General features: G+C 41.6%; 3 protein-coding genes across 9 annotated transcripts; 2 read left to right on the top strand and 1 right to left on the bottom strand.

Moving 5' to 3' along the window:
- The first annotated feature begins 12466 nt into the window (after positions 1 to 12466).
- Anapc1 (anaphase promoting complex subunit 1) lies at positions 12467 to 88799 on the top strand. 2 transcript variants are annotated; one of them, XM_034494437.2, is made up of 48 exons: positions 12467 to 12726; positions 13812 to 14048; positions 15537 to 15698; positions 18862 to 18913; positions 19109 to 19209; positions 19746 to 19828; positions 21042 to 21115; positions 23249 to 23394; positions 23579 to 23799; positions 24764 to 24973; positions 27446 to 27541; positions 29641 to 29731; positions 29847 to 29912; positions 31017 to 31151; positions 33706 to 33846; positions 34867 to 34927; positions 36084 to 36271; positions 38940 to 39014; positions 39880 to 40148; positions 42091 to 42182; positions 43139 to 43287; positions 47195 to 47273; positions 47625 to 47661; positions 47747 to 47817; positions 49478 to 49656; positions 51419 to 51633; positions 55126 to 55244; positions 57511 to 57782; positions 58660 to 58894; positions 62206 to 62297; positions 64353 to 64487; positions 64603 to 64685; positions 65740 to 65818; positions 66466 to 66540; positions 69624 to 69700; positions 70146 to 70236; positions 70346 to 70399; positions 71185 to 71378; positions 72967 to 73053; positions 73613 to 73730; positions 75174 to 75251; positions 75563 to 75630; positions 76515 to 76653; positions 78856 to 78942; positions 79989 to 80084; positions 81531 to 81729; positions 83476 to 83610; positions 85901 to 88799. In XM_034494437.2, the coding sequence occupies exons 2-48, from the start codon at positions 13836 to 13838 to the stop codon at positions 86014 to 86016; spliced, it is 5835 nt and encodes a 1944-aa protein (XP_034350328.1). In that variant the 5' UTR covers positions 12467 to 12726; positions 13812 to 13835; the 3' UTR covers positions 86017 to 88799. The 2 variants fall into 2 exon arrangements, 1 of the variants encoding a protein (XP_034350328.1); XR_013108796.1 differs by lacking the exons at positions 75563 to 75630; positions 81531 to 81729; positions 83476 to 83610; positions 85901 to 88799 and having other exon boundaries at positions 12582 to 12726; positions 79989 to 80070.
- Positions 88800 to 93118: 4319 nt separating this feature from the next.
- Positions 93119 to 108126, top strand: LOC143441420 (uncharacterized). Of its 6 annotated transcripts, none has more exons than XR_013108795.1 (7): positions 93119 to 95797; positions 96080 to 96233; positions 97006 to 97153; positions 97345 to 97460; positions 103743 to 103955; positions 104455 to 104682; positions 106757 to 108126. XR_013108795.1 is itself a non-coding variant. In XM_076929727.1 (5 exons), the coding sequence occupies exons 2-5, from the start codon at positions 96200 to 96202 to the stop codon at positions 103805 to 103807; spliced, it is 363 nt and encodes a 120-aa protein (XP_076785842.1). In that variant the 5' UTR covers positions 93119 to 95797; positions 96080 to 96199; the 3' UTR covers positions 103808 to 108126. The 6 variants fall into 6 exon arrangements, 1 of the variants encoding a protein (XP_076785842.1); XR_013108794.1 differs by having other exon boundaries at positions 104934 to 108126; XR_013108793.1 differs by having other exon boundaries at positions 104455 to 106319.
- On the bottom strand, positions 103880 to 107994 carry LOC117704428 (uncharacterized). The gene is made up of 9 exons (XM_034496553.1): positions 107904 to 107994; positions 107629 to 107739; positions 107329 to 107445; positions 106777 to 106893; positions 106406 to 106612; positions 104964 to 105022; positions 104600 to 104685; positions 104040 to 104214; positions 103880 to 103939 (listed from the first exon to the last, which is right to left on the bottom strand). The coding sequence occupies exons 1-9, from the start codon at positions 107992 to 107994 to the stop codon at positions 103880 to 103882; spliced, it is 1023 nt and encodes a 340-aa protein (XP_034352444.1).
- Positions 108127 to 123873: the final 15747 nt, after the last annotated feature.

Below are 123873 nucleotides of genomic sequence, written 5' to 3'. Positions count from 1 at the left end.
CCAACTGCCTTGGAGGGGCAGCAATTCTGCAGTCCAGGCTCTAATGGCCTGAGAGGTCCTGGCAGCTCACTCAGGAGGCTGTGGCCAGCGTGGCAGCACACCCTGCTGTGCGGGGTACTCCTCCTCGCTACTGAATCGGAGTGCAAGAGCGGACCCTGGCGTCAGGATCTTGAAGCTAGTTAGGGGAGAGCTAAGCCTGATCCTATGAAAGAGTTTGAAACAGGGGTGAAAGAAACAGAGCTATACCAGGGAAGGGTGGAAGGCCCCAAACAGCAGCATCAGATTGTGAATCCTGTCTTGAATCTCAAAGAAAGGGAGGTGCTTTTTCTAGCAACCACAGAAATACTTTACATTTTTTGAGGCTTTCTTAAAGGAAATAGAATGATTTGCTTTCTTTGGAGATAAGATCACATTAGGGTCTACAGTAATTAGATGAATTTAGAGTATTTATTATCGAAACTAAGGACAGACACATAGCACTATGATACAATCAGCTCCTTGCATCTCTAGCCTGCAGGGAGACATTAAACCAGAAGGGCAGGATTAAACAGACGCTTGACTGGTGATCGATGTAAAAGAACCCAGTTTACTGTGAATGGTGCCATTCCTGCATCATCCCAGGATGTATAAAAAAGCAAACCAAGCAAGCCAGGTGAGCAAGCCAGTACGCAGAGTTCCTCTATGGTCTCTGCTTAAGTTCTTGCCTCCAGGTTCCTGCCTTGAACTCCTATTCTGACTTTCCTTTGCGATGTATTACAATTCTAAGTTAAAATAAATTCTTTTCTCCCTAAGTTGCTTTTGATCATCACATCAATAGAAACCTACCTAAGACAGACAGTGTCTTGTTATGTTACCCTGGCTGGACTGGAATTCTTGGTTATGCAAACACTCCAGCCTTCTTAGTAGCTAGAACTGCATGTGAGTGCCACTATGTCTTGCTTAAATCTCAAATCTTACTTTTTTTTTTTCTTTTAAAGACAAGGTCTAACTATTTAGCCCTAGCTGGCATGGAATTCACTGTGTAAAGCAGACTGTCCTCAAACTCAGAGATCCATTCACTCTGTCTTCCATGTGCTAGATAGAACTAAAGGTGTCTGCTACCGTGTTCAGCACAAATGTGACTTTTTTCTTTTTGGTTAATTTCTTTAGTTTTATGTGTATGGGTATTTTGACTGCATGTATGTGTGTATATGCTGTGTGCCCATGGAGGTCTGAAAAGGGTGTTGGATCTCTTGGAATGGAGTTACCAATGGTTGTGCGCCACCAGATGGGTACTGTGAATTAACATTTGTCCACTGCAAGAGCAACAAGCGCTCTTAACTGCTGAGCCAACTTTCCAGCCTCAAATCTGTCTTTGTTAATGGGGCCTCCCTTGTACAGTACTGTTTTATAGGCTACCCTCGATGTAGTAGGGACGAAACATTGGCCATTTTATTAGATTCATAGATTTGGACAGAGGAAATGGATTATCTTTTCTCTGTGGCCTCTGTCTGTGACCTTTAAGTGGCTAGCACCTGCAGTGACCCCAGTGGGAAAGGACCCGAGAGTCTGTAGCCTGGCTTTGCACATCAGCATTATTGGAACACAGCCATCATGGACAATATTATCTCTGTGGCTTTGTGCTGAAGTGGCAGAGCTGAGTAGTCATAACAGAGATGATATGGTTCACAAAGCCATATAATCCAACCTGTCACAAAGTCAGCCAAGCCCTGGACTAAAGCTTAGTTCATTTACATAGCTGTTGCCTGCACTGGCATGATCTGGAGACAAGGGCTTTGGACCAAAGGATCTAGACAAGCTAAGAGGGAGTCTGGCATGGGAGCTCAAAACTCCAAGAGTGAGCAATCCAGTGAGCAAGGTAGATGCTACTGCATGATGCAGAGTGACCTAGCCAGAGGTGAAGTGGCTCTCAGGGTGAAAGCAATGTCAGCCACACTTGACGCCACATACCATAAACTCTTCATTAGAGATTTGTCAAAGAGCTTGCAGTTATGTTTGCAAACCTCCACAAACATGCAAACTGAGCTAAAATGTAAGCTTCATGCCCGACCTATAGGATTACTTACTATACATCCAAATGAAATCGTAATTTTATGACCGCATTTCTTGTTACCAAACTACATGAAGAGAAATGTGAGACAAAATAGAATTAGACTCCATTTTCTATATCTATTTCCATGTTTGTAGAATGCCCAGTGGACAGCATTTATGCAATTTCAGCAGGGCAACAATGACCACAAAACCATGTTTCAATGACACTATGTAGCCTAGAGCTTAGATCTACTGTTGTTTTTCATTGTTTTGTTTTTGGTTTTTTTTTTTTTTTTTTTTTTTTTTTTTTTTTTTTTTTTTGTCTTTCAAGAAAGCATTTCCTTGTGTAGATCTGGCTTTCCTGGAATTGGTTTTGTAGACCAGGCTCACTCAAACACAGGGATCCACCTGCCCCTGTCTCCCAAGTGCTGGGATTAAAGGCACCACCGAACTGTAGCAGGATATTTCCTGCTACATTGTATTTGCAGTGGGGCTTGGTGATTGGGCAGTAGAAGAGGTAGGCAGTTGAGAGGAGAAGGAGGGGGAGGAGAAAAGAAAGGGGGAGAGCTAGCAACCATGGAGGAAGACAGATAGTTCGAAAGCAGTCCTGGGTAACAATTTATATCTAAAGGTTAGATATTGGATAACAATCTAATTGTGTGGGCACCTTGTGTATTGAGCATTTCCAAATATATAAATCCATTGGATAATCTTTAAGCATTAAGAGTCTCATTTCTACCGGGTACTGTGAGACTGGTGGGTATTGTCTGGGACTTAGCAGAGAATCATGAGGGTGACAGGGTTGGGCCAAGATCCATGCTTTGCGGCATGGTCTCCATGGAGATGATCGATGGAACCAGCCACCACTGTAACATCCCGTGGGGTGCTCTTGGCCTCTGGCCGCTTCTAGTGTGGGAACATGGCTAGCGGCCCAGATAGCGAACAGAGCCTGCCCCACCGCTTCTAAATATCATCCGGTTTCACCGAACAGCTAGATCTACTGTTTATTAACTAACCAAAGGAGGGTTTATCCAGGGCCTGTAGCATTGTTTATCCAGGGCCAGAGAAGATAATTTCTACTGATTCAAGTATAGCTGCCTGTAGTCAACATAAAGTGTGAGCATGATCTATATATTAAGCATGTTTAATATATCAGTGACACGGCTGAAGACTTTCAACCAAAGGCCCCAATTCTGCCAGGCCATTCATGAAAGGTTAAAGCATTCTCCAATGAATGACATCGTTCTCCTTTGAGATAGGCTCTCTTGCATCTTAAATTCCATTCAAATTTGCTTTATAGCTGAGGATGACCTTGAACTTCATGTCCTTGTGCCTCACTTCTCTGGTGCTAGGATTACAGTTGAGTGCCACTCTCCCTGGCTCTGTGTGGCGCTGAGGATCAAACCCAGGGCTTGTTGTACTTGTTGGGCAAGTCCTCTGAAGTGCATCCCCAACCCCATGACATCATTCTAAACTGGAATCCTTCTCTGTAGCCTCCTAACCACTGCTTCCTGCTCTTTTCAGCACTGTTCTTAGTCGGGACCTAAAATTTACTCCTGCTTCTGTCCCACCAGTGTACCCTCCCCCAGTAGTGCACCCACATCCCTGACCCTCCACCCCATCAGCTTGTCTCCCTCATCCACTGCCACATACACAGGTCAGGCTGCGTATCAGCATTGACTGAGATCTAGACATCAGATTGACCCCAGGATGCTCTGCAAATGACTTGGTAGTATGAAATGACCTGAATTTACTTTCAGTGCTAGAAAGCCATGTGTTCATTACATAAACGCACCCATTAATTTAATTTCAGGTATGAACGGATGCCCAGGAAGTGTTCTTGAGATAATGCAGGGAGCCTTTATCTCATGGAATCTGGTGCCAGTTGAGGCCTAGATCACGCTGGCTATCATCCATCCAGAACCCACACTACAGTTCTTCAGTAACTGCATCCGGGTGTTTCCTTGGTGAATGACACCACCCACACTCATATTCCTGCTGTCCTTGAGTGGGAGTAGAATTCTCTTTGATACCTTAAGCGCATCCACTGTCATTCTCCAAAGTTTCTGACTTTAAATTTTGGGTCAAGGGCTGGAGAGGTGACTTACAAATTAAGAGCACTGTGTGTTCTTCCAGAGGTCCTGAGTTCAATGTTCAGCAACCACATGGTGGCTCACAACCATCTATAATATGATATGATGCCCTCTTCTGGTGTGTAGGTGTACATACAGATAGATCACTCATATATAAAATAAATAAATCTTTAAAAAATTTTTTTAAAAATTTGGGGTCAAGAGATGATTCCAATGGGAATAAAAGAAGGTAATAAAGAATGTGATAAAAATATATTCTGTATATGCATAATGCATTCATAATAAACCCTTTATTGTATATAATTAATATATGCTAATGACTCACTAGAAAATTATTTAATAAGACTATAATAAACTCATTATTGTATATAATTATATAATCTAACGACTCACTAGAAAAATAATTAATTAATAAGACTATCAGCCCTGATTGCTGCATTTATCTACAAACCTCTAGGTCTCTCCTTATCCATAGAAAGTTAGCTCCTTCTTTCACATTGCCCATGACATAACTCTTGGTGATTTCCATACCACATTGGAAATAGAAATGACATGTTCTTGGAGTTTGCTGGGTAGATGGGATGATGCAAAAGGAGAGAGAGAGGGGGGGAGAAAGAGAGAGAGAGAGAGAGAGAGAGAGAGAGAGAGAGAGAGACCACTCAGAATGCCAAAAATCACAAAGGGAAGGATAACATCTTGGGATTTTATGGAAGGATTAACTAGTGCCTAGGAGAGACCATTCAATGTGCTCCATACCACGCCGAGAGTATAGTGCACACCCCTTGGAGGAGTAGCTTTATGCTCCTGTAATCCATTTGGAACTGTCTTAGTTAGAGTTATTATTGCTGTGATGAAGCACCCTGACTAAAGCCACTCGGGTAGGGAAGGGTGTGTTTGGCTCTCACATCACTGTTCACCATCGAAGGTTGTCAGGACATCAGGACAGGAACACAAACAGAACAGGAACCTGGAGGCAGGAGCTGATAAAGATGCCATGGGGTGGGGGTGTGCTGTTTTCTGGCTTGCTCTCTTGATTTGCTCAGCCTGCTTTCTTATAGAACCAAAGTCCTCCAGCTCAGAGATAGCATCACCTGCTAGGGACTGGACCTCATCAATCCCTAATAAAGAAAATGCTCCATGTGCTTGCCTACAATCTGATCTTATGGAGGGATTTTCTCAATTGAGGTCCTCGCCCTTCAGATGACAATAGCTTGTGTCAAGGTGCCATAAAACTAGCCAGCACAGGAACTGAATTGAACACAAGTAAAGTTGCAGTTGTGTAACTGTTAAGTAAGTCTTAAAGAAGGTTTAATTTTCAAAATCCCATTAGTTCCTTTAGGAAGCTATGGATTATAACTGCTTAATTTCAGGTATCAGCTGATGTGTATGAAGCACTGCTGAGACAATGCATGGCTCCTCCAGCAGGGAGCCTCTAGCTCAGGGAGTCTAGTGCCAGTCAAGGCCTGGACCACGCTGGTGAAGGCCTGGACTTCCCTGGCTATCCTCTACCCAGAACTCACACTATAGTCCTTTAGTAGCTGCATCCAGGTTTCCTTTTCCTGACTCATACCACCCACACTCACATTCCTGCCTGTCTATCACCAAAGGAGTAACAAAAGAATGTGCGCCATAATCAAAGGTTACCTGAGGTAAGAGATCCAGAGAGGTGAGGTGCCTTCTGTAAAGAATTGACCAGATGCACCCTTTCTTGAATCACTGATAGGTGAAAGACATACTTGAACCCAGGAATCCTGATATGGAGGCTCATGGGGATTTGTCTGTTTACTGCCTCCACAGGCATTTTCATCAGGCCACATCAGCCCCAACCACAGAGTCCAGGTGCAAAGCCTCTCTCTCACTGTTTCCAATTAACAATGCTGACAAGCTGGTACAACTCCCCCCTAGTACTCCTCAGACCTATGATTAAAAAGCAACAGTATAAATGTGTGTGCTTCATGCCCTTGGGTGCAGCTCAGTGCCGTACAGGGACTTTAGCAAAGCCGCTCAGGCTAATTCCAAGTCTGCTGGAAGGAATCCGCTGGCACAGTGGCTCCTGCAGTTGTTGAAAGTGAAATAGCATAAGTAAAAGGCTGTATTGAGCTCAGCAAACACAATAATGGAATGGAGGTATTTTCTTTTGTAGAGTATTGACCTCCCCATTCCCGCCTCTGCACAACAATCCATCCAATAGGCTGAAAAGCTAGTAGTAAACCTCCCAGCCCCATCCTATTAGGAATGATATGGTATCATGGAAAGCTGTGTTTTACTGTACTGAACAACACATGGATGAGAACTGTTAATATGTATAGTTTCTTGGGAAACACAGTGTTGTGGATATAAAAGAATCCTTTTAATTGTTTATTTTAGATTTAATTATTTGTTTTGGTGTGTGTGTGTGTGTGTGTGTGTGTGTGTGTGTAAAACAGAGTCTCACATAGCCCAGGCAAGCCTCAAACTCACTAGGCAATGCTGACAATTACCTTAAACTTTTAATCCTCCTGTTTCCACTCCCTAAAAGCTGGGGTTACAGGTGTGCACTACCATGCCCCATGAGAGTCCTTCTAGTGTCCTAGGAAGAGCATGAGAAATGCAAGTACCTGAGCATTACAGCTTGCTGTTGCAAAATGAGGTGGGTTGTGGTACCTGGCAGGCAGAACAGGGGAAGTCATCCTCGATGGTTGCACGAGGGGCCCCAATAACACAAGAAAGTGCAAAGGGGTTCCAAAGGTTTATTGTTCATGGTGAATGTAGATGATCTGGGTGCACCCCCAGTTAAGCCAGGGAAGAGCTGGCTTAAATAGGGAGGAGGAGAAGCATCTGGGAGGGAATTACTTAATTAGCTATGCCCTCTGGCCTTTAGGTAACTCATTAATATGGAAATCTCTTGAGGCTGAAGCCTGTAGTCACACCCTCTACCTGTAGCCCTACATGACTGCAAGGCGCAGATCAAATGGAGGTCTTAGACCACGAGTCAGGAGTCTGGAGTCCAGGGGCATGGCAAGACATGTGCCCTCCCTACCCAGGCAATGGACACCTATTGGGTCTCAAAACCAGTGCTCTACCAGAGACCAAATCATCCTATCACGGTCCTACAGTGGGTGTTGTGCACTTCCATGAAACTGAAATCAAAGTGAAAATTCCCTTGTCCAGTGCTTGTAAGTTATTTGTTACACCACTAAATGTGGAGGGGTGGGCCAGTGCAATGGCTCAGCAGTTAAGAGTATATGCTGCTCTTGCAAAGAACCAGAGTCTGGTTCCCAGCACCTACTTCACAAGCACCTGTGACTGCATCTCCAGGACACCTCATCTGGCTTCCACAGGCAACTGTTCCCACTCACACATATTCCAGCCCTGTTCACAAATTAAAAATAAAATACTTCAAAGAAAGAACGATTCAAACAAGGAACAAAGAAGGAAACAAAGAAAAAGAAAGAAGGAAAGAGAGAGAAGAGAAAGATATGTATGATGCAGTGTGTTTCCTCATTAAATACAGATGTACAGTAGAAAGCCAAGCTTTTGCAACTGTTGGTGTGTGCTGACGGCATCATATATCATACTTCATAGCATGCACTGAAAAACAGACTGGAAATACCAGGCTGTGAAACGTGTGTGTTTGTTGGTGGGGAGGTGATGTCAGATGGGTGTTTTTTAAAGTCTCAGATCAAGGGCTTTGGGAATGGTTCAGTTGGTTAAGTGCTTGCTGTACAAGCATGAAGACCCAGGTTTGAGCCTCAGCACCCACTTAAAAGGTTAGATATGATGCTCATGCTTGTAATCCCAGTACCGGGAACATGGAGGCAGGTGGATCCCTAGTGGTTAATAGCCAGCTAGCCTAGCCTAACCAGCCCTCCCCAAGTCCTAAAGAGAGCCTATCTCAAATCACAATGTGAACTGCACATAAGAAATGACACTCAAGCTGACCTCTGGTCACCTATACATCTGAACACACTCAAACATTTTTCAGATCATCATGGTTAACTGATAAAGCAAATAATAAATCAGGTTAACAAGGGAGAAGGGTCAGCATCCATCATGCTTTGGATACCTGAAATAAGGAGTCATTGAGACACTGTGTTTACCATTATAAACAAGAGGGGATCTAGACATCAGGGTTTATGGAGGCACCAAGATGGTGCTTAAGAAGAATCTTAAGTCGTCAGAAAACCATACTGGAAATACCCGTGTTTGGCAATGGGAAGTGGAGGAAACTGAGGTGACAGAAGTGGGAGATGCCATCCATCACGAGGAAGAATAGCAGAAGCTCCAAAATCTGACTTTTGTAGTTTATGGGGAACTGACCCCTGTAATTCATCACAAAGTTGTACTTGATGAGAGTAGGCAACTCCATTTAGCTTCTTGAACAAAATAGTAGTGTGGTTTTTTGCTTGTTAGTTTTAGGAGAAGAGATAATACACACATCACCAGCAGCAGTAACAGCAGCAGCAAGAGCAACACTCACACACAAATTCTGTTCTACTTGCCAAAGTCATTTCTTCTCGTTTCACTTTGTTAGAAGGAATGGAGATGGTGTGGGTAAGAGATTTCATTTGCTGAGTTATATTTTGTCGTTAGAGATATGCTTGCTAATAGCTTTTTTGACTGGCTGACTAGTTGGTGAGCTACCAGGTGGCAAACAACAAACCTTGACAACAATTTTTGATCATCTGTTGTGAGTACTTTTTAACCTCTTGAAATTTTCTATGGTAATTGTGTTGTTTACCTGAAAGCAACAGTCCAACTAATGAAAAAGAAAGTGTGTGTGTGTGTGTGTGTGTGTGTGTGTGTGTGTGTGAAGGGGGTGGGAGGAGGAGAAGGAGAGAGAGGGGGGAGAGAGAGAGGGGAAAGAGAGAGAGAGAGAGAGAGAGAGAGAGAGAGAGAGAGAGAGAGAGAGAGAGAAATTGTAGGCTTAGGTTTTTCTCTAAACCTACTTTATTTAGGGTTCCAGAATGCTTCAACCTCCCTTCTAGCCCACTGACCAAAGGTGGGGAAGAAGAAGGTTTATAGGCAAAGGGAATTGTGAACCTGTTTAATAGTTCTTTTGGGAGATTCCACTCTTCATTGTCAGGATATCAGCAATTCAATCCAATAGCAAACACAAAACATGAATCACAAGTTTCCTGCAGTGAATCGTCACGAGTCAGCAGAAGTGTCCAGAATCAGCTGGAATACCACAAGAAGTGCCACAAGAAGTTCTTTGGCACATTTCTCTTTATGAAGTGAAGACCAGAATAGACCATATGAACTTGCAAGCATCTGCTCCAGCAAAACATCACATGCCCTCTTACATGTTTGCTTCAGCAAAACATCCTCTCACAAGACAGCTTTAGGGAAAACATCACGTGACACAATTGAGTTTCCAAAGAAGCCAGACATTTCCACTTCAGTATATGTGAGAGTGTGTATGTGTATGTATGTGAAAGTGTGTGCATTGAGCGTATGTGTGTGTGTGTGTGTGTGTGTGTGTATGCATGAGCCTGCACATTTGTGGGACGGAGCTGCTACTAAGGGCTGGAGAGATGGCTCAGCAATTAAGCAAACTTTATGCTCTTTGAGAAGACCTGAGTTAGGTTCCCAGCACTGTAATAGAACTTTGGCCTCCACATGAGTGCCATGCCACTTGTGTGCCCCCCCCTCCACCCACATACACATCACACATGCAAATAAATTGAAATGAATAAATAAAATAGAAAAGACTCTCATCCCAGAAAGAAGCATTTTTATTTTTAAAAGATTTATTTAGCTAGGCGGTGGTGGCACACGCCTTTAATCCCAGCACTTGGGAGGCAGAGACAGGCAGATTTCTGAGTTCAAGGCCAGCCTGGTCTACAGAGTGAGTTCCAGGACAGCCAGGACACAGAGAAACCCTGTCTCGAAAAGCCAAAAAAAAAAAAAAAAAAAAAAAAAAAAAAAAAAAGATTTATTTATATTCATACATGCATATGTGTTTTTGATCAACTCTACCCCATCTTCCTCTTCAAGTTCTCCCCTGTCTCTCCCGAAACTTTTTCTTTCAAAGTCAGTTTTCTTCAGGGATGCATCCCCTAAGAGGCTATCCATGAGCCAGTAGATGGTCCTACATCCATGCACATACAAACAGCACTATGTGGACTCAATGGGTATTAAAAAAAAAAAAGCAGGCTAAACAAGGCATGGGAGCAAGCCATTATATCACACTCCTCTGTGGCCTCTGCTTCAGTTCCTGCCCTGAGGTTCCTGCCTTGATTTCCTGCCCTGACTTCCTGAATGAGGTAAGATAAAATGAGCTTTTTGGTCCATAAGTTGTCTTTGGTCATTTTATCACATCAATAGGGACCTAAATAAGATAGATACATTAGAGAGGGGCTATCAGAGTGGGCCTTGCCCGTCATATAGGCTGAAACCACAAAGAAGCACCCTAAGAGATTTGCTCAGGGAAACATCAATGACAGCTGAGATCAGCTTTTTTAGTAACTCCCTAATTCCCAACTTGGACAGCTGGCTATGTGTTCTGCGTTCCTCAGGGTGACCCAAGGATGAAGGGTACTGGTGTTTAGCCCTGTCTGGAGAGAGGATGAAGAAAAGAGGAAAGGGGTAGGTAAAGAAGACATAACAAATATTGCACTGGCTGCCACTTTACAACCAAATGCCACCAAGTCGCAGACAGATGGATATGTCCACTCAGTCATGCAGTATATTTCATGACAGGTTGTACAGTCAAAAATTCAATAGAACAGTCCATGGGAGAAAGAAAAAGAAAAAGAGGAAAATTTGTGTCTCCTTCCTGCCTTGCTCCTATTGGCTGTTAGGTCCCAAAGAAATTCAGGACGGAAAGGTTAACTGAGGTGCCTATTAACATATCAAATCAAACACTGGCTACCAGGTTCTCCCAGCATGGTTTGTGCCTGTTATAGAGTCCTGCCTCCTCTTAGCACTTCTCACCCACCCCACCCCAATCCTAAACCTTTCCAGCTCCACAGTTAGCCTCCCTTCCCCCACCTCTTTTTCCTATATAGCACAGCCATTTTGTCCACAGGTTGTCTTGGTTCTGGACTTCTCTCTTGGTCCTCATTCTCTTGATCCTCTTGGTTCTGCTCGCTCTTGGATCTCTTTTGGTTTGCTTGCCCTCCTCTCTTTTCTTTCTCTCCTTCTCTCCCCAAATCCTCTCATGGCCTGGGCTATTCTGCTGCCCATGTTCAGTATCCAGTCCAGACTCTTCCAGGAACCTCTGGCTGTTCTCTTCCTCATGTTACAATAAAAACCTCCTCAACCATATTTAGGAGTGGTCATCCTTGTTTTCATCCATTGACCAGTTTGCTCTCTACAGTTTTGGGTTTCTGTGTATGGCCTCTTCAGAAGCTAAATCCCACATCTCTCATCCAAGTCTGGCAGTGGCAAGAGGTATCACAGACTTGGTTGCACAGAGCATCGTGGAGAGTGGGATAACCTTCTACCCTAAGTGACTCCTGGTAGGGTTGATGGGGTTGTAGACAGACTGTGTGATGGGGCAAGAGATAGAGGGGATGGAGAATGGAAGCAATGAGACTCTGAGAGGCAACTTAAGTGTGCTCTTTGTTGGGCTTCTGCTTTGGTATGTAAAGTATGTACCTCAGCCCCTTGTCTCAGGTCAGAAACACTCTTCTGTTTGTTCTTCCAGATAGCATTGTTGGTGATAGAGAGATCTTTGTAGAATGATGTTTTGCGGGAAGGAATCAAGAGGTCAGAGCACAGCATGTGGAATACGAGTGTTAATGTAACTGTTTTTGAATATTCAGGCAAGCGAATTTCAGGTAAATAGGTATTCCACTCACCAAGTTCTAAGAGCAATCTTTCTGGTTGGAGTGCAGCCTCAAGCTCTGAAGGATAGCATTCCAAGAAAAGGGATGAGAAAGAACTAAAATATCAAAGTGTGTGTCATAATAGACAATTAGTGAAGTTATCAAATTCTAACAAACTGCATTTCGGGGCAAAGAAGTGGACTGGAACTCCTTATTCTTTAGGCAATGATAGACCTCACCATTTTTTTTTAAACTTACAGATGAGGAGCAATTACTGTACTAAAGCCCATCTTGGGTGGGAGGATGTGGTTTTCGGGTAGTGTTTTCCATGCAATCCAGAGAAAAATGAGCGGCCTTCCTTGTGCTCCCATTCCTCAGTGGGGAGACACACATCCCCTTTTGAGATGAGGAGGAAACAACCAGCTGGAAAAAAATTACCTAACAACTCAATTGAGAAGGTAGTGCAGGATCTTAGAGATTTGGTTCGTTAAAGAGGTAAGTAACATCATTAGGAGACTGCCTTGGTTGTAGGCACTCGCACAGCCACCTTTTTCAACTGCGCAAGCGCTAGGTCCTCTCCGCTGCCGCGCGTCCCCGCCTTGCTCTGCCGTGGCGCGAGGCAAGTCGGGAAATCCAAGATGGATCCTTCCATTTGAGTTCTTCGCGAGTCTTTGGTATCCCGCTGCGGCCCATTTTTACTCTGGCATCTGGGAGGGAAAAGGGATGAGAAGTTGTGGCGGCGAGGAGCCATCCTGACTGTCCTGCCGCTGCATCGGGCCTTCGTGGCCCCTGTGTCTCCGGGGAGCAGCCGGGGCTCTCAAGCGCCTGACGCGTCCCGAGTCACTCAGGTGCGGGCCGGGCCGGGTAGCGCATCGCTGCGAGTTGGTGTTTCCCTGCACCGAGTGACTCGAGGGCTGAGCGCTCCGGGGCTGGCCTTGAGTGCGTGCTGGGGAGAGAGAGACCCGAGTCTCAGACTGGGTTTTCCGGGTTGGCCCGATGCGACCTGAGCCAGATGCTCGGCCGCTACGCCGTAGCGCGGTTTACTCAAAAGCACGAAAAGTCTTTTTTTTTTTTTTTAGAGACACAACTCTGGGTCCCGCTGTTCCTAGTAACCAGTAATGACAGTTTTAGTTTTAGCATGTCAACTCAGTGCTTTTATCTGGCCTGTAACGAATAACACGTCTAACAACTTTTGGAGAACTGTAAAAGTATTAAGTATGATGCCTTTGGGCTAAAAAGGCATCGAACTGCGAAAATGGTGTAGAAAGTTATCTGTAGGTTTGTTTTAAGCTATAAGGGAATGATGACGTTACATGTTTGCACAAGGAAAAGTCGGGTAAAGTTGCAAGTTCTTTAATGTTGACTGCTTTGTTGAATAGAATTTGGAAAGGCCAGCCACATTTTGGAATTTTTTTCCTCTATTTTTTATAAGGTATCCGTGGTTCTGTTTCAAGTTCTGTTCTCAATATTGATTTTATTTCTAGGAGGTGAAAAAGAAATTTGGGCCTGTTTTTGGACGTAATCATCTCAGAGATGAAGTTTAAGTCACAGCAAGGAAAACTTTGTAGCTATAGAGGGTGTCACATAAACTAGAGGCTTTCAGGTGATTGTAAAAAAAAAAAAAAATTGATGCCAAAAAGAGTTCAGATGAGAGCTTCAAGTTGAATTTAGTCAGCAGTTGTTAATCTTAAGTGCCATTTCAAACACTAATGGTTATAGTGCTGCTATCAAATGCTGTTGTAGAGGTTTTCTCAAAGACAAAATCTGCTCATATGATGCCACAGAATGTTAGAATGTTAGCTATCTTTACGTACTGTGAGTCGAAATGTCTGAGGTGGACCAGCATGTTTCTGACAAAGCTCCATCCAGGCCTTTGTAGTAATAAGTTAGATTTGACCAGAAGGCTGACAAGAATGTGTTTGGATTCACACAGAAATAATGTTGATATTTGGAACCCATGTCGAACTTCTCTGAAGAAAGGGCAACGATGATTGCAGCCGGGGATTTGCAGGAATTCGTTCCTTTTGGTCGAGACCACTGCAAGCACCACCCTAATGCTCTGAATCTTCAGCTTCGTCAGCTGCAGCCAGCCTCTGAATTATGGTCTTCTGATGGTGCAGCTGGCTTGGTGGGATCTCTTCAGGAGGTTACAATCCATGAGAAACAGAAGGTTTTATTAAGATTCTCATCATCCTTTTGAAATATAGAATGAATACTGTACTAATGTAGAGCTACCTGTATGCATGTGAGAAATAAGCGTTAATGTTGGCACTTGGTTAAAAGCTAATGTTTGATGATTTCGGTCAGTGCTGAAATACGGTGCTGCCTACTTAGGCGTGCTGTGTAACTTGTAATGAGGATTGAGTACTTCAGCCATGGCTCGTTTTACTTCATATGTGGATAATCAGGTTTTATAGTCTTTGATAACTAAATGCTAGAGACTAGAAATGGTACCCGCAACAGGCTTCTAGAAGAGGGCTGATGTCACATAAGCGTGTTAGAGCAGTAGTACTTTTTATTTTGACGTGGAGCCTCACTAAGTAGCCCAGACTGACCCTGGACTTTTGATCCTCTGTCTCAGTCTTCAGAATATTGGAATTAGATGTGTGTGCCATAATGCCTGGCAAAGTAGTCATTCTTAATTATGGAGGTATGATGCAAAAGTATGTCAGAAAACAACACTAGAACAGAGTAGTTCCTGTGTATAGTCCTTGTCCCCTCGCCCCCCAGCCCCTGATTTGTTTTGGGTGGGGGGACTCATGCTAGGGGCCAAACCAATGTCATGGCCTTGTGTGCCTTGAGAGAGAAACACTCTACCACTGAGCTGTACCTCTCTTCTGCTTTACCTAATCTTCATATGTCTTTGAAATCAAATCTCTTGGAATGTACATAGGTAGAAATCAGAAACTTTGTAGCTTCCATTCATCATATGTGTGGGACAAGGGAAAGAAGATGAGTGTATTTGCAGCTGTGAAGCAGGGAAGTCCCCCATTGAGTCCCATGTGCACCTCTCTATTTTCTGCCTTCTACATACATTTAATACATACTGTTAGTTTTCCTTCAAGCATGGATTTTATCTTATGCCCTATATGTAAGATATACTTTTTGCATGCCTGTGTTATTGGCAGAGCAATACTAGGGACCTAGAAGTATAAAATAAAATACTTAATATAGAGAATTTTTGAGTCAATTTTTAAAAATGCCTGTGTTATTGGCAGAGCAATACTAGGGACCTAGAAGTATAAAATAAAATACTTACTATAGAGAATTTTTGAGTCAATTTTTAAAAAACCTGCCTGCTTATATGTCTGTGCACCATGTGTGTACAGTGTCCATATGGGCCAGAAGAGGGCATCAGATCTCTTGGAACTGAAGTTACAGACAGTTGTGTAGGCACTGAGAATCAAACCCTCGTCTTCTAGAAGAGCAGCCAGTGCTTTTAACCACTGAGCTATCGCTTCTACCTTTCTTAAGTTATCTCAAGAGTCCCTTGATATAATGTACCCACTTTGCTAATTCACCCACTCTGCTTACCATGTATTGCAATCCTTTTAGGAGTTAGCCTTGGGTTGAGTCTTAATTCACAGGCAGGTCTTGCTCCAGACTACTGAAAAGGAAGGAAGAAGTGCTTAGCATGTCCTGTGTGTTAATTTTTAAGGAAAGCTGGCAGTTAAGAAAAGGTGTGAGTGAGATTGGAGATGCAGCCGACTATGATGAAGAGCTCTATGTGGCTGGGAACATGGTTATCTGGAGCAAAGGGAGTAAAAGCCAGGCACTGGCAGTGTACAAAGCATTCACAGTCGACAGCACTGTCCAGCAGGTGAGTTCATACAGTGATCAACTGTTAATATAGCTGTTTGGGAAAGAAGTTTGTATTTTAAAATGATAACAAATAACAACAGTGTAACAATTGTAGCAGTTGGTTGTACATTATGTCAAGTAGTGGAGACTGGCAGGAAAGTAAGATTTTTTTCATTTTATCCATCATGACAGGGTCTCTGTAGCCCAGGCTGGCCTGGTACTTGAGATCCCCTGCTGCAGCCTCTGAGTATGACAGGCACCTATCACCATATCTGACTTACACATTCTTATGTTTTGGTTATGAGCCTAGCCTTTAATATCTGAGCCATTTTTCCAGCACATTCTTTAGATTATCTTTTGCTAGTGATACAATCTTTTATTTACTTTTTTTTCTTCTTTTTTTTTCCTTTTTTATTGGAGATAGGTCTCTATATAGCCCTGGCTGTCCTGGAACTTACTGTGTAGTATAAGCTGGCTTTGAACTCACAGAGATCCCATTTCCTTTGCCTCTTGAATGCTGATATTAAAGGTTTACCTAGCACAATCTTATTTTTATTGCTGTTATTTTTTTAGTACTGAGGATTGAGTTTAGGCCCTTTTATATGCTAGGTAAGCACTTTTACACACACAGCATTGCAAATAATACTATTTTATTACTAGATATGAGACTTAAAATTTGTTATCAACAAAAATTGTGTGAGATTAAAAATACCTTAAAACACATGATTACTATAATTCATTTCCAGATATTGAATACATAAAAATTAATGGATTCACAGTGAAAGAAAATTCAGCCTGATTTGTTACTATTATAGGAGTTACTGGGACAATTTTCTAAAAATTGATAGAAGTAGTGAAGCACTTAACTATTTCAGGAAGACAAGCAATTTATCACTGTTTGATGAAGGGAACTCTTCACTTCTTGAAGAATGCCAACCTATAAATGCAAAAGAAATGGTAGAAGCAGAAATCATTTTGTAGCTTCCAGTGTGCTAATCAGCTCAGGCGTGGTTGTAATGGTTGTTAACACAGTTGCAGAAAAGGATCATACATGACAGCAACGTATTACTTGCTAAGTGTAAAGAAACAAACAAATCTTTTCTTCAAAATTGTTCTTGGTCTCTAGCTCAACCAAATGATTGGGTTCAGCTTAACTTATATTTTATGTACCTCTAGCTAGTTGTAATACAGGGGAAAATGTGATGTCTACTCTGTTTTCTTTTGAGAAATATTTAATGTGAATATTTAGATCTAGCTTTCAGTTTATAGTAAACTTGAGACCTAGGGGTGCAAATACCCAAGTAGTATGAGATTTGTGGAGGTTAGAGGTTACTTAGTGATGGCGGTGGCCAGAAAGATGGCTAGGCTGATAAAGGTACTTTCTGCTAAGCATGACAACATGAGTTTAATCCACAGGACCCACATGCTGTAGAGAGTGATCTGACTTCTGCAGGTTGTCCTCTGGCTGCCATAAGTGTGCTGTGGTACACACAAAATAAATAATAAATGTAATCATGAAGAACAGCAGTTAGGTGTGGCTGTGCACTCTTTCAGTCCCAGTACTCAGGAGGCAGAGCCAGGTGGAGCTCTGTGCTTGTAAGGCCAGCCTGGGCATAGCCAGTTACAGGACAGCGTGGGCTCTGTAGAGAGACCTTGATTCAAAATAAATGAGTAAATAAAATTTTTTTTTAAAAAGCTAGCTGGTCAGAGGCGGTGAACACCTATACTCCTAGCACTTGGGAGGCAGAGGCAGGTAGATCTCTGAGTTCAAGGTGAGCCTGGTCTACAGAGCAAGTTCCAGGACAGCCAGGGCTACACAGAGAAACCCTGTCTTGGAAAACAAAGCAAAACAAAAGAATGGCTGAAGGCTGATAATTATGGAAGCTGTGGATGGGGATACATTGTTTCCTTTGTGTGTGTATCTGAAAATCTCTGTTATAAAGAGTTTAAAAGAAGAAATAGTGCAGTGAGCAACTAGAGGAATCTGGAGTTTGGTAATGTTTACATTGTGATCTCTTAAAAAGTGAATCAGGGATGAAGAACAAGTAAGAACTGTTCTGGATGGCAGACACTAAAATGACATCACTAAATTCTTTTATTTCTTGTAGAACTAAGGCTGTTTTAAATGGGAAAACCCCTGGCCTCACCCTCTGTAGTGCTGGGATTACAGACATGTGTTGCAAATGCCAGGCCAAATGCAATATTTTTGAACCTTGTTAAATCAACTTTGAATTCTGGTTCTAAAAATACTAGGTCAAAAAAAAAAAGACTTTTGGGAGGAGGGGTGGGGGGTTTGGAAAATTTAGAATGATTCACTGTTAGGTGATATTAAAGTATTTATTATTTATTCTCTGAAGACTGGTAGTGAGTTCTGTTTTTTTTCCCCCTTCTCTTCTCCCTTTTGGTCTGGCCCCGCTCACTCCAGGCCCCTTCTCGATCTGGGCCCCCATTTTGTGAGTTTTTAACAAAACATTTTCAGCTGGACATGGTGGTAGAGACCTTTAATCTCAGTACTTGGGAGGCAGAGGCTGGTGAATCTCTCAGTTTGAGGCAGCCTTGACTACAGATTGAGTTCTAGGTTAGGCAGGGATATATAGTGAGACCTGTCTCAAAAGCAGACAAAAGGAGAGCATCTTTAGTATTTAAATTAAAATTATTTAGTAGCATTTTAATATTTTTAGGATTGTGGCAGACTATAAACACACAACATAAAATTTATGCTTTACACCATTTCAAGTATTCAATTTAGTGGCATTAATAGGGGAAACTGTTTTCTAAACATTCTTTTAATGTGAGCATAGAATCTGAGATCTGCTGAGTCACTTAAGCTCTCCCATAATCCTTGCTTTTTGTAAGATACAGGGTTTGCACAGCCTGAGCTGGTGTTTGAGCTGTAACTGCAAGACTTGTGTCAGCTGAGTCTTTTGATTATTTTGTTTTCCTTTCTCTTAAGATTTAATTGTAAACATAAGTCTTAGAATATGTAGCATTAAGTGTTATAATCTTACTTTTTGTTACTCTTGTTTGTTTCCATGACATGTATGTTTGACTGTGTGTGTGTAAAAATACATCTATATTTTGCTGAGGAAATAAACTATGTAAATATTATTTCTGATGCTATTAGCTTGTGGATGATTATTTAGATGTAATTTTCTTAGACAAACATTTTGTTTTGATTTTAGGCATTGTGGTGTGACTTCATTATATCACCAGATAAGTCTGAAAAGATCTATAGTAAGTTTCTTTATGAAATTTTATTTCCCATGATTCTAAGCATTTATCCCACTGAGATACATTTATAAGTAACTCTTAATCACAGTAGTTTAATCTAAGTGTTTTGCATAATGTATTGATGAACTTTTGTTGTTTGGATTGATCTGCTTAGCAGGAAAATAAACAACCCATAAACCTTGTATTCTTTCCCTTCAGAGAGCCATGAACTAGAGAAGTGCATATGTATATTACAGAGCTCCTGTATGAACATGCATAGCATAGACGGGAAGGATTATATAGCCTCCTTACCATTTCAGGTAAACTCAGTGGTTTCAGTGCTTGGTGTGTGTTTTGTGTAACATATAATCATGTGTAATATTTTTATGTAGGTGTCTTAATATGTCAAGGATGTTAGTTTTTACTTAACTGAATTTCAGTAGTTTTAGTTCATCATGTAACTATTTTTTCCACAAAAACAATTTTGTAGTGAAGTAAATTATGAAATATGAGATGTTTGTGAGTTCAGTGGTGTTTACAGAGTCATTTTGGCTCTATTGTACTAGGCATATGAGTAGTATTGGCCTCTTTTGTACCACATCGTTGAGTGCTCAGGGCTGTTACACCCTGTGGTATGACACCAGCCGCAGTTTCACGCTGACCACCTGGTCTGTGGGTTTGATTTTTGTCTTAGAGTTGTTTGTTAAAAGTCATAGATTCTGAAATACTGTATTTTGTGATAATGTTACTTTGAAAGCCCTCAGTAAATTCAAAGAGAATATTCTGTTATTCTGTCTGAAAGCTTTGCTTAAACTGTAGTTTTCTTACTTCTGTTCCCCTACCTTCTTATTGATAGGTGGCAAATGTCTGGGCCACTAAATATGGTTTGCTGTTTGAACGAAGCAGCTCTTCGCATGAGGTGCCTCCAAGTCTACCTAGGTATTCATTTCATTATGTTCAGAATATTATTTCTTGGGCTTTTATAGTGTTGATTCTAAAGTAAACTTGTTAACCTAAATGTTTGAAGGTATCCATGGTCACAGCGTAAGTATTACACTGGTTTCATGCCAGTTTGGGCCCAGCTGTGAGTACTCACTCATTACTCCATTGCTCTGTGCTTTCCTAGGTAACACTGAGCAGGAGCTTAAGGGGGACAGGAGTCAGTGTCTCAGCTCTGCCGTGTCTTCATTGTATTGTTTTGGACAGATCATTATCACGTTCTTAGTTTTCATTTTCTTACTTGTTTCAGGAATGTTCTTAGTTAGCTCTTGGGATCTCTGCAGACTCTCACAGGGCCAGTGTATGTTAAGTGCGCAGTCAGCAGTGCATGTCTATTGACAGTGTACCTGCTGAAAGGAGGGATGTGCAGAACAAACAAAGGGAGTGCAGCAGCAGATGCTTGCTGTGTGAGAACTGTTTGCAGATTTTCATCTCTGCGTTGATAGAAAAGCCAGTCCTTCTCTTAACTTTCTGAAATTTTCAGACTTACTTACTTGAAGTATTTTTCTCTTCTTTTAAGAAAATGTATCCATTTATGAACAAGTGTAGGAGGCTAAATTTCTTGCCTCCTGTAGACGCACTACAACGAAGAGAGATAAGGGAACAGCTTATCTCATACCCATGGTTGTTCTCTGGATTCTGTCATGTGATGACTGCTCTTTGCAGATTTTCCTCTGGACATAGTCAGCTTTCTTCTGTGTGTGTATGCATAGAATGATTACAAGAAGAGAGTTTTAGAACTAAACAGAGGATGCCTTGACAGACTATGTGAAGAATTTAAAAGGTTACTTTTTGAGATGGTAGCTGTGATAGAATGCTTGACCCGGATTGAGGGAGGAAGGACTTACTTTGCTTCACGATTTCAGCCCTATGTTCAGGGAAGGTGAGACAGAGTTGGTGTTGGGAGGGCTATGTGGCAGAGGCTCTGTACATCTTGACAGACCAGGAAGTGGAATGAGGGATTGGAAACAGGGCTGGGCAGTAACCACAGCCTCCTAAAGCAGTGCTACAGTTGGGGACCAAGTGTTCAGACATGAGCCTCTGTGGGCATTTCATGGTCAAGTGGTAATAGTAGGTTTGCAGTTGCTTGTTGACACCCGAGGTGCACACAGTTATCTTGTTGGTGATGGATTGTGTATTTGTTTATTGCTAGAGAACCTTTGCCTACTATGTTCAGCATGCTGCACCCACTAGATGAGATAACTCCACTTGTTTGTAAATCTGGAAGTAAGTGCACTTTTATGTTCTTTTATGTAAGCTCTGTTTTGACATTGAGGGCACTGATGGAAGGAGGAAGTAAGAAAGTTTATTTTAAAAGTGACTTGTTTTACTAGAAGGTAATTTAAGCATATTCATGATAAAAGTAACTTTTATCATGAAAATAACTCATTGACAGCAAGGACAGCAGTTACCTCAGCAAAGCCAAGGCACATGTATCACTGAGGGACACTGACATTTGTTAATTTGCTTGTAGGTGTCTGTCCTTTAAAAATAAAAAAATGAATGATACTTCGATGAACTAAAGTTTTCTTTCTTTTTCTTTTTTTTTTTTTTTTGTTTGTTTGTTTGTTTTTCGAGACAGGGTTTCTCTGTGTAGCCCTGGCTGTCCTGGAACTCACTCTCTAGACCAGGCTGGCCTCGAACTCAGAAATCCACCTGCCTCTGCCTCCCAAGTGCTGGGATTAAAGACGTGCACCACCACTGCCCGGCAAGTTTTCTTTTTTTTAAGGAAACAGTCATAGGTCCTGATTGCTGGGTACATTGTATTATTCACTATCTTTGTTGAAGATTCACGGAGTTTGCACTTTGAATATTTCTAAAGTATTGCTGTATGCTTGGCTTTAAATTTAGGCTTTACAACACACAAATAGGCATCTACAAATAATAGACTGAAGACTAGAAGGACATTTAGAGTCTTTTGGTCATTTTACTTGTTCATTCCAAGCACCACTGAGGTGTTAGCTTCTGATCGTGAGTCCAGTAGCCATTGGCTAAACTAAGCCTCTGTCCTGTTTCAGTAAGTCACACTAACTCTTGAAAGGTTGTAGCAAAACAGAACGAAAAAGATTGTTGGTCATGTAGGATGTTATGAGTAATTATAAAACTGTAAGCATGGTACATAAGCACAGTACAATTCTAATTTGATAAAAATTGATTGTGGTGGTATATACTTATAGTCACAGCTGCTACTGAGGCTGAGGCAAGAAGATTGCTTGAGACTAGCACTTTGGGGGCAGCCTGGGCAACACAGGAAGATTTTTGTCTCTCTCTCAAAAGATTTTATTATAGCTTTTAGTGTGTGTGTACTCAAGTGTGGGTATGTGCACCCGAGTTCAGATGCCCGCAGAGGCCAGAAGACAGAATTGGATCCTCAGGGCTGAAGTTAGAGGTAGTTATAAGCTACTTGACATAGGTGCTAGCAACTGAATTTGGGTCCTCTGCAAGATCACCAAGCATTCTTGATGGCCCAGCTATCTCCAGCCCCATTCCTCCCTCTCCTAAAAAGAAAAGCCTCCTAACTTTGTTATTCCACTGTGTAGACTTCTTAACTCTATGTAGAGTTCCAGGCTGGCCTCAAATTCACAAGAGATCTGCCTGCCACTGTCTCCCAATTGCTGGGATTAAAGGTGTGTGTTACCATGCTTAGCTATTTTTATTTATAAAAAAATTCTCTATTTCAGAGAGTAATAATTTTTTTTTCATTTCCCAATATTTTAACTGAGAATGAAACTGTCAAGGATATGGAACCTGGTTTGTGATGGTATAAAAAAATAACTGGACTCAGCTGGAAAAACTTGGTTTGTTATAAGTAAAACACGTTTTTCACCACTTCTGGGTTTTTACAGAGGAGAGAATAGAACCAGTGAGCAAGTCAGGCATTTCCAGCAGATGACTGTAATCTCTAAAATAGTTGCTTGTTGGCTGGATGTTGTGGTGTGTGCCTTTAATCCCAGCATCTGGAAGGTAGAGACAGGCGGTTCTCTGAGTTTGAGGCCAGCCTGGTGTATATAGTGAGTTCCAGGACAGCCAGAACTACATAGTGAAATCCTTTTTCAAAACCAAACCAAACCAAAGCACCCTTTGCTTCTGGCTGATGAATTTAATAACAAATCAGGACAAATCTTCAACATTTGTGTTTTATGTGTGTCAGAGTGGACCAGCCATTATGTCTTGTTTAATGCATTTAAGGAAGTTGACAATTTAAAGTTTGTTGTCAGTTACATAACACTGAGTGGGTTTTGTGCTTTAATTGGCTTGGTTCTCTTTCCTTTTAGGAACAATGAGAACATTCTTCTTACTTAACTTTTAAGAACCTAAAGCCCCTGTTCTGCCCCTGGTCATTTCCATTTTGATTTTTAGGTCTTTTTGGCTCATCTCGGGTGCAGTATGTTGTAGATCCAGCAGTGAAAATTGTGTTTCTGAACATTGACCCCTCCATTGTAATGACGTATGATGCTGTTCAGAATGTGCATTCTGTGTGGACTCTCCGGAGGGTGAAGCCAGAGGTGAGGGTGACAGATAGTGAACCTGAACACTTGCACGCTTTTGAGATCAGTTGTATTTCTTTGGTAGAGAACAAGCCCCTTTGTTTTTAATAACTGCCATCTACATGCATTTTTAAGATAATTTCAAGGAGATTAACTCTTTGTTCTGATTGTTTACTTATTTTTCCTATTCCTTTGACTTAAGGAAGAAAATGCGGTTTTAAAGTTCCCTGAGCAGGCAGGGACCCTGCAGAACGCAGCTACTAGCAGCTCCCTGACAGCACATCTCAGAAGCCTCTCCAAAGGCGAATCCCCTGTTGCTTCTCCGTTCCAGAATTACTCTTCTATTCACAGCCAGAGTCGCTCAGCCTCTTCACCCAGTCTGCACTCCCGGTCGCCTTCCATTTCCAACATGGCAGCTCTAAGGTGGATGTCTGTCTTTGTTTTAAACAAGATAACTGGAACAACAGATACCTGCTATTTTAGCTCTCATGTTTTGAAGGATTTAAGGTTTCTATCAACAACTCTTGGATAGTTTTTAGGGGTGATAGGCAGAAACCCAACTATGGCTACTTTAAGACTTGTAAATCTATGATGCCTCAGTGTCCTGTATCACATTTAGAACCTATTCATGCTACTATAACATTAATTTGTTTCTCTCATGAGGTAGCAGCACTTGGATGAGCATTTAATTCTATAAATATTTTGTTAGTTTTTTAAACCTTAATTTATAATTTTTTGTTTTAGTTTTGATAACTAATATATATACCTGAATATCTTTTTATTGACATAGATGCACATGGATGATGCTGCATGGACAGTTTTGCTTGTTCGTGTGTGTCTGACAGTACAGCAACATACTTATACCTTTCTGAATAATTATTTTCATATATATACACACACAAAATGTATATACATTCAGAACTGAAATATATATATGTGTCTCTGTGTGTGTGTATATATATATATATATATATATATATAGAACTGAAAATGAGTTTATTCTTCAGAAAATATCATTTAAGTATTCATTTTGTGTGTGTATGTGTGTGTCTGTGTGTCTGTGTAGCCTTGGCTGTCCTGGAACTCAGTATGTAGATCAAGCTGGCCTCACACTCAGAGATATCTGCCTGTCTCTACCTCTTGAATGCTGGGATTAAGGCCTTGCTTCTTTAAGCCTGGTGTGAGTGCATTTTAACACAGGTTCTAAATAAAGTTTTAGGCTTAAACGCATTAGGGCAAAACATTTAAATAGCTGTTCAATTCTGAGAAGTCTGTGTCACTGGGATTATACCATAAGTGCTTCCTGTATGTAGGAGTGGATACTGTTAATGACATGTGTTAGAAACTCAAGCTGCTCATAGTGACATCCTCTCTGGTTATTTTGCAGTCGTGCTCACTCTCCTGCCTTAGGAGTGCACTCTTTCTCAGGGGTGCAAAGATTCAACTTTTCAAGCCACAATCAGTCACCAAAGAGACACAGTATTTCTCACTCTCCAAGTGGCAGTTTGAACGACTCATTTTTGGCACCAGAAACAGAGCCAATTATTCCTGAGCTGTGCATTGACCACTTATGGACTGAGACACTTCCAAATACAAGGTTTGGAGGATATAGCTTTATGTTTAAAGAAAAATATTACTTGTGTTTTTGGAAGATGTTTGGTGTTATGCCTGGTGGCTTAGCTCAGGGGTAGAGTGCTTGTCAAATATGTGTGAATTTTTTAAAGCATCCTTCAACATCAGGTATAGTATTAACACATAAACTATGAGGAGATACATACTTATACCACCTTAATTTTAGAAGAATAAATTATTGATACTAAAGTGATCATAAAAATGTTTTGTCATCAAATATTTCTTTAAGATAGTAATCTTTGAGGTTTGAGGTGTTTGAAGTTTTGGGGTAAAACATCTAATTCTGTAGTGTTATAGTCAGGCTTCTATTGCTGTGAAAACACATCGTGACTGCAGCAAAACTTATAAAGGAAAGCGTTCAATTGGGGCTTACTTACAGTTTCAGAGGGTTAGTCCATTATCATGTTGGCATAAAGCAGACAGGCCTGGTGCTGGAACAGTAACTTAGAGCTTTACATCTGATACATAGGAGCAGAAGGAGCAAGACACTGGGCCTGGTGGAAGCTTTTGAAACCTCACAGCCCATCCCTAGTGACACACTTCCTCCAACAAGGCTAAATACACCTCCCAATCCTTCCGTGATGGCTCATCAACTGGGGACTAAGCATATAAATTTGAGCCTGGGACAAGTTGGGTTGGGGGTGGACCAATCTCATTTAAATCATCACATGTAGATTCAGTAATTTGAGATTTTATAGCAAGTTTTTTTTTTTTTTTTTTTTTTTTTTTTTTTTTTTTTTTGGTTTTTCGAGACAGGGTTTCTCTTGAACTCAGAAATCCGCCTGCCTCTGCCTCCCAAGTGCTGGGATTAAAGGCGTGCGCCACCAACGCCCGGCTTATAGCAAGTTTTAGTAAATTTTATCTTTGTGTTAAATGTCAGCTCTACTTTTTGAGAAATAATGCTAATCTTTCTATGATCTCATTTGTTAATTTAGCCACATGCCAGTGTGTGTGCTAACTAACAAGGCATTTGAGTGATTGTCCATCACTAGCTAAAGGTCGTGACAGTGGTGCACTTACTGTTCTGCAGGTAGAGTTTGGGAAAGGTGGGCACAGTGGGTGCTGTGATCCAGAGAGTGAGTGTGAGTCACAGAGGAGGGGAAAAAAAGTAGTGCCTGATAATGAAGTGTGAGAGAGTGGCTGCTGTGTGGGCCTGCTTACATGTGCATAGAAAACAAACAGCAGCACAGTTTGTATGTGAGATGAAGCAAGACAGGTAAATTGGGATTTAAAGAGTAGTGAGCTTGAGGTCCCTGGGGGGCCTGTGTGGTTCTGTTAATTGTGGACTCTTTAGGTGATGGTGGTGTGTGTAGTGTAAGCTTTTCCTGGGCAGGGTCTTTAAACATTTACTCACTCTTGACGTTAGTCTGTCACTTCCTAACCAGCTAAAGCTGAGAGGTGGTAAAGGCTAAGGACTTGGGAGGCGGATGAGGAGACCTGCTGCAGAGAGACAGGAAGTGACATCCAGTGAGAGGAGCAACAGGGACATCACAACACACAGGCATTTCAAGAAGGAAGTAGTGTTAGTATTTCCAGGTGCTGATGCTGTTTGGCCCTAACTTTTGGCCTCAGGGGAGGTATGTTGACAACAGTCAGCTCACTTACCTTAGGCTTGAGGAGTGGCGGGGAAGCATGGTACAGCAGGCAAAAGGGAGGTGCAGAAGTGCGCACAGGCGTAGAGACTGTTTTGAGGTGCTGCCTAAGAGTGTTTGACATTCTTTCAACTATGTAATGAAAAGTAGTCTCTGAATTTCACCCAAATTTGTCACTTTGTATATATAAAGGATGAGTGGGATTTTTTTTTAACCTAGCCACATAACCCTAACCATAACTGTTGGTAAAAATGGTTGTGCAGTTAGATAAAAAAGAAAAAAGCCACTCTTATTCCTTATTTTTTTTCTCATGGTATGTGTGCACTTGCATGTATAGTTGCACTGTATGTACCTGTGGAGGTCTGGGGTTGATATCAGGAGTCTTCCTTCATTCTTCTATACCTTATTTATTGAAGCAAAGTCTCTTAATTGAATCCAGAGTTGACTGGTCTGGCTAGCCATCCTGCTCCTGGAACCCTTTGTCTTTGCTTTCCAAGTACAGTATCTATACTTGGACTGCATACTCATTTAACCTCGTGTATCATCCTCTTTAGGCTGTAGAGTAGTCAAAAACTTAGCAGGAGAGCACTTAAGGAGGCTTACTCAAAGTAGAGAAAGCGTTGTCCGTATAGAGAAAGGACATGATGGATAAAAGAAGGAATCTGAAAGTGGAGAGATTAGAAGTGATAGTTTATCACAGACACAGAACATGGAGTATTTGTGTCTTCGTTATTAGTTGATTCAGGAAGTATTTAGCTTTCTTGTAAAATGCTTGCAAACATTTTTAAGTTATTGAGGTGGAGTTTTGCACTAATACTGACAGTTTAATAATGTGTCTACTTTAGAGAGAAAAATTCTCAAGCCTCCAAGGTATTTATAACAACAGACCTTTGTGGACAGAAGTTTTTGTGCTTTTTAGTGGAGGCCCAGCTTCAGTTACGGTAAGTGTTAATATTTCCCATTATCTCTGAGGAAATTTAGAGCTGATTCCTTCTCTCCCTTCTGTTTGTCCTCTGTAGCCTTATTGAGAAGTAGGTTATATATCATAAGATTAACCTGTCATATCATGATTTTTAGTAAATTTATAGAGGTGTGTAGCTATCAACCACCAAAGTTCAGGCTTAAACATTTCTATCACCATGGAGATTTCCTCTGTCATTTGCAGCTGGTCTTGCCATGCTCCAGTCTCAGGCAGCCATTCTAGGGGGGCTTTCTGCCTTGTGTTTTGTTTTTCTATGGAAATTTAATGTAATCTATAATCATATATGTTTTTAATTAATTTATTTTTATTTTTTAAATTTTATATCCCTGTCTGGCCTAGAACTTAGATCTGTTTGAGTGCTTAAATTAAAGGCGTTTGTCACTACCACACCCTGCTCTATACATTTTTTTTTTTTTTTTTTTTTTTTGGATTAACTTTTTTACTTTTCACAGTGAGTTTTAGGATCCACCCTGTTGGGACACATCTGAGGACTTCCTCAGTGTTACTATACAGTACTCTCTGTATAGATAGGTTACATTTACCTGCTTACCAATTCATGGATAGTTTGTTTACCTCACTGTGTGGCTCTGGATGTTCTGAAATTCTGTATAAAAGAAGCTGGCTTTAAGCACACAGACTGCCTGCCTCTGCCTCCCTCTGGATTAAAGGTGTGTACCATGATGCCCACTTGTTTTCACTGTTTGACCACTGTGACTTGGGAACCTGTGGGCAAATATCTTTGTATGGGCATATGTAATTTTGCATTTCTTGGGTAGACATCTAGCAGTGGAATTGTTGGATTGACTGATAAATTCAAGTTGAACATTTCAAGAAATTGGCCGGTTAATTTCCAAATAGGCTATTACTGTTTTGCATTTCTTCCTCCAGTGTGTGAGGTTCATGTCTCTATCCTAAACAGTGTTCGATGTTGTCAGCATCTTTGATTGTATATGCCCTAATGAAGCATCAAGTGGTTTCTACTTATATTTCCCTGGTGCTTTTTAAAATGAATTATTTTGCATGTATATATGTTTTGCCTGCATGTATGTGTATGTATATGCCTGGCACCCCACAATGATTCTTGGCAGAACACATCGGATCCCCTGGAACTGGAGTTACAAGTGGTTGTGAGTTGATATGTGGATATTGAGAACCAAACTTTGTTCCCAAGAACAAGGTTTTCTGGAAGAGCAGTCAGTAATCTTAACCTCTGAGCCATCTCTTCAGCCCCTCTCTGATACTTTTGATGTTGGTTATTTTCTCATGTGCCTAATAGCTGCACACTTACCTTTATAGGAGTAATGCCTCTTTACTTGTTTTATCTACCCACTTACCTTCCACTTAGGAATTACTATAGCTTATAGCAAGTTTCAAAATTATAGAGAGGCCTTTCTATGTCATGAAGTTTTTTTAAATGTAAACATTTTGTGTGTGTGTGTGTGTGTGTGTGTGTGTGTGTGTGTTTATCTTACGGCATTGCTGTGGAGGTCTGAGGGCAACTTGGAGGAATCTGTTCTCCTTTACTGTGCAGTCCTATGGATTACACCCAGGCTGTCAGGCTTTACCTACTGAGCCTTCTAGCTCCCTGGCCTCCATGCACCTTTTTTCTCCAAGTGGTAACTATAGCATGTTTTTAAAATCAGGAAACTGGTATCAATATGACCCACATATCTTTCTTTTGTTTTCATGTATTCATTTGTGTGTATATTTATATGGATTCAAGCATTTTTCTCATATCTGTAGATTTGCATAATAGTCATAACATCCCATACTATCTGTCTTCTTGCTCCCCAACTATAGTGCATTCAAGTGCCCGCGCTTTTGCGATCTTTCCCCCCCCCCCCCCCAATAGAGGTTTTCTCTGTGTATATCCCTGGCTGTCCTGGAACTTGCTATGTAGTCCATGCTGTCCTCGAACTCAGAGATCTACCCACGCCTGCCTTCCAAAGAGCTGAGATTCAAAGCATATACCACAGCTCCCAGCCTGCAGGATACTCTTACAACTCATTTTTTGTTTGTTTGTTTGTTTGTTTGTTTTGTTTTGATTTTCATATTTAGCTGTGTAAAGTTTCAAGAGAGTAATGACAAGACCCAGCTTATCTTTGGCTCTGTCACCAACATACATGCAAAAGATGCAGCCCCAGTGGAGGTAAGCACACAATGAAATTGTTATGGTTTTTTAGAGTTATTCTGGAAAATTATGTTAATTTACTCAGAATACAAGAGATTTTTTGTTTGTTTGTTTGTTTGTTTTGTCTTTTTAGAAGATAGACACCATGTTGGTACTAGAAGGCAATGGGAACCTGGTGCTGTACACAGGAGTGGTTCGGGTACGTTGAAAGCAGTGCTTTGTGCTTTTGGTAGAACTGTCTCGGTTGTTTACAGTTGGCTCTGCTGCTTCTGTGTAATTTGGAAGAACATTCTTGTGGAAAATGAAGCTAATTGTGGAGACCAGTCCTAATTTGGATTAAGGTTCACTGTTAAATGCATTGACAGTATGCACCTATAATCCCCAGGTGGGAAATTGTGTATAGGTGGAGTCTTAGAAACCAGTTTGAGAATGGAAGGTGAGCAGCTTAGGGAAGGAAGCATCAGTATTGCCGCAGGATTGCATTATACTAAGTGTTATATGTGTTAGTTGCGGCTTCCTTTTGTAACATTTGTCAAATTTAAAAATATGTGCTTAAGCTGGGCACACATCTGTAATTGTGGCACTTGGGAGGCAGAGGCGGGTGGATGGATTTCTTGTGAGTTCAAAGTTATCATAAACCGAAGAATGAATTCCAGAACAGCTAGAACTACATAGTGAGACCTTGTCTCAAGAAATTAAAAATAAATAAAATAAATAAATAAATAAAAGTATATACTTAGTTTAAAGAACAGTAAAGGAAATGTATTATAAGTTTATATATTTTTTTCTATTAAATTATTATTTAAGGCAGGGTCTCACTAAGTAGCACAGGGCTTAGGACCCTCCTGACCTGGCCTGCCAGTAGCTTTATTATGTTCTCTGAATGCAACTGCGACCTGCCTCTCCAATACACTATCCTGACATTTTCAATAAACCGCTTCTTTATTTTATTGTTAGCTTTGTGCTTATGTACGTGTCACTAAAGATCAGTTTGTTTACTTTTCCTTGTTTTTGAATTTTTATATAAAGGAGTTATATATGAATCTTGATGTATTTTATTAGTTTATATACTATCTTTATATATTATCTTCAACTTTTGTGCAAAAATGTTTGCTAAATCAAATAAAAAATTTATACTGAGGTATTCATGGTTGGTAGAATTTGAGAGGTTGCTAAATGTGCAGTTTGCTTTTCCATTGTGTTCAGTGAACATGAACTTCAACATATGTATTAAGTGCCTAAACACACAGCTTAAGGTGATGTAGTCACTGACACCTTCCCCTCATCTTTTTATTACTCAAAGGTGGGGAAAGTTTTTATTCCTGGACTTCCGGCTCCTTCCTTGACAATGTCCAACATGATGCCTCGGCCCAGTACCCCGCTCGATGGTGTTAGTACTCCAAAACCTCTTAGTAAATTACTTGGACCAATGGATGAGGTAAGAAGTAGGTTAGGTCTTGTCAAATGTTAACCATGGTTTGAAGAATTTTGGTCTAGTATTAGCTCTTTCCATGGTTTACTTAATTTTAGGTAATACTCACAAATACATGTTTTCGAGCACAAGTGGTAGATACTGCATGCTGACCTTCTTTGTGCTGTGAGAGGTGTTCTTTGAAGATGTGGAGAGATGAAAATGAACATTTTTTAAACTATAAAGATCTCATAATTTCTCAGGATGTGGTAGATATGTGTTCTGCATAAGAAATCATAATTTAGGGTAATCTGTTAAAAGTTACAAGTGGTCTGGAGAGATGCCTCAGCAGTTAAGAGCTGGCTGCTCTTCCAGCAGACCTAGGTTCAATTCCCAGCACAGACAGCTCACAACTGCCACAACTCCCGTTCCAGGGGATCTGGCGTCCTCACACCAATGCATAGAAAACAAAATTAAATTATTTTTAAAAAGTTATAAGTGAGGAATAGAAGCTGTTAATGCTCCTTCATTCACTAAGCAGAATCCTGGGCTGAATCCTTTTTTCTTCCATTAATTTATTTTTTTAATTCACTTTATATCTTGGTCATAGCCCTCCCCCAAGTCACCTCTCATAGCTCTTCTTCTAACCCGCTCCCTTCTCTAAGAAGTAGGACCCCTTCCCTCCTCCCCTGCCTGCCACCAAGGTATGAACCCATCCTGGCACATCAAGTAGGACACTGTAGGACTAGGTTCATCCTCTCCCATTGAGGCCAGACATGGCAACCCAGTTAGGGGAATGGGATCCATAGGCTCTAGTTGTTGAGGGACCAGCATGAAGAGCAAGCTGCACTTTGGCTACATATTTGCAAGAGTATGGGGGGCTAGGTTTAGCTCATGCTTTCTCTTTGGTTGGTGGTTCAGTCTCTGGGAGCCCCCAAGGGTTCAGGTTGGTTGCCTCCGTTGGTTTTCTTGTGGGGTCCCTATCCCTTCAGATCCCTCAGTCCTTCCTCTGACTCTTCCACAAGACTCCTGAAAGCTCCTAAAGTTTGGCTGTGAATTTCTACATCTGTTTCCATCGGCTGCTGGATAGAACCTCTCAGAGTTTATGCTAGGCTCCTGTCTGTAAGCATAGCAGAGTATCATTAATAGTGTCAGGGATGGGTATCAAGTTGGGCCAATCATTGGTTGCTGGCCTGAATCTTGAGGGTAAGAAGGGTAAATAAAGGACCCAAGGACATGAACACAGGAAAATTCAAAAGACTTTTGAGGCTGTTACATATAGTCCATGCTGGCCTCAGACTTGCTGTATAAACTGTAATAACCTTTAGCTCCTGATGTCCCTGCCTTTAGTTCATCAGTGCTGGGATTACAGGTATCTACTACCATGTAACTCGAAGATCTTTTAATCCATGTATCTCCATCTCTTAACACGTAAGCTAAAGACTCAACAGATCTGTGGAATGAGTAAATAGTATGTTGGGTGGGGTAGAACAGAGAATGGGATGATGATGATAATAATAATAATAATAATAATAATAATAATAATAATAATAATAATAATAATAATAATAATAATATTATTATTATTATTATTATTATTATTTTAAAATTTTCTACATGTTAGGCATTGTCTGCTCTATCAGTATTTTCCTTGGTCCTTACTTTATAGGTGGATGCACAGAGGTACACGGAACTTAGTTGTTCAAAGTTAGAGAGCTGTTAAATGGTAGAACTGGGATCCACACCCTACTAATGTGTTTTTGAAGAAGGTGGATGAAAAGACATTGTTCTAAGTAGAGTTCCCCTGGCATTGTAGGTTTGTGAGAAGTTCCTCATGTCATTATTTGTTTTAGGGTTGAAGCTAGGAAGGTCAAGTGAAGTCTGTATAGAAGAGAGATGAAGATGGTCTGAGCTTGGTGTGTGTGTGGGAAGGAGGAGAGTGGCGTGGCAGGCCTGGAGAAGTGTAAATGAGTGCTGGCCAGCAGCGGTTACTCTCTTAGGCTGTTGAGTGCTACTGAAGAATGAGACTGAGTTCTGCGAGCAATGTAGGCTGCTGCCTGTGCTCACCCGACTAGAAAGCCTAGAGATAAGTGGTCTACATTTGAAGGATGTTAGAATGTGGATATGTGTTGCGGTAAATCTCTTGCATTCATTTGAAAAAAAAAAAAAAAAAAAAAAAGGAGTAGCAGTTGGTGGAAGAGAGAGAGTTGGTGGAGAGAGAGAAGATGAAGAAGACCTTGACCTAGGAAACCGCAAGTTGTTAAGAGCTCTTTTAGCCGGGGAATAGTGTAGTTTAATGGTAAATCTGCCCAATCTAGGCATGCAGCATTCATTTGATATTTATTGACTTGTGTCTTTATTCTATGAACTCCCTATGGGCAAGAGATTTACCGCAACAGATATGTATATATGTTGTCAGCAGATGCTTTTTATAATTTTTTGTGAAGATCTTGGCCTGCTGCAGGTTCATCATTAATGGAACAGAATGATTGGAATCATCAAACCATATGCAAAAATACAGCTCCTTGTCTTTTATTCTCAAGAAGTCTTTTTATATGTACCATATTGTGACTTTTTATAGGTGGTTCTATTGTCTCCAGTTCCAGAACTGAGGGATTCTTCAAAACTTAATGATTCACTCTACAATGAGGATTGCACATTTCAGCAGCTTGGAACTTACATTCATTCTGTGCGAGACCCTGTTCATAACAGAGTCACTCTAGTAAGTCCTCCAGAGGGTAGAGTAGCTGGCTGATCCTTCAGAGGGTGAAGTAGCTGGCTAAGGGTTATTTGCCTGATACTTCATATTTGGCAGGATGTAAAATTATGTGTGGAAATGAAAATGAACATTTCTCATGATTTTAAACATTTATTATTATTATATGATGTGCATATGTATGTGGGTATGCATTCATGTGGTCATGACATGAATGACCACAACTTTGTGGACTTGGTTCTCTCCTTCCACCTTCATGTGAGTTGTAAGAATTGAATGCAAGGTGCCAGGCTTTAACTGCTGTGTTACTTTGTCATTCATATATCTCATAATTTTTAAAACATGCTATAATTTTGTACTATTTTACTTTAATTCTGTTTTTATTTTCTGAGATTTCTGTATTAAACATTTACTGAGCTCCAACCTCAATTGATGAGCTGTGGGGAGTGGATGGTTTCTAAGGGAGGGAAGGCCAGTTTCCTTGAAGGATGAGACCCTGGTAGGAGAACCACCCATCAGTGGATTGCTCCACATCCAGGAGTTTATGGGTAGCATAAATTGGACTTGATGGTTTGTTAAGAAAAAGGAGATAGGACAGGAAGTTGAGGGGTTGGGAAAAAGAAGGATCCAAGAGGAGTTGGAAATGACTATGAGAAAAAGACATTGTATGAAATTCTCAAGTAGTTAATAAAAGCATTTAACAAGTTTATTTAAAATAAGCATATTTAATCCATCAATTCATATTGCTGTGCTTTTGTCTTTTCAGAGAAAGTCACTTTTTGATGGTGTCTTGTAGTGTTTGGATAAAAACACTATTAAAACAGTTTTGAAAGCATTTTATAAAACTGCATAGTTAGAAGCATTCATTTCTTATTGAAAAATATAGCAGTTCATTTTATTGTATTTTGTCTTGAAAGGCAGACAGTAGTAAAAAATTACCATTTTTTAAAAAAAGCTTTGAAAAACTTAGAATGCTTAAGAGTTGTTTTTGTTTGTTTGTTTGTTTGTTTTCATTCTTTTCACTAGGAACTGAGCAATGGCTCCATGGTTAGGATCACTATCCCTGAAGTGGCCACCTCGGAATTAGGTACTGTGCATTCTCAGTTTACCACACTGTTGTTGGAGACAGTTTCTGTTCTTGGGTTGTTTTGTTTTGTTTTTGTTTATAAGTACACATGAATGCAGTGCCCATGGAGGCCAGAAGAGGCTGTCAGGTCCCCTCAGACTAGAGTTAAGAATGGTTGTGAGCTGCCCTGTGGGTGCTAGAAATTGAACCCAGGTTCTCTATAGGAGCAGCCTGTGCTCTCGACTGCTGAACCATCTCTCCAGCCTGCAGTTTCTGTTTGTAGGGGTGATTCCTTTGTAACATATGGTTTATTCTTGTTTTGTTTTCAGCTAAAACATGCCTTTTTGGTTTTCTAAGATCTATCACCATATGCTTCTAGTCTCTGCGGTGTCTCTGCTCACACAGCAGTGATGAGGCTGTGCTGCTAAGGATGGAGTCCGTGACGGTGGGGACAGAGGGGACGAGAGGGAAAAGTTTGACTCTCTGGAGCCATTTTCTCCCAATAGTGAATCTGTGCTGTTTACAGCAGGCAGTGCCCGTGGCTCTCCACTGTAGCCGACGTTCACACCAATGACTTGGCAGAACTAAGAACAGTGTATATATTAGATAGTGTTTGCTCTAATCCACTTATGGCATGGTGAGGGAAGACATTTTAGAAATTAAAAGTTGCAATTTTAGTTGACAGGAATGTTCACTCATTTAGAACATCTTGCAGCATTCCTGTTAGTAGGTTCCTGTGTTGCATGTTGAATCTACTGAAGGATTTAATTCATATTTCATATACATTTATTGGTGTTGAAATTAGATGTTTTTTTATAAAGTAAACTTGATTTTTCAAACTAGGACAGTTTTGAAAGTGAGGAGGGAGTTATTTCCTGGAGCAGTGGTTGTAATCAGGGTTATTTCTGATGAACTGGGCTATATGCTCACCTTCTTTCAAATCCAGAACTAGGAATCTGACAGCTATCCTCAGACTTCCTGTTAGCCATGTTGAATTCAGTAGTTAGTTTAAAGTGATAGACAGTGATGAGGTGATGTTTGTGCCCAATAGACTCTTTAATGACAATTTCTTTTTTTAGTGGCTGGCCTTGACATGGTAGCAATTTCAGCCTTCCCATTTGAAAGGAGGGAGGAAGCATATAGGAAGCATACTAAACTCAGTGTTCGCTTTTAATAGTACAAACGTGTCTGCAAGCAATCAAGTTCATCCTGCCAAAAGAAGTAGCAATCCAGGTGCTCGTCAAGTGGTACAATGTGCACAGTGCTCCAGGAGGACCCAGTTGTCACTCAGAATGGAGTTTATTTGTGATTTGTCTTTTGAACATGATGGGTTATAACACAGAGCGCTTAGCATGGACCCGAAGTGTAAGTATATGCAGTTGTTTTCTTCATTATCCTGTTATAAATGCAGTGCAGGGCAGCCTTAGAATATGTTGGGGTATTACTAAGTCTTATTGTCCTATATAGCATGAATCAAATACTCAGTAGGTTTTGAGTCTTTATAAAAAATGTGTTAAAGCACATTTTACCTCTTTTTTTCTTTTCTTTTTGTCTTTTTTAAAGTCAAGGTCTTACTGTGTACAGAGCCCAGGCTGATCTTGAATTCACCACATTCCTGACTTTGCCTCCCAAGTGCTAGATTATAGTTGTGTATTACTGATGCCTGGTTTTGACTGTTTCTCAGTTATCTTTGTAAAATGACTTAAATAGACCTTTTGGTTTTGTTGGTAGGTGAGGCAGAGCAGTCACAGGCTTAGCCTTAGAGCACTGTTACTGGTGTAAAGCTGTCCGCCTCACTCAGCCTCAGAGTTATTTTTGCAGGATGTACACAGACAGTTTACAGACTCACCAGCAAAGTGCCTTCAGTGTGGGTGTGCTTGTTCTTTTGGAGATCACTCTTCAGTTTCTCAAGCTTGGGACTCTGAAGACGTTACTATAGAATATACTCAACCTTTTGTCCCCAAACTCAGGCCGACTTATCTGCATATGTGTTCTAGTCCGGTGCTTGTTCCTCCTTTTTTTTTTTTTTTTTTTTTTTTTTTTTAAAGCCTTTTCTTCTTCACTGTGAAAGTTATTTTCTCACTGAAGAAGATTTGGAAAATGGAAGAAACAAGCAATTATCTCCTGTTCCTCTGAGTAGCTGTTGTAGACTTTTAATGGTGCTTTTTACATAAAAATGTTACTGATAGGAACTTGCAGATCCATGTTATATGTAAACAAATAGCTAATACTTGGGCATTATTGGAAAGTAGTCTTATTTTGAGTAATTTGCCAATGTTTTTTTTTTTTTTTTTTTTAAACACATATCTAGCTATTTTTCAAGAAATGAATCTTTAAGACATTGGGCCAGATAACACATAGAAGGGTGTCCAGTCAATATTCTTGCTAGTATTTAGAAGTACCCCTGTTACTACACTGATTATTTGTGATGTAGTGACCCTTTGCTAGATCAAAGTAATAATATCTTATTTTTGTGCAAGTGGGAATGATTTTCTTTTCTTAGGCTCTCATTGGTCAACTAGATAAAGTATAAATAAATAAAGTTTAACTCTTGAGGCTTTGACCAGCTGTTTGTAGCTTTTTTCTTGTATTTGGTCCCTTCTTAGCTTAGCAGCCTGATAAAGTCAGGTCATGTTAGTCACTCCTCTGGCTTAGACTCATTCAGAGACTTCCTGTCTCCTTCAGGATATAAGCTGCATAAGTAACTTGGAGGCTTACTGCCTCAGTCTGCTATCCTAAGCCTAGACCTGGAAGCTTCTAGACTCCATACAATCTTATCTAGACTTAGAATGTTTTCAGCCTCTGAGACTTACCTATTAAATAAGCTCACTCTTTCTAGCTTTTTCTGGCTCTGGCTGGCTGGTCAACACAGCTGTTCTGGCTCAAACTACTTCCCATGCTGACTGATTTAATCTGGCTTCTTTTTCTGTCTCTCCTGAATTGCCCTGCTTGGCTTCATACTAATGTTGGCAATATGTTCTTAATACGTAATAATCTTCTGACTTCTCGTTCTCTGGTTCTTTCTGCCTTCACCTGTGTCTAGCTTTTTCTGTCTTCAACTGTCTCTATAAAGTTCTGCAGGTAAAACTGCCTTATCCCCCCCTCCCCTGCACTGTTCCCTCTTATAGCTTCCCTTTTCTCTCTTCTCATGAGAGTAAAGCACAGTTTATTCTGTCAAATTTTTCTCTGATGACAAATTTTGTCTGCCACTCAAACATTAATTTCAAACATAAGGTGCTTCACTCTACAAATTAATTTTAGTTTCATTGTTTGAGATTAAATGGGTGTTCTATGGGTATGTCTATATTCCAGCCTAGGGCTGACCCACACCACAACTAGAAACAGGCTCCCCCCCCCAAAAAAAAAATAACTCAATCTTGGGATTCACAGTGGTATCAAATATCCTGCAACAAGCAGTTGTCATGGTTATGGAGAGATTTTTAAAATAAATATTTATGAGTTAATTTTGAATTTTTAGAATTTTGTTGGAAATTACAATTTCCAGGTAACTTGATTAAATGACATACTGACTCAAGGAATTTCTATAGAACGACAGTTTCTGAAGGTAAGTTTGGGAGTCTGCTTTATTTGTTTGAGACCAAAGCTTGGAATACAATGGTCCTCAGTGGCCATCGGGTCTCACAGTGCTCATTTTTGTTTGTTTGTTTGTTTGTTTATGCTTTCATTTCTATGACATTGTAGAGAGTGCTAATGACTCTGTATGTGATTTTTGGCATTCTTCTGTATAGATATAATTTGCGTCATCAGGAAGTAGGAAGAGAAAGTAGGAGAGAAAAAGAAGTGACCATTATTGTACCTATGAGCCCAGGCACTGTACTGACTGCTTTACATACTCAATCTAGTTCCATGAGCAGAGTTAGGAGAGATTTAGATCATACTTTGTGGTGACAAAAGACTGTCAGTGACTTTCTTTAGTTTCTGTAATTAGCAGAATGGAATCCGAGTCCTTAAACTGACTAGTGAACAACAATAAAGTCATGATTTTATCTTCTGCTTTGGGGTTATGTTTCAGTTCGACTTTGAAGGATCACTTTCCCCAGTCATTGCACCCAAAAAAGCGAGGCCTTCTGATACTGGATCTGACGATGTAAGCATTGTTATTTCTTGCTAATGTTATTGGTCTGCAGAGACTTGTCCAGATGTATGTTCCTATCAGTTTGTTAGTTTTTCCTTTATCTTTTGTTGTATTTATTTTACTTCTAAGTGGGTTATTTTGAAGGATAAGATCTGTTTTATGTTATTTATTTACTTTTGTCTTGAATCATATAAAATTACTATAAATGTATATATTTTGCATGAGTTCAGTGTGAACTTCTGGATATTTTATCGATAATCAATCAAGTATTTGACAGCATTTACCCTTTTATGTAGCATTTCTCTGGCATATTCTGAAGTGGTCCAGAGCACAGACAATTTTGTACTATCTCTTTGTTTATTTGCAATCAGTCCTTTTTCCCTTTTCCTCAAGCAAGCCCTGACTTGAATTCTTTGACTATATGTTAGTTGTACCTGTTGTAGAGTTTGTTATAAATTAAATGATACAGTCTATATTTCAGTATACATAAGGTTTCTTTCATTCAGTATAATATATGGAGAGTTAACCAGTTGTGTATTCTTTTTATTACTGAGTGGTGAGTCTGTATTGTAGTTTGTTTTGCATTCTTTCTGTTGATGGCTATATTAGGCTATTCCAGCTTTGTTTTTGAGTGAAGATGCCTATGGGGTCCAGAGATGTTGGAACCCCTGTTGGAATTTCGAGTGGTTGTGAACCATCTGATGTGGGTTCTGGGAACCATACTCAGGCCCTTTGCAAGAGTAGTATGTACTTTTAGCTGTTGAACCTTTCCAGCCTTCTGCTGTTACCCTTCTGCTCTTAGCTCTAAATACCATCTCCAAGAGGCATTATGTAAATAATTGTGTCTTTTTTTTTTTTTTCTTCTTCTTCTTCTTAGGACTGGGAATACTTACTGAATTCAGAGTACCATCACAATGTTGAGTCTCATCTTTTGAACAAATCTCTATGTTTGACTGCTCTGGAAGTTCCAAAGGCAAAAGATGAAGATTTTTCACAGAACCTCAGTCTGGATTCTTCTACTCTTCTCTTTGCTCACATTCCTGCAATTTTCTTTGTTCTTCACCTGGTTTATGAAGAGCTCAAGTTGAATACTCTAATGGGAGAAGGAATATGTTCTCTTCTTGACCTGCTTGTTCAGTTGGCAAGGTAGATGTTAGAACACTTCAAGAGGTCCTTAGAGGACTCTCTTTCTATGATATGTCCTAAGAACCTTGGTTGAAAAACTCTCCAGTCTACCCTTCTCAGACCACCACAGCGTTGTCTGCAAACCATAGAATTGTTAATACTGGATATGTGTGTGCCTTTAGCATTCTGAGATTTTTAGTTTTTATCTCAAGATTGGGGAAAGTCACAAGAAGCAGGGTGACTAACTGTGGGCTTTCTGTTCTGACAAGAAACTTAGCTGCAGCTTGCTCCCACGTTCTGTAACTGTGCCCACACTTACATGTTGCTTTCCTGTGGAAGATTGTGGCTATGGGTGAAGTGCCAAGTGCTTGTCCTGCTGTGGCATTGGGAGCCTCAGAGTGAGTTAGGCAGTGGCAGAGCAGATGCCAGTGTGTGGCAGGAATTGCCCCAGTGCTGTAGCTGTCTTCCTGTGGGTCCCTGCAGGGGAAGGCGGTACTCACACTGTACAACCTTGTTTGGGGGAAGAGGTTCTCACACTATAACACCTTATTTGGCACTGTACTCCCGAAGTCGTACTTAGTATTGTTTGGACTTTTGTTACCCTTGGTGACAACTAAGTTAAAGTTGGCATTTCAGCCTCTTAATTAAGATGATGACATATTTTCTGATTTCTGTGGTACTGAGGTGTTGAGAACCGCACTACCCCACGTTTGGGAGCCAAAATGTCATGGACCGCTCTGTCAGTGTTGGAACCCGCACTGCCCCAAGCCGTTCCAGTCCGAGTGTTGGGGTTCAGTAAGAGAGAAAGTGAGGATGGACTCGAGGAATAGAGACCAGACAGAGTGTGATTCAATCCCGTTTATTGTTCATTCTCTCTTCCTAGTCCAAGTCCTAAGTCTTGAGTTCCTAGTCCCTAGTTTCTAGTCCCTAGTGCCTTTCCAAGTGTCCAATCCAAGTGTAAGTGTCTAATAATAGTTGCCTGTCTCGAGTCTCAAGTGCCTACTAATTTCTTCTGTCTGCCTCTCGCCTTTTATATGTCTCACTTCTAAGCCATGCCTTTAAGTCATGCCCTTAGGTCTTATCTCTAAATCACAGCTTTAAGTCTCACACACCGAAGGGAAAATCCTGGGTATCTAAAACAAGATGTTATCCGAGTGTGCTCAGCTGTTGTAGGCTATTGTAAACAAGTCTCTTGTCAGGGTATATGGCTCAAGATGGCTGCAAGGATGATAGCCGCCTTCTGTTGGCTCCCCACACTGAGGATCTTAAAATACTTTTTGAAACATGGCATGTTTATTTGATGATCCATTTCTCTAATGACCGATCATTGTGATCATAAATTCCATTTTGTAGTTTAATTTTTCTAAACCCTGATCATGGCTTTCTGAAATTCATAGCACCTGTCCCTGTAACTGTGGTTGGCCTCAAACTTTTGATGCTTCTGCCTTAACCTTTCAAATTGTAGCATTTTCAGATGTGTGCCACTGTGCCCTGTATTTCCCACATATATATTATTTATATATACACCTTGTAGTCGTCAAGAATAGTGGCACATGCCTGTTATCCTTGTGCTCGGAAAACTGCTGGAAATACTGTACCTGAGGGAGACCATTCTGTTTGAGGGAAAAAATAAATAAAGCAAAACAGCAGAACAGTCGAGAAGCCTCGGAGTGAGCTAGGTAGTGTGTTTCTGTTTTCTGGAAGAAAGTCTTGTGGTCTGTGGAGATTACTTGCCTAAGATCTCACAGCCGGAAACAACATGGAGGAGCAAGGTCGTGCTCTGTCTCTAGTGTGACCTTCATAACATCTGTCTAGCCATAGGTTGGATGTGTGACACCAGATACATATGAAGGCACTCTAGATTCGGAAACCTTCTCAGAGTTATGCTTTTTAAATAAAAAAAAAAAAGTCAGTCAAGGAGGCCGTTACAACACTTTTGTTCTGTATGCTCTTAACATTCTAGGGACTTAAAATTGGAGCCTTACTTGGACCATTACTACAGAGATTACCCAACTCTTGTCAAAGCTACTGGACAAGTGTGCACCATTGACCAAGGTGAGTGTTGACACCACTTCAGGTCTTCAGCAGACAGCCATTTTGTTGTGTCTCTTTCTCTGGGGAGAGCAGGAGACAGATATCTTGTGTCTTATTTTAGCCAAGCAGTTTTGAGATGGAAGCATTTGATTTCTGAGTTGAAGGAAGCCACAACTTGTTGCGTTTACCCATTCCAAAGCTTACTTAGATAGCCTCTAATGCCAGAGACATGAACCTTCACCTGTGGTGTGCATTTAGTAGCCAATGTCATATATTTGCTTGGCTTTAAGTAACAGTAAAAATTTAGGTCTTCTTTGCACTAGCCACATTTAAAATACTTAGTAGTCACTAGGGCTAGGGGTTACCATGCTGGGCAGCAGAAATGTAAGCAACTTAGAGCATCACTGTTCCAGCCTACACTTGAACTGAAGGGGCTCAAAGAGCAGAGCTGAGCTGAATCTTTTGTGCCTCTTTGTTTTTTCATCTTTATAGAGGTAGGCAGGGAGAAAGTTATACTCTTTAAAAGCAATTTAAAAACTACTTTTATGTGTATTTTGCATGTGTATGGCTCATATTTGTATGCATGTGGGCATGCATGTGCCATTACATATGTGTGGAGTGCAGAGAACAGTTTCCTGGAATCAATTGTCTCCTTCTGCCATGTAATCATAGGGATTGAACTCAGGTCATTAGGCTTGGTGGCAGGTGCCCTTACTGAGCCATTTGGCCAACTCTTGGCTAGTTCTTCATATGTTTTGTAAATGACATTGCTAAATTTCTATTTAGAATGAATAAAATAGAAGTAATTTAAATTTATAAATAATGTAATCTGCTATTTACTGTGACAGGAATATAATTCATTTTGGATAATATTGAAAATGTAATTCTTATAGTTTGAAAGGACAAGTGTTATGACTGTCTTTTTTTGTCTTAAGTGTGTTTGTGTGTCTTTATAAATATTTCATGTAATTTTAAAGGTCAGATGGGATTTATGCATCATCCCTCATTTTTTACTTCTGAGCCACCAAGTATTTATCAGTGGGTGAGTTCGTGCCTAAAAGGCGAAGGAATGCCACCCTATCCTTACCTTCCTGGGATCTGCGAGAGGAGCAGGCTAGTGGTCTTGGTATGTATTTGGAGTATTGACTGATTATCTTATTTCTTTAAATTTTCACACACACAGCACATACACTATTCACATTTTTACATACACAAATTAAAATAAAAATCAGTGTTTCTTTCCCCACATACAGTTCTATAAATTTCAGCAGATAAATATTTTTATATAATTGCCATTTTAGTTATAGTATTGAACATTTGTAGTCATGATTTTGGAGAGGAGGGGCTCCTCTCTCAAATACCTCTTTAAGTTGTTACATTTGCAACCAGATCCTAGCTTCTGTCACTCACAGACCACTCCATACATGTTGCTTCTTCATAGATTGCTTATCTGATAGCTGGGTTGGTTTCAGTTGTTAGTGGTTATAAGTACTGATACTCTAAATAGTCACACACAGGCCTTCACGTTGATGTAAGTTTTCATTTCCTTAAGGTGAGTGAGGACCGAGGACTGGGACTGATGGATATACACTAAGTATATGCTCAGCTTTATAGAAATTGCCAGCTATTTTCCAGAGTGGCTGATTGTTTCACAGTGCCTCCTGTAATGTTGAGAGATTGGTTCCTTGAACTCTTGTCCATTATCTGATACTTTCGCTTGGCTGACCTGTGGTCCTACCTCACTGTGCTCTTACATTGCATTTCCTCGTGACTGTGGTGATGCTTTGAGGTTTCTGCTGAGGAGTTCTGTCCGGATGTGGTTTGCTGCTGCTGTCCCCCTTTGTACTTTGTGTCGTGGTTCTGCCAAGAAAGCATTTCTCTTGTTTTTACGTAGCATCTTACCATGTAGACAGGGGTAATCTTGAACTGGTGATCTTGCCTCAGCAGCCAGACTGATAAGATCCTGGGGAAATACTACCATCCTTGAGTTTTGTTACTCGCTGGATGTCCGTCTCTTCGTGACCGTCTCTTGTATTTGTGCTTTTGTCAGAAGTCTATTGAGTGCTCCCCCCACCCCCCAAAAACAAAACAAAACAAAACCTTTGGGGAAACATTTTTCCTGGTTTATTGATGTATCTGTTCTCTACATTGTCTTCATTGCTATAGTTTTATAGTAAGCCTTAAAATTAGTTTGTGGTATTCTTCCATTAAAATTGTCTTAACCTTTGCCTATTTTATAATTACTTTATGTATGGTTATTAAAAGTCCTGGTGAAATAATTTTCAAAGATGTATCTTTATTTTTTGAAATGTTGTCCATCTTGAACAGTTAATGCAGTCCTCAAACTTGGATATAGAACCACAGGGCATTGGTAAAGTTGAGTTCCTCACTACAAATGCTTGTTTCTTGATGTTGGTACAGAATGTATGTAGGCCTGCCTGTTCGGGAGCTTTCCTGAAATGGGGTTTTCTCAGGTGTACAAGGGACTCCTACTACTTTTATTCCCTCTTTTGAAAGTTAGAAAACTGTAAATATCCTTTCATCTTTCCCTTCACTATTCTGTTCTGCTTCATGTTGAACAAGGCCTTCTCAATCCTCCATGGCTCCAGGTGGTTCCGTGTATTTTTTAAGTCACATATGTAATCATCACCACCATCTTTCTCTACATTTTTTTCATCGCCTGAATTAGTTTCATTTCTTGTTTCTATGATAAAACACCCTGAGAAAAGTAGTGTAGGGGAAAAAGGGCTTATTTGGCTCACAATTCCAGGTTATAGTCCATCTCTGGGCAGAAGACAAGGTGTCAGGGAACTGAAGCAGATAGTCATAGCACATCTACAGTCAAGAGCAGAGACCAATGAATTAGTGCTTATGTGTTTAGTTTGCCCTCTCATTTTACATGGTCTGGGTTCCTCTGCTTAAGGAATGGTCCCACTGAGAATTGTATCACTTAAGATAATCAGGATAATCCCTCAGACATTCTCAGGGGCTAATCTAAGTCTAGACAATTACAAATGTGCCTAACAGCTTGTCTTGTAGGTGTTTCGTTAACAGTACTCTCTAATTCAGCCAGGCTTGGACCATGTACCGTTAAACAGTAATTTCTGTTCCTCTTCCCTTTGGTCCCTGATAACCTCTGTCCTGGTTCTGTGAATTTACATATCTCTTGTTGGAATACTCCTATAGCCTTTTGGGGGTTTAAATGATTCGTGGAGATACTTATTAATAAAGATATTATAGCCTCATAGTTAATATGACTCTATAGGAAAAGTGGGAGGCAGAGATGGGAGGATTCCCCACAAGCTTGCAGGCTCTGGTTTACACAGAAGTGAGTAAGAAGAGCCCCTGTTGGGCATTGGGTGGTACCAGAGAGAGATGGCTCAGTTCTGTTAAGATCACTTGGCTTCTCTTCCAAAGGAACCATCACTAAGAGACCCTGCCTCAAGCAAGGTAGAAGACAAGAACCAACATCTGCGTTTGTCCTCTGGCCTTCACATATATACTGTACCATGTACATGTCCATAGTCACACATGAACATTCAGCGGGAATATGTACCATATACACCACACACTGTACAGAAATAATTTTCTAGTGGGTGATGTTAAGTTATTTGAATGGTTATACATTTTTGCTTGCTATTGTTTTGAGTATATTTGTTTCTTAAGAAATTAAAGACTGGGCTGGAGAGATGGCTCAGCAGTTAAGAGCACCGACTGCTCTTCCATAGGTCCTGAGTTGAATTCCCAGCAACCACATGGTGGCTCACAACCATCTGTAATGGGGTCTGGTGTCCTCTTCTGATGTGTCTGAAGACAGCAATGGTGGTGTATTCATATGCATAAAATAAATAAATAAATCTTTAAAAAAATTTACAGACTAAATGAGATCCTTTGGGGTAGCTCCCACTGTTAGGTACTGTTAGGGTATGACGAGGTACCTGGAAGGATAATAAAAACATGAGCATATGGAGCACCCGAAACTCTTTAATTATGGGAATATAAGAATGCTCCAAAATTTTGTAAATTTTAACATATATTTACCATAAGCTGAAGCAAGTATATTCTTTGATATGAAATATATGGTCACATAAAGACCAAAATATGAAGGCATGAAGCAACTGATAGAAACTGGGAACAACCTGTGTGCCAATTTAAGAAAATAATTTGAAATCATTAATTTTATTTTGTGTAGGTTTTATGCTTGCAAGTATACTATGTACCATGTGTATGCAGTGCCCTTGGAGGTAAAACATTTGGCTCCCCTGGAACTGGAGTTACAGATGGTTGAGAGGCACCATGTGGGTGCTGGGAACTGAACCTGGGTCCTCTAGAAGAGGAACCAGTCCTCTTATTACTAAGTCATCTTCTCCAGCCCATATTCATCAACTCTTGGGTAGATGTACTAAGTTGGTACATCTCTGTGATGGCTACTCCTCAGTATCAACAAAACAAGAAGAACAAATTACCGGTTGTATCTCATGGATGAATCTCATGGCTGTGCTATGTTGTAAATTTAGAACTGGGAAGATTCTGTCTTTTTAACATTTGTGTAGAGGGGTTTCGATAGAACATGAGGGTAGGCTGGGGTGGGTGGGCTGGGGTGGGTGGGCTGGGGTGGGTGGGCTGGGGTGGGCTGGAGGTGGTATTTGGGGTATGATGCAGCTTTTTTTGTATTGAGAGTGATACTAGTCACCTGGTTGAATAAGGTTTGTCCAGACCCACAGGGTTGTGCATCTGAAATGCTGGAGACTTCCCACATTATGCTTTCCTTTCTTTTACTTCAGTGGCTTAATAAGAACAGTTTCATCTGGATTGGGACACAGTCCTGTAACCCCAGCACTAGGGAGTCAGAGGCAGGAGGCTCAGTAGTTTAAGGCCAGCCTCAGATTCATGGGGATTTTTAGGCCACTCTGGGCTACATGAGACCCTGTTTCATAAAGAAAAATAACCAAAACAACTGAAGATTGAAAGTAAAAAAAAAAAAAAAAACCCAAAATAGAACAAAACAAGTAACAAGTTCCTTTTCTCTACAGAGTATTGCCCTCTACACCCTTGGTGATGAGAGTTGTGTTTCTGATGAAACTTCCCAGTATTTATCCAAAGTAACCTTAAGTAAGTTGTTAAAATGTTTGACTCCCATAAACAGAATATTAAAATGTTCATTAGTGCTAGCCTTAGAGACAACATCTTGCCTCTTGTATAGTCTATAATCTATAATCACAAATGAATTTCAGTTACCAGGTTACATCAAATATGACAGACCTGGCTTCTGTGACCAGTGTGGCTGTATAGGACTCTTAGTCTAAAGGAAACGGCTGCCTTCTGCAGCTTGCCACAGTACTGCTTGCTTTATTATTTTTAAAAAATTTTGGTTAATGAATTTTTATTTCCAAATATCTTCTGCATGTTGCTTTTCTTATCAGGATGTCTATTAAAATAAAGTTTCCATTTGTTGCCTTTCAGCTCCCCAAAAGCCACAAGCAGAACAAGAAGAAAACAGGTAGTTTGTTTCAGACTGTGATTTTCTATTGAAAGTTGGAAGTAATGTTGAGTGTTTGTGTTTAATGTACTTCTGTTCTCCATAGGTTTACTTTCCGGCATTCTGCTTCAGTTTCTAGTCTGGCCGAAAGATTAGTGGTCTGGATGGCCAGCGTAGGTAAGAGCAGCGCTGTTACCGAGGACTAGGTCCTGATTCCAGACCACTCTCACTGGAATTGGGAGGCATGCGGAAAGAGTGTGGTTTTCTGTAAAGACTGAAGATTGAGATATTGTTCGGCAAGTGGAGCCTTTACAACTTCCTATAGAAGAGTAGCTGGGACACCAGCCTTTTATATCTTAGGGCACTGGAAATCTTTAGTTCATTCCCTGTGGATTGGTTGAGGCTGCAGTTCTGTAAATAGGTCTCAGAATGCAAACTTTAGTTATACCTCTAAATGTGAAGCCATTCTGAGACTTCAGTTCAGAAATGGGTACTCTCATCATCCAAGGTCAGTTGTGTAAGCACTTCAGAGTGTTCTCTCAGATGGAAAAGGCCCAAGATTCTAGGCACTTTGATGACTGAATACTCAGCTAACAAGAAGAGGGAAAAATTAATTCTTTATTTCTTGGTTCAAATGCCATCACTCCTGGGTTTAAAAGTATTTTGTTTGAAAAAAATAATTGAGCAAAAACAACAAAAATCCCTTGCTAGTAGTGGTGGTGCATGTCTTTAATCACAGGATGTAGGAGGCAGAGGCAGGTGGATGTCTGAGCTTGATGCTGGCCTGGTCTACATAGTGAGTGCCAGGGCAATGAGGGCTACATAGTAAGACTGTGATTCCTGCTGGGGAAAAGCAGTTACTGAAATGAGTTTATGACAAAAAATTGAGACTGTTCTACATAGTACCTTATAAAACAATACTTCAAGGAGGTCACATGTGTGTCTTGATTCTTCACTGGAGTCTGTTCTCAGTGAAGGTCTTTACAGTTCTTTTTTTCTATGACTCATAGAAAAATAACAATAGCTGTCTTACAGTGTACATATAGGATGCATAAATGAAAAATATTGCATGAATTCTGTCCACTGTACATCACTTAATATTTACTAAAAGTTTTTCTTATATAAGGAAATATTTTTGCTTCAATAATGGATGAACTATTATATCATAAATAGTGGATAATATTGTGAAGTTTAGAACATGTTGCTAGAAAGGAAATTTGTATTAGTCTGAGTTTGACAAGTATTTTAAATATTAAATGTGTGTAACATTCAAAAGCGTGTGTGAAATGTTATGTAGAGAATAATACTAAAGTGAATTTGGCTATTGGTCACCCACTTTAAAATAGACGGTGATAATTGCTAGCTACTCACTGTCTGGTATCACTTACTGATAGATGTGTTACCTTTGACTTGCTATTTTTAATCATCTTTATGTTTTGCTTGGGAATGTATGTTTTTAGTGTTTTACAAATACCACATTAACCTGAGCTGATTAATGTAGCTAAGACACTGATTGAAGACAGACAATAGGACTTGCCCCACCCATGCTTTTTGACCCCCATAATGAAACAAAGTTCCTATTTTTATTTCTATATTTTGGTGTACATGTGCACAGTGTTTTTTGTGGTTATGATGAACCAGAGGAGTGGGAGTGTCTTTTCATATCAAGTCCCAAAATAGTGGTCATCAGTTGAGAGTACTGTTGATTACAGGTGAGATTTATTGTTGTTTCCTGTACTTGTTAGTACTGGTGACTTCAGTGTTTTTTGACTGACTAGAGGATGATTGGAGAAGTGGCAGATCTCTAACTGAAAAAACATCTTTTTTTCACTTGAAGGATTCACTTTAAGAGATCTGGAGACTCTTCCCTTTGGGATTGCTCTTCCCATCAGAGATGCGATCTACCACTGTCGGGAGCAGCCTGATTCAGATTGGTCAGAAGCTGTCTGTCTCTTGATTGGACGTCAGGACCTTTCCAAGCAGGCTTGTGAAGGAAATTTACCCAGAGGCAAATCTGTGAGTGTCGACATGGGAAGTTCAGTTTTAGCCCCAGATAAAATCAAAGTGGAAGCAGTCTTCATTTTCTTTTGCACCTTTATCCATTTTGGTAATTGTGCATATCAGTTTGCCTTTTATGTTATAAAGCCAGATGGAGTTGTGAACTTAGTGAGTGCCCCATGTTGCCTGGACCTTTCTTTGCCCAGAATCAGGATAGGTACAGAGTCAGCAAGCCACCTGCCATGCTTGTTCTCCTACTTGTACCTGTAGAGGCAACCGATTACTACATAGAAAAACACAGAGCTTTTGCCCCTCAGCGTGTCTAGCTAGGATGATACCTGTTTTCTTGTTGATTACTTTTTGAAAGGTTTGATTTCTTGAACTTAACCTTTTAAATAGGTATTAATAAATTTGTATAATCCCAGAATAATAGTAGAATTAAAGCCTGAGGAAGAATACTTTCTCCTTTAAGGTTAAATCTATTTCAAAATGAGTTCTAAAGCCCAGCAACAAGTATAATTTTTTTGTTTTATTTTTTATAATTGTTGTTGTTAGTATTATTATTAGTAGTAGTAGTAGTCATTTTTTTCTTTTTTGAGACAGGGTCCTTATATAGACCAGTCTGGCTGTTATAGTACTCAGAGATCTGTCACGTCCCTGAGCAAACAGTAGGAATCAGGCTTGTCTCATTAGTCTTTGACTCAGCACATCATTACAGAGTAGTATGACATGGGTGTGTTAGAATAGGTCTCCTAGCTTGACAGTTGCCTGCCGTGAACTTGGGCCAGATTCAGTTTCCATGAGCGTCTGATCTCAAATTTGTATCTGAATAGCAACTCTAGTTTACTTGGTGTTTGTCCTATTTCAAATACAAAATGGTCTTATTTTCTTGACCAAGAAAATCCAGATAGGGTGGTACATGCTTGTAACCAGAACTTGGAAGACTAAGCCAGGAAAATTACCGGGAGTTTAAGAATAGCCTGAATTACATAGTAAGACCTTGTCATAATACACACACAAACACACGTGTGCAAAAAAAAAAAAAAAAAAAAAATCTTTGGCATTTAGATTTCTTTTGCTCCTGAGAACCATTCAGCATATAAACACTATAAATATTAATCTATAAATTATTTAAATGTCAGTCTATGCAAATTTATCCGAATTTGGTTTCTTCACTTATTTGTTGTTAAATTTCACCGTGGTTCTGCTATTTGTGTTTATGTTCTGTAAGTTAGGATATATAGTCATCTATTGCCTAGCGATGGCATACATTCTGAGAAATGTGTCCTTATGTAGTTCTGACATATGAGATGATAGTGTTTGTAGCTGGGTCACTGTGCATACATCCTATCTTAGGGAAGCACCATCAGGTATGTGATGTGGTCTCTTGGTGGAAGTGCTGTGGTGCATGTTATAGTTTGTTTTAGATTAGTTATTCCGTGGGAACCAAAGTAAGTTTTTATTTGGACATATATACCATTTTTTCCAGGCTAACATTGTTGCCTCCACACTAAACATTGGATCAGAACACTAGCATTTGTAGGAGCTAGACACTACATAGATTCGGGTGATGAGACCAGGAACTCGTGGCCAGCCTGGGCAACATGGCCCTGTCTCGGTGCAGAAGAGCTCAGCTTGTATGACAGCATTGAGTAACTTCAGGAAGCTCACTGGTTGTGCTCACCTCTAGTGTAGAGTTCTGTTCTATTAGCCTGTTTGCCCTTCTCAGGCTAGGTACAAGACTACCTTTTAAATCACTACACTAAAATCTGTTATGCAGGTGCTCTCATCAGAAGTGTCTTCAGGAACTGAGGCCGAGGAGGAAGATGATGGCATGAATGACTTGAACCATGAGGTTATGTCATTAATATGGAGCGAAGATTTACGGGTGCAGGATGTGCGAAGGCTGCTTCAAAGTGCACACCCTGTCCGTGTCAATGTGGTGCAGTATCCAGAGCTCAGTGACCATGAGTTCATTGAAGAAAAAGAAAACAGGTAAAATAGTTCATTTCCTGTCTGATCTGTTACACTTGGGACTAGTTTGTTTTCCTTTAATTTTTTAACTTTTCTTTTTTAAACATTTATTGTGAGTGTGTGTGTTTGTGTGTGTGTGTACACTGCAGTGTGTGTGTAGGTCAGAGAACAGCTTTTGGGAATCAGTTCTTTTGACTAGGCTTCAGGATAATCCAACTCAGACCTTTAGGCTTAGTGGCAAGTACCTTTTCTCACTGAGCTGATTTTGCCAGCTTGGTGGTTAGTGTTAAATACTATCTTGCTGTAGTCTAGAATTACCTGAAAGAGAAATTAATTTGAGGGTTTACTTAGATCAAGTTGATCTGTAGGGAATTGCCTTACATAAGCCAAAATGAAGTAACTTACTTTGAAGTTAAAAGTTTACTTTTTATATTAACTTTATATCCAATGCCAGTAAACCATTTATAGCTTAAAAGTACTTTTTGGCTTTTGAGGATATAATTGTACCTGTTGAAGACCTCTCTAGCCCACACTTGGGGGCCAAAATGTCTCGGACCGCTCTGTCAGTGTTGGAACCTGCACTGCCAAAAGCCTTGGGAGTTAAACTGTTAGAGCTCGAACTGCCCCAAGCTGCTCCGGGTCTGCGGGTCGGGGTTCAGCAAGAGAGAGAGAGTGAGGGCGAACTCCAGGAATGGAGACAAGGTGGAGTGTGATTCAATCCCGTTTATTCTTCAGTCTCTCTTCTTCTCCAAGTCCCAAGTCTTGAGTTCCTAGTCCCTAGTTCCTCCAAGTTCCAAGTTACTTCTTCCAAGTGCTAAGTGCCTAATGTCTAATTCCAAGTTGTACTCTCTAACCTAATTCCTAGTTCCAAGTTGTACTTCCGAGTGCCTAACAATCTGTTGCTTTCTTCTGTCTGCCTCTCACCTTTTTATATGTCTCACTTCTAAGCTACACCTCTAAGTCACACCTTTCAGTCATGCTCTTAGGCCTTGTCTCTAAATCTGATCTCTAAGTCACGCCCTTAAGTCTCGGCTCTAAATCACAGCTTTAAGTCTCACACACCCAAGGGAAGATCCTGGGTATCTAAAGCAAGATGTTATCAGAGTGTGCTCAGCTGTTATAGGCTATTATAATCAAATCTCTTATCAGGGTATATGGCTCAAGATGGCTGCAAGGATGATAGCTGTTTTCTGTCACTCCTCACATGTACCCTCCTTTTGAAATGTAACAGTTACTTCAGAAAAAGTAAATCTAAGAGAGTAACCGAATTTGTAAATGAAGTATATACTGGACTTGTTTTTCTGTGCCTTAATCTAGGAATAGACTTTGAGGCACTTGGTTGTTAATTCTTAGTGTGTATTAAACTCACACCACTTGTATTAGATACTTTTGTTATTGTGAAAAAAAATACCTGACAAACCACTTAGGAACAGCAGTTGACATTTGAACACAGTTCTAGAGGGTATGAGGCAGGTGCTAGGAGTGAGTGGCTCCGTCTGTAGGGACAGGAGCGTGAGGCAACTGGTTCTCCCTCTTCTCTGAAACTTCTCCTTATTTCTGTCCTCCCCTGGCATCAGACTTACTAAGCTGCTTAGCTAGCCTTGATTTCTCTCTAGCTCAGACACAGCTCGCACTGAGCTTTTGATTTGAGTAGCTGTAATTATAGGTGTGTGAACCAGCCCAGCTTCTTTTCTTAAGTTGTTTGAAGGGTAGTTAGTCACCACTAATGCTTAGCTGCAGTCCACTGAAAGTCCTAAATTCTCTCTCACTGTTTCCTCACCATGTGGACTCAGGTTATCATGTGAAATTGAGGGGGAACGGGAGCTTTTGTAGTAAATCTGTAGTAATTGCTGGGTGAGCTTGGTTAAATTGCTTAACGTGTTATTTTATGAGTTGCTTCAGCTGTAATAGACATGAGTGTAACAGTTATATCTCATCAGCTGTTGGTATCAAGTCAGTTCTTTTACAGAACACTTAATACAAGTGCATAGTAAACTCACTGTAGTCAGCTATTATTAGCAGTGCATTCATTCTTTTTCTTTGTGATCTTTTAGTACAGTGGTTCTCAACTTTTGTAATGCCATAACCCCTTAATCATTTCCTCATGTTGTGGTGACCCCCCAATCATAAGATTATTTTCTTTTTTTGTTTTTGTTTGTTTGTTTGGTTGTTTTGTTTTGTTTTTTTTCGAGACAGGGTTTCTCTGGCTGTCGTGGAACTCACTCTGTAGACCAGGCTGGCCTTGAACTCAGAAATCCACCTGCTTCTGCCTCCCAAGTGCTGGGATTAAAGGTGTGTGCCACCACTGCCCTGCATAAGATTATTTTCATTGCTACTTTATAACTGTAATTTTGCTACTGTTATGAATTAGAATTTAAATATCTGATATGTAGATGGCTTTAGGCAACCCCTGCATAAAAGTCATTTAACATTTTCCCCAAGGGGTCACTTCCCACAGGTTGAGAAACACTAATATATCTGAAATCAGAATATATCTTTTGGTTACTAGATCTAAGTCTCATTGGAGGTCCTTTTTCTTGGTACTTAATGGGATCATGAAGCATCCTGTTAGTGGCCCTATGCGTCCAGGGGCTACAGCATTAATGCTATTGATTTAATTTCATGACTTTGCAGGTGTAATTGAGTTACACTTGCAATTTGTGTAAAGCTTTCACCAAAATGTTCTATAGGATCCAGCTTCTTGGGTTAAGATTTCACGCATCCCCAGTTATTGTACTGCTGTAGTTCCAAGGAATATTAGAGCATTAGAATGTTAGAATCCTCTCTAATGAGCTAGAAAGGTACATTTATGTAACTTGGGAGAAATCCGCTTAATGAATATTTTTGTTTGTAGAGAGTGTTAACCCTTTGCTAGCCTCTGAAGGTCCTTTTCTTAGTATCAAATAAAACTTTTAAAACCATTTCTTAGTTATGAATGGCACTTTCCAAATTTCTTGTTAGTTTTTGTCCCAAGGACCTATTTAGAGTAGATTCAATGCAGGAACAAAAGTGGGTGGTTGTTAAGTTTTTCAGTGTGACCAACAGAAGCCATCTTAACTTTGAACATACTTGGTGTGTGGATCTGTTGACTGTTTACTTCCTTGTTTTGTTTACAAAACAGAGCTAAGTGGTGTTTCTGAGGCAGGGTTGGTAGAAGGAATGAGGAGAGGATCTCAGCATGTTAATGCAGCTCAACTGAAAGTTAGCACCAAGAAGAACAACCCAGATAATATACTTTCTTTGAACAGGTTAGCATCAGAGTAGAATTTAAGTTTCACATTTTACTACCCCAGGAGAATTGGATTTTATTCAAAGTAAATAAGCAAAGGAAGAACATCATCCTGATGATTGGAGTAGAATTGTGAGAGGAATTGCGGGTCCTCCATCTCTGGTGGTTTGCTTTGTGAGGATTTGATTGTCCATCTTAGTTCCTCTCAGAATAATTTTCTCCTGTTAGATCCTAGATATGAGCTCTGTTACCAGTTTGTGTGTTGGTTTGTATTTCCATTTTAGACTGCTCCAGCTGTGTCAGCGAACTATGGCCCTTCCAGTAGGACGAGGAATGTTTACCTTGTTCTCATATCATCCTGTTCCAACAGAGCCATTGCCGATTCCTAAACTGAATCTGACAGGTAGGTTAAATTCTGAACTCATTAACGATGCACTAAGTTCACAGTTAAAACCAAAGAAATGCTTCTCTGCCCTCATTGATTTTTAAGCATTGATAGCCGCTGTAGTGGCTATTGAAACTCAAATAGCAGATCGTATTACTTTTCTTTTAGCTGTGACAAAATTTTCCTCTCAAGCAGCTTAGGGGAGAGCAGAGCCTCTGGCTCCTGGTTTAAGAGGATGCAGTCCATTACTGCAGGCAAGCATGAGGTTGGAACAACTTGGGGCTGGATCTTCCTCAAATCTGAACAACAGGACACAGACAGAACGGCTGGAAACCTCAAGACCCAGCTCTCAGTGGCTCAGTTCTTCCAGCAGTTCCCAAACCCCCAAATACCACAGTCTTCCAGAACAGCACTACCAACTGGGAAACAAAGTAGTTAGAATATAGCCTATTGACTAATTTTGCATTATAATGTGACTATTTTAAGGTATAAGAAGTTCAAAGAGTTATTGTTGAAAAAGATGAAACTATTTAGGACTGGATGTGGTGGCACACACCTTCCATCCCAGCACGTGGGAGGCAGAGGCAGGTGGGTCTCTGAGTTCCAGACCAGCTGGGGCTGCATTGTGAGACTGTTTTGTTGTGCTTTTCTGAAAATTTTAAATGATGTTAAAGTCTAATATATACAATTTTAGTTCACTTGAGACATTCATTGTTTCTCTGTGTGTATAGCTACAAATAAAACACTATTCATCTATTCAGAATTTGTTTTTGATGACATTTTAGACATCTTTAAAATGGTGTTTTCCAAGTTCTAAAGATTTTGATAGCTTTATTTGTTCATTAATTTATTTATTTTAAATGTTCATCCCGTTGCCATTTTGGCACAATGGTCATCATATCAGTCTCATAAATGTCCATTGATGAGTGGAGCTAACATAAGTCATTCAGAATATAAAGATGGTTTGGCCATGTCTGTGTACACAATATGTATCAAAACTCAAAGGAATTAGAAAAATGTCAAACTGAAGTTATAACATCACAGACATTTAATTTATATCACTTGTGGACCTTCACATTAGAGAGTGTTCCTTACTAGTTCCCCGGGTAGCTTCTCTGTAAACAGACACTTTCTGTTTTGACACAGTGTCTTACTCAGGCTAGCCTCAAAATTTCCATCCTCCTGCGAGGCCTCTTGAATGCCAGGGTTATAGGCATAATTCAGTTATATAATTCAGTTAAATTTGGCATTTTAAAAGAAATTGTTTAGTTGTGTGTATGTGTGTGCATATGGAGGTGAGAGAACAGAGCTGCAGTTTCAGGTGGTTGTCATGTTACCTGTGTGATGCTTGAGAACGAAGCAGGAAGTGTGGTCCGAGCAGGACAGCTATCCATCTCTCCAGCTACAAGTTTGGCATTTTAAACAACACCATATTTACATACTTACAGATGTACGTGAAGAGGATAGACATACGAGTCAGAGAAAGGGCAGATTTCTGAAGGTCCCTGCCTCTTAAAATTTACATTGCTTTAATATTCAGACAGCAACAGGAGTGAGTGTTTGAAACGAACATCAGTGTCCTCCCTCAGTCCCCTGTTGGAAATCCTTACTCATGTGGTTAAACTGTGACACTGGCCTTCATTTAGTTTGCATTTATCTCCCTGCGGCTGCAAACACTATAGAACATCGAGAACTCTGACCAGACCATCTGAAGCCAAAGCTGTCAGTTATTTTACTGTGTATTAGCAAAATGGACCCTGAAATGTTTTAAACGATATAGTTTGCTTTGTTGATTGTTGTTTTTAGGAACAGAGTTTCAGTATGTAACCCTGAACTCTGACTGGCCTGGAACTCTACAGACCAGATTGGGCTCTAAATCAAGAGATCCACTAGCCTTTTTCTCTGGGTTTTTGGGATTACAGGCTTGTGCTGTCATGGCTAGGATGAGAGAGAGAGAGAGAGAGAGAGAGAGAGAGAGAGAGAGAGAGAGATATTGAGAAATGTACCTGATGTACCTGAGTGTATGAATGTGTACCATGTGTGGGAAGGGATCTAAAGAGGTTAGAAGAGGAATTGAATCCCCAGGGAACAGAGTTAACACAGACTTGTGAGCTGCCATATGGGTGCTGGGAAATAATCTCAGTCCTTTGCAAGAGAAGCAAGTGCTTTTAACTGTTGAGGCATCTCTCTAGCTCTTAATAAGGGTTTTGAATGTAACTTTATTTCAAAGACTTGAATTTAATTATGTAAATTTTCTTAATTCCCTTCTCTTTTGTCTGCCTAGGGCGAGCCCCTCCACGAAACACAACTGTAGATCTTAATAGTGGGAACATCGATGTGCCTCCCAATATGGCAAGTTGGGCTAGCTTTCATAATGGTGTGGCTGCTGGCCTGAAGATAGCCCCTGCCTCCCAGATAGATTCAGCTTGGATTGTTTACAACAAGCCAAAGCATGCTGAGTTAGCCAATGAGTATGCTGGTTTTCTCATGGCCCTGGGTCTGAATGGGCACCTTACCAAGCTGGCTACTCTCAATATCCATGACTATTTGACCAAGGTGAGAGCATGGCATCCCCATCCTGGCATTGTGCCACATATATCTACTGCACTACCTCCTAATTGTCTGCTTGCCTGCCTTATTCCTGCACCTCTAACTATCTTCATCTCAGCAGGAAACAGTCTAAAGTGTCGATTAGTGTGTGTTTCTTACTCAGAAACATTTAGTCATCTTCCATTGTCTCGGTCTGCTTCGGGGCCTGTGTGGTCTTGCTCACTTATGTAGCTTCTGTACTACTGCTCCACGGCTCCTTCTCTGAGTGTCTCACTTTCTTCTACTTTACCGGCTAATGTGATCAGGTTCTTTAGAGATTCTAATAATTCTCCAGCCCCTCCTAATAAAAAAAAAATTAGCCTCCTTTAAATAGTCTTCATATTCTCTGCATTAAAAAAAAAAAACAAAAACTGTGTCTTTGTATGTCTTTAATTTAGCATGTTTTCCCTATTAGAAAACTGAACTGAGCCCACAAGAATGTAATTTGTCACTGTGCTCTCAGTGCCTGCCATGTAAAGGTGCTTATTGAAAGAGGTAGGCACTCTTCTACTTAAAGCTATTTGTGGGGCTGAGGAGATAGCTCAGTTAGTAAAGTAGGTGTCGTGCAAACATGAAGACTTGAGTTTAGTTCCCAACACTCACATAAAAATGCCAGGGGTTGTCTAGAACTCTTGGAATTCTGGTGCTGTGGAGGTGAAGAAAACAGGACCTCAGGGGCTTGCTGGTAGCCAGCCTACCTGATTGTGAGTTCCAGGTCCCATGCCTCAAAAACTAAACTGGAGAGCTTTCTATGAACAGCATCAAAGGTTAATCTCTGCTGTTGAAAACATGCTTGTGTGTGTGTTCTAGTATTGTATGAGTTTTATTTTGTGTGCCTTTGTAGGGTCATGAAATGACAAGCATTGGATTGCTACTTGGTGTTTCTGCTGCAAAACTCGGCACCATGGATATGTCGATCACCCGGCTCCTTAGCATTCATGTTCCTGCTCTCTTACCCCCGACATCCACAGAGCTTGACGTGCCTCACAATGTCCAAGTGGCAGCTGTGGTTGGCATTGGCCTTGTTTATCAGGGCACAGCTCACAGACATACTGCGGAAGTCCTGTTGGCTGAGATAGGTATGCAGTTAATGGTGCTTAATTTTTACAATTGTACATTTTCCACTCAAACATATACCCATAAAAAATGATAAAATTATGAACACTAAAGAAAACAATGGGTAGCTTTTATGAGCACATAATGATCAGCTAGTTAGTTAAAAGAAAAAAGAAAACCAAGCTCACAAACAATGGAGCCAGGGCCTCTGCTACTGTATAGGTGGTAAGCCTGGGTGGACAAGCCCACAGCTGACCGCTGCTGAACACGCCTGAGTGTGCATCTCACAGCAGACGGGGTCTAGCAGTGGCCTGCACCTACCACCTTGTTTTCCTCTGCTGGACAAGAACACTTGAAAAAAAAAACAGGCGATTTTGTCTTGCGTACACCTCATGCCTTTCGATCACTGGTAAATGTGAGGGCTTTCCATCTTAATGTAGATGCTATGTAAACAATGTTATACTTGTATTGTTTAGGGAATAGTGGTAGAAGTCCGTGGATGTTCAGTGCAGGTAGAGTTATGGAAATTTTTTTGGTGTGTGGTTGATTTCATGGGTACAGAACCTATAGATATGAGGCTACTCTGATTAAGTTTAACTTACAAATTAACAAATTAACAACAGTGACTGCTGTTAGAGTCAGATGATTATAGTGGTCTAGTGACCTTGGGCATTTTTACTTCTAGAATTTGGCATTTAATGTTTGCAGAATGTGATTACCAGTAGGGAAACCATGGAAAGTAACAGCTTTGGAGTTCTGGACTTCAGAGTGGGATAGTGAGGATGCGTGACTCTTTGGTGCAGTTGTACCGCATAGCTGTTCTGCTCCGCTTCTACATAATGAACCACCATAGAGTTGGCCTGCTGCCTGGGTTTTAGGCTGCACGTCTGTGGTTACTCGCTTGGTTCTGCTTCACCTGTTGTTCTAGGACCCAGGCTAGAGGTCCATATTTTGTTGTCTTATGTGTATGTAGGGGAACTCCATAGTAAAAGTATGTTTCATTCCTTTTTCTGTTTGCCAGCTGAAGCCTAGGCCTCATTTAGCTGGTCCACCGTAAAGCTGTGAGGCAGTGGATGTAGCTAGAACACTGAAGTCTACGGCTGAGACTGATCTGCTGTGCTGGGAATAGAAGTTATTGACAAAGTCCTTGTAGTGACAATTTTGTGATTTTGGTTTCTTAAAAAAAAAACATAGAACTATTTTAAGAATGCTTTCATTTTAATCCCAGGTGTGGGATATAGAGCTGCTTCAGATTGTCCACAGATTTGCCTTGTGCTCAGTAGGGGTGTGATTTTGCCAGCTCCAGATAGTTTCTGCGATTGTGTGACATTTGGAATTTTTAGGTCTTTTCAGAGGGTATTTAAATGCTAGGGCCCAAAAGATGTGTTATTAGGGGGCTTGTTGGTTGGTTATTGGTTGTTGTTGGTGCTGGGTTGTTAGTTGCTGTTAGTCGTGGTTTGTTAAGTAGTTGTGTGCAATGAAGAAGAAGGAGAAGAAATGAGAGCAAACTTGTCCCAAGAAACATGATGCCCCTAATCAGCAGGAAGTAGTCACCCCCTTAGAACCCCTGACTTTATTCAGGCATCTCTTTCCTTTCTTCTCTTTTTCTCTCTTATCTAGTGTTTGGGGGTTAAAAGGGTAGAAGAAAAGGAGTGGAGAAGGGTGGAAGAAAGAACTGACAAAGTAGTGAAAAGACTAGCTACAATTACTGTACCAAAACACAAAGTATAGGTCTGAAAAAAGTCCTCAAAGGTCCTGAGCACTGCTATTTAGATTTACTTATTTAGAGGGTAAGCAAAAGCTGCTATACTAGTGCTGTCTAGTGATGCAGCCCCTGTCTCTCAGCCTCAGCACACCTCTTGTATTCTGCAGACAAGATTTCATCTTTGATTTATATGTGATCCTTTAATACAGTTCTTCATGTTGTGATTTTTGTTGCTATTTCATAACTATAATTTTGCTACTCTTATGAATTGTAATTAAATATCTGATACACAGAATATCTGATATACCACACCAAAGAGATTGCGACCTCAGGTTGAGAACCAGTGCCCTAAAGCATATCATTAGTAGAATGGAATGCTTTAAAAAAATGAATTTTTACTATAGACACATATGATTGATTGTAACTGTACTTTTGACTACTTTATTGGGTTCTTTTACCTACAACTCTTCTCTACACATATCCTCTCCTGCCCCCCACCCCCCAACACTAGGTAGGAGAGAAAGAAGGTTAGAGAGGAAAGATGGCGTCGATCTTGTTAAACTACTTCCTGCTGATTAGGGGCATTGAGTTCTTTGAGGGTAAGTTCAGTCTTTGTTGTCAGGATATCCAATTTCTTTTCATCTCTTTGCTCATGACCACTTGACAGACAATAGCAGCAGAAGGGACAGGAGACTCCTCCATATCTCTTGGGGCTCTGGCATTTTTATACCCTCTGAAGAGTCCCCAGAATTCCAAACATGAACTGTCTTCAGCTTGGCAGACTCACACCCCTGCCAGAGCATGAGACAAATCATAGTCAGCTGCTATGGACAGTCTGAAGTCGCCCCATATCCCACACCTGGGACTAAATCAAAAACAGTCATATATCTGTATTTTTAAAGAAAGCAAAATTCTCACTGCACATGATATTATATAGAATCAAATGAAAATCTGGAAACTTTTTAATTTAAAAGCAGAAAGCAATTGCACATTTTATTTATTCACTTGGGACATTTTTAATCACATCTAATGAATGCATTTGAAAATAATAAAAATAAAATTTAAATTGTAAAATATTTTTAGTGAAAACAGTTTTTAAAAAGTAATTGTTTCATTTTTTTAAGTGTTGGGACTGGATCCAGTATGGATTCAGAGGATGGTTTGCTGGATTCCACCCTCCCTCTTCACCCCCAGTGTATGTGCTGGGCTGGAGCTGCCCTTCCATGTGTGTGCTGGGCTGGAGTTGCCTCCATCCGCATGTGTGTGCTGGGCTGGGGTTGCCCCCATCCCCATTCATGTGTTGGTATCGCACTTAGGTTGTCAGGCTTGGCAGCACTGGGTTCTGGCCAGCACCAAAATTAAAAAACAAAATTCTTACTTCTTGGCAGGTTTTTTTGGGAGAGGGGGTTAAAATCCAAGTTGTCCCAGTATTTGAGAGTCATTGCTAATAGAAGCTTTAATAAGTTAGTTTAAGAGCCTCTTGGGAGCTTTAGGTGAATTGAGAAGTTGGATACCTTTTGAACAGTGTCTTTGAGCAGCTCAAGCAACTGGAAAATGAACTCCATAAAACTTGCACAAGTTGGGGTTTGTAATAGGCTAGCTTGACCTGTGTTTCTCTGTCCTACACAGGGCGGCCCCCTGGGCCAGAAATGGAATATTGCACTGACAGAGAATCCTACTCCTTAGCTGCTGGCCTGGCCCTGGGCATGGTTTGCTTGGGGGTGAGTAGTCTGTCTTATGCTTTTACTCAGGACAACTTTGAATTGAAAGAAATAGCCTTGATATTCTGCTCTGATGCTGTCCTGTGACCCAACCCAGTGCCCAACCTTTTCTTCTTTCTGGATTCTTTTTAATTTTCTCTAGTTTGCAGTGGAGAAAAAACTACAGTCAAGTGAGATTTTAAGATTTATTTTTCCTGACTTAGATTTAAGTATTCACAGTTAAACTATGATACATAAATTTTGGCTTGCATTTGTGTCTGTTCACCATGTATATGCAGTGCCTGCAGAGGCCAGTAAATGGTATTGGATCCTCTGAAACTAGGGTTACAGATAGCCATTATGTGGGTGCTGGGTATTGAACCCAGGTCCTCTGGGGAACAGCTTGTGCTCTTTACCACTGAGCCATCTCTAGTCCTGAAATTTTTTGAAAAGGTTCAAGACATAAGATTAAGATAAAGAATGATAAATTACTCTGGGAGAAACTAGAGCTCAGTGGATAAGAATGTCTGCTGTGTAAGGATGAGAGCTTGAGTTTAGATTTCAGTACACACTGAGAATGATAGAGCAGGATTCCCAGCATCCCACTGTGGCTCCTGTGCACTCGAGCGCGTGCACGCACACACGCACGCACATGCAGCTGTACAAGTAGCACATGCACACACACCACACTCAGACATCTTTTGCTACTCTGTTATCATTGCATTCCAGAGTGTTGCCACAGCAGATCTTGCTTTGTGAAAGAGTGCAGTGTGTGGTTGACTCATCTTTAACTCAGTCCAAGAGTGTCTTCAAAACTACCAAAAACATCTCATGTAATTACTGTTTTTTACTCGGATTGTGATTTCTTTGAAAAACCACCAAGGCAGTATTCTAGTCAAGCTAAATGATATTCAAAATGTTATAGTGGAACATGTTGCTTCTTATGTGCATTTTGAAAATCTGTCGTTGTTGGCTAAGTGTTTTCTCCTCACATCTGACATACGAGCTAAAGAGGCAGGTGGTACTATGTAAAAAGCATCACTCTGTGGATTGAGACTGGAATTTTGTTCCTGACTTGTGGTGAATCCAGTCATTTAACTACATTAGTGTCTATCTGTTGGCTAAGCAGCCCCGTGACTGTTGAGCAGAACTGCTGTGTTTGACATAGAACCTTACCATTTAGTAGCTAGGTAACCTTGGGCTGTGTTAAATTGCACCTCCCTGTTTGCATTGTAAGTGAGATTCTTACTAGCAGCTACTCAGTGGTGTCCTAGTTTTGTTCTGTTGTTGTGATAAAACACTGTGACTAAAAACACCTTAGGGAGGACAGGGTTTACTGCTGCTTACACATCCATGCTGGGCGGGAGCTTAAGTCAGGAACCAGAAGCAGAAACCATGGAGGAGTGCTGCTTTTTGGCTCACTGTCTGGCTTGCCCACAGGCTTATGCTGAGCTAGTGTTGTTTTATAACCCAGAACCACTTGCCTAGGGATGGTGCCACCCACAGTGGGCTGGAGCCTCCTATATCAATCCATAGTCAAGGTAATAGTCCCCCACAGACATGTCCACAGGCCACTCTCATCTAGACAATCCCTCAGTTGAGGCTTTTCTTTCAGGTGACTTTAGGCTGTATCAAGTTAACAAGTAAAACAAGGACAAATAGGGTTGCTGAAATGAGTGAATTCATTTTAAATACACCAGAATTGAGCATGGTACTGAGCAAGTATTGAGTAAGTTGTTGTGGTTGCTTGCCGAGACCACTGGTGCAGTAATGAAAGTACTCTGCAGTTGTTCACAGTTCAGGTTTTGAATATGTACTTGATCTTTTCTTTTACTCTGAGTATAATTACATCTTTTGATTTTTTAAATGTATTTTATGAAACAAAAAGTATATAGATCTAAAAATAAATTATAATTTTTATGAGAATTAATAACTTGGCATTAATTAGTGTGTATATTTATTGTAGTTGGAAGAAACATCAAAATTAAAATAGGCTCTTCTGAAGTGTGTCCCTTTGTTTATACTGATTTAATGCTGTTAAGACTTCTTTTCATCTCAGTTATTTTATTTTTCCAGCATGGCAGCAATTTGATTGGTATGTCTGATCTCAATGTGCCTGAGCAGCTGTATCAGTACATGGTTGGAGGTCATAGGCGTTTTCAAACTGGAATGCACAGGGAGAAACATAAGTCTCCAAGTTATCAGATCAAAGTAAGTCACGTCAGAGGAAAAGAGCCACAGGCTGAGGTTAGCTGCACAGTAGTGACTTTCCTACGAACAGCTATACACTTGCTGGAGCTCTTACATGAGTAACTTCTCTCACCAGGAAGGAGATACTATAAACGTGGATGTGACTTGTCCAGGCGCTACTCTGGCTTTGGCTATGATCTACTTAAAAACCAATAACAGGTATTAGCACCCTCACCTGTCCTGCGTGATGCATGGCATCCTTTTTGCCCTAAGCAGTACAATCTTCTTTCTCATGTGTATCTCCCATGTACTAGAGCAGCCTGATGTTTGTTCTCTCAGATGATGGAGCTGAGTAGACGTTAGGTAGCACTGTTTTCTTCTTCTTTTTTTTTTAATGGTGTGTGTCAGGAATCTTGTCTCAGTGTCTTCAGGGTATTGGTCCGGGAACCTGTACAGACACTAGAGCCCACAAATGTTCAAGCCTGTCACATAAAGGCATGAGATGTGCGTGTAATTTATGCACTTCATCTTGCTACTTTAAATCATCTATAGACTACTCACAATATGAAATATACTTGTACTTACCATATAAATGGTTGTTAATACTGTATTATGTAGAGAATCATGATTCAAAAATCAAAAGACCATCTGTATTTAATTTAGATGTCAGTTTTCCCCCCTCTGGTATTTTCAAGTGGATATGGAAGAAAAGGTTATGGAGGGCAAGCCCAAAGAACTGCCTACTTCCTTTCAGTAATTTAGCATATCCTTGTGAGTACTGTTTAGCCAGAAATATTAGCATTATTTTGTACTTGGTTACCATTTATAAAAATGTTTTCTGCTTTGTTTAGAAGCTTTTCTAATGATTAAACCTTCTATATTCCCAATCTGTCCTGAGTTATGTCTTCAGCTCACCTTGATTCTTTTAATTTGAAAAATATTCTGAGATTCATGAAACTCTACAGTGTTCCCAGTTCTTCCAGTTGGGAAAATTCTATGCAGAATTTACAAAGTGGTAAAAGATATTATTAATCTTCTATTTGGATGAATGTATGTCAGCTGATACTGCAGATATTTCAATGAACAAAACTAAACATAACCTCATGGAACTTTTATAGTAAGACATAAAAACATAAAATATTACATCAGCATTTGTGAAGCATTATGAAAAAGCTAGACCTTTGCTGGAGGAGAGAGATAATTTGGTGTCTTGATTTTTGAATACCTGGCCTCTCCTTGAGCAGTAACCTTCACTGCTGTCCTCTGCCAACAGATCCATTGCCGATTGGCTGCAAGCTCCTGATACCATGTATTTGCTGGACTTTGTGAAACCAGAATTTCTCTTGCTTAGGGTATGGTGCTTTGTCATTTTTGTTTTCCTGACATGAGGGAGGCACCTTATGGGATCCTCAAGTTTAGCTGTAAATCTAAATGCCTTTCCATGAGGGGTTCACTTTTAGCCTGTCATGTTTTCCTGATTAGCAGTGTTCTTTTGAAGTTTCCCAGAAAGAACTTAGAAGGGCTAGTAAAGGTGACTACCTTGATAGATAATAATTGAAATGATGTTTCTTATATTACTAAAACCCACTAAAAGGCAGCACATGACCAAGATCTTGCATTATTTTTAGTGTCCTTGAGGATGCAGTAGTACTGTTATGGTTGCAATGAGAGTAACTGTTTAGTACTGTCTAAAATTGTTCTGTATTTCTTTCATGTTTGAACTTATCAAGCTTAGATTGACATGTATGCTGAGCTATGGCTCTTTGTGATTTTTTCTTTCACAGTACAAGAAAGTCTTCTTCAAACCCTCAATACTTTGATCATGATGAACTAAATTTTTCTTTAAGATCTAAGTCTGTATTTTTATATATTTAGTGATACTCTGTGTTTTAAAGTAGTTAGTTGGGAACTGATCCTCCGTTTACTTAACTTACGGTTGCAGTTGTTGGGAAACACATGAGCTTTGCCTAATTAATTTTGTTTGTAATTCATTTTTAAGACACTTGCTCGGTGCCTGATTTTGTGGGATGATATTTTACCAAATTCCAAGTGGGTTGACAGCAATGTTCCTCAGGTAGGTACAGATTATAAATACTGTAACATTAATAACATAAATTAAGATTTCTTGTGAGATTTTCCAAAGTGCTATAGAATATTTTTTCTTGTGGAAGCAATTGTTTACCCTTAAGTATCTTTTTTTTTCCAAGATTTGTTTTTTGATCATTTTTAAGCATGTGTGTTTAATTGTGGGCGCTGGTGCTTAAGGAAGCATCAGATCCCTCTGGAGTTGGAGTTACACGCAGTTATGAGCTGCCTATAATAGGTGCTGTGAGTTGAACTCAAGTCCTTGAAGAGCAGTCCTGCTTCTAACTGCTGAGCAATCTTCCTGCTCATCTTTAGGGGGATCTTTTGAAGACAGAGGAACTTTAATTTTACGAGTGTATACTGAAGGCCAAGGAGATGACACAGCAGCTAAAGTGCTTGCCCTGGAAGCAAGAAAACCACTGCTGAAACATCCAGGTCTTCCCCCAGGCTGGTACTGCTTTGTAGGGGTGATCATGGGCTGAGGTGGCCTGGTCCTGCAAGTGCTCACATTCTTCATGTGAATCGTTATATCCCAGGCCTATTGGAAGGCCATTCTCTGAATCTCTCCTGGTTCTCTGACAGACCGATGTGGTGGAATGGGTAGTGCTAAAATTTTCTTTACTAAGCTTACTGTGTATATTCTACTTGTGTAATTGTGCTTTTTGAAATGCTAGGGTGGGTGTGATGTTAGGGTTCTCAGGTCCCATATAAATTATAGTGGGAGAAGGTAAGATGGGATCCCCTGCACAAGCTGGCCGACAAGACTAGATATATTGTTTAAGAGATCCTATTTTAATGAATAAGACAGAAGAAGGACCAAGGGAGATTTCCTGACCTCATTCCCAGGCCTCTGTACCTGTAGAACTCAAAGTCGACTCAAAATACCCCAAGACCAAGTTCTTAGGACAAATGAGATTTATTTGTCCCAGAGGGACAAAGGGGAGGGAATAAGAGACAGAGAGGATGAGGAGAAGGGAGAGGGGTAAAGGGTGCTTGTCCCAGAAGGACAAAGGACTGTCTCTTTGGATAGAAAGGATTACAGACAGGAGACAAATGTGGCCTGTAGGTAAATGGCAGTTTATAAAGATAGAAGGGAAAACACCATATTGGATGAGTTGGTTAATTTTGACTGGACAGGTTAATTAGGGTAGCCACAAGGGGGCTTTTGGTTGCTGGACTAATACTTTATTAGCTGGACCTTGCTAGTCAGCCTCAGGAGGAGGAAGTGGCCAAATAAGGGAATAGACCATGTTGGCTAGCTTTAGGAAGGCAACTTAACAGTTTTGCAACTAGGAGGGAATGGGGGAAGGACAAGGCCCACCAGAGCCGTGTTTGCCATGCTGGGCAGGCTAGAGCCCCTTTAGTACCCATGTATACACACAAGCGCAGGCACCCACATACACACAAGCTCGCACATATACATGTCACACGCCAGGTGCACATGCACATGAAAAGCAGTCACAAAATGCAAAAAAAAATTATACTGACCACAGACCTTTCAGCCTTCTTTTTGTCTTCAGAAGCTTTGAAATTGTGCTGTTTAAAATTATATGTATGGAATACTCTAAAGAACTATTTTGATATTCTTACTCTAAGATTACTAAGACTTTGTTTATGAAATTGGCAATTTTACCATATATTCTAAATAAGTCGAGTATATTAGTTAAAAGCAAGCAGCCTCCTTTGTTGTAAGACTTTAGAATCAGTATTGCAACTAGCTGTTGTGTGTCCTGCCTTGTTTCCCCTCCATGCTCTGTGTATTTTAAAACTAAAATATGAATAGACTTTATATGAACACAATGTTACTTATAGATTATATAGTTAACATTTTATTGTATAAACTTGTTTAATTGTATATCTATTGGCTTACCTATTCCATTATTTTATTGATAATTTTAAATACATTTTTAAGTTGTAAACAGTAATGAATGTCTCCCTAATATCTCAATATGTGGAACATTAACTAGATACCAATATTTATTTTCATTTTTCTATTAAGATAAAATTTCTGTACCATGGAACACATAATTGAATGTACTATTTACATTTAATATCACATGACTGGTGACATGCCTACAGAAGCAGACTTGTGTACCATATACTGCTTCTCTGAACACTCATCCTCCCACACTCAAACATTCTTTTTTTTTTTTTCCCCTAAATGTGTTAATTTTACTGATAAATTTATTTTAAGACCTGGCTGGTCTGATACTTGGAATCCTCCTGTGTCTACCTCCTGAGTGCTGGGCTCACAAGCACACACCACGCTTTCCTTATTTGCTGTACACCTGTAACCTGCTTCAAGTGATTCTGGTTTGATCTCTCCTGTTTTTATTTTTTGTAACTTAAGGAAACCATAGGAAAATGACAAAGGACCAGACTCTAGAGGGCCTTTCTTTCCAGCTCTTTACAACTCATTCTTCGTGATGCTCTTTTCAGTTAATCAGTGTGATGTTGTGACCATGGCTGATACAGCTCTATAGGGATAGCTATAGTGAACACAAAAGACTCCTGTATACTGCACACTAATTCTAAGAGTTATCGGTGGGTTAACTTCATGTGTTTCTTTATAGATGAGTCACAGAGCTGTCAGGCAACTTGTGTGTGGCCTTAAAGTTGGACTTTGAAGCCAGGCCTTTAAGCTTCAGGGTATATGTTCTATTAAAGATCCAAAAGAGCAAGATGGCTCAGTGAGTTGGTAAAGGCTCTTGCTACCAAGCTTGGTGACCTGAGTTTAAGCCCAGGAGTGCCTATATGTTAGAGAAAAATGTAGTTACAAGACGTTCTCTGAACATGCAAACCCCTCCCCCCCACACACACCAAACAGATAAATAAGCAAATTTTAAAAATGATTCAATGGAAGTGTCTACTGTCAAAACTGAAATAACCTGTTCCCATGTGATGTTACAGGTAAGTTCTAGTACATATGAATGTTACAGTCAGTTTATCCGTGTATATATAAATCACTAAGTTTGGGGTTTATTTTCTATAAATACAGCCGTGACAGCTAGTTCATGACATTTGTAACTAGAACAGTGGTGTTCAGACATTATTGCTTTTCTGTCTTGACAGATTATAAGAGAAAATAGTATCTCTCTGAGTGAAATTGAATTGCCTTGTTCAGAAGACTTGAATTTGGAAACCTTGTCGTAAGTAATGTAATATATTAGTTAACTATGTTAGCACCTGTCAGATCAGCTTACATAGGAGAACCAGTGCTTGATTTGAGTAATTCTGAATCTCTCATGTGAGATACATGAGATCCTGTCTCCAAAAAAGAAAAAGAAAATTTAGTTGTACTTTGTCTTTTTTCATTCTTTCCTTGGTAGGGAACACTTTAAAAGTGTCCTTCCTTGTAGTATATGAAGAATGTCATGTAAGAGGCAGGCTGCATCGGTGAGGGTTACATGGTCTTCTGCAGAAACCCACAGAGATCTGTTGATTGGATAGAGACCTTCTTCACCATTCTCAGAACAGAAAGTTGTGAATTAGTTTGTAAAAGATGGATATTTATTACTTTTATTCCAAGACAGTGGATGATGATGGATTTTAAAGGATAATAACAACATTATGTTTCTTGTTATTTGTTTTCAGGCAAGCACATGTCTACATAATCGCAGGAGCCTGCTTGTCTCTGGGTTTTCGATTTGCTGGCTCAGAAAACTTATCAGCATTTAACTGTCTGGTGAGGACTGTCTTGGCTCATGCTGCTGTGCTGTGAGTTGTCCTTCTGTCTTACAACCCACGCCTTAAGATGCTACTTTTAACTTTCAATTTTTCTTCTCCTTTTCCAGCATAAATTTGCAAAAGATTTTATGAATTATTTATCTGCACCCAATGCTTCTGTAGTAAGTCTTATTTTTTTTTCCTTCCTCTGTTCAGGAATAAAGTAAACAAAGAACATTTATAGATAAACTAGAAACTTGGAGGTTATTAACTACCTTTGCTACTTGAATTTAAAGCAAAGTTTGAAGCACTGGTCTCTTTATGTTTTGGTTTTAAGGTAGTAAATTAGGTGAGAATATGGTTACCCTTGAGACTATGATTAGTCTGTATTTCTAATTCCTGTACCAAGAGAATAAATGAGAGGTATATAGTATTTGTGGATTGTCATACTTCATATTCTGTCATGTTACTGACTGCCAAAATGTCCTATAAAAAATAAAAAAAAAACACCTAGTGAGTATACAGTCATTCTCTAGACATTACTTCTCTGATAACAAGGAGACTGCAAGATTTTATATCCTGGTTAACAACACAGACCTATGCAATAGTTTTTATAATATGAAAAAAATTAGAAATACCAAAAATGCCCAAGTATTTAAGTTACCCATATGCTCTTATACATTGGATGTAGCAAGATCATTCTGTATAAGGTTTTATGTGTTTGAAAATTACTTATAAATTATTAAAAGCATTAGCATGTATAGTAGTGTCTGATTTTCATCTGTGAATCTATTTGTATGTACAGGAAGATTTTCTGAGAGTGATGATTATAGGAATAATATCAGTTTTTAGTGGGTGGTGCATTATTTTTCTAGATTTAGTTTTAAAACTACAAACATTTGTAATTTTCCAATGTCAGATATTTTTGGTAATGAAAAAACCGTAAAGTAATGTTTTGTGTCACCAGACTGGGCCTTACAACCTTGAAACCTGCCTGAGTGTTGTCCTGCTCTCTCTTGCCATGGTGATGGCTGGCTCTGGGAACCTGAAGGTGTTGCAGCTCTGTCGCTTCCTGCACATGAAGACGGGTGGAGAGATGAACTATGGTTTCCACTTGGCCCACCACATGGCTCTGGGCCTTCTCTTTTTGGGAGGAGGAAGGTAATAAATGTCTTGTTTTGCTTGTTCTTTAATAAAAGAGTTCATGAGAAAGATCTGTATAAGTGATCTATTTTTTCACTTTTAAAACTACATTTTTCTCGTTGGCTTTTTTCATACAAATGTTGGAATGTGTCATTTTCCATAGTAAATAACTGGATAGAACATTAATAAGAACTGTATTGACCGCACCAGTGGCAGAGAGTTGAAGTCCCTTGTCATGTTGTCTTCAACTATGGCTGCACTTAACTTATGTGGTGTCTTGTGAGATAGAGATTATGAGCAAGATGTGTACTTTCTTAATATAGTTTGTGACGGTTGCTTCTTTTTATTAATTTAGAATTACGAATGCTTAAAGGCTGGGGCTGTAGCTCAGTCATAAAGCACTTGCCTATCATGGACAGGGCCAAACCTATGAATTCTTAGCACAGCAATAAAAATTAAAAGAGCCAACAAGGATAAGTAAAGGAATGTTAGCTCTAAGAATTTGTATAACTTTTGAAATTATTTTCTTCCAAGTAAGTACCTGTATTTAATGAACACTCACAGTCACATTGCCGTAACCCCACATAGTGTGACTCCTTGCTTCTCTTTAAGATTCAATCATTTTTCTTTAGCTGAGCTTCTGCCTTTTTTAAAAAATATTTTATTTTTAATTCTGTGTTTGTGTGTGTATGTGTGTTTCTATCTGTCTGTCTTTGTGAGGGTTTATGCACATGAGGACTGGTGCCTGTTTAGATCCCCTGGAGCTTGAGTTACAGCCAATTGTGAGCCACCCAACAAATTCACGGAGAGCCAAACCTGGGTCCTTTGGAAGAGCAGCACAAACTCTTAAGCAATGAGCCATCTCTCCAGTCCCTGGCACTGCATTTTAGTGGTTGTTTTATTTTTAAATTGTCATATGTTTTCTATAATATTGATATTTATAACATCCTGCACTATGTTAATCCTCAAGTTTCTAATGTTAATATATGAATATTTATCTTTGAATTTTGATTTATCAAAGTGATAAAAAACTTCATCATCCTCAGTGTGCTATTTCAGGGTAATCCTTGTTTATTAATTCCTGGGTTGTTTTAGCATTTGTAGAATGATTTCTGCTTTGAATAGTAGTCAGTCTGGAAGTGATGGAAGGACTAACTGTAAAGGGATGTATACCCCACCAAGGATATGCTTTGTTTATCATGGCATCTTACCAGTAGACCTTCTTATAGAACCCCACTCTTCTGAGCCAAGCATGTTGTTAATAAATATTTAAATTGGCTGGCGGTCAAGCCGACTATCTAAGATGCAGCAGCTCTGCCTAGCTCAGCTGCCATGTTCCATGGCCCGTGTGCGCCGCAGCTAGACATGGCCAGCCAGAAACACCAGCCCTGCTACCCATGAGATGCCAGCATGGGAGATGGCTCTGCCAATCTTCCACGCTGTCTCTGAAAGGCTGGGCATTGTCTCCTTTCCCTCTCCTAGCTTCTCCTCTTCCTTCTCCTCTCCCTCTCCTTATTCCTCCCACCTTAGCTCCTCCTACACAAGCATGCCTTGAAGATAGGGCAGGGAAACTAATAGTGTCTGTCCCACTGAATTTGCTCTGCAGGTACTCTTTGAGCACATCCAACTCGTCCATCGCTGCCCTTCTCTGTGCTCTTTACCCACATTTCCCGGCCCACAGCACTGATAACCGGTGAGTCTCATGCATCTTAGCCTGTTTGCTGAGGTCTGCTTTACTTTCATGGACTATTGCTTTGTTTTTGAACTTAGCTCTCTAGTTAAATCTTTTAAATCGGTGTTTAGGCCACCATTAGTAAATTCTTTCCTGTTAAGACAATTGTTACTTTCTTGTAAACATTTTTACCATGAACTCAGATAAAGAATTCTTGGATCAAAGATTACATAAGTAGTTTCTTAGGATGTCTTAGTCCCCTTGGGGTCTGCAGGGTGGCTCAGTAGATAGAGATGCTTGCCTCCAGCCTGACGGCCACATGGTGGAAGGGAAGAATGAACTCAAAAGTTGTCCTATGACTTCTGCATACATGTATCACATGTATACACACACCCTAAACGGTATAATAAAAAATTTAAGCTAGAATTTCTCTGTACTGTTAATTGAATTTGTAATCTTCATTTCAGACTCTTCGTAGGAAAATATTTACTACCCTAGCTTTGTGTAGCCCGTCAGCAGTGATGATTGTCAGGCTTCTTCATGTCACTGGTTTCTTCACTTCTCTGGTTTTTGTGCACAGGTATCATCTCCAGGCCCTTCGCCACCTCTATGTGCTAGCTGCAGAACCAAGGCTCCTGGTACCTGTGGATGTGGATACAAACACACCCTGCTATGCTCTTATAGAAGTTACTTACAAGGTAGCTAACTCTTCCTGTCATCTTTGCAGGTCCGATTATTTTAAGAGCATTTTAGCAAAAGGTGATGAATAGTTGAGTAGTCATAAAACCCAAAGTTTCCTAAGTTGCTGCTCATTGCCAGGATGGCTCGCTCTCTTATTTGTGTATAACTTTTGGCATTATCAGCTGTTCCTTTGTCCTTAGAGCTGATTATTGGAAAATGTTGCTAGTATCTTTATGTTGTAAAGCCCAAACGAAGGGGACCTCACGACCCCATGGAGAACTGCAGGCGCACCCCAAGTCACTCACAAGAAACACGGCTTGATGCAACAGCAGGAGGTTTACTTATACCACCAGCATGCTAGGGCTTCCTTCACTCATATCCCATGCAGGAGTAGAGGAAACCAGCAGCTAGTAACGAATTCTTACAGCTTATAAAGGAAGAAACCACAAGCTACGAGGAATAGGGGAGGGGGAAGGAAGGGATACAGGTCATTGGTTCATTTGAACTCAAACTCCTAAGGTGGATGGCAGGCCACTTTATAATTGGCTATTTCAGACTAGTTACACTCTTATCATATACACCGGTTCAAGGTGGGTCAGGCTTATCTCAAGCCTATAGCATCCTGATACCATTTGTCTCAGGGCTGTTGTTAGTTAGGGCCATCTGTTTGAGTGGTCAGCTAATTTCCTGGAACTGAGGCGCCACAGTGCTTGACTTACTGATTTTTATGTCTTTGCTTTATGGGCAGGGTTCAGGGGGTCAACTTAAATTTTTCTATCTTTCAATGTGGCTAATTTTAGTGTTCTGCAAAGTGAGTTTGGTTTATAATGATTCTTAAAGTTTGGTTCTGTTGAACATTCAAAATCCCCAAATTTTGTATTTGTATATTCTGAATTTATCTTTCATTGGTATCATACACAAATCATGTAGTCTGTACCACATTATTGAATACTTCTGTTCATCAAAATATGCTACACTTTGAGATGTCAAAGTGTGATGATGATGTCATTCCTGACGGAAACAAGTGGCTGGGCGTGAGTGCAGTGCTGCCATTGTGAGATTTAGAGGGCTGTATGGAGTGCTCTTATCTAACTGAAGAGTTTGGGGCAACTGTCACTGAGCAAACTAGGCTGAAAAATGGGGCTCATGTATAAACCCATGCTGTAGAAGCATAGCGCTTTGGCATTGCTGCCCAGTGAAGGGCAAGCCACCAAGGTGTTGAGGGTGACGAATGCTCCGCTCCATAGTAGAATGTAGGCTTGAGTATTAATTAGGGATTTAGCTGCATCTCAGCTCTAGACTACCTGCCTGGCATGCACCAGGCCCTGGACTCAGTCTAGCACTGCCAAGCAAAGACTGTTAGAGGAGTTATACTGTTTCATAGCTACATGCAGACCATGAGCAAGGAGAGTCACAGGTGACCATTTGGCCCATGCTGGCTGTGTTTTACCTTTGTAAAGGGCACTCAGTGGTATGAACAGACCAAAGAAGAACTGATGGCTCCAACCCTTCTTCCAGAACTTCATCTTCTAAAGCAGGTAAGTTGGTGTGGCTTTAGAGTTTTACCCAGGGGGCAAATTGAAACAATTGCGTATCTGTAAAGGTCCTCCTGTTTAAGAAAGAGGAACTACAGGAGGAATATTCATGAAGGCCAGAGGAAGTCTTATCTTAGAGGTTTTTATTGATAGTCTGTGTCCTTTCACGTGGTTCACATGCCTTTTGGATAGTTCACAGGCAATTAGATCTCTTTAACTTATAGGTGGCTCACTGCAGTGAGTCACTATTCCCTCTAAGAAGCTTGCTCAGTTTGCCAGCTTTGAGGTGATTATGCTTGCAATTGTCCCTGCAGATGAAAGTTAAAGGGCCAAGATACTGGGAACTGCTCATAGATTTAAGCAAGGGAGAACAGCACTTGAGGTAAGTATACTGAGTTCTCACTTTACCCTTTCCAGCAGTGCATAGCAGTCTACAGGGAGGTGGGTTCTAGAGTAGTATCTGGGTAGTGTTACTCTGGTTTCATGCATGACAGTATATATGGTATGTTGAACAATGTGGTCTATATCTTTGAAGTGGGATTTGTTTTAGAATGTAAAAGATTTAATTTGAAAGTCAAATGGTAAATGTTTACACACGTTCATTGAGAAATTAGAACTGACTCAGCATTAGATAGTAATGGGTACTGTAAGATTTAGTGTAAAGGGGACTTTATAACATCTGATGCCTGTCAGACATCTGTTATTTCTTTGTACTGTTGTTTTGTTACAACTAACATAAGGCTATGGGAGAATAAAGTATATTCTCCCATAGAATAAAGTATATCCAAATAATTACTCAACATGTCATTAAAGTTCACAGAAAGTTTTGACAAGCATATCAAAGTTTCATAGTCTGGTTCCAGTTATATCTTCTTATTGTTTAGTAGCTAATTTCTATTTACTCTGTCTTAGATTGATTAGTATTTTCTTTCTACTGCAAAACAGTTACTAGATCTTAGTACTTTCAGTGTCTTAGGCATATTGCTAGGGATGCAGAAATCAGCAGTGTTAGGTAAGATCCTGAGAGGCTCCATCTTGAACAGGTGGAATCCCTTCTCACAGAACAAGTTCGTGAAGCTAAACATCACAGAAAAGTGGGGATGCATCCTACCCTCACTTATGTGCACGCAGTCATTTTGTGCAGAGTTAATAATTCTCCCAGAGATTAGGGACAACTTCCTCTCCTGTAAAAGTGGCACTGGAAAACACCAACTTCAGTAGAGAACTACTAATACCTCCCATAAAATCATCTTTTTTTCCTTCCAGGTCCATTCTTTCCAAGGATGGAGTTTTATATGTAAAGCTCAGGGCAGGCCAGCTCTCCTACAAAGAGGACCCAATGGGGTGGCAGAGTTTGTTGGCACAGACTGTTGCTAATAGGAACTCCGAAGCCCGGGCTTTCAAGGTAGTGTTGCGTTTCACTAGCATCTGATTGCTGCAGATTGTAAAGCTAAATGGACCATGGTATCTCTTGCTTTCTTATGTGACACCTATAATAAACTAGGAATGGCCTGCTAGTATTCTGTGTAAGACTTGTGTTTAGTGCCACCTATAAAAAACCCTCCACACTACAAGCAAGATTTGGTTTATTTTACTTATTAGTCCCTCAAAGAGAGAATGAATTTGTATGTTAGCACTAGCGTTTCAGTATGTTGACCAGGTTGGCATCACCTCTTCTGGCTCCCCTTGGCTCTCTGTCTCTGTTTTGCAGTGTGGGAGATTGACCCCAGGACTTTATGCATGCCAGCATTAAATGTTCTATTACTCAGCTATAACCCAGGCCTGGCCTCATTATGTGATTTCCTTGCCTCGGTCTCCTGAGTGCTGGGATTATAGGCAAACACCACCATGCTTGGCTGTACGCCATTGGGGGGGAAACCCATTTTTAAACCACATTTGTTTCTTTAGTCTTGATGAAAAGGAAATGATGACAATTTGAGTCTTGCTTTTTAGTTTATTATTTCCTAGTACTCAGCTACAGTAGTGTTTAAAATGAAGAAATAGTTGAAGCGTGAGTTAAAGGTCATTGCTGTGAAAGGTTCAGTGCATATTCTGTGTTGTAGAATTCATTTCTGTCATTAACAATGTGTTCTGGCCGGGCGGTGGTGGCGCACGCCTTTAATCCCAGCACTTGGGAGGCAGAGGCAGGCAGATTTCTTGAGTTTGAGGCCAGCCTGGTCTACAGAGTGAGTTCCAGGACAGGATAGCCAGAGCTATACAGAAAAACCCCGTCTCGAAAAACCAAAAAAAAAAAAAAAAAGAGAGAGAGAATGTGTTCTGTAACACATCTAGCTTTAAACTTGGGCATTTAATCTCAGTTTTAAGAGTTCAGGGGAGACGTTTGTTGAGGAGCCTCTGAGTACCTGGGTCTCAGGCCATAAAAGCAAAGATGTGTCGCTCAGCAGCCAAGGGGCCACAGACTTTCACTCTCGTTATTCCTGAGTTCAACCTACATCTCATCTGAATCTGTCATTGACGCTGATCCTTTCTCACAGTAAATATATAAAACTTCCAGCTTTGATGTCAAGTGTGCATTGTTGCTGAAATATTTTGAAGATTTTTTTTTTTTTTTTTGGCTTAAGTTGGCACTATTTCTTTTTCTAAAAATTAGATCCTATATGAAAAGCTAATCCAATTTATAGGTAAGTTTGAGCTTATATTTGAATATTAAAAGTATATAAAAATTACAGGACAGGTCAGTGTCTTGCCTTCTGGGAGTTCAGGACTAAAATAGGAACCAAAACTAAAGTATTCCATTTTTAGTTTCAAAAACTAAGTGCTATACCAACAGTTTTTTTCTACTATTTTTTTATTGTAGTAAAATACACACACACACAAAGTAGAGTTAGTACCTTAGCTGTTTTTAAATGTGAAATGTTTTTATGTAGCCATCACTAGAACAATTACAACTTGAAAACTTAACCTGTCTCTATTAACATTAATTTCCTCAACTAGCCCTAGGCAGCTGCCCCTTGTCTTTCTGTCTGTGTGATTCCAGTTCCGCCAAGGACCTCAGGCATGAAGGGTTATAGTAATCATCCTGTTTTGGAAGCTCACTTAAGTGAGACTCCTTTTTCTTTACTCTTCTATACTATTTGGGGTTTTGTTGTTGTTGTTGTTGTTGTTGTTGTTGTTTGTTTCTTGAGACAGGGTTTCTCTGTGTAGCCCTGGCTGTCCTGGAACTTACTCTGTAGACCAGGCTGGCCTTGAAGTCAGAGAGCCACCTGCCTCTAGTGTTGGAATTAAAGGCATGCACCAGCAGTGCCTGGCTAAATGTTTGTACTTTTAAGCAGGCTTTTTAGTTAGACGGTGAGGGAGGGAGGGAGGGAGGGAGGCAGGGAGGGAGGAGAGCCTTTTGTGGGTAGTTTATAAAAAAGAAGACATGTTTATTATTGACCTTCTGGTAAATCAATACTTCATATTACCTTCGCAAAAGCGTGTAACTTCCTAACAAAACAGGATGACAAAGCTCTAGCTTGTTTTGTCTTGTGGGACCATTCATTGTGTGAAAGGAGGGGTAGAGTTCTTGTAACTACAGGCCTCACCATTGAGCAGAAAGGGAAGTAATAGTTGGTTATCTCATTTAAAGAGGGCTTTTTCTTTTTAGCCAGAAACAATTTCATCCTTCACTTCTGATCCAGCACTTCTGTCATTTGCTGAATATTTCTGCAAGCCGACTGTGAGCATGGGTCCAGTAAGTATTAGATTGTTTGCTGGGCACCAGGATAAGTTGGTTAGTTCTATCAATAGACAACCAAAGTCACCTGTAGTATTCATGTCTGCCTTTGAGATTGATGACATCCTTTACATGTGTTAGAGATATTGCTGATAAAACCTGTGCCTTCTGTTGCCACTACCATGTCTTCCTCTCTTCCTGGCTCCCTTGTGTATTTGACTCTTGAGAACTCTATTTTCCTGGGTGTTGTTTACTCCTACCTCTCTGCTGGTGCTACATTGCCTGCCTGGATCCCAATCCCAGCCTACTGGAGGCTCACCTCTGGTGTTCTCGAAGCTTTTTTTTTTTTTTTTTTAACCCTAGATTGATCATTAATCTACCAGATCACATGCTGCTACCTTGTCCCGACCCCACACTGCTCCACGATTGGGGGCCAGGTGTTCTGGTCTGCACCCTATGTTTGGAGCCATATGACCCAGTCCGAAGGGGTCAGTCAACAGGGTCTAATAAGAGAGAGAGTGGGGATGGAGGGGCAAGAGATGTGAAGAATGGAGACAAGACAGAGAATCTGTTCAAGTCTCATTTAGTAAAAGGAAATCATGGGTATATATACACTTTACCACGTGCCTTACCTCCGTGGACAAGCAGGGGAACACAACTGAAGACACTTTACCACGTGTGCCTTGCCACTGGGGGCACTAAACAACAAAACAAGATATGTGAGAAAAACAAGATGTTTATCAGAGTGTGCTCAGCTGTTGTGGGCTGCTTGCAAAACAAGTCTCTTGTCAGGGTATACGGTCTGAGATGGTTGCAAAGATGATTGCAAAGATGATAGCTGCTTTCTGCTAGGAGTCGGCTCCCAACACTACCTCACCATTCTTTCTGGGTTTTCATTGCTGTTGTAACACTGCGTGGACTATGACTTTCTTAAGAGATGAACTGCTTACACTGTTTACCGTAGAGCTTCAGAATGAGCTATTAGTAGCTAATACATGGTTGTTTCTTGACTTGATTTTGTGATATGCTTTGATGTGCTACAAAATAATTGTGCTTTTCCATAGAAACAGGAGATTCTGGACCTCTTTTCTTCTATACTTTATGAGTGTGTTGCTCAGGAAACCCCAGAGATGTTGCCTGCCTACATAGCAATGGATCAGGTATATTCCAAAATTATTTGCATTCTAATGCAATTGATGGTGTACTTCAAATGACTTACTACACAGTGTAGGAAGTTCCCTATGTATTGTTTTCAGTTTCTTGTTTTGCTTTTAGACATCTTATCAAGAAACCATTTCTAGTTGATAGCTCTATGCTGATGCCCAAAGGCTGGACTTGGTACTAGCAGAAGTGCCCTCTGGAAGGCTACCTTTCTGTCTTCTTCCCTTGGTTTGGGGAGGGAGAGATCATTTCCTTTCTTGCTTTAGTCTTCCTGTGTTATTTCTTGCCTCCTTTCTTCATAGGAAGACCACAAATGAGTAGCAGGTAAGCACTATGTGCCCTGGTGTTTGAACGACAGCCTCCTTGGCCAAGTCTGCAGGCAGTTTAGAACCAGAAGCTGGTGATTTAGGGAGATGGGGTTCATGTTGATTCTCTTGATATTTTGTAAGTGCCTAACAGGGACATAATGCCTGAGAGCTTTGCTAAAGTGCTGACCTTCTCATCGTAGTGGCTACTAATAGAGCTCTCTCACAGTCGCAGAGTTCTTCATTCCCATGTTTACAGCTAAGCTTGGCCAGTAGTTTTCTAACCTGGCTAAAATTAATCTAGGGAATCTTAAAATGCAGATCTTCAAATCCTGTTCTATACCTCTAAGTTGGAGTCTGGTGGACAAGATCCAGAACCCATAGTTTTAAGAATTCTGCAGTAAATAAATACAAAGAGTTTATAGATTGGCATTTGGGATTCTGTCTCAAGCCAAGAACTAATCTTTGATGATAAAAATAATTTTGTGGATAGCTGAGTGGTAAAAACATTTAGGCAAGAAATAATTCCCCAGGCAGGAAAATCACAGTGTGTAGTGTTGTACATTCCAGCAGAAGCACAGGGCCAGAGTGCTGTTACTGTGTGGATCGTCTCTCGCAGTTGCAGAGAGTGACCACGGTGCTGCGCTGGTGCTCTGCCTGCTGCCTCTCTCATAGCAGCTGAGTTAGGTTTCTTGGTTGCTGGTTAAATATTCTCTTCTCTTTAAAAACTTTGGGTACCCTCACCCCTCCACCATCTAGAATAGTCTCATTGATGAATGTCTCCCCTGGTGGTAGCCATGGTACCTTTATTGGTGATTCTTAACATCAGTGTGATCAGTGATTAGGCCTCACTGGGATTCCTGTCTGTCCCTGCTGTGTCATTGTACCTCAACTTCTTCCCCAGTGTATAGGGGGGTCTTCATTATTCAGTGTTGCTGAGCCAAGAATGAACTTGACATTTGTTGCTTTTACTTGGAAATTGCCCTCATGTTAAAGAGAGTGAGCTACACGGGCGAGGGACCCCATGAATCTCCATAGCCCCTTGCTGATCTTGTCAGCCATATTGGAACATACCCTGAAGACAACATGATTATCTTACCATTTGATTAAATAGACTGTTCTTTTTGTTTCTTCTCACAGGCTCTAAGAAGTCTTAAAAAGAGAGACATGTCAGACACATCTGATCTTTGGCAGATAAAGTTGATATTAGAGTTTTTCGGTTCACGAAGCCACCAGGAAAGGCAGCAGACCTATCCTAAGCGAGGGCTCTTTATAAACTCTGAGTTCCTCCCTGTGGTGAAGTGCACTGTTGATGCCACCCTTGACCAGTGGCTACAAGGTATGGTGGTACTGCGTCCTTGTGCTTAAAGAGTAACTCACCTGAGGCTTCTTAACAGTTTCCATTGGCAAACAAGGTAAACCTGAGCATGATCTATAGCTTGATTTTTGAGGAGTCAAAGTCTGGTTATGTACTTCAATGTCTTTAAAAGAAAAAATGCACTTACCTGCTCTAGGAAAGGACGTACTGACTGAGTCAGTGCTGTCCTCGAGCATCTGTGGCCTGGCTTTCTGCCAGGGGAAGTGCTAACTTGAGAAAGAAGGCAGCTATCAAGTTACTCAGGCTGACGCACATGAGGGATGTGGTTGTGGGAATACATTTTATGTCACTTGTACCTGAGGTTGACTTTCTGCAGTCAGCACCTGGATCTTTATATTCCTTTCAATTTATTCAAGTCCTTGCACCAAGAATCTGACGGTGATCTGCTTTCAGTACATACAAACCCTAGTCATGGTTCTAACAGTTCTTGCTTCGGTATTTAAGCTGTCCTGCTGTGACACTGGGAATTAAGTTTCTGACTGTAAAGAGGCTTGTGACGAGCAAATGAAGGACACAGTTATGTGTAACTTTGAAATGTTTTGATAGACATTTAAATCCCCCCTCCTTTGTGAAAATGTCATATAATAAATGTCAGTGTTTTCTTCCCATTGGGTTTGGTGTTTCAGTACCTGTAGGAGGCCTTTGCTATTGAGAAGTGTCCCATTGAGTCTTAGCAAAGTCTCATGACAAGCATCTTAGAATGTAAAATCTATTTGGCAGTGTCAGGCAGTCTTAGCATAGTGACCTAGTTGGTTTCTGGTTCTTCAGGACACTTGGTGAATTCAGTTTTCTAGATATCTTTATCTCTTTTATTCTCTCAAATTTTCCTTTTTGGTTCAAATGTCTTATGTCTGTAACAGAAGACTGAACTGAAATAATGAGGCCAGCGGTGGTAAGCTCGGATTACTAAAGGTGGACAGTTAAGACAGGGTTAAGAGACTCGATTCATTAACTGCTGGACCTTCAGCTTTTACCCCTGAAGTTCCATTTGCTGTCCTCACTTGTCCCCTTGTGGTACTATAAAACAATCAACAATCTTTTCCTCCAGATTTTCCTGAGGCTCAGAGAAAGAAAGGAGATATTTTTAGGAACTATGGCATGAAGATGGGGTCACCCCTATCCCAGAAGCAGATGTGTTAAGTATCTTGATTGTGACCTAAGCTGCATCTCAGTCACTTGTCCTCAGTCACTTGTCCTCAGCTGACCACTGTGTCCAAGGATAGGACTGCCTTGGTTGTTCTAGGCTGGTATTCGCAAAGCATGGTTCCTGAGCAGCAGCAGTGCTTGCTTGCACTATGTTACATGTGCGTTTTCCTGCCTGTACTCCAGACTTTTCACACCAGAAATGTGAGCTGTGTTAAACTTTCAGAAGCACTCTGATAGGAAGTGGTCATCTCCTGCTAAGAATAAATAAATTCTAGTCCTGGGTTGAAATCAGTCTCCTTGAATATTACACTGGAAGAAAAGATTTGACAGTGGGTATCTGTTATCCTGTAATTACCTGTGTTTGAGTGTATTTCCTCACTTCTTCAGCACAGTAAACTGGGTAAGCAGCTCAAGCTCCCCTAGCGTCTGTACCTGTGCAGCACCGCCTGGTTTGTGCCAAGGTCTATTTATGCACTTGATGAAAAAGTAGCAAAAGTAATCATTCCCATCTCTCTCCTCTCTGTCCCTCATCTATTCAATTCCTTTTGTGTCCTTTCACAGCTGGAGGGGATGTGTGTGTGCATGCCTACCTTAGTGGACAGCCTGTTGAGAAGTCTCAGCTAAGCATGCTGGCCTGCTTCCTTGTCTACCACTCTGTGCCAGCACCACGACACTTGCCACCCCTGGGACTGGAAGGTAACCCCATCTCGGCCTCCTTTCAGTATTTGTTCCTCATTAGTGTCTAGTTAGGGAGAAATGCTTGTCAGCCAACTTCTCTAATGCAGTACTCAGCTTTGTTCATGATTGTGTTTGTTGGGAATGCTCTCTGAAAGTAGAACAAACCATGTACGTTTACCTCTGAAAACAGATGTTTCTAGAGTCAACTATAAATTAAATGTGTATGTTATTCCATATATGAATGACATCTCTCTATATACTTAAGTTATTTGGATCGAACTCAAAGTTTTGGGCATGGTGGTCAAACAGTCTGCCACTGAGCTATATTTACAGAACTTACTTTATTTTTCTTATAACTTTATAAGGTTTCCCAGTTTTTAAAAGGTTTATGTAATCACAGTCTCTGTTACCCTAAAACTTCAAAGCTATTGATTGAATGCTATGTCCGTTATGGAATCAGGCACTAAGTTTGTCTGTAAAACAACCTGATTTATTTATGTCACATTTAAATTGCTACCCTTTAATTAAGAGTGAAAAAATATTATTTTTAGAAGGAGAAGATTGTTCTGTTAATGTGTAGTCACTTTTAGATTAATGGCATTTTTGTTTATGTGATTTAGGAAACCTCAGAGAAAAATGTAGTATAAACAGACCTAGTTATGACTATGAGGAATTGCTTATATTTTGTGGCCTTTTCCATGGAAACAAATACAAAAAGTTAGTCAAATGCATAAGATAGCAGTTAAAGGTTTGGAATTGTTTGGGAGTTTCTCGACTATGGTAGGGAAAGGGAACCCATATATTGCCAGGAAGACTCCTTGAGTTGTGGGAGAGACGTGAGGGTATAGAGAGACCAAGGGAGCCAGAGTTTGCAAGATGTATCTCAGAGAGAAACGGATTGTGCTGAAAGTACCGGAGGGAGCTTCTGATTTTAAAAGTTACTGGCCAAAAAAATTGCATATAAAGGAATTCCCTGGAGGGAAGAGCTTGCAAGTGGACTAGAAGATCACCTGCCAGTTGTTTACTAGTGCCTGTCCCACCGCTTCTTAGTAGAATTTAGGAGCCTCAGTTACAGGAAGTAAATTACCTCTGGACTATACAGTGTTGTGGTCACACCTTACAAATCTCAAAGAATCAACATAAATTGTGATTCTTTGATCATAAAATATGATCTATGAGCATAACTGCATGTATATTTCCTTGTATAACTGTACCCAGATCAAAGCCGTTAAAGAACATGAAGTACCCAGCAATGAAAATGAAGTGGGTGAAATTCAGTATGTGGCATACAATAACAGTTTCCCCCACCTCCCAAGGGCATAGTAGCCCACACCTATAATTTAAGCACTTGGAAATCAGAAGTTCCCTGGAGGGGAAAGAGTTCAAGGCCATCCTTGGGTATAGAGTGAGATAGGAGCTGGCCTTGGCCCACACAGGACTCTGTCTCAGCAAAAAATAACAGTAACAGCAACTACTGTTTACAGGCACACAAGCTGCCATGCTAATGCAGCCCCAGGCCCAGGCTGGCTGGTAGTTACATTTGTGCTGCCTCAGGTTGCTTCTACACTCCTGAAAGTATGTTGTTCATACTTTGCCACAAGCCAAATAGCTGTCTCTCCCTGGTGTCTAGCTGGGCAAAATTCTTATCTACCTTTTTCCCCTCTATTTTTTTTCTTTGCTCCCCACCCTGTTCTTATTCAAATAAGAAAGTAAACACTGAAGAATGATAAAAAGTAAAACAAAAACAACAGCCAACATGCAGAAAAACAGGAAGGAATGTAACCCGAGCTGCTGGGATATGGGGTTGGGAAGGAAAGGATGAAGACACTTAAAAGACTCTTTGGTGATGCCCATGCTTCCACCAGAGGCTGTGGCTCTAGATCTTGGTAGACAAACAGAGTCATTTGGGTAGTGTCCAAATCCCTGGATGTCCAGGCCTCACTCCCAGTGACTTATGTGTAATCTGTGGAACCAAGAGCAAGAGGCAGTAGATCAACTCTCAGTCTTCAGTCTGTGGAGGTTGATTGGTTGTAAAAGATCAAAAATCAAGTATTAAAATCAGTTTTCAAAATCACTTATAGTAATTGAGGTTAATTGAATTTAGTGTACACAAAAGTTTTCACAGTGGTTAATTTCTAAAGTACAGAATGGATACATTTAAATTCTTAAATTGTAAGAAATTAAAATTTCAGGGATTGCCACTGGGGTGCTTTTATCTAGAAGGAAGACCTCCTGTGTGCTGAGCTTGGGAGGGCTGTGTGGCTGAGGCTGTGCAGTGATGGATCCTTCTGCATCTCTGTCTCTTCAGGGAGCACAAGCTTTGCTGAACTCCTCTACAGGTTCAGACACCTGAAGATGCCAGTCCGAGCTTTGCTAAGACTGGCTCCTGTGCTGCTTGGGAATCCACAGCCGATGGTCATGTGACCAGTACTGGCATAAACCCGCCCCCAAAACCGACTGCAGCACAGAATCCTGATGGCAGCAAAGTTAAGGAAGCATTTCTATTTTGTGACCAGTGGATCTCAGATGCATACACCTCACTGTGTTTAAAATCCATGTTGAAAATATCACAGATAACGCTGGTGCTGTCCACCTGTCATGATGTATAAAACGTCAGTTAAAACTCACTTTTGTAAATAAAGATTTTTGGTTTGTTTTCAAAACTATTGATGATTGCTTTGGACTTCAGAGAATATATCGACAGGCTGAGTTTTGAAGCCTTTAAACTTTAGTGGTTCAGGTTCTGTACTCAGAAGTGCACGACTTAAAAAGCCACGTCGTGAGAGTGGACTTCCTGCTACCAAGGGAGAGTTTCTGTGTTGTCTGTTACATAACAGTTATCTTCTCTACAACGAGTCTGTGCTTCTGGTGGTGGATGATGTCATTACTTCAAGCAGATTTCTACTTGAATGAAGAATTGCTCAGCACAGGGTACCGAACTACGCCCAAGCCCTGACCTTGGTGCAGCTGTGTAGGCTGCAGCTCCTTGGAGGTAACCAAGGCTAAAGGATACTCTAAGGGTGAATCTCTATTTGGTAGAATTGATGGCCTGTTCAGAAGAAGAAAGGAGATGTTTTTCTCTCTGTTCCATGTGAGAGCCATGCACAGCTGCTCACAAGCCAAGGAGATTCCCTTGTGAGGAACCAGTCAGACAGTCTTGGACTTCAGCACCTAGAAGTATAAGAAATAAATTCTGATGCTTAAGCCATCTTGTCTATGGTACTTGGTTTTTGTAGCCTGTGCAGGCTAGTACATGACACCTGCTCAAAATACCTAAAATACAAAATTAGCCCTACAGAGAAAATATTTTAAAATACAGAAGTCAGTCTATTTGAGCTAAAAGGTCTGAAAAGTGCTTTTGTATTCTGAGTTTCAGGACAGCTCATGATGTCCCATGTGACACTCCTTCTATTCCATTTCAACCTGTCCTCACAGCTTTCTCTCAGACCAGTGGGACTGTGAACAAGTAGGAACTGCAAAATGCCTACTCACTGATTTCCCACTTGTTTCTGGAAAAAAAAAACAATCGAAACTGCCCCACTGGGATTTGGTAATGCCCATCTGCCTGCCTGCCTGCAGCAAGGTCATTCTTAGATTAAGGATTGCAATTAAATGGCAGGTGGTAATGAACATTCAATTTGCATCAATATTGAACCCACTGTTCAAGTTATTTTTCACTCTCCAATTGTTAATGGCTGCCATGGGAGGACTTGAAAGAGAGGACTGAACACAGTGGAAACAGCCTTGATGGGCCTGTGGCCAGCTGGACAGGCACCAAGAAGAGATTATAGCGCTCTCGAGTCAGCATGTTAGGATCATCAGATACTACTATATTTACTAGTCTCCAAACCATCCTGTGGGAACCAGTCTTGGCCTACACAGCAGCCAGCCCCTGGGAACCACGTCAAGGGAAGAACAGAGTGTTACTAGAACACGCCTTAAGTGTTCTAGTATCAAAAGTGGCACTTGTGACTTCAAGGGAAGGCTGATTACCCGGGACATTGCTTCACTTCCAATACATGTGGAATGGAGACACAAGGGGCAGCTGCTTTGAGTGTAGGTACTGTCCAGCAGACAGACAATTGAGCGGTGTGCTTAGATTCTTCCTCCAAAGGGTACTGACGTCTATGTTCCTCCCTCAAGGTCTGACGTGGGAGCGAAGGCAAACTGAGCTCAGATGGCAAACTTGAGCTACACTGCTCCATCATAGTTGTCACCATTCTGGGCTCTACCCAGTCTGCCACACCCAACCGTCCTCTGGTCAGCTGCTGCCTGCATGGATTTTGAGTCCAAGAGAATCAGAAACAACTCCTCAGTGTGAACTGAAAGCACTTAGCTTTGGCAGAGCTTATGGACATGTTGTAAAGCAGTCAAGCATCTTTGCAAACACATGGGCTTTTGTGTGCTTTCTTGATGTCTCTCCCATTGACTTAGTCTATCACTATTGATGACATTATATAGAGCATCTTATTTAAGCTTTTGTCTTTTAGCTAAAAACACGTCTTTGGTGAACTTTTAATACTACACTCTTTTTCCTTTAGACTATTTTGGAGTGTACTTTTAAGACTTTTTTTTTCCCCTTGAAACATTCATATCAGAATTTTAAAACAGGAAGTTCGTAATAAATTTAGTAAGATTTATAAGCACCTGCCAGATCTTAATTCCTGTTCTTTTATACTCCAATGCTTAGCTGAGCTTTTCTCTGTAGCTAATAGACATCTCAAGTCTCTGCCTTGTGAGGCTGCAGACCATGTTTTAAGAACTCAAGACATGTTGGGTCATGATGTCATGGTCACCTCGTAAGTGGAGGGTGGGTACCTAAAACAAGGACAAAAGCCAGAAGCTACTGTTACATGGTAATTTCCTTCTGATTGAAGCATCCTTCCAGGAAGACGGGGAAAGGGAGGCTCAAGACACTAAACAAACATCACGTCTTGGAAAGCTGAAGCTTAAGAGCCACAAAGTGCTTCCCCAGGGTTGTAGTAATGAAACTGTATGGGAACAGGACAGAAAGGGACAGAGGAGGCCTGGCTGCCTGGGAGAGGAGATTCCCTGACTAGTCAAGCAGCCTGCAAGTTAATGTAGAGTTGTTATCCATGCTGAGGTGGGCTTTGGTTATATAGCTGCTTTTGAGTCGTTTCTGCTCCTAGAACAACACAAACTCCTACTCTTAAAAAGTGACCCCAATAAACTCATTAAATTGTTAAGTTGGACTTTGGCAATGTCATTACTTTGATATGTCACTGATTCTCTAACTGATGTATGGGTGCATGTGTGTACAGAGAAAACCTGTGTACTGTATGGATGCAATACCTGTCAGTTAAAGCTGATTTGCCTGTAGCTGAGGCAGGAATAGAAGGTGGGACATTCTAGGCTCGAGGCAGGCTGGGGAGGAGCTGACCCACAGAGAGAAGAGAATAGTTGCTTGCAAGTTGTTATTTAGGAGTTTGGAGCCAGGAGGAAAACTTGGTTTTTACAGATGACACTCAACATATAAGGCATGAAGTCCAAACCTTTTAATTTCATATTCAGTTAATTAGAGTCCTGGATGGAAAGTGGAGAACAAGCATCCCTGCTGTGCTACAGAGCATTTGAGGCTGGTGAGCATGCAGTTTCTCAGACCAAAAGAGCTGGGCTGCCTGCTGTGGTTGAAAGAGACAAAGGAGCACTTTTAAGGTTACAACACTTGCTAGACTTTGGCACACGTGTTTCTGTGGGCCGAAGAAGACCTCTCCCTCACTGTAGCTGGTGGGGACCTGCCTGGGAAACAGCTGCAACAGGCCACAGGGAAAGGGTCAGTCATCTAGATCATGCAGCCAGGATTCAGAGGTTCAAAACACAGTCCTTGGTGAAACCCTGAGGGCACAAGGCAGGGTTTACTCCATCTTTGCAGAGGGGAAAGGTCACAGCAGGTATTTCTGCGAATATCTGCTGCACCTGCAAGAGCCCAGGACTGCTGGGGCCCAAAGACAGAAACAGATTAGATTTGCCTTTCCCTGTAAACCTAGGATCCAGGAACCACTGCAGTATCCTGAGTTTGAACAGCAGAGGACAAAGGAATCTGAGCAGTAAAACTTGAGAAAGGTAAAAAAATATATTTTAATACTAAAAAGGAACTGGATATTAAAATTCACATATACATATAAGTAATTAAAAATTGATAAATTTAAAGATATAAGGCATATAAAGATGAGAGACACAGTAACAGAGGTTTTGGAGTTTGTCTAATGCTCTTTTAAAAGATTCCAAGATAGAAGAGAGATCATATTACTTATTATGACATTACATTAATAATCCTCAATTTTAACCTTAATAATTGTTTTGGTATTCCATTGTCTCTCAAAGGATAAAACTTTAGAAAGAAAATCATAAAAATTTTACAGATCAGACTAACTGATGTGTGTTTTGAACCTGTGTGTTCCTGCTCCATGACCTGGATGACTGATCCCGGTCCCCACCAACTGCACTGAGATGAGGGGTGGTCTTCTAGAATATCAGAGATGAAACAAAATGAGAGAAATACATTTTGGAAGCAAGCTTTAGAGTAAATTTACAAAAACATAGATCAGACTGAAGAAAATGCTAAAATATCAGAGGTAAAACAGAGAAAATGACATTTGAAAACAAACTTTAGAAGAAAAATTAGGTTTATAAAAAAGATACAAAGATGATAATGATTTAGAAAAAGGAAAAGAATAAAAAATGGAGACAAGTCTTAGAAGAAAATTTATAAAAAGTTCTTTAAAAAAATTGAGATAGATAAGATAGGGACAGAAGAAGGCTAGAACATACACCACCACCTTGTAACAAGACTGCAGGGCAGTCTGTATCTGTTAAGAAACCTAAAATGACTTTCCCAACCTTGGTAAAGGAATTAGCAGATGAGGGAAGAATTCAAATGGTAACCTAGAGAGGAGCAGGATTTCAAAAGGGTTAAGGGATCAGTAAACAAGTTAGGGCATACACTCACCACAGCCTCAAACTGACGCTTAATAACTGGGCCACACAGAATCGTATAACTCTGAAAGAGAGTTGTGATGACAGCCATCCTAACATGGTGGAAAGATGAGGCCTCGATCATGGAGCACCGAAATGGGACTAGAGGCATTGATACTGTCAAGGATCACTGTCTGGTTGAAGGTCCATATTCTGAATTGAGAGTACAGATTACCCTTGATTGCTGTTCTAGAACAGTGGCATACAATAGCCTTAAATGCTTGGGACAAGATTGAACAACAGGGATGAGCTGAATCATTTACAAAGATAGTCCAGGATTCAAATGAATCTTTCACTGAGTTTTTACAAAGATTAACAGCTCTGAGTAGAGTGATGTCAAATCCAACTGCTAAAGAAAGTTTAACTGAATCTGTAGCTTTTGAGAATGCTAATGCTAGTGCAAAAGGGCCATTAGATCTTTAAGAGCCGGATCTGCATTCTTTATGAATGGAATAAGACTACTGCAGACAAAGAAGCAAATTCTCACAATTTGGTTATAGTTAGGCAAACATTTACAGAAGAGTTAAAAACACAAAGTGCCCATTGTTGTAGCTGTGAAGATCGTGTCATTCCCTAAAGGACTATGAACACACAGTTCTTAAGGAAAAATTCTTCTATAATAGTAATAACTCAGGGAAAAAGTTTCCTGTAAAGTGTAGATGATGTGGAAGGAACACTCATGTGGCTCATGAATATAGGCCATCCAAGGATATCCAAGGCAGTTCCTTCATTTCAGAAAACTGACTAAGGTGCTTTGCTTAAGGCCCAACAAAAGACATGAGCCATTCGTTCCCTAACCACCAAGGAAAGATTATTCTGAAAAACAATTAGATAATTCAAAGCCTGATAAGACAAACAGCTGCTCAAGACTTAAACCACTTAATGGAGATAGAGCAGCTCCTAGGGAATTCTAAAGAAGCCAACAAAACAAACCACCCTCCATATTTTAAACTGCTATATAAGATGGGAGCTCAAAGTTAAAATTACTGTTAGATGCCATTGAGATTGAAGAATTAGTGGATACTGAAGCAGATGTAACAATTTCCCAAGATTCCTGGAATTCAGCTTGGGTAGTTCAAAAAGTATCTACGCAGCTTCTAGGGATTGGGACATTGTCTCAGGTAAAACAAAGTCTAAAATGGATTAAATATATGGGACCAGAAGATCAACTAGAAAGGTTAAAGCCACATGTGTCAGATATAGCCGGGAAGTTATAGGAAAGAGATTTATCGCAACAATGGGAAATACAGATGAACTCTGCTCCAACTTTAAAGACAGGCTGTGAGGGAGGAGATGTTTCTGATAAAGAGATTAAAAGATGTTATTGAAGACAGTTACCCACTGTCCAACCTGTCCATAAGCAGGATACAATAGAAGCTGACTCTTCAACTTTGTATGGGGAAGCCACTCCTAATAAAAACACCAGCTGCCCTACTGCTACACTGGCAAACTGATAAACGTATAAGGATAAAACAGTGGCCTGTGACACTAGGAAAGTTACAGGCACTAGAACAGCTAACCCAAGAGCAGCTGCAAGCTCAACATACAGAAGAGCCCACCATCCTTGGAATTCTCAGATATTTGTCGTTAAAAAGAAATCTGGCAAATGGAAGATGTTGACAGATCTGAGAGCAATTAAGAAAATCACTCAGCCAATGGGTTCATTACAGCCTGGAATCCCATTACCTTCCTTGTTACCTAAGAAATGGCCTATTATAGTGATTGATTTTAAAGATTGCTTTTTCCACAATCCCTTTACATAAATATGGTATGGAAAGGTTTGCTTTCTCAGTATCTACTTTTAATAGACATTGTCCAATAAAGAGGTATTATTGGAAAGTCTTTGGAAAACCACAAGGAACGTTAAATAGCCCTACTTGATGCCAAGACTTTGTACAGCAGCCATTAGAAATAATACCTCTTTATTGGACAACATCTATTAAAAGTTTTAAAAAATGTATGTGTGTGAAGGTACATGTGTACCACAGAATTCCCACTTGTTCATGTATTTAAGTGCTTCTTTGAATGTATATGTTTGTGTACCACATGCTTGCAGTGCCCCAGAAGCCAGAAGAGGGCATCGGATCCCCTGAGACTAGATTTACAGATTGTTGTGTGCTTCCAGGTAAATGCTAGGGATTGAACTCAGTTTCTCTGCAAGAACAGGCAATTCTCATAATGGCCATCTCTTCAAATCCAAGAGGAAAACTTTTGAGAGTGGGCCTTTACCTTCCTTCTTGTTGGGGCGTGGTCTCTTATTTCTGTTATGTGGCATACTCTAGGGATCAATTCACATCAGATTTGCAAGTCAAGTGCTCTTCCCCTCCCTGCCCCCACCTCACTGGCTCCATTGAGTCACCCTTAGTGCCTGGCATTGTTTTTAGTACTTTGGTATGATCTTTCAAACAGTGAAGAGCTAGATTTTGCTTTGCGAGTCAGAGTCCTTTTTAGTAAAACATATTTATTAATACAAATAATATAACCAAACTACCATTAAGTAAAACAACAGAACCAAAACATAACAGAATATATCTCAAATAATATACCTATATAATATAACACTCCTCAGCTATATGGTACGTGTGTGATATTTACTTTCTTATTTTAAATTTCTATTAGATCTGCTTTCTTTGCTCTTTTGATACCTATCGGATACTTTGCACTTAGGATGGCTCCACTTCTCTAGGCCCTCTTTCCTATCCCTTGTCTTCCAACCTTTTGTTTCCAGTGTTGATGGTATCCTCACCCTTGCCTTTACCTCTTCTCTTCCTCCTCCTGGGTCCTGATGGCTGCTTGTTAAGTCATTAGGCCGTGCAAGTTGCATATTAAGTCACTCCTGTACCTACTTTGATTTCAGCCTCACATCTACATTATAATGCCCAGTATCTCAGGGCTTCATCTCAGATTTCCCCACAAATGCCTTCATTGGATAATCGGGTAGACTGTGCAGAGATAGCTTTGAAGACAGCTTCCCCCAGGAATGTCAGCTCAGAAAGCCCCTTCATCTCCTGATGTAGGACTCCATGCCTCCAGACTGAGTTGTTCCTTCCCCATCTCAGTTCTCTTCCCACTGCCCTGTTCTTGCCATCTCTTCACCTTCTTCTTCAGTAGTCTAGGACTCTCAAGCTTCCCCTATATATAATCTTCTTCTTCCCATCCTTGGTCTCCAAAGGTACTGCTGTCCTTGAGTGTCCTTCCAAATTGTTGTGAAATCTTGCCCTGGATATTCAGGGGACAGGGATATTTGTAGGCTGGTACCCATTTGAAGGCAGAGGACAGTGACTCCTTGGCTGAGGGCTGCTTGTATTCACTGGATTTTCCATCCTACATCCTGAGGAGGGCTGGAGGTGGGTTGCTGCTATTGTACAGATACTGGATCCCAGGGTTAAGACAATGGCTTCTTGGCAGGGAAGGGGGTAGTAAGGGTAGGCAAGAACTAGACAAAGGAAAAGTGCAAGGAAACTCTTAAACATTACATACATGCTATATGGAAGAAAAAAATCTGGGAGATCAGTGGTCACTCACCTGTCTATGAAGGACAAAACCCTAGGGGCCCCCGAATACTATATAGCATTTGGAATTTAAAGATTCCACTGTGATTGTTTTTGACACTCCCATAAAACCCCCAATGGTCAATTTTTGGCCACTAGCTGACTGGTGAAGACAAGGTTCCTGCTTTCTTCTCCCCCTTATTTAATTGTCCAGGGTCAAAATAGACTGACACACTCTGCAATATACAGGCTATCTAGTGGGTTGTTTTAGCACAACTGTTTGCCAGGACAAAGAGACCCTTAAGCATTTCACTAGAGTTCTCTCTCCACTTCGAGTCAATCCAAATAGGAAGGGAAATTTCAACCAAAGAGGGTGTGCCTTGGAGTGTGATGTCACACAGGGTTGTTCCTGTGCTCTATAGCAGTTGTCTTCCTCACAGAATTCCCTGCCTGTTGCTCTGTTTTGTTTCTTGCAATCTCACTGTTTTCCAGAACTAGTGATGTAAGGACTACATTTGCCCACGGAAATGTATGACCTGATCATGGCCTTCACAGGCCCAGCTCATGGAACCTTCTTTCATGTGGGAGCAAAACATACAAAACCCAGGAGCAGAGGTTGGAATTTCTCTTCACCTGAGAACCACACAATGAAGAATGAATGAATTTCTCTTCTCCAGAGTGGATTCCTCCAGTGTTTTTTTTTTTACCAAGGCATATTTTTAAATGTCACCTGAGCTCAAATTGGATTTGTTACCTAGACAACATGTTTCTGCAAGTTAAAAAAACAAAACACACACACACACACCCCAAAAAAGGACATGCACATTGAAACCTTGTGCCATGGATTGCATGGTCCTGTGATACAATGCAGCTCGAGAATTATTGTTTAAACACTTTCTGTACCACAGTAGTGGTCATGTGCTCTCATGATCTCCCCTCTCCAGATCTGAGAGGGAAATGAGATGAGTCCATGAGGATGATACCATCCTTGCTCTTCCCTGGGCAGGACCCTTTCTACCTATTCTCCTGGCTGAACCTCTTCATACTGCTCTGGCATGACCAGGCTTGGAAGAACTCTTCTGCAGCCTCAGGAAGTCCTTGTACAAGTCTTGCCAGGTGTCTCTGCCCAGCAAGAATGGAAAGATATGACCCCTTAGGTCGTTCTCTTCCATTCACAGGTGCTGTAGCTGCCACAGGGAAGGGGAAGGCATGTCTCTAACTGTGGCTCCTAGACCAAGGCAGGGCAGTTGAGAGAAGTTACAGTGGGGGAAGTACAGATCTAAGAGACGACATAGGTACAGGGGAACAGTATCTTCAGAGTGACCTGAGTCTACAGGGACCCCAAGGCATTCTCGGCACTAGGTCCACGTGCCGGAGAGGTGCTTAGCCTTGGAAAAGTCCTCTCTCACAGTGGTGTCTTCCTTCAGGTAGCTCCATCTGTAGAGGGCTACTGGCGATTACCGGCATGTCCTCCCATGACCTCAAGTCCTGTCTCCCCTTACCACTTGGCCACTTGAAGATTTCAGTTGTATGTTGAGTCATCACTCGGCACACAGAAGGATCCTGATGGAGTGATGGAAGCTGTGTGAGTTGGGGTTTGGACAGATTGAGAACTGGTCCTCAGGAGATGCTCACAGGGCCAGGAAGAAGTGGATCCTGTTGTAGAGATGCCCAGGCAGCCGGAATAGGATGAAGTATTCCACCACCGTGGACAGCAGGTACTCTGAGCAGACTGCTAATAAGGGGTGGAAATGAACAGTGGACATGGCACAAAATATATCTCAGTGGACCCTGGAACCTTCCCTTATCCCTTTGCCATGTCAGCAATTTCACACATAAAGAGACATGCTGAGAGGTCTAGAAGCCTTGTGACTGTGAAGGAGTTCAGGGACAGTACAGGTGGGCAGTGTGACCTCCCAGCAGATCCATTACAGGACATTTCCTTTTCTCCTCTAGGAATTACTCCTTAGACCCATCCTCCTCCCTCTGTGGTGTTGCAGGTACCTCTCAGTCACCTTGAGGAAAATTTCAGCTGCCAAGATGCTCTAAATCACAGCATCCTATGCAGAGGAAGGAGAGTAAGGAAGGCTGAAGGCTCCACCTGGGAGCTTATTGGCCACATGTGGGCTTTCGTCTCCATGGATTCTTTGGCAGGTAAGAGTGGCAGCTGTGTCTTGGGTGAAGCAGCCACCTCCCTGCAGGAGGCCCTCAGCCCAGTATCACAAACCATGCTCGCTTCTCTCATTGACACACACGTTGGGTGTTAATCTGTTAAATGTCATTGTTGTAAATCCTTTAATGTGGTAAAGGTGGGATTTGGTCTGTTTCTTTGCAGGTCTCAATGTTTAAAAAATTACTTAACCTGGTTTTTGTCCTTTTGACTCTATGGTACCACATTCTGTCAATTCACCACATGATCCTGCATGGCTCTTCTCTTTTTATGTGCTGACGGATGCTTTGGCAGGGATGGAGTGTTCTTGGCCCACTGCTCACAGTATTGTCCCCTCGCTGCTTTCTTGCATCTTCTCACTGACTGCATTAATGACCGTTTTCCTCTGCACAGGAGCTCCTCACTGTTTTCTGGAGGCATGGATTTTATGTGAAGCCCGGAGAAGTGGGAACCTTTAGTCTTCACCTGCCTTCAGTGCTGTACTGGGGGGAACAACGAATGGGTCTGCCTGTAATTTGGGTCTGTGCTGTAATTTGTCAGCCTATTGACACATGAAGGGAGTCTCCTTACACCTTACAGAGCTGGTGGTCCTTGAATTTGTGCCTCCTGGGTTTATTCTGAAGCCTGGAGGAAGGTTTCTCAGTTTTGAGAGCTGGCTCTAGCCATTTCCCCAGCTCACAAAACACACCCAGAAGCCCTCAGAGGGCTTCTTGGTCCTTGAGGCAGTACCTGGGATATTTCTTCTTGTTTATCCAGAGTTCCATCCCCCTGAAGTATGTTCCACAGTCCACATGCTCCTCTTCTGCCTCCCGGAGAACAACTTCAGCTCTGAAACAGCCTCAATGGTGGCTTCAGAGGCCTGCAGGCCACTCTCCTGGAAAGCTGCAGAAACAAAACCCTATAAGTAAGTACTTCCTGGCTACTACTCTGAAACTTAGACATCACTTCATAAGGACAAGGTGACAAGAAGTCACTCAGCTATCACTGGGCCTTGAGGAACAAGGAAGTTCAGGAGTGATAGAGTATGCATACCTCCCTCGACATCCTCCAACTTGCTTTGCCTCTGGCCCCTCTTCCTCTTGGTTCTCTCCTCAGGGACAGCCTGTGCGGGAGAATCACTGGCTCTGGCCTGAGGAGCTGCAGGGAGAGAAGACCCCACATGACCATGGGAGAGACCCACCTGGGCAAAGGCTTCTACTTTCTAAAACATGGTGAGGAATTCTCATGTGAATTCTGAGGACATGAAAGGAATGGTCAATGTCTCGCCAACCACCCTACCCCTATACACACCTGCACTTATCTACAAAAGAGGCCAGAATTAGTTACTATATACTATTCTTTGTCAAGTATATGCTGCTCTCTGGTTCTGCTTTCCATGGATGATTCTGCCTGCAGGATGCCTCTGTGGAGAGGCATGCACAAATGAACTTGTGGGCTTCTCTCTGTCATAGCTCCAAAGGTGAACAAGGGATTCTCCTCCTGGCATATCAGGATGCCCCTTGCAGTGCCCCTCTAGAACTTGACTTTAATAGTTGAGTTGGTGGCGAGAAGGAGCATGGTTTCTACCCCTCATTCACCTGGACACCAATGGTGAGGAGGACTAGGAGCACACCTTCCATGGCACTTGCTTCCTCCAACCCTTCTTTGTTGGCTCTCATGCTTTGGAGCCATCTCTGAGGCAACTGGTGTGAACATAGAGGAATCCTGTCTTCTCTTGGTCATCTCAGAACAGCTAAGGGACTCAGCCTGATTCTAACCAGGCTATTTCTTTCTGCTTCTTAGAGAAAGAATAATGTTGTAGTAATAGTTACAGTCTTCCTCCCTTCCTCCCTTCCTCCCTTCCTCCCTTCCTCCCTTCCTCCCTTCCTCCCTTCCTCCCTTCCTCCCTTCCTCCCTTCCTCCCTTCCTCCCTTCCTCCCTCCCTCCCTTCCTGTTGGGAGAAGTGTTGGGAATCTAATGTAGGGACTCATGCATGCTGGGGAAGTGCTCTACTACTGTACCCCCAGCAGTTCCTGATCCCTCACTAAACTTTAGATGTTTCTTTGTACAGGAAGAATACTTCACTTAGAGGTATTCTTTATTATGTATACATTTATTATTATTATTTATATTATTTATAATGTCCAGCAAGAACTTCAGTTCACCTGGTTTACAGATGAGAAGATGATTGTGTAAAACTTGCCTAGGGTATGGACCTTGACTATGCCAGACCAGAAACCAAATTACTATATACCATTGTCTACCACACATAGGCTGTCCTCTGGTGCTGTCCTCTGGTATCTCTTTTCTGGGTTATTCTGCCAGATTTGGTCCAGAACTCATGTGTGCTGCTGAGTATCAGTTATATTTCCAAATAGGGCCAGGCCACCCAACCTCTGTGCTGGGTGTCTTACCATTTCTGTTTCCATCTCTTTATGAACTAGAACAAATCCATGTAGAATTAAGTCTCACTCCAAAACAGGATCCTGGTGACACAGCCACCTGCCACGTGACTCCCTCTCAAGGCAGTCATGGTGGACAAGGTCCGTGTTGACCATCCTCCCTGCTTTCTCTTTATTTTTGCTCTTTTGCTCATATCTTATTCTTTGTTTCCTCTAACCCCAAACCTGTTTCCATTCCCGCTACATTACCAGTCGTCCATCCAGAGACTCTAACATCCCTGACACACCCACCCCAAGGTCTCTGAAGGAACACAGCTGAGCACCTGACATTCAGCCTAGCACAGCAGTGGGTGACACTCACCCGTGTGAGCACCTGCTCTGCTCTCTCAAGATCTAGGCCTTCCAGGCACACTGAGAGCTTACCTAGAGTTCAGTCACTGTGAGGAGTGTGCAGATGGCAACCAAGTGAGCTCAAACATTCTGAAGTCACTGACTGAAAGGAGCAGCATTGACTCAGGAGCCCCAAGACCAAGTTCTCAGCACAAAGGAGATTTATTTCCCCCAGAGGGACAGAGGGCAGGGAATAAGAGACAAATGCAAGAGATAGAGGATGAGAGAGAAGGGAAGGGAACAAGGAAGAGGGAGGAGGGGTAATTATCCCAGAGGGACAAAGGATTGCCTCTGGATAGAGAGGAGACAGATGTGGCTCATAGGAAAATGACAGTTTATAAAGGCAAAAGGGGAAAACTTGCATCAGGATGAGGTATTTAATTTTAATTGTACCTATTAATTAGGTGAGCCAAAGGGGGCTTTTGATTGCTGGTCTTCAGTGCTTTGATAGCTGGGCCTTGGTAGTCAGCCTCAGGAGGAGGAAGTGGCCAAATAAGGGAATGGACCTTAACTTTAGGAATATAATCTGAGTTTTTAGCAAGGCAAAGGGAATGGGGCGGGGGGGCGGGGGGCGGGAGGGGGAAGGACAAGGCTTGCCAGAGCCTTGCTACCCACCAGAATCCCTTCACCATGCTCTCTGGTCTAGTGAAAAAACATACTCCAGAATAGGCCATGGGCATCAAAGGTAAAGATGGCATCTCCTCTGAACCCTCAAGCGATCTTCTCTTATCCCCATAAAACTTTTATATTTTGCTATGAAGATTCACATGCATTTGTAAGAAGTGATTCAGAGAACTTAATCCGTCCTTTCACTGTATCTTCCATTTTGGACACTTTTATAACTGTAGCACACTATCCCTGAAGAAATGAAGATTTCATTGTTGTGTCTGCATTTCCAGCGTGAGGACTGGTGGGATTTCAAGTCCTGAGCCAGGACTTCACCATGGCCTCAAGCGGCAGGGCTAGTCACTCACGTCAGGCTGCTCCTCACCGCCCTCACATCTCCAGTTCTGCCTCACTTCATGCGGCTCAAACTGTTCTGTTTCTCCTTGTCTCCCATCTCTCCACCACATACTTGCACATCAGAGTGGTTCCCCTTGCCCATAGTGACAGGGTGGGTAGGGTGGGCAGGACTTCGAGTGTCTTCTGCCCACCCTGCTGCTTAAGGGCAGGTGATCCTATTTTTTTTTTTTTTTTAATTATGAACACACACATTTCTCTCCTCTCTCTCTCTCTCTCTCTCTTTCAATCTCTCTCTTTCTCTCTCAATCTCTCTCTCAATACCTCCTCTTTCTCTCTCTCTCTCTCTCCCTCTCTCCCTCCCTCCCTCCCTCCCTCCCTCCCTCCCTCCCTCCCTCCCCAGTTGGGTTATTTCCTTGTTTTATTGAATTAATTATATATATATTAATTATATATATATATATCCTGGTTGATCCTGTCAGATGTGTACTGGGCCTAGGTCTTCTCCGCCTCTGCAGGCTGTCTCTTCTCTTAGCTGCCACCTTTACTGTATAGAGCTGTGTGTAGCATCATGAGCTCACAGTCATTGTTGGCCTTCTCTCCTGGACCACTGGAACCCTTTGGGCACTCCTCAGCAACGCATGTGTCCTGAAACGTCTTCCCTGTTTTTACCTCTGACAGTTTCAGTTTCAGGTCTTAGGTTTCAGATTTGGAGTTGACTTTGGCCAACTCCAAAAACTACACAGGGTGAAACATAAGGCTCTTGTCTCATTCTTTGTGTAGTGACTGGTTTCCCAGCTCTATCTGTTCATGTGTCTGTCGTTTCTCCCATGTGTATTTTTGGCACATCTGTCAAAAATGCAGAGGCTGGAGTTGTGTGGCCGTCACCTGGGCCATTGATTTCATCCTGCATGCTCTGTATGGGCCCAGGCTGGTTTTTATTGCCGTGGGTCTGAAGTAGAAGATGGAAGTCAGGCACAGTGATAACCTCTGGCATTATTTTCAATAACACTAGTTTTAGATTAATGTATTTGTATGAATGCATATGGTTTAATGCCCAGATACCCTCCTGATCCCCAGGAACTTAGATGCTAAGAGTCTTCCACCTGCATGTCCCTCCGGTCTTGGGTGGTGGTCTGAACTTATCTTCTTTCCTTTGCAATCCAGAGGTATAATCCTCAAACTTTGGTGTTAGCATTCAGAAGCACTTTGGTATCTCTCAAACAGTAAAGAGCTGAATTTTGCTTTGTGAACTACTCAGAATCCTCTTTAGCAATAATTCATTTTTATTGATACAAATAATATTGTGACACAAGTAACATAAGCCATATGATGATACAACCAAACATTACAGCCAAAATAATATAACCAAGACAGTATTACTAAAATGTTATAATAAAATTTTAAGATGAAAATAATATAACTTTAGTATGTAATGTAGCTTAATATATAATGTAATAATATAATTTAAATAATATAACCAAAATATTATAATGAAAATAACCTGACAAAAATAACATAGCCAAAACATTAGTCAAAATAAATATAAATTATAACAAAAACAGTATAACAAAAATAATATAAGCAAAATAACATAATACTATAATAAAATAATATAACAAAATTGTAACTCAAATAATATAATGAAAAAACATAACAGAAATAGAAACATTATAAGCAAGATGATTAAATTGAACATTATCAAAATATAAAACACCAAATATAATCAAAACCAAAATTTCATAACGAAACAAATGTAACTAAAATATCATGGTAAAAATAAAATTATAACCAAAAGCATAATCAAATTATAAACAATTATAACAAAAATAAGAGTTAAAGTGTAACCAAAACAATATAACCAAAATAATGTGAAAGGTGTCAGCTGTGTCCCAAATTTATCTCTGTCTTTTCTGTTTTAAATCCTGTCTACCGTGCACTTGTCAAGTCTGCAAGCACCACTGTGACCTCAGGATTGGCCCTATTCGTCCTCTGTGAGTCTCTCTTGCCTCTTCTTCAGCTTCCATCGTTTTATTCCTGGTGTTGGGATCCATCCCCTCATCTCTTCCTCACCTACTTTTGCTTCTTGACTCTCATTTGCAAGTTGGGTTGTTCCCCAGTGGTTGTAGCCTGTACTTTCATGTGATCCCTTTCTCCTATCCTACTTTGATTATTGCCTCAGGTCTCCACATCTTTATGTTCAGTGTCTCAGTGCTTCCCATCAGCCCCCTGGGGAGATTTCCCCATCATCTAGTGGGATAAGCCGTTATTGGATGACTTGGTGGACTATTTTGGAAATTGACAAAAATTTCCAAATTGCTTGCCCAGTAGGTGAGCCCATTCTCATCTTCCGACTTAAGCAGTTCCTCCTTTCCTGGTTCCCTGCTATACCCCAAAGCCTGCACTGGCTTCTTCCTCCTCTGGTCCAGGACTCCTGAACTTTGTGTGACATCATAGCTCCTCAGTAGATGGAGATAATGGGTTTTGTGGACCCTTCCAAGCTGCTATGGGATCCAGTGAAAATTCTCAAGGTAGGAACCTTTATAGGCTGCCATCCTCGAAGCTGAGGCTCACTGGCTGCACTGCTTTCCTGCTTCACATGGCTAAGGCACATGCTCTCCTGGATCCTTCATCCTGAAGGTATAAGGAGAGCCAGGGCTGGATGATGAGTTCTTCGGGTGCCTGTATCATGGGGATAAGCTCTAGCTTCTTGTTGGGGGGGAGGGGGATGGCAGGGGTGGGCAGAAGCTACAAGGAGAGAGAGTGTGTTGTTAGGATAGAAAAGGTAAATTCCTGCACATTACACACAATGTTTATGGTAGAACACTATGAAAACTTAGGGTCACTTCTCACTATTCCAAGGGATGAAACCAGAGTAGCCATGACTACTGATGCTGAATCTTGAGATGCTTTTTGTATGTTTATGTGGTGAGTTTTACTATTCTAGGAAAGTCCGGGAGATGAGGCAAAACTTCCACTAAACTAGGTTTCTCTTATAACTTGGGGTTCCTGATTTCACCTTTCCCCTACTCTCTCCACCCACTGGAACAGATGAGTTTCAGTCCCACCTTGCAGCATGGTAGGATACCTGGTGGGTTGTTTTAGCACAACTGTATGCCAGGACAAAGAGACCCTTAAGTATTTCACTAGAGTTCTCTCCCTACTTCGAGTAAATCCAAGTAGGAAGGGAAATTTCAACCAAAGAGGGTGTGCCTTGGAGTGTGATGTCACACAGGGTTGTTTCTGTGCTCCATAGCAGTGTCTTCCTCACAGAATTCCTTGCCCGCTCCCTCCTTTTTGTTCCCTGCAATTTCACTGTTTTCAGAGACTAGCAATATGAGGACTTCATTTGACATGTGACCTGATCATGTGATCTGATCATGTTCTCCATGGGCCCAGTTCAGAGAACTTTTTTTATGTGGGTGTGAAACATACAAAACCAGAGGTTGGACTTTCTCTTCTCTCCCAAGAGCCACACAATGAAGTCTCTTCACCAGAGTGGATCCTCCGGTGTTTTTTCCATCTAAGTATATTTTAAAATGTCACCTGAGCTCAAACTGGAGTTGTTGCCTAGACAATGTAAGTTTAAATGTTTTTCTGTGAGTTAAAAATAAGACACAACACAACAGCAACAACAAAGGCATGAGGATTATAACCTTGTGTCACCGGTTTCGTGGTCCTGTGACACAATCTGGCTGGAGAATTGAGGTATACTTTCTGTAGCTCAGCAGTGCTCATCTGTTTCCTCTCATGTCTACACAGCCCAGAATCCTGCTGCAGGGACCCAGAGGACAGAGCTAGCCCATGCACGTGGAGCCCCTGGCTAGGACCTCTGCTCACCTGGATCATGTGCAGCACCATGCTCCACGACCCTGCTGATGGCTCCCAGGACTGGGAACCTAAGGGGTGCCCTGGCGCACCCGGCTCCAGACCCAGTGGTGTGGGTTCTGGTTCTGGATCTGAGAGGGAAATGAGGTGAGTCCAGGAGGATGAGCTAATCCTTGCTCTTCCCTGGGCAGGACCCTGTCTACCCACTCCCCTAGCTGAACCCTGGCAGACCTCTACACACTGCTCTGGTGTGACCCAAGCTCTGTAATCCATGGCTTGAAAGAAATCCTTCTGCAGCTTCAGGAAATCCTTGTATAAGTCTTGCCAGGTGTCTCTGCCCAGCAAGAATTGGAAGATGCTCCTCTTGGATATGGGGTCATCCTCTTCCATGTCACAGGCGATGTAGCTGCCACAGGGAGTGGGAAGTTCATATTCCTAACTGTGACAGTCGGACTCAGGCAGAGCTGGTGGGAGCACGTAGTTGAGAGAGAGGGTAGGGAGGCAGTCTGTGCAGGTTGACCTTGGTCTACACCATCCCCAGGGCATCCTGGACACAGAGCCCATTTACTTCTCAGCTCAGGAAAAGCAAACTTTGTTTCCCAGGAGCTTCTTCCCTCTCAACTTCCTTCAACTTTTCAACTTTCAGAACCCTCTCTTTCCTCCCCTACCTGGTCCCTTGAACCTTTCAACTACTCTGGTTTGAGGGTCACCACTCAGTCCTAATGGAGTGATGGAAGCTGTGTGAGTTGGGATAAGGACAGATTGAGAACTGGTCCCCAGGAGATGCTCACAGGGCCAGGAAGAAGTGGATCCTGTTGTAGAGATGTCCAGGAAGCCCAACTCGACCAAAGTACTCCACCACCATGGACAGCAGGTACTGTAAGGAGAGAGAGCTGGTAGGAGGCAGGTGGTAGACAAGAGGACAAGACAGAAATGGGGCCTGAACCTTCTGCATCCAATTGCCATACCTAATGAATCACAGAATGAGGGGCTGGAATACACTTGCTTTGTGGATATGAGCTAATTGGAAAACCAGGAAGGAATTGGGGGAGTGTAATAGCGATGGGCAATAGACTTGGGTTATACTGGGCTTCCACCATGTATATTGTCTGCCTGTCCTTTAAGGGCTATGACTGTGTCTGAGGCTACAGATACCTTGTCGGTCACCCTGAAGAAGATGTCTGCTGCCAAGAAGTTCTGGATCACAGGATCCTCTGCAAAGGAAACAAGAATGAGAGGGACTTGGAGCTCCTATCTGGTGGGCCAAGTGTGTGATTGTGGGGTCCCTCTTCCCAGGGGATGTTTCAGCAATCTGTAGCCTCCAGATCTCTCCCCCTGAGCTGGCTCCTTAGAGGAATCAGGACCTCTCTTAAGGTTATAACCTTCATATCAAAAGCATAGTTTGTTCCTGTCATTGACACACCCATGTTGTTTTTGCATGTTGAATTTTATTGTTTGGTCAGTGATGACATTTGATTCTTTTCCTCACTGAAGGGACTTAACATAGCTCTCAATGTTAAATTTTACTGCAACAACTCAGGTGTGGCCTTAGATCTCTAGGAATGGACGGCCTGTCCATTCACCATCATACTGGAACTGTGCCATCGCTTGTCTGTGTGATGACTGAATCCTTGGACAGAGGAGGAGAGTTCATAGCTCTATGCTTACAGCCTCCCTCCATCCTTTCTTCCCTGGGTGGTCTCTCTCCCTGAGACAGTGACCAACTTTGCCTGCTCCATAGGAACTCGTCTCTACTTAGAGCTCCTTCCTGAAGGCACCCTTTTCTGGTAAAGACCTATGCTTGTAGTGCCCTGTGAGTCCTTCACCAGTTGCCCAGGCAAACAGCACTTGTACAGTGTGTGTCTTCTGTAATTTCCCTAACCCTCAGAAGGGCACTGTCTGATGGAGCATTCTCAAGTGGTTAAAACGTTCCATTCTTTTGCCATGCAACATGGCTCCTTAGAGACACATGTAGGTATTGAACACTGTCATCCAACATGACATCTGGCAGTCACATGTAAGTATTGAACACTGGAATGCAGTGGAAGAGGCTGAGGAGCCGAATGGGTATGCTTTAATTCATATAAAAATGCATAAATAACTGACTATGGCTGGTAGATGCTCTACCAGGTAGTGTACCTGGATGTTGTTCCCAACCCGCCACACTTGATCCCAGATCCATGGCCTGATATCACCTTGGAGAGACTTTCTGTGCTTTTCTGGTTTCATAGAGCTCTTCTGTCATTGTCCTTGCCCACTTCTAGGTGCTGTGGCCTTCCGAAGCTCTCCTATGACACTAACAAGAGCTGATAGCAACTTCGTTTTGTAAATGTTTGGGTGCTAGAGCACCCTAAAAGCCAGATCAGTCACATTTCCTGTTTTCTTCCCTCTAAGAATTTGTCACAGAAAGAAAATGCCCCCACATAACCCTGGAATCCTTCATCCCTGTCACCTGGAGGCCCATGAGCACTCTGGGGAGCACTCTGAGGCGTACTCTGGGGATGACTCTGGGTAGGTTGGACCCATTGCTCCCTACACTCAATTCTCAATTTTGAGAGTTGGCCCCAAGTATCCAATCCTCAGTTGGGAGAACCCACCCAGAAGTCGGTAGAAGGCTTCGAGGTCCTCAGGGCGGTAGCTGGTTCTTCTCTTCTTGTTCATTATGAGTTTTGTCCCCTCCATTCGGTCCACAGTCCATATGCGCTTCCTCTTCTCCCTTCTGGGGAACTTGAGCTCTGAGGCAGCTCCAGGGGCAGCTTCAGGGGTGGCTGTGCTGGAGGCCCGCATGCTGCTCTCTTGGGTAGCTGCGGGAACAAAAGCTTCTCAGTAACCATGGATGTGGCCATGCTGGGAACACTGGCAACTTCCTGACCATTGCTCAGGAATTTGTTACTTCATGAGGACTAAATGACCGATAGTAACTTGGCTGCGACTGGCTCTTCATACAGGGACAAGAATGAATATATACCTGCGCTGACATCTACAAGTGTCTTTGTCTTGTGGACCCTCTTCCTTTTGGTTCGCTGCACAGGGACATCCCCTGCAGAGGCATCACTGGAGGCAAGAGTTATACAGGCTTCTGGATCTGCAGGAAGAGATCTCACATGACCACAAGAGGGACAACCTGGACATGGTTGGGTTCTTCCCTTCTCAGAATTCCATGTGACATTTGGAGACATCTGGGAGGAGTGGCTTTCACTTATCTACAAAGGAGACTAGACATTGAGTTACAATGAAATATTCTTTGTCAAGCTCCAGCTGTTCTCTGGTGCCTTTTTCCCTGGATCATTCTGCCTGCAAGATACCTCCATAGAGACAAATGAACTTGTTGATCTTTCATCTACCATAGCTACAAAAGTGAAGAATAAAATTGATGTCCTAATCACCAGGACGCCCCTTCCTGTGGCCCTGTAGGACTTGATTTAGGATAGTTTGGGAAGAGGGAAGGACTAGGTATAGGTGTATGCTGTTTCAAGCTGCATTCATAATTGGACAAGAATGTCAAGGGGCAGATACATACCAGTCTTGATATTCTCCAGTTTACTTTTTTTTTGGCCCTTCTTCCTCTTGGATCTCTTCTCAGGGACATCCCCTGCAGAGGCATCACTAGAAGCCAGAATGCTGCTGACCTGTGGAGCTGCAGGAACAGAAGAGCCCACAACCATGAGATGGACCCGCTTGGCTGATGCTGGGCTCTTCCCTTCTCAAGCACATTGAGGAATTTCCATGTAACACCTGAAGACAGCAATAGGAATGCTTCCGCCACCCCAGTGGTATCCACTTATCTACAAAGGTGGCTTCGAACTGAGTTCCTACGTACCTTTTTTTGCCAAGCAAACACTATCCCCTGGCACCTGTTTCCCTGAATCATTCTGTTTGCAGGACACCTTTGGGGAAACAGGTGACATCTCTGATCTTCTGTCTGTCCCAGCTACAAAAAGTGAACAAGAAGTGACCTCCTGGCTCAGCAGGACACTCCTTGCCATGCCCTGTAGAACTTGACTCAGAATAGTTGGGGAAGAGGAAGGGGCTAATGCTGTTCCACCCTGCATTCCTCTGGGGACCAGGGGTGAAAGCACCAAGGGTCACACAAACCTATTGTTGCTTTCACAGGCACTTTCTTCTTTTGACCTTTTGTTGGCTTCTGAAGCCTTGGTGTGTTGTCTGAGGCAACTGGTGTGGACATAATGGAATCCTGTTGTCTTGGGTTTTCCAGCCAAGGAAGCCGGCCCGCCTGATTCCTACCCCAGGCTATCTCTGTGTAACCTTCTTTTTCTAAACAAAAGAATAATAAAAAGTTGCAATAGTGGTTAAATAATCAATGGTAGCTCAAAGTTTTTTTTTCTTTTGAGGGATGAGACTTGAATGGAGGATTTCACACATGCTGGGGAAACGCTTCACCACGGGGCTCTACGCCATCATTCCTGATTTTTTAATTTTTAAAAAATATTTATTTTATATATGAGTGCTCTATCTGCATGTATGTTTGTGTGCCAGAAGAGATCATCGGATCCCTGTTACAGATGGTTGTGAGCCACCATGTGAGTGCTAGGAATTGAACTCAAGACCTCTGAAAGAGCAGCCAGTGCTCTTAACCACTGAGCCATCTCTCCAGCCCCCATTTTTGATTCATTATGAAACTAGAATTTAATTTAATTTAAGGCCTCACTTACTCCTTGTATTCTATGAGTAAGGACTGTAATTCACCTGTCTTACACATGAGAAGGTTGACTTGCATAGGCTGTGCCCCCTGGCAGTGGCTAGGCCATAGTGGATTTGCCAATTGCCAGTCATTGGCAATTGGGCAGTAGGGTCATGTTGGATGCTTTTACACACCTGATTTCTTTGCTATCACCTCTTTACATATTTCTATGAACCATTAAAAATTCACAGGCAATCGAATCTTCTTAAAAATACAACCCATGTGGCCCACACCATCCTCCTTATGGCGCCTTCTCAAGGGCAGTCATTGGTGGACAAGCTTCCTCTTGACTGACCTCCTTGTTTTAACTCTTTGCCCTTTTTGCTCACATTACTTCCTGTTCTGTTTCCCTTGATCTTAAACTTGCTTCTGTTCCCACGATATCACTAGCTGTCCATCCCAAGACTCCCAGGGGATCCCTGACATACCCCAAGACTCTCTGAAGCACCTGACACTCAGTCTAGCACAGCAGTGGGTGACACTCACCCGTGTGAGCACCTGCTCTGCTCTCTTAAGATCTAGGCCTTCCAGGCATATTCATAGCTTACCCAGAGCTCAGTCTCACAACTGTGAGGCGGGCGGTGATGGTAGCTAAGTGAGCTCAAACATTCTGAAGGTCCTGTTGACATCACACCATTCCATCAGAACCTGCTCTCTGGTCTGTTAGAGAAATGCACCCGAGGAACAGGCCATGGGCATCCATGGTAAAAAAGATGGATGTCTGTCTCCTCTGGACAATCAAGCGAACTTCTCTTGTCCCACTGAAAAGTTCTCTTTAGGCTTAACCATGTGCCTAATCAGACTGTTTAAGAATACAAATGAGACTGTGTTCCTGAAGGAGCAGATTCAGAACACACAGTTAAGCATTGCCCCCTCATCTGTAGAACAAAGCTATGTGCACAGTTTACTTTGTTATCTTATTTGGGTTTTGTTCCTATCACGATGATACTAAGAGTGGTATGCAGCTTCAGAACTTATACCTAGAGATTGACCATACATCATTTTCTCCAAATCATCTCCTCGTGAGAACAACTTACATAACCAGTTCAGTACCCCAGGGAGGTGGGGATTGGTGGAAGTCATCAACTTTACTTGGGTTTTTCATATTGACAAGCTCGTGCTTATGGGTCTGTATTTTGTTCTGTGTAGCTGTATGTCTTGTGTGTGTTTTGTGATCTCTATTAAGATGTACACAATTCTATGACAATGCACCATCGTGGTTCTTGAAGGATTCTCTTTCTCCAATATCCCCGGCAACGTTAATTTCATCTGTATATAAAGTGAGGACGTGACCGCTCCAAGGTATGGTTGAGCGGGATGTTTTAATTCTAGATCTGAGGGAGAGTATGACCAGAGGCATCTGGAGTCCAGGATTCTTTCCGGTTTTTTTTTTTCCATTAATTAATTAATTAATTATCCCAGTCACTGTCCCCCCATTCCAATCTCTCCCTCACAAGAGTTCCTCTCCCAGCCCCCTCCCCTTCTCCTCTGAGAGGATGCCACCCAGCCCCTTACCCTGGCACATCAAGTCTCAAGAGGGTTAGGTGCATCCTCTCCCACTGAGGCCAGACAAGGCAGCCCCATAAGGGATGGATTCCACAGACAGGTAACAGCTTTAGGGACAGCCCTACTCCAGTTGTTGGAGGACTCACATGGAGACTGAGCTGCTCACATATATGCCAAAGGGTCTTGGTCCAGTTCATGTATGCTTTTTGGTTGGTAGCTCAGTCTCTGAGAGCCCCCAAGGGTCCAGATTAGTTGACTCTATTGGTCTTCCTGTGGAGCTCCTAACCCCTTTGGGGTCTTCAATCCTTCCCCCAATTCTTTTATAAGAGTCTCCGACCTCCATGAATTGTCTGGCTGTATGTCTCTGGCATGTCCTAGAAATTTCCTCCACCCCTACAATGCCTCCCCCACCCCCCCAGCAGCTGCAGATTTCCATTTATTCTCATGGCCCTCTGGCCCTCTCTCCTGTCTCTCCTCATACCTGATCCTGCCCCATTCCCCTCCCCATCCCCAATCCCACTCAGTTTCTTCCCTCCCTCTGCTTCCTATGACCATTTTATTTTCTCTCTGCTAAGTGAGATTCAAGCACCCACACTTGGACCTTCCTTCTTGTTTAGCTTCTTTGGGTCTGTAGAGTGTATCATAGGGAGCCTATATTTTATGACCAATATCCACTTATAAGTGAGTATATACATGCATGTCCTTTTGGGTCTAGGTTACCTTACCCAGGATGGTATGTTTTAGTTCCATCCACTTGCCTGCAAAATTCATGATGTCCTTGTTTTTAATAGCTGAATAGTATTCCATTTTGTAAATGAACCACATTAGGAATTCCCAGCTTCATATGGAAAACCAAAAACCCCAGGATAGCTAAAACAATCCTGAACAATAAAAGCACTTCTGGAGGAATCACCATCCTTGATCTCAAACTGTACTACAGAGCAATAGAGATTAAAAAACAAACAAACAAACAAACAACAACAAAAAAAAAACCCTGCATGGCATTGGTATAGAAACAGGCAGATTGATCAATGGAATTGAAGACCAAGAAATAAACCCGCACACCTATGAACACTTAAGTTTTGACAAAGAAGCCAAAATCATACAATGGAAAAAAGAGCATCTTCAACAAATGGTGCTGGTTTAATTGGATGACTACATGTAGAAGAATGTAAATAGATCCATATTTATCACCCTGCACAAAGCTCAAGTCTAAGTGGATCGAGGACCTCAATGTAAAAGCAGATACACTAAATCCAATTGAAGAGAAAGTGGGAAACAGCCTTGAACTCATTGGTACAGGAGACAGTTTTCTGAACAGAACACCAATGTCCAAGGCTCTAAGATCAACAATTGATACATGGAACCACATGAAACTAAAATGCTTCTGTAAGGAAAAGGACATGGTCAGTAGGACAAAACAACAGCCTACAGATTTGGAAAAGGTCCTCACCAACCCTGCATCTGACAGAGGGCTAATATCCAAAATATATAAAGAATTCAAGAAGTTAGACTCTAACAAACCAAATAACCCAATTTAAAAGATGGGGTACAGAGATAAACAAAGAGTTCTCAACAGAGGAATTTCAAATGGCCAAGAAACACTTAAAGAAATGTGCAAAGTCCTTAGTCATCAGGGAGATGCAAATAAAAATAATGCTAAAATTTCATCTTACACTGGTCAGAATGAATAAGACCAAAAACTTAGGAGACAGCAGATGCTGGCGAGGATGTAGAGAAAGGAGAACTCTTCCATTGCTGGTGGGAGTGCAAACTTGTACAACCCCTCTGGAAATCTATCTGGTGGTTTCTCAGAAAAATGGAAATAGTTTTACCTGAAGACCCAGCTTTACCACTCCTGGGCATATACCCAAACGATGCCCCACTATGCCACAGGGACACGTGTTCAACTATGTTCATAGCAGCCTTGTTTGTGATAGCCAGAAACTGGAAACAACCCAGATGTCCCTTAACCAAAGAAAGGATACAGAAAATGTGATTCATTTATATAAGGAAATGTCAGGGTTCTATAGGAATGAGAAGCTAGGGGAAGGGAAGCCTATGAACTGGGGAAGTTTAGGGTAGAGGATGGGGTGAGAAGAGTCAGAGATGCTGGAGGCCAGCCAGTGCTTTGTCATGTTAATAGGTACCACAGATAGCCATTCATCCTGAGTTTCTTTTGGACCTGACATTCTGCAACTCTATAATTTTGCTCCCCCCAACCCAAGAATATTATGTAACTAGAAGTCAGAAAGTATATAGCCTGTGATTGACATTTTTCCTCAGCAACATTCTCTGAGATCTAAATAATTGCAAGAACCAATAGTTAATTCCTCTTTAGTACTCCAAGATCATATTGGTACATAAATGGGTTTGTTATCTTTCTGGCAATGAAACAAAATACTGAGACTGTCTCAAAAGAGGGTAGATGGGCAGACTCAGGTGATAAAGGTGCCTGCTGCCAGTCAGTCTGATGACCTTTCCCTTGTCAACAAACTGTGACCTAAGTCTCTAAAAACCCACTTGACAGAAGCAGAGATCAACACCTGCAAGTTGTTCTGACCTCCATATTATATCATGTGATACACACACATAGACCGAGATTCACACATACACTGAGACACACACTGAGCCACACACACACTGACACAGAGAAGGGGTGGGGATGGAGAGAGGAGAGAGAGGCTGGATAACTGGAGATATAACTTAGTGGTAGAGTACTATGCCCAGCATACAGGAGGACCTATGTTCAGTCCCCTACACTGCATAAAGGAAAAATGAAAAAAGGTTCATTTCCTATCAGTCCATGGTTGTTTGGCCATGTTGTCAGACTGAGGCAATTTATCACTGCAGGGTCTGTGAGGTAGACCATGATGCTTACCTCACAATGGCTGGGCAGTAAATGGAAAGGAAGGACAGCACAACCCCCTCAAAGGTACCCAGATTCAGCCTTTTTGAGGACTAGCATCTCCAAGTAGGCTTCACCTTTTAAATGTCCCGCCTAGAAAGCTGGAGAACAAGCTTTAACACACGGCCTTCTGGGCTCTTGCAGATCTCAGCCACAGCAAAGCAGATTTATTTTGTAAGCCCTGCCAGTATCTGCTCTAGAATGACCAACCATTTTGCTTTCCCATTAGCAGCGGATGAACAACTTGACTTCATGGACAGCCTCTCATGGTACTACTATTTTATCCTTTATGTGTATTATGTTGTTATTTTAACTGACATTTTTCCATTAGCAAATGACAATTTTTTTATATACTTATCTATGTGTCCCTTTGTAGGAAATGTTTGGCCATGTCTTTTCTAATTTAGTTGTTTCCTTATTATTATAAAAAAATCTATTAGCAAGTGTATGTATGTGTGCATGTGTGTGTGCATATATATGTGTGTGTGCATGTATGTGTGCATGTGTGTGTGCATGTATGTGTGCATGTGTGTGTGCATATGTGTGTGTGCATGTATGTGTGCATGTGTGTGTGCATGTATGTGTGCATGTGTGTGTGCATGTATGTGTGCATGTATGTGTGCATGTGTGTGTGCATGTATGTGTGCACGTGTGTGTGCATATGTGTGTGCATACCACTATTTTCCTCGATTGCTTCTTCATCTTATTTTTGGGGATAGGACCTCTCAGTAATCATAGAGTTCTCTGTCTTGGCTAGGCAGATAGGCTTGTCAGCCCTTTGGATCTGCCTGTCTCCTCTCTTTGATGTTGGGGTTACAGATGCTGGCCACCAAGCCTTGCTTTTTACTTGAGTGCCAGAGAGCCAAAAATCTTGTCTTTGTGCTCATGAAATAAGTGCCTTTTTTTTTTTTTAGACTCGTATCCCCAGCCCCCTTTGCACCCTTTCTACAATCTGGATACAAATCCTTTGTCAGTTATATAATTTGCCAGTCTTTCCCCTTGGCCCAGAGCGTGTCTATATCTTCCCAACATAAAGGTCTTTCACAAAGCCAAAGTTGTAAATTTCATGAAATGAAAATGATTTTTATGTTTTGCCTTGTTTCAAGTGTGCTAAGAACTCCACCTACTCCCAGCTTCCAAAGATTTCTCTTTTATGTATCTGTATTTAGTTCTGTGGAGTTATATGTGTGTTTTATAAAATTTTGAAGATTACTACTAAGTTCACAACCCGATGTGCGTTAATTGTAAGTGGCTTGCGTAGATCTGAGAGGTGTGGGTTGCTTTAGTTTTTCACTGTGGAATTGCTCTTGCGCCAGTGTAAGTTTTGACAGAGTTCTCTTTGCTTTTACCCCTTTGTCAGGGTTCTAGTTCCGAGGTGGGCTTGGTGGCACATGCCTGCAGTCCTACTACGGGCTGAACAATTAGCTGGCCACCTAGAGACAGGACCTGTGTGTGGATCCTGGAGCTGCAGCTTGGGCTGGGAGGTGAGGTGAGGCTCTGTAAGGGACACATGCTAAGACTGATCTTGTGGCCCCACAACTTTTCTAGAACTCTGCTGTCTGCCTGGTATGCAGAGGAGATAGAGGCTGTGAATACAACAGCCTCCCACGCCCCCATAGCATGTGGGCCCTGCAGCTTTACAGGTTAGCCTGACGGTGAATCGGATATCTGAAAGAGGCAGGGTGAGTTACCAAGGGCTCCTATTAGTTAGTAAGCAGTATGATGCAAATGCAGTGAGGATCTCCAGACTGGAAAGAAAAACCGGATCCAAGGCTGTATGAGGGCTGTATAAGGTTAAGCATGAAGACACCGGTGAGTTACAAGTAAGTGAATGGAAAAGGAAAAGCATAGTGACATCCACATCCAGTGTGTGTGTGTGTGTGTGTGTGTGTGTGTGTGTGTGTGTGTGTGTGTGTGTTGGAGAGAGTCACTCAGAGGCCTGGCTTATTGCTTGCACAGGGAGGAGTGATTGTGAACACCGAGGGAGTCATTGACACATAGAGGATGGACTATTGGCACAGAGAGGACAACTAGCACATGGAAGAAGGAACGTCAGTGCAAAGGGGATCACTGATGGAGAGGACCATTGGCACATGGAAAGAGGAGCACTGACAGAGAAGAGTATTGGCACATAGAAGAAGAACCTAGGCCTAGGAGTTGTGGCTTTCTAGGGACCATGTGCCAATTGAGATGTCACTGCAGATTGGAGTGGGGAGAGAGAACTCTGGGCAGGGGAGCCTTCAGTAAATGGAGGCTTCTCCAAACAGGCCTTAAAGATTTTGATGATAATGATGATGATGATGGCTTACATAGATGGCCCTGGCTGTCTGACTGGATGTCCACCCAGCAGACAGAATGTAGCTATGCCTTATTTCTTTGCCCATCGTCAATTTGTGTAAAAGACCAAAAATTAATGTTTTTTTTTTTTTTTTTCATTTAGGTAGAAGAGATTTGTAGACTGGAGAAAGGGAGGAAGAAAGTAGTATTTTATTTGTACTGTTGTCCTGGGACATAAGTATAAAAAAAATATGAATTCAAGAATCCTTGGTTCCTGCATAAACACAATGAAATCTCATTTTCTTATCCATTGTCCCTGGGCTCCGTGGCAGGACTGGCTAAAGCATGATTATTTGTTGTCTGCAAAGGTCCATGAGAACATGTCAAGCCCTGATGGGACTGTGGGACATGTTTAGGGTGGCTTAGAGTGCCCTCTAGTGTGACAGTGTCTCAACTGTAGCACCTCTGCAGCCTGGCTGCAGTGTAGAAATCCCAGGACACTGTAGGGCCACCAACAGAGGGCTTGAGTATGTGATTAGACAGTGTATTATGATTGTGAAAATGTCACCATCTTACATGTTTAATAGGCAAGAATCTTCCTTATGTCTCCTATAAATGAGCCAGTTGCTTGGTTACTTCACACTGGCTTTGTGAGTACCACCATCATATGTGGGAGAGTGTGGTTACTTCACACCGGCTCTGTGAGTACCACCGTCATATGTGGGAGAGTGTTTGTAAAGAGGGACTTACAGTGTCCCAGTTGAACATGACCTGTGGCATTTGTAGGGCAGTTTATTAAGTTAGGTTTATATTTCTTTTCTTCCATGTGTATTTATGGAGCTCAGTTGTTTCCCTCTTAGGGAAGGTGGGAAGCTTTTTCAGTTCCTGCCAATGGAGCTGAGTCTGTGGGACTGTGCTTCATGGCTGTGGGGTCTGATGGCCCTGCTTAGAAGAGTTGTCCTTCTGTAGCTCCTGTTTCTCAGACACACTCATGGGACCCTGCCTTCTGTCATTTCCATATGGTAGGCTCAGTGGGGCAAATTACAAGGGCTGTGAGTAGGCCGAAGGCAGGACTGCATCTGCGGTGACATCATTCCCGACCACTCCATGTACGATTTGATTGCAGCTTCCTCTTCTCTTTGACTGACACTTCTTATCCTCACTATTCTGTCTTTCATCCTTAGTGAGTCCATCCAGTACATGTATTGTTCATATGCATCTGTATGTCTAGAATATAAATTCCTCAATGGCAGACATCTTTGTGAGCAAACCAGTGTGTAAGCACCCACAATTCACAGTGCTGTGAAGGGACCATTCTACTACAGAAGGGAGAAATCTTGGGAAGGAAGGATTCCTTCTGAAACCTGAGGACGTCCCCAGTGTCAAGATTTGGGTTTGTTGTCACACTTACACAGTATGAGACATGAATATTGGATGGTATACAGATCTTGAAGGCACAAGTCACTATTTGGCCTTAACTACTTAACTACTCAGGTTATTTTTGGTGTTGTTACCCATTTTGTCAGCCTGGTACCCAGCGAAGATCCCTGTTAAGCCTGTGACATCCCCCAAGGACGTTTCATGGCTCTGTCATTTGTGACCCTTTAGTATCAGCATCTTTGGCTTTAGAGTCTTTAAATGTGATTGATTACCCCAAATCTCTGGCTGCCTGCTATGGCTCAGAGGTGGTTTGAGTGTATCCCCTAAAGTTTCATGTGTTGGAGACTTGATCCCTGTCAAGGTACTGCTAAGAGGTTGTGGTACTCTTAAGAGATGGTTCATCAGGAATGGTGCTTTTGGAATGGGTTGATATCATTCTCAAGGGATTGCTAGTTCCTCTGAGAGAAAACTGCTATAAAAGAGTAAGAATAGGCCCTGGATCTGTCTGGGTTGACACGACTCCAGGAGTGCATACCTCTGCCATTGTAGTGCTGGCTGCCTTGAGAACACAGGATGGCGGGGCTGGAGAAATGGTTCCACCAATAAAGGCTATGCTCACAACTGAAATGTCAGGAGAACATCAGAGGTCTAATTATCGGGGCTGCCCAATCTTAGACGTTCTGCCTTCAAAGCTGAGATACAATTAAACCTCTAAGTTTCCCAGAATTATGTATTTTGCTGAACCAACAAAAAAGAGACAATGATATCAGCCCTTTCTAGTCTCTCCCACCTACCCATCCAGAAGCTGAATGTTCTTGGGACTGGTCTACCTAATTATTTTGTTGTATTCTCTTTCATTTCAATTCCATTGTTCTGCATGTCCCCGTTTCCCTCGTATGACCCACATGCTGAGGATACCTGATGCTCCTGACAATTCATAGTGCTTTCTGAATACACTGGTTTTATTCAAGACTATGTCCATCCTGCTAGCTTCAAACTGTCCTTTGCTGAAACTCTATCTCAAAGCACACATCCACCATCCTACAAGAGATCCTGACATCGTTCCACTATGTCTCCTCATTGACAACCTAACAGCTTCCCTTGGTTCTAACCCCTTCAACCTGTTCACCTCGCCTTTCCAAAACCAAAGCCTCATGTCTTTCCCTAGATGACCAAAGAAGAACTCACACTTGTCTCCTTTGCTTTCTCATGCTCACTCTATCATTCTGTCAAGTGCTGTCCAACTTGAAGCTGGAGTGGTTTGTAAGAGATGGATCTGACTGTGTCTTCAATGGGCTCCCATTGCTTGGTGCTAGTGTGACGTTTTCATAGAGAAGGACAAACCAGCCCCTTTCAGCTTCTCACCTTGTCCAGTGGTCAAGGATCTAAGTCTTACATCAGGGCTTCCCAGAGACTTTCACCTCTGCTTGAGCCCCCTTGCAAGCTGATATCCACATACGCTCCTCTTAAGCACCATCTTCCCAGAGACACCTTCTCAGCTGCTCTTGTCCAGGTGCCTGGCTCAGACAGACAGCTCTGCCTCTGCCTCATTCTTCCTTCTTTTCTTTTTTCTTTCTTTCTTTCTTTTCTTTTTTTTTTTTTTTTTGTTTTTTTTTTTTTTTTTTGTTTTTTTTGTTTGTTTTTTTTGTTTGTTTTTTCAAGACAGGGTTTTTCTGTGTAGTCCTGGCTGTCCTGGAACTCACTCTGTAGACCAGGCTGACCTCGAACTCAGAAATCTGCCTGCCTCTGCCTCCGAAGTGCTGGGATTAAAGGTGTGCACCACCACCGCCCGGCTCATTCTTCCTTTCTAAAGCAACTATACTCAGCTCATAGCATGGCTGTGCGTTCGTTTTCCACATCCTCCACTTGAGTGTGAGCACAGAACAAGGCTGACTTAGATATTGTGTTGTTAGTCCACAAAGCTGGCACATAGTAGGTGTTCAGTGCACACTTGGTGAATGAATAGCTGCTTTTCTGTGGCTGAGGCTGAGGCTGAGGCTGAGGCTTCTTATAGGTCTTTAGTGGACACTCGTGGTCTAAATGTCTGCTGGATGTTGCTGCCTCTGTGACGTCACTGAATGTTTAAGTCTCCCCTTGCCTCGCTTGTTTAACTCCACCCGTGCCACCCTCTCTGTGCCTCTCTTGGCTCTCTGTCTCTGCCGAGAGAGGCACCTCAGGGGTGAGTGTAGCCTTATATTCTCGCCTGGCTTGCTCCTCTTCTCAGGGTAGTTTTATCACCTGCTTTTTAAAATTTCCTGGCATCATTGCTCTCTGTAGCACCTGCAGCTTGTTGGTTTATTTCCCTTGGTGACCTGGTTAGTTGGTTTTGTTTTGTCTCATTGGTTTTTTTGTTTGTTTGTTTGTTTGTTTTTGTCAACTTGATACAAGCCAGGGTCATCTGGGACAAGGGTATGGCAACTGATAAGATTCTTCTGTTGGCCTGTAGGCAAGTCTATGAAACATTTTCTCTGTTAATGACTGATGTTGGAGGGTTCAGTGGTGCCACATCTGGGCTGCTATTCCTGGGTCGTATAAGAGAGCAAGCTGAGCAAGCGGTGAGAAGCAAGCCAGCGAGCAGTGTTCATTGTCTCATTGTCTCAGCTCTTGTCTCCAGGTTTCTGCCCTGAGCTCCTGCCCTGGCTTCCCGAAGTGGACTGTGACTAGGGAAGTGGAAGCTGAAGTAAACCTCCCCAGGTTGCTTTCACCTATGGTCTTTATCACAGCAACAGAGCGCAAACTAGGACAGCTGGCTGGGATTTAGGAGGAAGCCATGGGTCAATTTTTGCAGAAGTGTTGGAGCAATGGGGCCAAGGAGACGGCACCCTGTCTGATCCTCCTTGTAAACTGCCTTCATGGTTTCCTGTTGGTCCTAGGACAGAGGGGGAGTGATGGGAGAGGGGAAGGGATTGGGGAGAAGGAGGGGAAGGTAGTGAGGGAGGGGAAGAGGGAGAGAGAAGGAGGGAGGGAGGGAAGGGAAGAGGAGGGAGAGAGAGAGAGACAAAGCAGGAGTAGAGATTATGTCTAAGAACTTTTATTAGTCCCGCCTTCCAATTTCCTGTGTTCATGGACTGGTACTCACTCCTTTAATTCATCACAGCGAATAAGAGAATGGTGTCTGGAAATGGAATCTCCATCCCATTTCTGCCTTGAACCTTGGCCAGAAACCTTCTTCCCAGTTCTCTCCAGAGCCAACAGCAGTCTTCAGGATTCAGCTATAGACATCTAATAAGAAAATGGCCACTAGTAAGAACTAATGGATATACAATTGCTAAATAAACTGACATGGACATTATTTTGAAATATTTACTATAGGGAATCTGTCCCTCCCCTGATCCCCAACTGTGGACTCTGAGTTCTAGGAGTTCATAAATCAACAGTGCCACCCCCCTGTGAAGACCTGGGTCCCACTCTGTAGGCTGACTGCACCCTTGGTTCCGGGTTCAGTCAAGTTGATGCTGTGAGGAGAAAAGAGGAGAGGTAAGAAGGAGGAGGGGAGGGAAGAGAAGAGGAGAGGAGGGGAGGAGAGAGGAGAGAAGGAGAGAGAGGGAAGGGGAGAGAGGGAAGGGGACAGTAGGAGCCTCTACCTCACACCAGCAGGAGGCTGCCTTGGTTTTTTTCCGGTGGAGGTGTGCTGTTGATTATGCCAAGGGGAGACAGTGGGCTCAAGCTGCAGGCCTTACTCCTTCCCTTCAGTAAAGACAAGTAAGGCTGTTGGTCATTATCCGTGACCACTAAAAAGAGGCAAGAAGTGAGAAGACACAGTGTCTAGAATGTTCTTTCTGAAGGGATGGGCCTGTCTTTGAGGAGGTTGTCAGTACAAATGATTCTTTCCCTAAATTTCAACTGTGGGTCTAACATGATTTTTTTTAAAATCAGGTCATATATTTCCATGGGTGTAATCCTGTCTCTCCTGGTCACACTTGGAAATTTTACATATTTGCATATTTACACTATTGCTCAAATGCCTGTGAGGGGCTCCAGAGCATGAATATCTTCAGTGGTAGCAAATTTTCATGATGTAAGGTTTTTTGTTTTGTTTTGTTTTTTTGAGAAATAGCCATATGTTTGTTTATATGGACATTAAGGTAGGTAACAAGGATGCAGCCACCCGATACACCCACTGTAGGAGATCTGGAAAGTGGTGGCCATGTCATGGTGACCTTGTTGTGGTGACCTTGTCGTGGTGACCTTGTCATGGTGAACCTGGATGGAAGCATTAGCTGCTGTTTGCTGTAGGAATTTTTTTTTAATTATTTATTTTTATTTTACATACATTGGTATTTTGCCTACATGCACATCTATGTGAGGGTATTGAATTGTCTGGAACTCCAGACAATGATTGTAAGATTGGTTGTAGATGGTTGCAAGCTGCCATGTGGGTGTCGGGAACTGAACCCTGATCCTCTGGAATTACTATCTTGTCCTTCCATTTTTTACTTTAATTTGACTATTTTATGTGTTTTGATTGATTTTCATCTGTGTATCACATGTACACAATATCCAAGGAGTCCAAAAGATGGTGTCAGATCCCCTGGAACTGGAGTTACAGATTGTTGTGAGCTGCCATGTGGGTGCTGGGAACTTAGGAAGAGCAACCAGTGCTCTTAATGCTGAGCCATCTCTCCAACTCTTAAGCTGGATCTTCTAGATTCTTCAGAGTACACTAGATATCTTTACAATGGTGTGCTTGCTTTGAAAAAATGGAGGAGTGGGGCAGGAGAGATGGCTCAGCATTTAAGAGCACTGGTTGCTCCTCCTAAGTTCCCAGCACCCACATGGCAGCTCACAACAATCTGTAACTCCAGTTCCAGGAGATCTGACACCATCTTTTGGACTCCTTGGATATTGTGTACATGTGATACACAGATGAAAATCAATCAAAACACATAACAGTAAAATTAAAGTAAAAAATGGAAGGACAAGATAGTCATTTCATTGTAGTTCTTCTTTCTAATATATATTTAATGATGCTTTGATCCCTTGGCGTATCAGAAGGACATTTCCGTGCCCCAGTTTCCCTACCTCTAAAGTGAGAATAATGGCGCTTACCTCACACATTGTTTCTAAGAGTTGAAGGAGATACTATGTGGCAACTGCTACATGGACAATGATGTAAGTGAAAGTTGTCAGCAGTAGTGGGATAGACTCTACTTAACCCAATATCTGAGTGTATGCTCTGTGATATAATGCCAAAATATGATTCAGTGAGTTTGTGTGTGTGTGTGTGTGTGTGTGTGTGTGAGTGAGTGTGTGTGTGTGTGTGTGTGCCCACGTAGTGTGTCCTCCTGTATTGAATTTTCTAGCTATCTCTCCTTGGCGGGTCGAGGCATTTGGCAAGTGTTACTATCATTGACCAGTAGGTGGCAGAAGCTGTCCGTCATGGACACTAGTTTCCTTCCAGTCTGTTTCAGAAGAATATCTTTCCCTAATCTAGCCAGGGCTTTATGGCAATGCTTAATCACATGGCAAGGAACATGCAATAACTACTGGTATTTCTGTAAACACACATGCTAAGAAGCAGCTGCTAGCTAGGGAGGAGGGAACATTCAGCTAGAGGTCTCCTGAGGACAATCTATATAAGGAAAGCCCTACGAGGAATTTTTTTTTTTTTTTTTTTTTTTTTTTAATCCATCAACCAGTCAGCCTTCCTGACTCATTGAAAGAAACGTTTAGAATCCAGAAGGATAGTGGTGATACATGTTGTGAATTGTAGCGTGGTTGACAGCTGCCTGTCTCCTCCACTCCCTCCCCTCACAGGTCTAATCCTGGTGTCAAGATCACCTACAGAGTGCGCCTGCAGGATTTAGTTCCTTCTGCACTGTTGTGTGTGTGCTTGCTTCTCTTGTCCTGGCAACTTGCCGGAGCTAGTCCTTTCTCTAGAGGAAAGTTTATTTGAAATTCATTCTACCATTAATAAAATTGGCACCAGATGGATCTGTAGCTGAAGATACATCTCAGCCAAACAAAAAGTGGAATCTGCCAAACAATGGGCAACAAAGGTTTCAGTACATGCAGAAACTTTGTACAAAAATCGTAATGGTGGTAAAATACATAATAGTCTGAAACTCATCATCTCAGTGTTATTTATTTATAGACAAGATCCTGTAGTGTAGGCCAGGCTGGACTAGAGTTTATCATCTCAAAAGCCCTCGAATTACAAGCTTGTGCCACCATTCCTAGACACCCTCATCACTTGAAGGTATTTAGTCCAAAACTGCTAGGTATCTTCACATTCAGTATACAGAATTGTAGCCCTGTATCCATTACACTCCCTGGTGAACACCAGAGGTTCCTTCAGCCACTGACAACCCTCATCCTGCTCTCTGTCTCTAGGAATGTGACTGCTCCAAGCACCCCATATGAGTGAAATCATAGAGTACTGGTCATTTTATGATGGGACATTTTATGTATTATGTATTATATGTTCCTGTTTTCTCCAAGATAAATAGTATTCCATTTTATATGTTTATTTATAAAAATTATTTTATTGTTTTATTTATGTGTCTTTGTGTACATACGTGCATGTGAATGTGTGTGTATGTGTGTGTGTATATATATATATATACACACACACATACGCGCACACACACACACACACACACACACACACACACGCCCATGGAGGCCACAAAAGGTTGTTGGATCCCCTGGAGCTGGAGCTACAGGTTGCTGTGGGTCTGTGGAATTGAACTCCTCTGCAAGAAGAACAAGCTCTCTCTCTCTCAACTCTGGGCCTCTCCAGCCCCTGAGATGGTTAATGTTATGTGTCACCTTGTCTGAGCTAAGGAAGGACCAGATGGATGGCAGGCATTGTATCTGGATGTAGTTGTGAGGGTTTCTGGATGAGATTAGCATTTGAGTCTATAACTGAGTAAAGAAGATTTACCTTCAACAACATGGATAGGAGTCACCTGTCTGCCCAGGGTCCAAATAAAACAGATGGAAGACTGGTGCACAATCTCTTCCTGAACTGAGGTGTATCTTCTCCTGAGTCTGTACTTCAAGGCTACTTATTCTCAGACCTTTATACCTGGGAACTCTCCACCCCTGCGTCCACAGGCCTGCACTTCAGTGAGCCACCACTCATTGGAGCTTCGTGGGCCAAGATGATGGTGCCCTGCCGTAATCCCAGCACTGAGGAGGAGAGGCATAAGTGTCTTTGGGCTAATCTGGGCTACATACCAAGACCCCAACAGTATCAACATCAGCAAACCAGTGCATGGACCAATAATATCTGCAACTGAGGAATGCAAGGCAGTCTGAGAAACAGAAAATCTTCCCTCAAAGCTACA

Source organism: Arvicanthis niloticus, chromosome 2 (assembly GCF_011762505.2).
Source record: "Arvicanthis niloticus isolate mArvNil1 chromosome 2, mArvNil1.pat.X, whole genome shotgun sequence".
Classification (NCBI taxonomy): Eukaryota; Metazoa; Chordata; class Mammalia; order Rodentia; family Muridae; genus Arvicanthis; species Arvicanthis niloticus.
This window is presented reverse-complemented; position numbering and strand designations above follow the sequence as displayed.

What these genes read in the sequence shown, in the direction of transcription:
- Anapc1 (XM_034494437.2), top strand. Translation starts at nt 13,836, where the DNA reads ATGTCGAACTTCTCTGAAGAAAGGGCAACGATGATTGCAGCCGGGGAT. An exon ending in CTGCTTGTTCAGTTGGCAAG is followed by an intron (nt 40,149 to 42,090) that starts GTAGATGTTAGA and finishes TTAACATTCTAG; the next exon opens with GGACTTAAAATTGGAGCCTT. An exon ending in ATTGAAGAAAAAGAAAACAG is followed by an intron (nt 51,634 to 55,125) that starts GTAAAATAGTTC and finishes TTTCCATTTTAG; the next exon opens with ACTGCTCCAGCTGTGTCAGC.
- LOC143441420 (XM_076929727.1), top strand. Translation starts at nt 96,200, where the DNA reads ATGTGGGCTTTCGTCTCCATGGATTCTTTGGCAG. An exon ending in CTCCATGGATTCTTTGGCAG is followed by an intron (nt 96,234 to 97,005) that starts GTAAGAGTGGCA and finishes TTGTTTATCCAG; the next exon opens with AGTTCCATCCCCCTGAAGTA. An exon ending in GCAGAAACAAAACCCTATAA is followed by an intron (nt 97,154 to 97,344) that starts GTAAGTACTTCC and finishes TTCTCTCCTCAG; the next exon opens with GGACAGCCTGTGCGGGAGAA.
- LOC117704428 (XM_034496553.1), bottom strand. Translation starts at nt 107,994, where the DNA reads ATGTCCACACCAGTTGCCTCAGACAACACACCAAGGCTTCAGAAGCCA. An exon ending in ACTTGTAGATGTCAGCGCAG is followed by an intron (nt 106,613 to 106,776) that starts GTATATATTCAT and finishes TTGTTCCCGCAG; the next exon opens with CTACCCAAGAGAGCAGCATG. An exon ending in ATCCACTTCTTCCTGGCCCT is followed by an intron (nt 104,215 to 104,599) that starts GTGAGCATCTCC and finishes TCCCTGTGGCAG; the next exon opens with CTACATCGCCTGTGACATGG.